At 39.4% G+C, this 144,179-nt stretch overlaps 1 long non-coding RNA gene across 1 annotated transcript; it reads right to left on the bottom strand.

Moving 5' to 3' along the window:
- Nucleotides 1-29,021: 29,021 nt before the first annotated feature.
- LOC127580451 (uncharacterized) lies at nucleotides 29,022-126,666 on the bottom strand. The gene is made up of 3 exons (XR_007957824.1): nucleotides 126,623-126,666; nucleotides 60,386-60,494; nucleotides 29,022-29,146 (listed from the first exon to the last, which is right to left on the bottom strand). It is a non-coding gene; the product is annotated as an uncharacterized LOC127580451 (long non-coding RNA).
- Nucleotides 126,667-144,179: the final 17,513 nt, after the last annotated feature.

Genomic DNA, 144,179 nt, shown 5'->3' with positions numbered 1-144,179 from the left:
GCTAATGCATTCAGGATGTGTTGAAAGAGAGTGCAAAGGAGAAAAACAAACACATCAGTGAAGGAGAAGTTTTTGAAATAAGCAGGTCTTGATTAAGATTAGGAATTGACATTCCCATGGGGGAGAAAAATAAAGCTGTCAAATACATATCTTATCCATATCTTTAATAATAAGTCCCACGGCTTAATTTTTACATTAAAATCGATGCTTGTTTTTCAACTTTGTTTTTTTCCTTCTCCTCTACTTAATTCATTATTTTTCATCACTTTGGACTCCATGATCTTTGGCTGACTGGGTCCATATCCTACGGTGAAAGGAAGGAAGCTGTTCCATTGATGAACAGTCACTTTTGATTCAACCACCTGAAGCAATAAAATAAAGCTGTTTTAAGTTGTTCTTTAAGTTTACTAGTACAAAATAAGCCATTAAGTAACAATAACAGTTTTGGTTTGTCCTGTCCACCTATATTTGTATTAGTTATGTTATCCAATAAGCTGACAATAGGCAAATAAGGTTTACAAGTATTAAGATTTTTTTTAAAAAAGTTACATTTACTGATGCAGTCATGCTTGAGATACTGTTAATGCTACCATTTCTGGTACTTGGATTCAAATACAGCCAAGAAAATACAAAAATGTCTACTCTGAAAGCCATACAATTTCATTGTTAAGCAAGTCTGGCAGTCTCAATTTATTTCCAAATGAACATACGTCGACTCTATGAAACTGTTGCGAATTCCCTGCTCATTGCCAATGTCAGTCAGATTAGGTCTGACTGGTGAAAGTACAATTGTGATGGGATAAAGGCTAAAGTTGATGCTGGGGTTCACTGGTGGCCGGAGAAAGGTGGTTTTACACTGCATCCAATTTCACATCGCATCTCCTTTAATGCTTCAAGCTGACACTTTGAGCTTCATGCTAATGTTCTAAAACTCAGCAGTGATGCACTTTGGCCACAATCTCATCTACATATGGGATGAGACAGATATGCCACAGGACCTCTGAGATGCCATAATCTTGAACATCTTCAAGGAAGGACATCAGTCTATGGCAACTATAGAGGAGTCTTTGACCTTGAAATATTAACTGTTTCTTTTTCCACAGATGCTGTCTGTCCTGCCAAGTTTTACGTATTTTAGGTTTTTACTTCAGATTTCAGCATGTGAAGTTGTTTTTTTTTGGATTTTCAGTAACTCTAGAGGGGTCCTGCTACAGTCTGTCATGGGAAGTTCATGGTTAGCATCCTCCTCAGTCGCCGCCTCCCAGCTGCTGAAGAGCTACTCCCTGAATCCCCATGCAGCATTCATCTAGAGGTACAAAGGATGTAAAGCACAGGGCATGGAAACCCCAAGAACAATGCAAGAAGCAGCACCAGCACTTTTTTTTCTTTGCAAGCAGCTTTTTGGAATTGAGGATGACTTAATTCCACTCTGGTTTCATATGTTACACAATAGTTAATGACACTACTGTGGGAACTGCAGACTCATCCACAGATGTAGCTAACAACTTGTCAGGTGGGTAGTCTGTGAGACTATATAGTTTGCATGCTCAACATCAGACTCCTTGTACAAATGCTTTACTCCAAGCTTTGTCAGGAGAAGAGACTACCAGGTGGTCAGAGGAAAAGATTCAAGGATGTACTCAAAACCTCCTTGAAATTCAACATACCCATTGACTTCTGGGAATCTCTGTACTATGACCACTTGAAGCTTTTGAGGTAGTGTTGAAAACCTTGTATCTTGCACCGGGACCACACAGACGTCTTGCATAACGTTCAGCAGAAAGTGATCACCACCACACAAACTACCCACCCACCTGCCTGCACTGTCAGTCACCATTTGCCCTGTCTGTAGTAGAGTCTACATTTCCCAACTTGGCCTTATTAGTTACCTCAGAACCAGAGTGCTCAGTCTTGAGGGACTGCCCAAGAAGAAGATGACAACTAAGGACCAGAATAAAGTAAGCAGGATTTTAAAACACAGGTGTACACTACAAAGAAATGGCCCTGGGAACTTCAGAGGTGGGGAGATTGTGGTAGCTTTGAGCAGGGGAAGGTGTATCTATCCTTGTGGATCTGGAGGTGTGCCTGGTCCTCCTAACCACAGAAGGAAAGGTACAAAAAAAAACATTTTGAAACACTTTGAACCTTATTTCCTCTAGGTTAACCTGATGGGGAAAGTGACAGTCTTCCCCAGTCACTCCATGGTTAAGATGGAAGTTGGGTCCTACAATGTCACTTGAGCTTGGTGTACTTTTTTAAAAAAAAGAGATAGGACTCCTGCAATTGTTCGAGTGCTATTCACTGATATTTCACATTCTTATCAATGGTCCCAGGCTATTAAAGGACTTTGTTATGAAGATGGCTGCTTCCCCTCCATTCTCTGGATTGGGGCAATTCTAAGATTGAAGATGATTAAATTCTATTTTGTAGGCACAATGCTTTTTCTCTCCTGACTCTTGGGTGACTGTTTCTATGTGTAGTGGCAGGCTTGTTCAGACTAACTGGCTCCCTTTATATCTCAGATAATAATCTCATAAATGTTAGTGGCACACTAAATGTTTGGCTGGCATAGCCCCTTAATCTTATTACTTCTATAATTTTTCTTTCTATTCTTTCCTTTTGTATGCTATAACTTTGGTGTGGGAGTGCCTATACAGATCAGATGGAGAGCATGTCTTGAAATACTGAACTAGTTCTATCTTCTCATCAAATAAAAATAAGTATTTCTTGACCTAAATAATAAAATTCCATTCATTAACCATGAGTCAGAAAGAATTGCTTCCCATATTACCAAGAATTTATTTTGCTAATTATCAGTGTAATATTGTATCATTATACCTCCACATATAATGCACAAATGACCTTTTTAAAAAAAAAAGCCATGCTTCACTGCCACATGGGGTATTTCTTCCTGACTAATTAAAATAGCTTCATTGGAGACATTTTTCCATCTGTTCTCAAGAACCCAATTGCTCGTATTGAGTGACTATGAGAAGTCTACACTATGAACAGTTAGATGTGTTGATTAAAATTTATGACATTTGTTCACCACACTTTGTAGGTAACATTAATGTAAAATGCCTAAAGAAATCAAAGGTAAACATAATTTTAAAACAAGCTATACAATAAAATAAAACTAATCTGGCTTTTTCCGTTTAGATTGGGTTAATTGCATAACTCTTGGGATCTAGCCTGGAGCTGTTGCTTCCAATGCAGACAGTACTGCAGCTTCCTGTGACATATACATTTACCTGGTTGCTTAGTGCACTCTAGCAATCAACAACTGCTCATTGGGTGTCTGGACATGGGATCAAATATTGTGAATGACAAGCCCAGTTTAAAACTACCATGGACTTTTTTGAAGCCATTCTGCCTTAAGAAGGTGCTGGAAAGCATTGTGGAACAAGTTCTGGCCTGAGAAAGCATGTAAAAAGACTCTACATGGGCAACAGTGGGTTCCTTTTTTTTAGATGTTGATTTGATGAGCTTGTAGGAGCAGGAAAGAGATCCTGTATTCTGAAGGGAATCAAAGAGCAGTGAAAGTAGTGGAAGAGAAAGCTGTGACAGTCCACACTAGGGCTTAAGCCCTGATCAGACACACTGTTGCTACAGGAAAATGCCCCTAGAGCCAGGCCAGTGAATGCACCTTCAAATGTCAAATCCCACCAACTGGTAATTGGTATTCGTTTATTATTGTCAATTGTACTGAGGTACAGTGAAAAACTTGTCTTGCATACAGTTTGTACGGATCAATTCATTACACAGTGCATTGTGGTAGTACAGGGTAAAAACAATAACAGAATTCAGAGTAAAGTGTCACAGCTACAGGAAAGTGCATTGCAGTGAGACAATAAGGTGCAAGGTTCATAGAAAAGGTAGATTGTGAGATTGAGTCCATCTCATCGTATAAGGAAACCATTCAATAGTCTTATTGCAGTGGGAAAAAGCTGTCCTTGAGTCTGGTGATATGTGCCCTCAGGCTCCTGTATCTTCTGCTTGATGAGAGAGGAGAGAAGAGAGAATGACCTGGGTGGGTGGGGTCTTTTGATTATGCTGACTGCTTCACCAAGACGGTGAGAGGTAAAGACCGTCCATAGTTTCTGGGATGTGCTGGTCTGTCCACAACTCTCTGCAGTTTCTTGCGGTCCTGGGCAGAGCAGTTGCCATACCAAGCTGTGATGTATCCAAATAAGATGCTTTCTGTGGTGCATTGATTAAAACTTGGTGAGTGTCAAAGGGGACATGCCAAATTTCTTTAGCCTCCTGAGGAAGTAGAGGTGCTGGTGAGCTTTCTTGGCTGTGGCATCTATGTGGTTGGACCAGGACCTGCTATTGGTGATGTTCACTCCCAGGAACTTGAAGCTCTCAACACTCCCAACCTCAGCACTGTTGATGTAGACAGGTGCATGTACACCGCCCCCTTTCCTGAAATCAATGACCAGCTCTTTTGTTTTGCTGACATTGGGGGAAAGATTGTTGTCATGATACCATGTCACTAAGCTCTCTATCTCCTTCCTGTATACTGACTCATCATTATTTGAGATATGATAGTATCATCTGCAAACTTGTAGGTGGAGTTAGAGCAGAATCTGGCCACGCAGTCATGAATGTATAGGGAGTAGAACTGAACCCAGATCTTTAGAAACTGTTGTGTCCATCGCACTCTACCAAAAAGCTCCATCAGTCAGGACATTCAAACATTTGGATGCCCCACCATGCCCTTGGTCTGCAGCAGTTAACCAGTGGGGCGCATTGCATCACCTTGCCCCTGTGAAGGGGGCAGTGGTTACCACACCTGGTGTGGCTGTTGCTGACTCTGTGACTAGTTGTAGGACTAAAACTAGAGAAAACATTCCATGGTATCATTACATCCTCTATACAAATCCCTTCTGGTTGACAACTTGCAGATGGTTCAATCATTCACTTCCTATTTTCCAATCTCCTTATAACAGTCCTACTCAGATGGCCTTCTGCCTTCAGGGAATTAACTGGCCAGTCAGTAATTGAAAAACAAGAGGGTGTGTATGAAGAAGCTCCAAAATATCGGCCCAGATTCCAATACTGCAGGCAATTTAGTGATTGGCTTGGAGGCAGAATCTGTACACAGTGAGACACCAGGCATGAATGCCCTGGATGAGGTGTCCTATTCCCCCATATCTGATGAAGGCAGGGTGGATCATGTGAGTGCTAAAGACAAGGCTGAGGTATTTATCATTTTCAGCCAGATGTGCTGACTGGATGATCCAACTTGGCGCTTTCCCAATATCCCCACCATCACTGAGGCCAACCTTCCCTCTATATAAGAGTACTGGATACAGCAAAAGCAATGGGACCAGAAAACCTCCTGACTGTGGCACTGAAGACCTGTGCTCCAGGACTATCTGTGCCTCTAGCTAAACTGTTCCAGTATAATTGTAACTCTGGCATCAGCCTCACAATGTGCAACATTGCCCACATACATTCTATTCACAAAAATCCAATCCCATAGGTTACCACACAGTCAACATATTTTCAATCATTAGCAAAATGATGGAAGGTGTCATCTACAGAGTTATCAAATGGCATTTATTTACCAATAATGTGGTCACCAGTGGCCATTTTGGGTTTCCCCAAGACCCTGACTCATCACAACCATGGAACAAAGAGCTTAGAGGCGAGGTCAGAGTGGTTGTCCTTGACATTAAGGCAGCATATGACCAAACATAGCATCAAGTGGCTCTGGTAAAACTGACGTCAATAGGCTCATTTGGGTGGGGAGGGAATGGGACACCAATGGTTATAGTCCATATTTCATGAAAAGGAAGACTGTTGTTGGAATTCAACCATCCCAGAACAAAGAGATTACAGCAGGTGTACTCAGGGCAGGATCCTAAACTCAACCATTTTCAGTTGTTTCATCAATGACCTTCCTTCCATTATAAGTGGGGATATTCATTAGTGGTTGTACAATGTTCTATGTGTTTATCCATACCAAAGAATACTGCTTTATGCAAAGTTCAAGCAATAAAACAAACTTTCAATACAGTCATTCAGATATTTTCTTTCAATAATGTGTATTAATTACACGTTATTGAAAGAAAATAATAGTCATTGATAGAGGTTAATTAAATCATTACTCACTTGAAAAATGATGAAGTATCATTACTGCAGTGTAGGTCTGATTGGTTGATTTTTTGCTGCCATTGTTGATAAGCTGGATTTTGGCAGAACTTCACATTTCAATACCACTCATCATACAATTCTCCATGAATAGGACATTAACGTAAGATAACAAGACAATTCCCACTTCTTCCAAAGTGAAAAATGCAGCAAATCACAACAAAGGAAATGGAAACATCAGAGCACAAAGAGAATGCAAAGCTCCTAATTATACAATTCAGTAAATAATTATGTTACCCTTCATAACTGATATGATTAATAAATGTCAATTAAAGAGCAAACACACCAATATTTAAAATGCTATTGACAGATACAACTCTGAATTGCATCTTAAAACAAAGGTAAAACCAAATATAGATCTGTTCAACTACTTGGACATATAAAGTCTTTTAAAAGTATGTTCTTGTAAAATGTCAATATAAAAATACACCAGTAACTCGCACACGAAATCTTCAGGATCAACTATGTGTGCTATGATGGAAATAACAATGCAGATCTCGAATGATATAAACAAACTCGTGGCAGAAATATAAATCTCTGATTTTTTTTCTCTTTTATTACGTTATTTTCACCAAAGAAGAAGAAAAGTACTAATTAATTAGCATGAGAATACAGCTTCCTTTTAAACGTGTGTTATCTTTAACAAGAAAACATCAGCATGTACTGTGGTGACAAGAGATGGCACGCTTGTAAGATAAATTCAGGACATTCTTTTTTCAACAGAAAAGATGTGCTGCGAAAACACAAATCAGTAAAGAACATGTACTTAGAAAAAATTATTTTGCTAAGTAGATGTCTAATTTACAGGATTACCTGCAACTAAAAGGCAGCTTTAATGAATAACATTAAATTGGCAGCAAGTAGCACAAATCTTTCCAAACAAGGTCATTGGTTAAATACAGAATTTCAAGTTTGCAGACTTTCTTTTATCTTTTAGTTTGCCTTGGAAAATTAGATGGCATTTTAAATAATTAGCAACATTTCCTTAAGTCCAAAATGCGCTTGATTTACTGATAATTCCTCTGTGTGAATTCACTCTGGGTATATTAATATTCTTTATATAGGGGAAAAAAATCTGAGTTTATCCACAATTATTTTGTGATGGTGCCCTTTCTGTATAGGTTAGTCTAAAAAAATCTTGGTCACAAGATTAAGAAAAAGTAACTGCCTATTTACATTGCTTCCTGAATAATACAAATAGCTACAGATGATAGGCTATCAAGCAATGTACACATGTGAAGGGTGATTAAAATGGAAAAAATGCATTATTTAAAAAATAGAAGTATAAGAAACTACACAAGCAAGAAAGCTTGTGCAGTTTGATTGGATCATATTGTCCAAATTCTGCCATATATTAACCAAGAGGGATGGTAATGGTAGTGGTGGTTGGAGACTTGATCGAGAGTGTGGGCTGGGATCCTGATCTGAAAGGGTTGCATGGGACATGCACAGCATGAGAGTGCCAGCAACCAGAATGTTATATTTCACACAATATTTAAAGCTCTAATTAGATGATAGGCTAATTATTGGATGCTTTGTTTTGAAGAAGGTGATGTTTTTGGGTTGGGCGAGAATGAAAGCATGGATGACGAAAATCCAGCTGAGTTTAAAAAGAGTGATTTTAAGAAGGCTTCTGCCTCCTGTTATTTCAGTTAAACTAATATATTTGGAGGTGATTTGTGAACTAAGAATGTGGCAATGATAAATTCTAACTATAAAAATCTCCAGAAGACACTAGGAACCTCGCAACGTATTGCAGACCAAACAGTAGTTATACGTTCTGTTAGTTAACTGGCTTTCTCCAACAAATAGGCCTAGTTAATTGTGCTTGTATCTTTGATGTTATAGTTACAGCTCAATCTGAAAAATGGGAAACATCTTATTCAAGTCACTGCTCACTTGTGTCTCCTTTTCAGTAGCTGGATATTTCTTCTGTGTGTTCAGATATGTCTCTCTCTACAATTATCTGGTCAACGTGGAAGTCGTTGACCTTTCCTCCAATTCATACCATGTTTATTTTTGCAGACTGCAGACCTTAACTATCTCACCTGTGTTCCATTTCTGTTGATGCTTGTTCAACTGTCTTATTATCTTCACTTTTTTTCATTTTGTCCAAATTGCTTCTTGTGACCTCTTCCCAATAAGCTATTAGGATGTTTCTGTTTCAATCATTGCCTTTTTCCTCCAAGTGAGATGACATCAAAGTCAGACACATTCAAAGTCTGTGATGCATCAACAGTTCTGTGGGTATGAACCCTGTGGTGGAAAGTAGTATTTAAAAACTTTCAGAAGAAAATTAGCTTAGTGATATGTTGTTAAACTCAAACAGCCTTCTAAAGCTCATCTTTTCAGAACATTCTTCAGAATATTTATGGAGTTTTTGGGTGCACTATTAGAAGTCAGACGATATTGGGGATGGGTTCTTAATACCACATCATCATATGAAACATATAAACAAATATGAAGTCCACTGCAAGGTGCTTAATCCTTGGATAAATATCGTGTTACAAAGATTCATCATGGCTCTTCAATTGTACATTCAGTTACTGTGCAGCTCCTACATATCACACTTCATTCCATTTCCAGTGTCATCAATAAAAACTAGAAAGTAGTTGTTGCCTTTCTGACAAAAACAATGTGGACTTTCTGAAATGGTCTTGTCAGTCACCTCCATGTCTGTAGTGGTGTCTTTGGTGGATTTATTCTGCATTCCTGACAGACTGTACATGTGGACTCTACACGTACTAAATGTTTAATAATACCTGTCCAATGTACAAAACTGGTATTACCTTCATATCTGCCATGCCAGTATGTTCTAGATGCAACTCTTCCAAAAAATGTCTTCAGCAAGGATAACTATTATATGTCCCTACTTCAGATCTCCTTGATAATTAGTAATTCAAATCTGCTGTTGTGAAATAGTTGCAGGTATGTATTTGGATACTTATTCCAAAAATTTAAATCTCTGAGAGTACCTTCACAGAATCATTACAGAAATGTATCTTGCTGGGTTCATACACAATCTCTATAACTGTGACAGGAAACTCATTGTTGATGATAGCAGAATTTTCATGTTATAATTCATGACATTCATTCTTCATGTGATGGTCTGGATACAGCATCAATTATAATATTTTGCCCAGACGACTAATACTAATGCTGGGACAGTAAAACTGCCCATCTCCACAAGCTGGAGGTTGCTATGCTTGGAAGTGCCAATTCTGGCTGCAAAATAGTTAATGGAGGGCTTGTGATCTGTGACTAAGATGAAAGGATTTTCTAACTGTTTAAAAACTTGAAAATAATTCACTCTGTAAATGAAAATTAGTCCTTCCATTCCATCTACATTGCTTTGTGTGGAGGACTGTGTACCAAAGAAGACAATACGGTGTTCCCAAACAGGAAACTATGGATGAACCGGGAGATCCACTCCCTACTGAAGGCGAGGACTGCTGCACACAAATCTGGTGATCCTGATCTGTACAGGAAATCGAGGTATGACCTTCAGAAAGCTATCGGGGATGCCAAGAGGCAATACTGACTCAAAATAGAGTCCCAGACCAGCCGTCAGTTATGGCAGGGCTTATATGCCATGGCAGGCTACAAGACGAAGTCGAGCTGAATAGTTAACAACAGCGCATCCCTTCCTGATGAACTGAATGCATTCTATGCTTGTTTTGAACAGAAGGGAAGTGGATTGTCACCATCCACCCTGACAGCCTCCAATGCAGCTGAACCTGTGATCACAGTGGAGGATGTAAGATCAGTCTTCTGGAGAGAGAACACGAGGAAAGCATCTGGTCCAGATGGTGTCCCTGGTCATGTGCTCAGATCTTGTGCTGATCAGCTGGCGGAAATATTTCTGGACATATTTAACCTCTCCCTGCTTCAATCTCAGGTTCCCACCTGTTTTCAGAAGACCACTATTATCCCAGTACCAAAGAAAAGCAAAGTAACGTGCCTCAATGACTACCGACCATTGGCTCTGACATCCACCATCATGAAGTGCTTTGAGAGGCTGGTCATGGCACGCATCAACTCCAGCCTACCAGACAACCTGGACCCACTACAATTCACCTATCACCGAAACAGGTCTACATTGGATGCCATCTCCCTAGCCTACACTCAGCTCTGCAGCATCTGGACAGTAAAGACACCCACGTTAGACTATTGTTTATTGACTACAGCTCTGCCTTCAATACAATAATCCCAAGCAAGCTTGTCACCAAACTCCAAGACCTAGGACTCAACACCTCCCTCTGTAACTGGATCCTGGACTTCCTAACAAACAGACCGCAATCAGTGAGGATAGGCACAGCACAATTATTCTCAACACTGGTGCCCCATAAGGCTGCGTCGTCAGCCCTCTACTTGACTCCCTATATGCTCATGACTATGTGGCCAAATTCTGCTCTAACTCTATCTACAAGTTTGCAGATGATACCACTGTTGTAGGCCGTATCTCAAACAGCGATGAGTCGGAGTACAGGAAGGAGATAAAGAGTTTAGTGGAATGGTGTCATGACAACAACCTTTTCCTCAATGTCAACAAAACAAAAGAGCTGTTCATTGACTTCAGGAAAGGGGGCAGTGTACATGCACCTCTCTACATCAATGGTGTTGAGGTTGAGAGTGTTGAGAGCTTCAATTTCCTGGGAGTGAACATCACCAACAATCTGTCTTGGTCAAATCACATAGATGTCACGGCCAAGAAAGCTCACCAGCGCCTCTACTTCCTCAGGAGGCTAAAGAAATTTGGATTGTCCCCTTTGACTCTCACCAACTTTTACCAATGCACCATAGAAAGCATCCTATCTGGATGTATAACGGCTTGGTACGGCAACTGCTCTGCCCAGGACCACGAGAAACTGCAGAGAGTTCTGGACACAGCACAGTGCATCACAGACACCAGCCTCCCCTCCTTGGACTCTGTCTTTATCTCTCGTTGTCTTGGCAAAGCAGTCAGCATAATCAAAGACCCCACCCATCCAGGTCATTCTCTCTTCTCTCCTCTTCCATCGGGTAGCAGATACAAGAGCCTGAGGGCACGAACCACCAGACTTAAAGACAGCTTCTACCCCACTGTGATAAGACTATTGAACGGTTCCCTTATACAATGATATGGACCATGACGTCACAATCTATCTTGTTGTGACCTTGCACCTTATTGCACTGCACTTTCTCTGTAGCTGTGACACTTTACTCTGTACTGTTATTGTTTTTACCTATATTACATCGATGCACTCTGTACTAACTCAATGCAGCTGCACTGTAATGAATTGACCTGTACGATCAGTATGCAAGACGAGTTTTTCACTGTACCTTGGTACAAGTGACAATAATATACTAATACCAAAATGAAAACTGGTTTCCTTTCCTGGCCATCACCCATGACGTGATTGATGAGAGTGGCAACTCGTTAGACTGAAGCATTACAAGTAAACTTCCCTGCCGTTGTTCTACTGAGTAAGCTTTGCATATATTTGTGATATGCTTTCTGTTTGGCTTCGATCTACCTCCAGTTTTCTTTATATCCTGTTGTAGAGTTGGATGAATACCATTGCTAGATCTGGTAGGAACCTTGAATAACTTTGAATCTTTCCCTAAGATATTTGAGCTCTGCCACATTCTCTGATCTATTAGCTTCATAATGGCTTCAGCTTTTTCTTTGACCAACTGAAACACTTTAGTCTCATGTAAACCATCTCTGACTCTAAAAATGACCATTTACATCAATTAAGCTTCATATTGCATTAGTGCACTCATTTATGAATTTTCTCCAAAATATATGTGTTGTCTTTTATATTAGCTGTTGCAATGGGAAGTTGCATAGGTAATGATCTCTGCCTAGTAGGATCTTGTGCATTGTGGACTGGAAGGCATTAAGTGTGGTATTAACTCTTTATGGCAATTTGGTAAAAGAGTCCAGATTCTCATGCACATTTATGATGAGGTAGTGTTGACCCTTTCCATCTACATTTAACTGACTATATATATGTACAACAAATTGAACTTCATGGGAGGAAAAAACTACAGATCTTGAGATGGTATTTTCAATGACTGCCTGATTAAGTCACTTTATGGTCATCACGTAATCTAACTGTCATGGGTACCACTGATGGGGGTTGTCCATTCACTAGATCATATTTTCATTAACACTCTTTGTTCTTCACTATGTTATTTTTGTTTGGTATCAGGTTTAATCCATACACATGTTTTAAACCTATATAAACATCCTTAAAACTCCTGTTGTACTGTAAAATTGTTTCCAAATATGATTTCAGAATTTCCATATTGGAACTAAACACATCCATCCCAGTGAGCTTTAGTCATCTGCTATGACTATCGGTAACTCTAATTGTTGACAATTGTATTGGTTTATTATTGTCGCTTGTACCAAGGTACAGTGAAAAGTTTGTCTTGCGTACCAATCGTACAGGTCAATTCATTACACAGTGCAGTTACATTGAGTCAGTACAGAGTGCATTGATGTAGTACAGGTAAAAACAACAACAGTACAGAGTAAAGTGTCACAGCTACAGAGAGAGTGCAGTGCAATAAGGTGCAAGGTCACAACAAGGTAGATTGTGAAGTCATAGTCCATGTCATTGTATAAGGGAATTGTTCAATAGTCTTATCATAGTGGGGTAGAAGCTGTCCTTAAGTCTGGTGGTATGTGCCCTCAGACTCCTATATCTTCTACCTGATGGAAGAGGAGAGAAGAGAGAATGTCCTGGGTGGGTGGGGTCTTTGATTATGCTGGCTGTTTCACCAAGGCAGTGAGAGGTAAAGACAGAGTCCGAGGAGGGGAGGCTGGTGTCCGTGATGTGCTGGGCTGTGTCCACAACTCTCTGCAGTTTCTTGTGGTCCTGGGCAGAGCAGTTGCTGTACCAAGCCGTTATACATCCAGATAGGATGCTTTCTATGGTGCATCTGTAAAAGTTGGTGAGAGTCAAAGGGGACAAACCAAATTTCTTTAGCCTCCTGAGGAAGTAGAGGCGCTGGTGAGCTTTCTTGGCCATGGCTTCTATGTGATTTGACCAGGACAGATTATTGGTGATGTTCACTCCCAGGAACTTGAAGCTCTCAACCCTCTTGACCTCAGCATCATTGACGTAGACATTGATGTAAACATATCATACATTGCATTTACCCCAGTGCTTTCAGTACTTCACCTGGGTATCTCTTGAGACTTCCTGTGATTTCTGTTAAGAGTAGGCTACTGAATTTCTTTGCATCATTTAATTCTAAGCACGCTGGAACAATCTGATTCTGTGTCATCCTGCATTTCTATTGATTGACTGTTGATCAGTTCTATGGTTTAAAAAGTTGTTGCTTCTGATACTTGTCATTGATGTTGCTTTGATTCTGCGAATCTAATTCTACATTATCTGCATTAGTTTTAATGTTAAACAGGTTTTGTTCATATTTTTATTGTTTAAAAAGTAAATCGCTCTGTGTATGTGTTGTTCTGTTGCTTAGTGTTTACACACTGCTGCTAAGTACCCTTTTGGCATATACAGCATTCTATCTCCTTTAAAGGATCAAATATGTGTGATAAATGTTGTAGCCATTCTTCTATCACATGGATTCATGACACTTTCAGTCATGTATTGCTAACCCTGTTTCTGGAATGGAGCTTTCTCTGCTGCCTTTTGTTCTTGGTAATGGTTGAAATTCCTTGGCAACTTTTTAGCTGCCACTTCCATCGAGGTTGTGATCTTGTAAACTAGCTCAAGTACACAGCTTGTTGTCTGTAATGATGTAAACAGGATTGATTTATCATTAGGGCCTCTTGCAAATAAGCCCTGCAGTGCATGATTTAAAAATTCACCAAGGTCACAGTGTCTCATGAGCTCTTTCAATCCTACAATATAATTGCTGGTTGTTTGTGCCATTCTCTGATTCCTCATGCCAAATCTATAGCCCTCTATGACCTCAAATGGATGTGTCTGAAATGATTCTCTAGTTTCTGTTCCATCTTTGTGAAGGGAACATCTTTGGCTTTGAAAAACACAATGACACTGGAGGAACTCAGCAGGCCAGGCGGCATCTGTGGAGAAAAACAGGCGGTCAAAGTTTCGGGTCAGGACCCTTCTTCAGGACTGAAGATAGGAAAATGGGAAGCCCAATATATAGGAGGGAAAAGCAGAGCAGTGATAGGTGGATAAAAGAGGGGAGGCTGGGTGGGCACAAGGCGGTGATAGGTAGATGCAGGTAAGAGATGGTGATAGGCAGGTGCGGGGGAGGAGAGAGCAGATCCATTGGGGGATGGATCAAAGGTAAGGTAAGAGAAAAAAGGGGGGTAAAAAAAGAGAGAGAAGCTCGGAAAGGGAAGAAAAGAAGAGGCATGGTTGTGGGGGTGGAAGGGGTGTGGGGAGTACTTCAAGTGGGAGAATTCAATGTTCGTGCCATTAGGCTGCGAAGTTCCAAGACAGGAAATGAGGTGCTGTTCCTCCAGTCTGCGCTTGGAATTCTCCCGGCAGTGGAGGAGGTCGAGGACTGACATTATCAGTGATGGAGGGGGAGCTGAAGTGACTGGCAACAGAGAGATGCAGATAGTGATTACGGACAGAGTGCAGGTGTTCTGCAAAACGGTCACCTAGTCTGCGTTTGGTCTCACCAATGTGGCCTGCTGATTTCTTCCAGAATCAGTGTTTTTCATCTAGATTCCAGCATCTGCAGTCCTTTGTTTCTCTATCCTTGGCTTTCTGAATGGCTCCCAGATTCTTAAGCATGTGTGAGGTTTCCTTCAATAAAATAGTCTTTTCACACACTTTTATGTCAATATTCTGTGTGTGTGTTTTCTCAACATGAATCTTGAGAATATTGTTGGCCATAAAAAAAATGCAAACCCAAGAGACTGCAGATGCTGGAATCTGGAGCAAAAATCAAATGGTTAGAGGAACTATATGACCAAGCAGCATCTGTGGAGTTAAAGGGATGGTGCACAGATGCTACCTGGCCTGTTGAGTTCTTCTAGGCATTTGTTCTTTGCTCAAAAAAAAAATTCATCCTTTCTAGGAATGCAGTGAATGACATGTTCTTGACTGTACACCTCTCAGGTGCCTATTGGCCTATTTCCCGCCAAAGCAATAGCATCACTCACTAAATTTCCTTTGATCGGTGTTTCACTCCATGCTACAAATTACCACTGTCTTTTCTTTTGTTTAATTGCTCCAGCTCTGATCTGGATGATGGAGTTGATGGCTTTGTGGCCAAGTTTGCGGATGATACAAAGATAGGTGGAGGGGCAGGTAGTGTTGAGGAAGCAGGGAGTCTGCAGAAGGACTTGGACAGGTTGGGAGAATGGGCAAAGAAGTGGCACATGGATTACAGCGTAGGGAAGTGTACGGTCATGCACTCTGGTAGAAGGAAAAAAGGCATAGACTGTTTTCTAAACAGGGAGTGAATTAGAAATTGGAAGTGCAAAGGGACTTGGGAGTCCTAGTGCAGGATTCCCTGAAGGTTAACTTGCAGGTTGAGTCGGTAGTAAGGAAGGCTAATGCAATATTTACATTTATTTCGAGAGGACTAGAATATAAAAGCAAGGATGTAATACTGATGCTTTATAAGGCGTTGAACAGACCACATCTGGAGTATTGTGAGCAGTTTTGGGCCCCATATCTAAGAAAGGATGTGCTGGCATTGGAGAGGGTCCAGAAGAGGTTTACAAGAATGATCCTGGGAATGAAAGGATTAACTTATGAGGAGTCTTTGATGGTCTGGGCCTGTACTTGCTGGAGTTTAGAAGGATGAGGGGGGATCTCCTTGAAAACTACTGAATATTGGAAGGCCTGAATAGAGTGGACGTGGAGAGGATGTTTCCAGTAGTGGGAGGGTCTAGGACCTGAGGACAGCCTCAGAATAGAAGGACCTCCCTTTAAAACAGAGATGAGGAGGAATTTCTTTAGCTGGAGAGTGGTGAATCTGTGGAATTCATTTCCACAGATGGCTGTGGAGGCCATGTCATTGGGTATATTTAAAAAGAAGGTTGATAGTAAGGGCGTCAAAGGTTACTGGGAGAAGGCAGAAGAATGGGGTTGAGAGGGAGTAATAAATCAGACCTGATCAAATGGCAGAGCAGTCTTGAGGGGCTGAATGGCTTAATTCTGCTCCTAATGACTCATGGTCTTATACCTCGCAGAAATTTGTCCACTCACTGCATACCAAAGTTGCCCATAGCACCTTCCTTCCTTGGCATCAGAATCCTGAGGTTTTGTGATGAGAGCCATTGATCAGCAATACCACATCAAGGAAAACACGTAGGTTGTTGCTATTGTCCTTGAGTTGTGGTGTATCTGGGGGTGGTCTGTAAGCCAGTTATGCTGCACAGTTAAGTTCTAAGGAAAATGACTTGTAGGGGACATCGGGAGATGCAAAACATAGGTCTGTACTTCATTGCATGTGTGAAGATATCATTACACACATGCATGGCTTATTTATATATTCGCATACAAATATCCCATTAATGGAGGAGAAAGCATTGAAGTCCCTGAACAACGAATGGTCTTCCAAATTTTCCTAAGCTCTTCTGCCCAAAGTATGGCAAGAATTAGAGAAAACCACTGCCTGCTTTGAATGCAATGGTCCAAACTGTGCCTGAATTATTTGCATCCTAATAGTCTATTTTCTGTTGTGTTGATTTATGGCTCCACTAGAGAGGAGCTACACTCAACCTCATTTAGGAAATGAAGCTGGGCAAGTGACTGAAGTGTCAGTGAGGGAGCAATTTGGGACCAGTGACCATAATTCTGTTAGTTTTAAAATGGTTGTGAAAAAAGACAGCAGACACTGAAATGTGAACCAAAAAATAATGAGGTGCTGGAGGAACTCAGGAGGTCAGGCAGAATCTGTGGAGGGAACTGGACAGTTAGTGTTTCAGGTTGAGACCCTTCATCCGGACTGGTCCACAAGTTAGTCCTAAATTGGACAAGGCTAATACTGATGGTATGAGACAGGAATTTGCAAAGGTTGTTTAGGAGAGAGCATTTGCAGGTAAAAAGACATCGGGCAAGTGGGAGGCTTTTAAAAGTGAGATAAGGAGATTTCAAGGCCAGCATATTCCTGGTAGAGTGAAGGGCAAGGCTGGCAGGATTAGGGGACCCTGGTTGATGTGGAACAGGGAGGCACTGGCCAGGAAAAAAATGAGGTATATGCCAGGAATAAGCAGCTGGAATCAAGTGAATTCCTTGAGAGATGTAGGAGTGCACTTAAGAGGGGAAATTAGGATGGCAAAAAGAGGACATGAGATAGCTTTGGCAGGTAAGTAAAGGAAAATCTCAAGAAATTCTATAAATATATTAAGAGTGAAAGGGTAAGTTGGGAGTGTTTTGGACCTCAAAGACCAATGTGATTGTCTATGTGTGGAGCCACAGCAGATGGACGTAGTCTTAAATGAATATTTCTCATCTATATTTACCATGGAGAAAGTCATGAAAGCTAGGGAATTTGGGGAAGAGAATAGTGGTGTCTTGATACACGTCCATATTACAAAAGAGGAGATGCTGGCGGTCTTAATGTATATAAAAGTGAATAAATCCCAGGGGCCCGACCAAGTGTATCCTAGGACATTGAGGGAAGGTAGGGAAGAAATTGTTGGGGTCCTGGCAGAGATACTTGCATTATCGTTAGCTGCTGGTGAGGTACCGGAAGACTGGAGTGTGGCTAACGTTGCTCCTTTATTTAAGGATGGCTGCAAGGACAAGCCAGGGAAATGTAGGCTAGTGAGCCGAACATCAGTGGTGGGAAATTTACTGGAGGGAATTCTGAGAGACAGGATCTACCTGCATTTAGAAAGGACTGATTACGGATAATCAGCTTGACTTTGTGTGTGGCAAATTGTATCTCACAAATTTGATTGAGGTATCTGAAGAGGTGACCAAGAGGATTGATGAGAGGAAGGCAGTGGGCATTTAGCAAGGCTTTTGACAAGGTTCTACATGGTAGGCTGGTCCAGAAGTTTAGATCACATCATACCAGGGTGAGCTAGCCAACTGGATATAAAATTAGCTTTGTGGTAGTGGAGGGTTTTTTTTCCTCCCTTTTGGAGGCCTATGACCAGTAGTGTGCCACAGGGTTCAACACTGGGACAACTATTGTTCGTCATCTATATTAACAATTTGGATGAGAATGTAGTTGGCATGGTTAGTAAGTTTGCAGATGGTACCAAAATTGGTGGTACAATGGACAGTGAAGGTTATCTAAGATTGCAACAGGGAAAGTGGGTTAAGGAATGGCAAATAGAATTTGACATGGACAAGTGCAAGGTGTTGCATTTTGGTAAGGTAATCAGGGTAGGACTTGCACAGTAAATGGAAGGGCCCTGGGGATAGTAGAACAGGGAGACCTAGGGGTACAACTACTTAGTCACCTGAGAGTGGTGACACAGCATGGTAAAGAAGGTCAGGGCATTGAGTACAAGAGTTGGGACATGTTACAACTATACAGGACATTGGTGAGACCATACTTTTAGTATTGCCTAATCTTAAGCAATCTACCATCAAGGAACTTTGTGTAACCATTGGAAGGATGCCATTAAGCTGGAAATTGTACAGAGGAAAAAAATCACAAGAATGTTATCGGGACTGGAGGGCTTGAGTTACAAGGAGAGACTGAATAGGTTGGGGCCCTTTTCCCTGAAGCATATGTGGCTGAAGGGTGACTGTTTAGAGGTATATAACATCATGATGGGCATAGGTAAGGTGAACGGTCAGTCTTTTTCCCAGGGTAAGGAGTCTAAAACTAGAGGGCATAGAATTAAAATGAGAGGGGACAGATTTAAAGGACAACTCACACAGGGTGGTGCGTGGACATGGTTACATTTAAAAGACACTTGGACAGGTACATAGATAGGAAAAGTTTAAAGGGACATGGACCAAATGCAGGCAAGTGGGACTAGCTCAGGCAGGCAACTTGGTTGAATGGATGAGTTGGGCGGAAGGGCCTCTTTCTGTGCTGTATGAATCTATATTAAACCAAACCTTTTTGGTGAGTATGTTTCTCCTTAAGCTCCTGAGAAAACTGATATATTAGCTTAATATATAGAATGATTTAACATATCACTTCCATTCCACTAGTTCAGTTGCATCCCTTGATTCTGTTCAGAGAAAACCTTGAAGCTCTTTTTACACCTTGGGTGATATTTATCCATCAAATTACACCACCAAATGCAAGTCATTTGGTCATTACCTAGTACTGTTTCTGAAACCTTGCTGTGAACATACTGGCTGCCCTGGCTGGCTAACTCATTAAAGAGATTATACTTCAAAAGAACATGACTGCTTGTGCAGCATTTTGGGATGTCCTGAGGTCACTGAAATGCTTTATGTAAATATAACCTTTCGCTGTACAATATTAGTTTAACCTAACCCTGCCGTGTAAAGAAGCTGAGAACTTTGCTTTTGATGTCAAGAGATCTGATATACAGAGCAAGCAGGGAAAATAAACTGGGGTGGGTCTCTGTGCTTGTCTGTAGTTTTATGATGATATCTCCATGTGCATGTTTAATGCATGATTGAGCTTGACCCTGAGGGACATTGAGGGAGGAAGAATGGTGCTTCCTTATTTTAGGTTATGTTATAACACAGAGACTTGAAAATGAAACCAAATTTAGTAAAGAACCCACATGAAATACAATGTAATACCTTCCAAATTAAAAAAAAATTATGCACACACACAAATAATCTGCACTCAGTACTCTGGAGTGGTGGGAATGTAAATATGTAATATTCAACGTTTGAGAACCTTGGATCTTGAATACCATATCTAAAAAGCTAATGAACAATTGTACAGAGTTTACTTTATTCATAGAAATGTGTTGGTGCAAAGAGAGCACTTTGGAAGAAATTGGAATTGCTGAACAGAGCTGTTCATTGCCATTTTATGCACTTATCTACAGACATACTGTAAGAAATCAGCCTTCTAGAAGTCCTCAGTTTATTAATAAATAGCTGAAACTCATACTTTGAACAAATCTCTGAAAAAGTATTGTTGTGGCAATAGACTTTTATGTGTAAGTAGCAAAAATCCAAATCCAAGTTATAAGCAACCAGAATGGGGAAAACTCCGTTTATTCACTGATGATATTTTCAGGCTTTTGAGGCATCAAACACTTGGCAAACATAAACCTGATAAAAATTATCATTCTCACCAAGCTACACAGGGTAGTCATGAAAGTAACTTGATGGGCAGTGCAAAGCCAACTTCATCAGTAGGCGTTCATAAATGATGGTGACTGATGTTATGGAGAGATTGGGACAACTGTATTAGGGAAGACAACTAGCATGAAAAAAGAGCACAAATTTGTGTTGCCAGCCTAGGCCCAGTGGTGGTACTCTTCCTTCTGAAAATTAGGGAATGCAGCACTGTCACAAGTGTTACCTTTCAGCTGAGACATAAAAGAGAAACCTTGCCTACCCTCTCAGTTCTTGGCCACCAATTATTTACTATGAAGATTAATGACTTGGAAGAGGGGGCAGAGTGTAAGGTATCCAAGTTTACAGATGGCACAAGAATAGGTGGGGAAAGTATGCTGTGATAAGAATATTTGGACTTAAGAAGATGTAGACAGGTTGAGTGAGTGGGCAAAAAATGGATAAAGGAATATAATAAAGGAGAATGTGAGCTCATGCAGTTGGCAAAAGGAATCAAAAGGCCGACTATTGTATTAGTGGAGAGAGACGACAAGTGACTGGAGTACAGAGGTATCTAGGTTTTCTTGTGTATGTTAGCAGGTGCAGTATGTAGTTAGGAAGGCAAACAGCATTTTGGCTTTCACTGTAAGAGAGTTGGAGTTTAGAAAAAGGGAACAATTGTTACAACTTCACAAGTACTGGTGAGACCACACCTAGAGCACAGTGTACAGTTTTGGACCCTTTTATTAAGAAGTAATATACGAGCATTGGAGTGCTTATGCTCTCTCTCGGGTGGATATTAAAAATCATTTGACACTATTTCAAAGAACTGGAGAGTTTTGCCCAGTGTCCTTTATTAATAGTTATCCCTCAACACCATTAAAAGACTGACATTACTGCCCTTGGAGCTTACTGTGCCATATTAACTTCCATGTTTCTTGCAATAACTATAGTTATCATACTTCATTGATTATAAAGTACTTTGAGACATCCTGGAGTCAAGGAAATTGTTTTGCCAAATCAAGCCTTCCTTTCATTGGGTCAGTACTGGTCTTCTCTACCTGGATAATGTTATAAGAGTTCAAGAAAAACTCTTGTTTGATTTAAACTGAATTACAAGGGCATGGCAGTGATGTATAGGGTGCATTCATGTTCCCAGAGCAGCAGATATAAATAAAACCATATTGATGAAGCATAATGAAAGTAGGGCAGTCTATTGCCTGATGCTAGCACAATGTGTATTTCTATACAAATTGTGGTTTCCATTGCTGACACTTGTCTTTGCCAGATTTTCTCCCTACCCCCTGTGCCCCCTACAATGCCCACCCCACCAAACACCACCATCACCTGTACTGCTCTGACAAACTGCTCGTGCAGTCAGGCTGGATTAAACTTGGTGCAAGCATAGTGGTGCCCATCCACCCAAAGTTGCTTTACAGTAAGCAATGGATGTTCAATGTGTTGTCAGTGCTGTTATTTTGGAAATGCAGAAGGCACGGGAGACATTGATTTCTGAAAGTGAGGCAAGTAATTATGTTTTTATTAGTAAGTTAGTTTCCACAGAACCATAGAATAATATGGCACACTACAGGCCCTTCGGCCCACCATGTTGTGCTGTCCTTCAAACCACACCTAAGACTATCTAACCCCTTCCTCCCACATATCCTCCTAACTTAAATTCCTCCATATGCTTATCTAACAATCTCTTGAACTTGTCCAATGTATCAGCCTCCACCACCACCACCCCAGGCAGCGAGTGGTGCCTGTGGGGGGGGACAACTCAATTATATTAATTGAGTTTTAGTTTGTGAGTGTACTTTTCGGTTTCATAAATGTAGAGGAAAGAATATTATTTAAATTATTATTTTATGTGTCCCAGAATTTCTGTTTGTGAATGTCAGACATTTAGTAGCTCTGATCATAATGATTGCTTTGAAAATTTTGAGTCTGGGGTTGCTGGCTGGTAAAGCCATTCTGTGAGTGCAGCACCCTGGCTGTACTGAGACAGCCTCTGTACTGTGATGGGCCAGGCTTAAGTCTGAGCTGAAGACACTGTTCTTGAATAAGAACCCAAAAATGGGGAAAAGGTTTTTATAACAACACTAAAGGAGCAAACTTGGGTAACTCCAGTTAATGGTGGCCAGTGCTCAATGTTTATAGAAATCTTTAAGATGTTGGGCTGGCTGTGTTAGTTACAGGGGATGAGATATCACTAAGGAAAAGCTTGTCCATGAAATTAATAACTACATTCTCCCAGCCTGAATTTTCTTGGTTTCGCAATCTCCACTGTGTTTCTTTCCACTGATCAATAAAGTTTTCAACCAGTCGGCTTCATGGCCTACACTATTCTCCATATAACACTGCCATCTTTAGTCCTGTTAGTCTGGGGTCGGGCTCTCTGCAATCAGATTGATTTATTTTAGACAGTGATCAAGATTTGCCCCAGAATTCATCCCTAAATGCCACAGAAATGTCAGGTGGCCATTAAAGGTTGCACAAATTACACATTAACATGATTACCTGAATTCTGTGCCAAAAATATATTGAAAAGAGCTCAGCATTATGGTTAAATTTCCTATTTTGGGTCAATCTTCCAAACATTGCATAAGAAAATGGGACCTTTCTTAAAAAGCATTGCCGTAACTGTGCAATAGTGTGAGAGTGACTATAGCAAGTTGGCAGCCCTCCTTTAAATCTCCTTTAAGTTCAACCCAATCTGCCAGACTGGTTGAAATGTCCAGCCCTGTTCACTGGATGCCACTGGCCCCATCCACTTCCCGCCATAAGTGCCTGTCTTTCTTCATTTCCATAATCTGAGAAAAGAAAGAACTTTCATTCATGCATCTTTCATAACTTCATCTTATAAAGTGCTTCTGAAACAACTACTTGAATTGTAGTCGGAACGCTTTTTGTATACAGAGTCATTTTTGTATACAAAGGCCCCACAGATGGCAAGGCAATCTGCATTTCATTTCATTGCTGTTGGTTGAAGGATAAATGTTAGCAAAGAGACTTTTAACGTTATTTTACTCTAAATCCTACTTGGGCTTGACTTGGGATACGTTGGTAGCTGAACTGATTTCAGCTGATGTGGAAAGCAGCAATTGGCTCCTGCATCATGGATTAGGGAGAGAAATTTCACTCGTCATGTGCACTCCCATCCAGTAATTTCTGGGGATGGTTGTGTATGGTTGGGAGCCAGATCAGGTTTCATTATGACAGCTTCCAAAAACAGTAATTGGTGACATATTTCCCTATGTTACAGGCAAACCAAGCATTTAGCTATTTCCCTTACTCATTCCTCCTTGGGATACAGAGTAAAACAATATAGTTTCAAGAAATGGAAACAGCACAGTAAACAAGAACACGGTATCTATTTGGAATGCTTGTTAACAAGAGCTATAAAAGATGGAAATTAATATTTAACATTGTCAATAACAATTGTTTATTAGCATGGTGTGATTTAAGATTCCTTTTGTATAGGAAAAAGACTAAAGTTTTGTACCTTTGTAAAGAAGGTTTCCAAGCTGAAGAGCTTTGATGTGCTCTGCAATTACTTCACTTCCTTTTTACATATAATTTTCAGGAAGGAATGCAGAATTCCTCAGCAAAGCTGCAGACCTGCTGTTGACACGATATTGTGTAAATCTATTTTATTTTCACTTTTAGTTTACTACTTTGAACTGTGAGCAACAATAATGGAGTTAAATCACTGTTTGGTGATTCCCAATTAAGACACATTTTTATAAGGCCAACACCCAAGAGACATATTGTTCCAAAAACTGATTATTTGTTTTTTAGAGGTGACTGTAAGTTCATTTTGACATTTTATTATCTGCCTTTTGAAGTGGTCTTTTACTTTTTCAGTGAGCTGTAACTATATACTTCAGTTTTGCTTTTTAAAATACTGTGAACTGAACACTGATGGACCAATACAGTCTGTGCTTTTAATGAGACAATCTTTAAATCCTAAAGCCACTTCAACTTATGAATATAATAGCATCACTAAAGATTTTAGCTGTCAAGTGCACTTAAGCTTCTTATGCTGGATATTTGGGAGAATAGTAAGTACATAAAAGCCAGGCAAAGTTAAGGTTAAAATAATAACTAAAACAAGTTTCACTTAATTTTGCTTTGCATCAGCAACAGTGGTACACAAAGGAAAGAGCCTGCTTTTCAATCTATCTGATGTGCTTTGTTTAATTAATCTTAAAAGTCAGTTCCTAATAATTGAAAAATGTTGACTATTTGAGTAGTTCTTATTGGATCAATAGAAATTGGTAGAGGTCAAAGGGTCATAGATCAGTGATCTATGCTCCATTTGTAGTCTGAAAGGATACCTCCCCCCCCCCCACCTTATTCTTTTCCACTAGAACCACACAGTCTAACTGATTCTTCATATAATTTCTTTACACCTTTAATAATAAGTCTCAGGCTATCAGTTGATTTCACAATGCTTCAACTGTAAAATGACCTAGTGCTTGCACAAAGCTACAACTCCTGGAAATAAGTCTTAAAACAAGTAGTTATCATTCAGTCCTTGAAATTATCAGATGCTGGAAAATGTTCAGATATTGGGAATAGCTCTTCCACAAAATATTGATAACCAAAGAATGTAATAATGTGATAACATCAGTGATAAAGATGTTTAAAAAAAAATAAAGGTCTTTGCCTTTTTTCTAGGTTTTTTGCTAATGTTACAAATGGTAGCTAGAAATCACAACAATACATTCCTCTATCATTACATGATCTCTGGGGTTAATGCAATAATTCATTTAGCACATGGTTTACATTGTGTGTATTCCTAATGGTTTGCTGATGATATCACAAATTCAGAGAATGATCTACTTTTGTCAATAAATCACAAAACTTTGTGATCTAGCATTAATTCAGGTTAGCCGATGATTATTCATCCCCTGCCAGTTTCACATAGCTAGCTACATCTTTTTATTCTTGCTGTGATCTGAATGGTGTTGACTGGTAACAATAAAAAGTAATTCCTGAAATATTGTTGTCACGTGTAAAAAAAAACAAAATAAGACATTTTAGTACATTTGTGGATATATTTTTCAAAAATATGATGCAAGTTAAAATTGAGCCTTCATTTCCATTAAACTTTCTAGCTGAGATTACACAAGTGAACTAGACAATTCCTTTTAAAAAGTAATACATGCCCTTAAACTGTCAAATTAAAAACTATGATCTAGACTAGATCATCTGGATGACTGGTTTGTTAAGTGGTCTAGCAGGAATCTCTACCCCATAACTGTTTAAAGTGGAGAAGAAACATTCAGGAGGGCAGTGAGAGCCTCCATTTCCTTGGGGAGCAGGCTAAAGCCCAAAAAAGGTGCAAAAACTGCACCACCTCCCACACTCCTCCCTCCCTTCTCCATCATGTATCTTCAGTCTCACTTGTGGCAGAGAATGCATGTCCCACATTGGCCTCATCAGTCACCTCAGAACCCACAGAAATGGAGTGAAATCAAAGCAGCGTCATCCTCAGGGACTGTCCAAAAAGAAGATAACAAGAGGGAAAGTGGGTTTAACAATCCAGTAGATGTGTAGGTATCTTTAAATGTCATAATGTAGAAATTAAGAAATGCTACAACTTCACAGTAGATAAAGGCTGTCCTTTCATGCAATAGATATGCCTATTAAAGTACATTCTAAGTCTATTTTTAACTCAATTGTACAAATTCCTGTTGTGATTTCACTCGCACAAATCACATTAATCCTCCTACCACAGTCTCCTCAAGGAAAGTGGAAAAATATAAAAAATTTTATTTTTGTTGAGCCTCTCCCCTCACTTTGATTTTTTTTTTCTTCTTCCTGATAATAACATTCATTTCCACCTCCCCATTTAAGTCCACGGTTAAAAATACAGCTGGATCCTAATTACATAATTGGGGTTCAATCTGTTTAATTAAAGAAGGATCCTGGCAGTTTCTGCAAATTTCGCTCAGAACAGCAGCTTCAAAATTTAGACTGCAGGATCACAATCATAAATCCAAGACTTAATTTTATATCTCTCTTTGGGATATCTTGATGTTACGAAAGGTATTAAATTATTCTTTTTCCCTCCCTTCTTTCCACTACATGGGCAGAGTTAGCCTTCAAAGTAAACCATTTTGTTACTAACCTGTCCAAAAAAATACAGTATGACCTAGAAATTCACTCCTGCACTGGTGTTTTTGGTTGTACTTTTCTATTTGAAAATGCACCCTAGTCAGAAAAAAATGCACTAATAACTAATTCCAGTCATTCAATTGGGAACTTCATGGTGTGAGTTTTGCATGCACGTCTGTGATTTTTTTTAAATGCCAGATTTGCACCAATTGTCATTAGTTCCTTGTAGTGCTGGAGAAATTAGTTCAAGGTGTTCTCAGGAACAACCAATATTGATCACTCCTGAGGTAACCCATGATTTTACTGCAGAGGGCCAAACCCCCAGTCCACATGTCACTTTCATAGTACTGACAACCCTCACAGGCACTGATTAAACTCCCTGACCTTTGACCCTCCAACACAACAATGAGCTGAACCTCCCATCGCCCTGGAGTCCTAATGGCATTAGGGTTTGGGTTTGAGTTAGGATTAGATGTCATGACCTTCCAATCGTCAGATATTCCCAGACCCAGATCACCTGACCACCTGGTGCCCTGATGGCACCAAATATCACTCCTCCCAACCCCCTACCCCACTGTCCCCGAGGATGCCGTCCAATTCCCGTTCAACCCTGCCCTCTCTGATTATCCACAACATGCCCTGATGCTCTGATTACCACCCACTTCAGGCCCACATAAGGGCTCTCATTACCTTCTAACCACCAGACCTAGCCTTTGACCCAGACAGTGCATTTTTCTTCATTTCCATAGACTTGTCCTGCAGTTTCTAGACGTACCCATTGTATGTATCATTCATCAATTAGCATAAGAGTTTAATGTAACCTTACGATAGCCAAGCATCCAACATGCTGTTAAGGCTGAAACTGAATATGAAGAAGGGGCAACCAAGGCTTTATTATTGGTCATTGTATGTAAGAACAAAGGAAGATCCAAAACAGATGCAAAAGGCTCTTTTGATGGTAACTCCCAAATCAATCTTTGAGTTATGCCTAGACCAGAAAGCTGCATTCCCAATGTGGAAAGCTACACCAGATTTCAAGATTGGGCTGCGAAAAATAGTAATGTTTCGATTAAATATATGCCAAAGGAGCACAGTTTTTGTCTCTATGCTGAAAATTATTAAGGCTATGAATTATCTGTGGCCAGTTATCACAGATAAAATGATAGGGTAACGTCTAGAAGATAATGGGTGATATATGTAAAATGTATGTCATCCAATTGGTCAATAAAGAGGAAGCTCTCTGTGTTTAGAATGGTAAAGAATTATCAGGGACACATGGACAGTCTGTGAGCTGAATCTGATCCAATTATTCCACATCTATGAACAAGGATGTATTATTGCTGTTTATTTTCTTGATTTTGATTTAATTATGATACTATAGGACAGTTGTATAAAAACAGAAAAAGATACTGTCAGTTGTTCTTGTCCTCAATGAATGTGTAGGATGAACTCACCTGTGATTTAATTTAATTCTGTTCTGTAAAGGCATATTCTTTACAACATTTAAATTTGGAAAAAAAGACCGAGAGCAACAAGATTACATACGTCTTTCCCGAAAGAAGTTTCAATACACTTATTTGAGATTTTAAGGATGATTCAGTGCACTAGTTCTTTATACTGACAACAGACAGCTAAAGTAAAAATAATCATATCATTAGCCAAAATTAATTAAAACTTGAGATTGTAATGATTTGATTCATTTGATATTGCTTGTTTTAAGGACGGTACAGAGGTGCAGTTAGTGGAGCTGCTTCCTCACAGTTCAATTCTAACCTCTGGTGCTGTGCGTGTGGAGTTCGCACATTCCCCCTGCGACTGTGAGCGCTTCCTCTGGTGCTCTGGTTTCCTCCCACATCCCAACGATATGGGGGTTGGTAGGTTAATTAGTCACTGCAAATTGCCCCAATATATAGGTGGTAGAATTATAAGGAAGGCAGGGAGAATCGGTTATGATGAAAATGTAAAGGGGAATGGGATTGTTCTGTAAACCAGCACAAAATTGATAGACTGAGTGGCCTCCTATGTGCTAAGGAAATGTGGAAGTGATTTGGAAATTAGCATGGAACAGATGGGTTAATCAAGGAGCCATTGCTAAGGCTCAAAATTAGCTTTGCATTTTTGTTAAACATTTTTCCAACTGAAAAATTATTTTTGCATGTGTTTTTCAAAATGATTTATTTTTTCATAAGGTAATGTAATAATTTGTAAAACTGTTTTAATGCATATCTTTTAAGCTGGATTTCCTGTACATCCTTGCCACTATATTTCTACATATAATCTGAGTGTTTAGCCTTTGCATTACATGTTTTGATGTTGTATGGAGTGATGCTGTTGGATCTATGTCTGCCTTGCTGACTTCTGTGCTGCCTAACTAAAGGATGATACAGCTAGCAAGACCACTCAGTGCTCCCAGCTTCACATCAGGGTAAAGCAAATACTCACAGCATCAGCTTAGTTTCATAATTCACTTTGCTGTCTGTTATTTTCAATCACATATGATATTGTAACATAACTAATCTAAAACAGATCACTTTATTTTACTGTATGTGTCCAGGATGTAAGTATTTATACAAATTTTTATTGTGATGTACAGTTAGTTTTCTGCTTTGAGTTAGGTTGAGTTAGGTCCTACAATAGACAGGTCCAGTTCTTCCATTGCCAGATTTTGATTTGATGCCAGATTTTGACTGGAAACCAGATGAGAGATGCTTTAAACCGGCATAGATCTGCACAGTGGGAAATAGAAAATGAATGTTAAAATTATGAATATCATAGCACTAAATGATTGGCTAATTACAGATTATGTGTTATTGATGAAACTTTTAACTCTGTATTTAAGATATAAGCCATTTGGTTCCTCATCTGTAGAGTAATTACAAATCAAATTGATCAAAATTGTAAGTATGTCATGGCTGTTTAAGAAATGAACCATAACACAAGGAATGTAAGATTCTTCTTTAAAATGTCAGCTTGAATAGATGGCATTGAACCATTTGTTCTAGATTAGTCGTGTTGCTGTTTTGCAGGATAGTTACAACTCTGAAATAGTCGATAAATCTGTAAAGTTGGTTAAAGTGAAAAGTAAAGCTGACAGAAGCCTGATTCTAATCAAGCTACATCAATTGTGTTCACATTGCTAGTGTATAAAAGCTGACAATTCATTTCAGATTTGATGGTGCATACCCAGAATTGTCAATATTTGGCAAATTTTAGATGTGCAATTTTCATCAACTGGGCAGAAATTAAATCAATGTACAGCTTCTTGCCAAACATATGAAGCTCCTCCCTATTCCCTAGTGCAGTGTTATACTTGGCTTTGTGGTAGTACCCTCACCTTTGAAAATGAGAATTTGAAATTGCATGCACAAACAGATCTGTTCATCTGAGGACCTCTCAGATGAACTTTAAAATATCTCAGTTCCATTTCAAGAAGAACAAGAGAGATTTTTCAACTTCTCAGCCAATGTGAACCAAACTATCTAGACAAACCAAGTGAGTGAGCAAAACTATTGAAACCAAGTAAGAATAGGAAATGTTGGGGTGAAGCTTGGTTCCTGCACCAACTCGAGAGAGAGGTCTGAGATTTCAAAGGGTTGATGAGACATGGAAATTAGGAAGTTAAGGAGAAGGTAAGAATTTTCTGTAGATTATTTGACCTCTGTTTAATTTTTTTAAATTATTTCTGTGTTGTTTGCATTTTAATGAACTTTATTTCTAAGCATTTATTTCATGTTTAATGTTTTCCAGTGTTTCAACAGTTAACAACATATACAGCTTTGACAGGAGGCAAAGCTTCATCCCCAGCTTTGCAGACTGTTGATGGTTGTAGAGATGTTCTGGGGAAGGGTCCTTAGTACTACACCAACTAATGTCTACTTGCTATGAGCCTTTGATATAGGATGTGAAGTTGTGGAAAACCTGCAAAACTGGCCTTCCAACTCTGGATCTGAATGTGTATGTGCAGGGATCATGGGTGGTAACACAAGGAAGTGATCTGGATCCAGCATGATGCAGCCCTGTTAAGGAGTGATGAAAAGTTTGGTCAAAAGCTGGCTCTAAGGGTCCAAAATTATGAGAAAATTCAGGAGGCTGGGGAAAGGAGTTCTGGAACTTGGAGCTTTATTATCTGAAGGCACAGGCTGATTGGAATAAGTAGCCTGTTCCTTATAAAGAGCTACAGTTAATGTATGAGAGCTTTTGTTTAAAAGTGCTTCCATCTACTGTAAGCAGTGTTGCAGCAACCTCAAAGTAACATCTCATTTGCAGCTCAATTTAGACTGTTGATTGGTCACAGTCACTTCTTGGGTGATTTGCTGAAGGGTTCATTGCTGGTGATATGTTTGCTTCTGATTGTTTCCTGGAACTATGGTGTTGGTGCAACATTAAAGGGCAGCAACTGCTTGTTGGGGTCAGAGGCAGAAAGGCAACAATACAGGTCTCAATTTCCAGTAAGTAGAGCAGCATCAAAGGTGAACCTTTGGGATATTCCATATTTCCAAAAGTTTCCACAGAGGTTCTGTTCACAGAGTTAACAAAATGATTAATGCAACAGTATAAAATGATTATGACTTGACATGCTGTTTTATCTCACCATAAAATAATGTTTCTTCCCTGGGACATCCAGGACAGGAAGCCCAACGCAGTACATTGCAATGATATGGAGAGAGACGGTACAATCAATTGGCCCATATATAGTAAGCCTTGACCAGAGAGAGTTGAGTGATTCCATCTGAAAGGGAAGGCTTGATGTTAAGTATCCTTGAGTAGCTGGTGACCAAAAATAAGGCCTTGAGCCCATTTTGTTTATTGCAGATGCTTTCATGGTTTACTAATGATTAGCTGCCAGAAAATTAATTAAACTTACAAGGAAATATAAAGCAATGTGCCATTTGTAACTAATAGAGAATTTTTAAAAGACTTGCATGTACATAATACCTTTTCATGTTTCTTTCAGAGTATCCCAAAACACTTTATTGGTATTGGTTTATTATTGTCACTTGTACCAAGGTACAGTGGAAAAACTTGTCTTGCATACTGTTTTTACAGATCAATTCATTACACAGTGCAGTTACATTGAGTTAGTACAGAATGCACTGAGGTAGTACAGGTAAAAACAATAACAGTACAGAGTAAAGTGTCACAGTTACAGAGAAAGTGCAGTGCAATAAGGTGCAAGGTCACAACAAGGTAGATCGTGAAGTCAGGGTCCATCTCATTGTATAAGGGAACCGTTCAATAGCCTTATCAAAGTGGGATAGAAGCTGTCCTTAAGTCTGGTGGTACGTGCCTTCAGGCTCCTGTATCTTCTACCTGATGGAAGAGGAGAGAAGAGAGAATGACCTGAGTGGGTGGGGTCTTTGATTATGCTGGCTGCTTCACCAAGACAATGAGAGGTAAAGACAGAGTTCAAGGAGGGGAGGCTGGTGTCTGTGATGTGCTGGGCTGTGTCCACAACTCTCTGCAGTTTCTTGCGGTCCTGGGCAGAGCAGTTGTCATACCAAGCTGTGATGCATCCAGGTAGGATGCTTTCTGTGGTGCATTGATAAAAGTTGGTGAGTGTCAAAGGGGACAAACTGAATTTCTTTAGCCTCCTGAGGAAGTAGAGGCGCTGGTGAGTTTTCTTGGCCGTGGCATCTATGTGATTTGACCAGGACAGGCTATTGGTGATGTTCACTCCCAGGAACTTGAAGCTCTCAACCCTCTCGACCTCAGCACCGTTGATGTAGACAGGTGTATGTACACCGCCCCCTTTCCTGAAGTCAATGACCAGCTCTTTTGTTTTGTTGACATTGAGGGAAAGGTTGTTGTCATGACACCATTCCACTAAGTTCTCTATCTCCTTCCTGTACTCCAACTCATCACTGTTTGAGATTCGGCCTACAATGGTTGTATCATCTGCAAACTTGTGGATGGAGTTAGAGCAGAATCTGGCCATGCAGTCATGAGCATATAGGGAGTGGAGTAGAGGTCTGAGGACACAGCCTTGTGGGGCACCAGTGTTGAGAATAATCGTGTCGGAGGTATTGCTGCCTATCCTCATTGATTGCAGTCTGTTGGTTAGAAAGTCAAGGATCCAGTTACAGACGGAAGTGTTGAGTCCTAGGTCTCGGAGTTTGGTGACAAGTTTGCTTGGGATTATTGTATTGAAGGCAGAGCTGTAGTCAATAAACAATAGTCTAATGTAGGTCTAACGTTTACAGCACATGATTGACTATACTTGAATAGTGCATGTGTTAATCTAGGAGGAACAGTAGCTAATGTATACATTTATCCACAATTTAATGATAATTCGTTTCAGAAATGCTGATTGGGGTTTAAATATTGTTCTGGGATTTCTCACACATTACTCCTTAGTACAGCATCAGGGATTTTTTTATGACCAGCTGACTAAAGATGGGGCCTCACTCTGTCCCATCAGGGAGGTGGCACCTTCAATAACGTGATGATCCCTCAGCACACCACTGGAATCTCAGGCTAGATTTTACACTGAAGATTCTGGAGTCAACATTGAACCCATAGTCTTCTAATCCAAAATTGAGAATGCCAGGGATAGCACTAATTATTTTGTCTAAATATGAATTTAAAATTATGAATAATATGTTGCATATTTAATATTTTAAATATTGAAATTATTTGGAGTTTACTTTTTGTTGTTTTTGCCAAGTCTGCTTTCTAGATTTGTGCATTCTATACTTTAACTTTAGTAGTGTCTTCTGCAAATGGCTTTTGATATAATACCAAGTGTTGCTGCTGGCGCAAAAAGAACAATCTCACGGAATGTATTAGGATGTGACCAGGCACTCTCCAGTTTTGTATCATTCTTCCTTTTATTTTCCCTTTTTCACCTTCATCTGTAGGGGGAAAAAAAAATTGCAGAGAGTTACTCCATTAATGGGTTTTAATGACTCCCTTTGCGCAGGGGTCAGGCCCATTGATTTAAAGCATAGAAAGAGGTTGTGACATTGGGAATTACCTAGGGAACAACTGTGTGATAACTGGAAGATCTTGGCATTAGTGATCATTGAAGTGGATCTTCACTGTTAGCAAAACTAAATCCTCAGGATCAGCAGAAAATCCAAACCTATCAGCTTTTGGAGATTTATTTATAACAAGATCCGTGACAATCTTTAGAAAGTTTTGCTTCTCAATAACTAAGGAATTGGCATTCACTAATAAATTCCCTTCTTTATAAACAGTTTAATTCATTTACAAAATAGATATGAGTTAGTACTGCTCTGTTTTGATTTAACACATACTAGTACAGAACAACTTAGCTTTAACATTATATGGAGAAATCTGGCCAACAATACCACTAAAATATTATCTGAATTATGCATTATGGTGTGGTTATCAGTGTTCATTCCTATTACAAAATTAATTGGATAACATGGGTGGCACAGTGGAGAGTGCTGCTGGCTCAGCTCCAGTGACTCAAGTTCAATCCCAACCTCTGGAGCTGCCAATATGGAGTTTGCACATTCTCCCTATGACCATGTGGGTTTCCCCTGGGTGCTCTAGTTTCTTCCCACATCCCAAAGATATGTTGGTAGGTTAATTGTTTGCTGTACTTAGTGTGGGTGGGTGGCAAGAAAGTCATTGAGGAGCTGCTGGGCATGTGAGAGAGAATAATTTAAAGGGAAATAAGTGTATGGAAGGGATGAAATTGAAAGGATTGCTCTGTGAGCTTTCATAAGCTTCATGGGCTGTGTAGACTCCTTTGATGTCATAAGGAAATATGAAAATGTGAACAACAGGTGTATGGAGGAATCCAAAATGACATCAGTCCTTCACAGTCTGCTCTATAACAGGACCAGTTGATGGTTACAGCATTGAAATCCACGTGAAAATATGATATGTCAGTACTTTCTTAGGTCACTCACTAAATTAGAGCTTTCCGTGATATGATGTGGCAGGGTGGGTGAGCTAAAACAAGCTCCACCACAAAATAGTTGGAAAAAATTGAAATCCAACAAAGTCACACCCCCAGTCTTTCTAACACTCAAAGCTGTCAAGATTATTGAATGTTTCCATACCCCAGGATGTCAGACATGCAGGATCAACAGGAAGATTCCCAGATGTAAACAATGTGAATTGCCACCAGTCTGTATTCCATTGCTGGACTCTGAAGGGTATTGAGCAAGTTTATTATGAGGTTTGAGCATCTACAGAACTAAAGCATGCCAACACCCAGAATATGTTTTTGAAAGCAGCTGTTCTGAGTTGTTGATTAAATTATCTGACGGTTTACCCTGATTCAATTATCATGTTAGAAATTTGCAATTACCCACATAAAGAAGTTTAAATAGATCATAACTAGATCATATCTTCTATTTTTCAATAGAGATTCTGTTAAGAATAATTTATCTTTTAAACTTGGAGGCCATTCTAATGTCTGCTTTTTGATAAATAAAGTAAATTGTAATTCCACATTTTAAGGGAAATATTATTTTGTTGTCCATTTCTTAAATTGGAGCTTAATGCTTCGTTTACTTTGATTCTCAGACTTAATTTCATTGAAATAGCTAAGATGTAATGGCTGAAATCCATCACTGTTGCAGAGAGATCCTTCGGATACTAAGGAGAGATAAGATCCAGTTAACCACTGCACCTGGAGGAAAACGTGTCTGAGAATACTGTGATACAGTATTTTAAAAGAGGACTTCAAAGTTTCCTGAATGAAGCAATATCTGATTAATTATCCATGAATTAATTTGGAATTCGAAGTGGAAGACAGAGCAAAATCTAAATGAATCTGTATTCAATGGATGAATGATAGCTTTAGTAGGTGCAAATGTTGCTGATGTTCTTTGGACTAGAAAATTTCTTCAGCCCTATAAATTAGGTTACTAGTTGTTCTGATATGAAACAAATGCTGAAATTACTTTCCACTTTTTTTTCATCAAAGTATAATTTTCCTTACTTTGAGAGGCCTGTGGATGAGGACAAAAGAAGCAGCAAAAAGGCCAGCAAGAGTATTTTAGTAATATGCAAAGTGAGGATTATTTGTTAAAGAAAATGTAAAAGAGTGAGTTTACATTAATAAGGTGGATAGTGTTGGTTTTGTGTGCAAACTTATGCAGAGCACTCACAACAGATCAGATCATTCTGCCCATTAACACTCCAGTTCCACTATCAACACTGGTTAACATTTGTCTGAGCAGCTTTGAGTATTCCTTATACTTTTCTGTTCTTTGTGCATGAGTTCTTAAGTCAGGGATGTACTTCCAACTTTCTGCTGACTTTTGTTGTTTTGTATGAACTGCAATTGCATTAAGTTGTGGATGTCATTGGCATTTTCTGATGATGGCCAGAATACTTAGTGGTGCTTGGTATCTGATATTGACCAGCCTCAGGAGGCGGTGTCCCCTGTCATTAGGTCAGTGTGTTTATACAACAGGTATATGACAGAATCCTAAATAACATCAGTCCTTCACAGTCTGCTCTATAACATGACCAGCTGTTGGTCACAGCATTGAAATTCACATGAAAGTATGATATTACCCACTAAATTAGAGCTTTCTGTGATATGATATGGTGAGGTGGGTGGGCTCCTGTGTTGCCAAACACCTGATTATGACTGCATTGTGTACAAAAGGCTGCAGAATCAGAAGATAATGTGGTACAAGAACATTGAACTGTTGTCCAATTTCCACTTCCAGATTGGCAACGTGTCACTCATCTCCACACCTTTTGCCAGCCTCTATCCCCAGTATGGCTCTGTAGATTCAAGCTGCTATATTACATTTGATATCTGGTTTCTTGGTCCTCCTCCAACCTTGGTCTCTGATTTTAATGTCTCCATTTAGAAGAGATCCAAAGCCTTCTTCCTGTCCCATACGTCACCAGGAAAAATTCAGGATAGGAAAGAGGGAATGAAGAACAGTGCCAGTTTGAAAAGATGGAGAAGACGTAACAGGAAATTGATGAATATTGAGAGATCAGTGTAGGATTGGAGATCACAAGACTGTCAACATGATCTGAGAGAAAAGAAGCCAGACTGTTTTGTTAAAATAACACTATCAGTCTGCAGATAACACCAAAACCTTTCTTCCAGAATTGCGCAATGTTGAAGCTCCTTTTTAACGTTGTCCATGATGAAGCATCTGTGGATAATATTGTGTTGAATCAAGAGATGAATGGTGATCTTGAAGACTATATTATCCTGATCTGTTTAATGATTTGAACTTTCATTTTAAGATGTCAATAGTAGATTCTAATATCATCCTGTTGTATGCATGGGCCTTTCATCTATTGCTAAGTTACCTCCACCTTCAAATAACAGGAAAAATAAATGTCCATTTATTACCCTTTGTTTAATATTTGCATTCTAGAACATATGCTTGCTATAAAACTTGTACATAGTAATGCCTTGTATTGTTTAAAGTGATCTGGAGATACAAGAGAGTGCAGATGCTGGAACCTGGAGCAAGAAACAAAAAGCTGGAAGAATTCGTTGGGTCAGGCAGCATCTGTGGAAGGAAATGGACAGTTGACCTTTCGGGTCGAGACCCTTCGTCTAGACTGAAGGATAGAGGGGAATATAAAGAGATGAAGGAGAGAAGCAAGAACTGGCAAGTGACAGGTGGATCCAGATGAGGAGGACTGATAGGCTGATGGAGGAAGGAAGAATGGAAATAGTGACAGAAGCTGAGAGGTGGTAGGTGGAGACAACAAAGGGCTGCAGATGATAAAATCCGATAGGAAAGAAAGGTGGAGAATGGAACCAAATAAGGGAGGTGGAAGTGATCCATTGTTTTGCAATCTGTATCCTTCTATAACATATATGCAAGAAAAAAACATGATTCTATGATTTTTTTTTTTCTGTTTGTACTGTTGCACTTAAGCAGCTAAATACCAAGCACCAGATTCTGATTCAATTTACTGAGGTACTTTGTCAGAGACTTATCCCAAACATAATAACATATGAAATTAATGGAAACGTAACCATAAGGATAGAAATAGTTTGAAGCGTTTGTTTTTTTTTCTAGAACATCCACAAGACCATAAAAGAACAGAATTAAGCCATTCAGCCCATTGAATGGCGGAGCAGGCTCAATCATGACTGATCTTTTGTTTTCAACCTCATTCTCCTGCCTTCTCTATAACCCTTAACCCCCTTACCAATCAAGAACCTATCTTTCTTTTTTTTTCAATCTTTTTATTAATTTTGGAATTAGTACAAAATAATATATATAACATTAGTAATTATACATGTGGTGCAAAGAGATCAGGATAACAATCATAACAGTTAATATATATAATCACAAGGAGTAAAAAAAAGTAATTTAGACGTCCTGCTCTCTTATTAAGTGAACAAACACAAAAGGAAAGATTGAAAAGAAATGAAATTTAATTATATGAAAGAAGAACCCTCAAATCAAAAAACAATATAGATAATTAACCAAAAAAAAACAAAAACTTAAAAAAAAAAGCTGGACTGATATTTCTTCAATTAAAACGAAAAAAAGAACATTTATGTCGTCAACTCCGCTCCTCTGTATTCAAGGGTTATTGAAAGGGATCTGAAAAAGGTCAAGAACCTATCAATGTCTGCCTTACATACACCGAATGACTTGGACTCCACAGCCCTCTGTGGCAATGAATTCCACAGATTCACCATTCTTGGGAGGTAACCAAGAGGGTAGATGAGGGTAGGGCAGTGCATGTTTCCTCTGGACTTTAGCAAAGCCTTTGATAAGGTCCTTCATAGCAGGCTAGTCTGGAAGGTTAGATCGCATGGAATCCAGGGGGAGGTAGCAGATTGGATTCATAATTCGCTCAGTGGTAGGAAGCAGAGGGTGATGATTGAGGGTTGTTTCTCGGACTGGAGGCCTGTGTCCAGTGGTGTGTCACGGGTTGGTGCTGGGACCTTTGTTGTTTGTAATTTATATAAACTATTTATAAGGCATGGTTAGTAATGTTGTGAATGACACTAAAATAGGTGGTGGTGTAGATAGTGTAGAAGGTTATGAAAAATTACAGGGGGATCTTGATCAGTTAGGTATGTGGGCTAAGGATTGGCAAACTGCTTTCAATCCAGATAAATGTGAGGCAGTGCATTTAAGGAGGTCAATCCAAGGTAGGACTTGTATGGTAGGGCCCTGGGGAGTGTTATGGAACAGTGGGAACATGGAGTGCAAGTGCATAGTTTGCTAAAAGCAGTGTAACAGGCAGATAGGGTGGTGAAGAAGGCATTTGGCATGTTGGCCTTCATTGGCCAGGACATTGAGTGCAGGAGTTGGGGAGTTATTGTTGCAGTTATATTGGATGTTGGTGAGGCCTCACTTGGTGTATTTTATACAGTTTTGGTCACCCTGTTACAAGGAAAGATGTTATTAAACTAGAAAGAGTGCAGAAGAAATTTACCAGGATGTTGCCTGGACTTGAGGGCCTGAGTTACAAGGAGATTGAGGAGTGGCCCTTTAGAGGTATCGGAGATCATGAGGGGCATAGACAGGGTGAAAGCACATCATCTCTTTCCTAGGGAGGGAGGTGCTTAAAAAGAAAAGAGGGCATACGTTTAAGATCAGAGGCAAGAGATTTAAAAGGGATATCAGGGCAGCAGCTTAATGCAAAGGGTGGTGTGTATTTGGAATGAGCTGCCAGAAATAGTGGTTGAGACAGGCACATTAGCCACATTTAAAAGCCATCTAGATAAGAACATGGATAGGAGAGTTTAGAGGGCTATGGGCCAAACACAGGCAGATGGAACAAGCTCGCTGGGCAACAGATTCGGCATGGTCCAGTTGGGCCAAAGGGCCTGTTTCCCAAGCTGTATGACTCTATGATTATGACTCTGGCTGAAAGAATTCCTCCTCATCTCAGTTTTAAAGTCATCCCTTTTATTCTGAGGCTGTACCCTCGGATCATAGACTCTCCTGCTAATGGAAACATCCTCTCCACATCCACTCTATCCAGGCCTTTCCGTATTCAATAGGATTCAATGAGATTCCCCCTCATCCTTCTGAACTCCATGAAGTACAGGCCCAGAGCCATCAAACTCTCCCCAGAAAGACGTTATGCTCAGTGTCCCACAGGGATTTGTGTTGGAGCCACGCTTGCTACGAGACAAACACCTCTTCAAACTGTTCCCTACTTAACTGCATTTGTCACCTATATTCTCAACCTGCTAGGTTATTTATGTCCTTTTTCAATCCAATTGTGTTGTAATTTAGAACATCCTTCAATTTTGTACCAACAATTTTGGTAGCTCAGGGCAGAGTGAAAACAGGTGGTTCCAAGGTAGAATCCTGCAGAACACCACTTGTAGTTCCAGTCCAATCAACATGCTTCTATTCTCATCTTTGCTTTTGCTAAATTTCATGCGCAGGTTAATTACTTGGTCAAGTTAAATTAGGCTTATAATTGATGTCTAAATTTGTAGCTACCTGTTAAAAGGTTCACAAAACATTGAAATTTAAAAAGAAGTTAATAAAGCTGCACACAAAATCACAAAGTATTGTTGTTGTTTGTTCCCTCAAAAGGAGGGACCACAAATTTCAGCATCATAGTACATATTGTTCTGCTGCCACTGGGATGATATTGAGTGTACCTGTTCTAAAGTCCTAAACTTAAGCCATTATCAGTATCCTCACTGTAGGGAGATTACACTATATCAACCTATAATGCAAAGACTAATTTACTTAACTACTTTAGTCTCTTTTCTGAAGGGGTTTAGCTGTCGATAATCACTATCTCGAGCAATGGGTCCCCCCTCCCAACCAAGGAGATACTTGCAGCTAACAAAACAGATTAAACACATTTATTTTATTTAAGTAGGGCTCATTTATTTGAGGAGTAAATGATAACAGGGATTATAATTCTACAAAGGATTTTCAAACACAAGTACAATTCTTGCAAACCAGAAAAACGTACCAACGAGTTGCAGACAAACATGTTGGGAAGAGATCCATCTCTGGTTGAGGCTGAAGAGCAGACTATGTCCTCATCTCTATATCTCCTCCCCACCCTTACTGCCTTCTAATACTTGCACCTTTTTTTGCCAGTCATCTAGTGATGAGCTCATATGCATGTGATGTTTTCACAACTGCATTGATCAGGTCAGATGGCTGGAGCTTCAGGTTAATGTAGACAATGTTGTTTCTTCTGCTTGGGTTACAGTATCAGTTAAGTCAACAATAGGCTTCCTGAGGCTTCTTAACAGTACTGTTTCTCAAGAGGATGCTTGTTAAAGATTAACAATAAACATCTTGAACTTAGACAATTTCTTCTGCTGTGCTAAAAAGCTGAGTTTAGCAAAAACCCTCCTGACCCTGGATAGTGAATACCACATGTTGGTTTTAATATTGTGACAAACACCTGAATGCACATTCATGGTAAAGATGTGAGTGATGTTAATACTTGCCAAATGTTTTAGAATAGGCACACCTTGGTGGCAAGAAGCTTACTGTGTTGAATTGATGCCAGCTTTTAAAAAAAAACATTAGAGCTCAAAACTCCAGTAGACTTCATCCCTTAAACTCACATTGGTGAATGCATGTTCAGTATCATAAAAATAAAATCACACCAAAGAGATCCCAGGGCTAATTGTCCATAGATTTCTGCCAAATGTTGGTTCAATTCACCAAAGGTTTGATGCTTTCTAAAGCAACAAATAATTTGCTGGAGGAACTCAGCAGTTCGAGCAGCGTCTGTGGGAGCAAAGGAATTGTCGATGTTTTGGATTGAAACCCTGCATCAAGATAGATCCAGTCCTGATGCAGGGTTTCGACTCAAAACATTGACAATTCCTTTCCCCCACAGATGCTGCTCGACCTGCCGAGTTCCTCCAGCAGATTGTTTCTCCAGATTCAATATCTGCAGTCTCTTGTCTTCTCTTGATGTTTTCTAAGTTGCCAACTTAGTGAATGGCATGCCTGTGGCTGAAGGACTTTCTTGATTTCAAAGCTTCTGTTATTACACCCCAGACATGAAGGCATTAGCTGTTGGTGCCACATGAACAAACAATATGCAAAACCTCATGGAAGGAGGCGGAAGAGACCAGTCTCAGCAGGGCACCATATCCACTCAAAGGTGTTCAGAAAGCAATTCTACCATCCAAAACTCAGCAAGGAATGACAAGATTGAGACATATTCACTGAAAACTACAACATCCTCCCATCTTAAAACTAACCCCAGGGGAGGATGAGAACCACTTGCAAGTGACTGTCCAAGTGAACTTTTATATGGACACCTTCCTGGCTGGAGTTGGAGATAGCGGCAACACCCTGCAGTTCAGCAGCAACTGCTGCATTAGTGAGGTCACCAATTCTCTCTGTTCCAATAGAACTGAATGCATTTCATTCTCTGTTGCCCATGAGCAGCAAGTGTCGTGAACACAACACTTGTTAGGATTATTGATTTCCTTTTGTTGTTTTGCCGAGTTAGAACCTCAACCTGGAATGTGGTGCAATGGAAGGGATTCCACTCTCTCAGCTGTGCATCTGTATACAGCACAGCACGTAGGTCAGTGCCTGATGTCTCAGCAGCAATGACATTGACTACTGCTTGAGCTTTAATGGTACCTCAGGCATTACCACCGGACACTGCTTGGTGGTTAGGCCTTCAAATTTCATAACACTGATCGACAGACGATATTGGCAGGGAAGCGATTGTTTAGAGACCATGAAGCTGATGGTGATTATATAATTTGAAGATGCATTCACTCACCATGGCCATATTAGTGAGTTCATTGAACTTCCTGCGGCATTGTATACAGGACCTCGGGGCATGAATCCATGCATTGACCTTCAGTGCCATCACCTTCCATTGCCTTTTGCTGTGTGTGTGTGTGTGTGTGTGTGTGTGTGTGTGTGTGTATCTGGAGTTCCTCCTGGCTCTGGCAGATATGTTCCCTCCACCTCCATATCCTCCATCAGCATCTCTGGTATCATGCTGTAAAATAATGGAGCAAGTCATCTTTCAGGTTGAGCCATTAGTGATTCAGCAGGTCACTGTCACCTCCACAGTGACTTGCACTGCTTGCTACAGCCACAATGTGCCTTTCCTATGAAAGATTCAGGTTGGTTTTAATCAGAGCTACACATTCACAAAATTGAGCACCATGCTGAGGCGATAAGGTAATCAACAGCATGGTTAGAGCTAACTGGCACTGAAATCATTATAATAATCAGGCAACATCAATTTGATGTGCTTCCCGTATCATGTTAAACAGGCACGTGTTAATTATCCATCTCAATTCCAAAATCTATTTCTGGGTCTATCCAACTTATCCTGACAAGTCCATACTAACAAACTTGTGAAGCTGCACAGAAAACCAAAAATATAATGCACCTCTGGCTTTTCTGATGTTTAGAATTCTTGCCATTTAGTGCATCCACAAATGGATTACAAATCAATGATATAAATATTGGGAAAATCAGTTTTCCTCATAAAATCCTCTTTCTGTATTGTACATCTTCTAGGATTTTCAACCTAGTGTGTTCCTGCTAGTTTTAAAAAGAGCTACTCAATCTAATCCTAGTTTCCAGCACTTGGTGGTTAGTCCTGCAATCATGGTTCTTCAGCGACACATCTGAGTACTTTGTAACATCTTGTAAGGGGTTTTGCCTCTACCACCCTTTCAGGCAGTGAGTTCCAGCCCCCTACGCCCCTCTGGCTGGAAACGATTTTCTTCATCTCAGTCTTAATCCTTTTACTTTACATCTTGCTCCTTGGATTTTGCCACTATGGTAATGAGAAATGATATAGAAATGAATGTGTAACTCTTTGGAATTCTCTGCCCCAGACAGTTGTGGAGGTGAAATCATTCAATATATTCAAGGCAGAGACTGATAAACATTTGAACTACAAGGGAGTCAATATGTATGGGGAGCGAGCAGAAGTGTGGTGTTGAGGCCAAGGCTGGGTAAGCCATTATCTTACTGAACGGCAGAGCAGGCTTGAAGGGTCTATTGGCCAACTCCCTTATGATTTTTTTAAATTATGTAAACTCATTGTATTTCAATTACTTTGCAGACACAATATGTGTGTATGGATTTCTCGCCTTAGAATAGCTATTAGATTGTAGAATGACAGAGTTGATAAAAAGGGAACATGGAACACAGTGTAGCCAACTACCCCAGGGTGTGTTCATTCTCATCTGCACATGGAAATTGGGTTGTGAATGAGTTGTGCCTCAGTAATTAAACATGAGTTGTCCTGTTGTTGGAGACAAAGGGGAGAATCATGCTTAAGCTATATCCCACTGATAACTTAGAACATAGAGCAGTACAGTGCAAGAATAGGCCCTTTGGCCCATAATGTCTGTGCTGACCACAATGCCAAATTAAACTAATCCCTTCTGCCTGCACATAATCCATATCTCTCCATTTCCTGCATTTTTATGTGGCCATCTAAAAAGCCTCTTGACTGTCACTATATCTGCTTCTACCAAGAGCCCTGGTAGTGCATTCCAGGCACCCATCATTTCCATGTAAAGAAAAAAAACTTGAGCTGCACATCCCCTTTAAACTTTCCCTCTCTCACCTTAAAGCTATGTCCTCTCATATTCGACATTTCAACCTTGGGATAAAGTTCCATGTATCCTTAGGAATAATCCACAATGCCATTTAAAACTGTGATAAGAATTTGACTAATTCGAATCCTACCATTAAGTCATGGCCACCACCATCACCTGTATAGACTGGCTGTTTTCTTCTTCCTGTATCTTTCCAATTTTACAGAGCTTTATTGATTGCACAGCCTTTCTCAATCATATTCCAAAGGTTCCAGACCCTTACTATTCATGGTATTGACCTGTGTGCTCTCTTAGCTGAGGGAACAGAAGGTTTTGGTTACCAAAATTGTTTGACAAGGCAAGCGCCTTGCTCTGGCATAGACCCAGCAATGTTGTGTTGCTATGTGAGCTGCTCTTATGTTGCTGGATGCATTGGCATTGAGGCAGCTCAATAATATAAAGAATACCAAACTGACAAAAGACCATTGGGATCTCTTTTTCTAGTCATATGATATTGTTATGAATTGGGTGAGATTTCCATCAAATACTTTAATCACTAAAAGGTCAAATAGTGGCTTAGGTGTGGGAAGAGGCAGAAAAACCAGTTTGTCTCCCTTTTTATTCAAGGCATCCTCAGTAGACAAACTGAAATAACAGCCACTCAGAGACTTGTCACTACTATTTTAAATCCCTGCTAGCCCTTTGACATCTTGATGGCTAATGATTCATTCAACAGTTTCTCTCAATCTTGATAAATAGTTTGGAATAAAGACATACTCATCGTGGAGTCGTAGAGTCATACAGTATGGAAACAACTCCTTTGGCCCAGCTGGTCCCTGCCGACCAAAACCCCATCCAAGCCAGTCCAATTTGGCCTATATGCTTCTAAACTGTCCTATCCATGTACCTGTCCAACTGCCTTTCAAAAGTTGTTATTGTACCCGTCTCAGCCAGTTCCTCTGGCAGCTCATTCCATATATATACCACCCTCTGTTTGTATATAAAAAAGGAGTTGCCCCTCAAGTTCCTATTAAATCTTTCCCCTCTCACCTTAAACCTATGCTTTCTAGTTCTTGATTGCCCAACCCTGGGAAGAAGACTGAGTGCATTCATCCTATCTATGCCCCTTGTGATTTTATACACCTCTATAGGATCACCTCTGTCTCTTATGCTCCAAGGAAAAAAGTCCCAGCCTATCCAACCTCTCCCTATAACTCAGTCCCTTGATTACTGGCAATTTCCTTGTAAATCATTTCTGCACTCTTTGCAGTTCTGTTCTTGCTGCTGTAACAATGAAGGCGACCTTTGAGATACAAAAAGAGACTTTAAAATCCCTTGCCCAGACTTGACCAACATACAAGCAATATTGTTCCAAGAATTATCTGAGGAATTCACTTTTTAAAAAAAAGTGGTTGCTGTTCCAATTCCACATTCAAGTATACAGGAATCATCAGGAGAAAGGGAGTCAATACCTTGCTTTCAGAAATTTCATGGCAATGCATTTAGATTACCCTATCTCTGGCTGTACAGTGGTCTGAATGAGGAAATGGAAGAGGACTTGAGGGCAGACAAAACATCCACAGTTGGTACAGGAGAGAAGAAAGAAAAATGGAGGTTGGTCTTGTCTTCAATGCAGTTGACGACATCTTCCCACCTTTGGATTTCCTCCACCAAGACCTCCAGTGTCACATCATTACCACTTTAGGAGTTTGAGGAGATTTAGTATGTCATCAGACTCTTGCAAATTCTACAGATGTACGGTAGAGAGCATTCTGACTGGTTGCATCACTGCCTGGTATGGAGACTCCAATGCACAGGATCAAAAAAGGCTGCAGAGGGTTGTAGACTCAGCCATTTCCATCATGGGCACAACACTCCCCACCATCGAGGACATCTTCAAGAGGTGGTGCCTCAAGAAGGCGGCATCCATCATTAAGGACCCTCACCACCCAGGACATGACCCCTTCACATTACCACCATCAGGGAGGAGGTACAGGAGCCTGAAGACTCACACTCAATGTTTCAGGAACAGCTTCTTCCCCTCCACCATCAGGTATCTGAATGGTCCATGAACACTACCTCATTATTCCTCTTTTGCACTATTTATTTATTTTTATAACTTACAGTAATCTTTATGTCTTGCACTGCAGTGCTGCCACAAAGCAACAAATTTCATGACATATGTCGGTGATAAATAAATCTGATTCGTGTTGGAAATGCATCCTTGATCAATATTGAGCCTACAATATAGTTGTGGTGGTATACATTACAGTCCTTCTGAAATTCAGATCCATAGAAATCAGTGGAACTGATATTCAGAAGTGGAGTGCAGTACATAGCAGCTACCACATTGCCTACATAGAACTCCTGACTGAGGATGGATTTTTCATACATGGTCAAGCCTTTTTTTCAAATATGTTTCTCAACTACACTTGACTTTGCTGACACTGCCAACTTTCACTGACTTGATATATTTTCCTGTCCTTTATATGAAGCACTTAAATTTGAAAGAACTTAATGGAGGAAATTGTCACAGGCCAGAAAACATCTGTGAGGAGAGAAATGGAATTAATGTTTCAAGTTGATGATATTTTGTCAGAGCTTGGATATTCTGATCGCTTTCCTTTTAATAAATATCATTAACCAAAAATTTATTTTAAATTGGTTAAAGTTTGTAAAAAAAATAAGAATGAAAAATCTATCCTGAGTAATCTGTTCACATTCCCTCTTGTGAACTTCAACATATGTCCTGGTTACAGAATCTGTAAGTATGTCAAATTATGATGACTCCTTGTATCTATTTTCTTTTAAGATCTTGAGTGTTTCACTATAACTTCTTTCAGCATAAACTTCCTTTACATCCTCATTTTCACTTTACTCAACTGCCAAAGTCACTGGTTTATTTTAATTACCCTCCTCCCTGCTCTCTCAACACTAGGATATTGCCACTATAGATATTTGATTTGATGGGACTAGAACAATGTACAGCCATTACATTTTTGACATTTGCCTTCAACCAGTCCATTAGACTCCATACCAAGTTAATGCAGTGATTTCAGTACCATTACTGCTAGTCCATCATTTAATAGATTACTATATTGAAAATAGCTTTGCAACCATCCTTTCAGGTATAACAGGAATAGAGTTGCATGGTATACGAGCTGATAAGCTGCAGCTGGTAAATAAAAAAAAATTGAATATTTCACTTATTGGACTGAAAGCAAGAGAAGGCAAGGCACTAGCCTACACTCGACATTAACCTTCACCTCTTAATTGTTTATTCCTACTTTGCAGTGAAGAAACAGTAAGTTTATTTTATAAATGTCCTTACTTTCTTAAATTTACAAAGTACTCGCGTCAGGATTATGTGGAATGGTGACACATTATAAGTGAAGCAAGCTAAGGTATGCTTACAGGCACGTAAACAAACCCGCGCCATTTACAGTACTGTAATAACACTCTTACTCAGCATGAGAGCACAAGGAAATTAATGTTACCCATCCTGAAAATCTGAAGATGACAGCATGAATTTTGTACCAGCCAGCTGGTCTGTACCACCTTTTCTAATTGTTCAAAGTCATCCATGTATGTTTGTCAAGGCTTGTCTTTTAGGGTCTTGTGCAGACACCAAACCATTCCAAAGGCAATTTCTGAAAATAGAAGAAATGCAAATGTTGGCAATCTGAAATAAAAACGGAAAATGCTGGAAACACGCAGCAGGTTAGGCAGCATCTGTGGAAAGAAAAACAATGTTTCAGATCAAGGATCATTCATCAGAACTAGGAAAGAAGGATTAAAAATAAGTTTAAAGTTGCAGAAAAGGTAACGGGAGGGATGGATAAGAAAAGGCAATAACTGTGACAGAGTGAGGCCAGGTCAAATGGGTTAATAAGTCAGTTAGAGGGTGATTATGCTTCTTTGTCTGTGTTATGTACAGCTAATAGCTTTGGGGAGTGCCAGCAGGTCAGGCGATACTGATGTTCAGACTCTCGTTTTCTTCTCCATTTCAGCAATATATGAGTAGTGACTTCATTAACTTTTCTGCTCTGACGTGGCATGACAATACAAACATTATGAGACATCTTTCTTAAAACTTCAATACATGGTCTTTGCTCAATTACATTTTTCTGAGTATATCACTTTAAGGTTTTGAAAATCAGTAAATTAAAGTATCATATTCAAATATATTCCTGTAGTAGTAAAGCAGACATTTATTTTCAATGGTAGAACTTTTCTGGCATTGTTTAAAAAGGGGTGAGGGATATACATTTACCTTTTGGTCATTTGCCCTGAACAAATACTGCAGTATCATCAGCTGCTGTTCTCCCCTCCCAATACAGCTTCTCCCCAGGTTACAACAGGGATCCGTTCCGAACAGTTCGCAAGTCAGAAATGCAGCTGCCCAGCAACATATTTAAATAAAAACATAGGCCAACCAAGGGCAAGGTGTTGTTGAACTGGGGTGTTTAACTCAACCATTTAGATTTATTTACAAGATATTTATTTATTAGTTAAAAGTACATCAAAACACAGTGAAATGCATCTTTTTGCATTACTGAGAAAGTGCTGGGGACAGCCCACAAGTGTCGCCACTCTTCCAGCACCAACGTAGCATGCCCACAGCTCCTGACCCGTATGCCTTTGGAATGTGGGAGGAAACCGGAGCATCCAGAGGAAACGCACGCAGACACGGGGACAACGTACAAACTCCTTGCAGACAGTGGCGGAATTGAACCTGGGTCACTGGTGCTGTAATAGCATTATGCTAACCACTACACTACTGTGTTGCCATGAACTGAGTTCCCACATGCAGAAGGTGCCTGCAGCCCTACAGTAGCCTGCAACTTCATCCCATCAGTCTCCCAAATGCTGTACATGAGTCAGGTGTTGGTAACCTGAGGAGGACCTGTATTCTGTTGCATTGGAACTGTATGCCATGAAGGGAAGAAGACTGGGTGCCGAATACCATAACAGTTAGTGCTATTGACCGACAACAACTTTCTGGTCATTACTGTTTCTCAGCCCACACTGACCATTACAGAATGCATTTTTATAATTATACTTCACAACAAGTCATCACTGAGAACACGCACACTATAGTTTTAACCACAGAATGTGTGATCAGTCTACGTAGGTATTACTGGAACCTTCAGATTTCTTCCTGTCAAGATTAGAGAATGTGGGAAAGTAGTTGCTGATAGGTTTCCTCCAAGAACTCCAATAATATTTTCTCCCTTTGGAGACAAAATTATGAACCAGTACCCCAGAACGCCTAAAATAACACAGAAAAAGGGCTTAAATTTTTGCTTTGAAGTCAATTGCCTTAAGTTAGCATACCCTATTTAATTATACTGATGCACATCCACTTAAAACAATGAAAGGCAAAGAGCCATCACCTGTCATGTTGGACAAGTAATGGCCCTTTGTTTTTCATTGATTTTGATTACACTCTAATAAAGCCATGAATACTTTTGCTTTGAGACATATCTGCTTTAACAGGCTTTCTTGCTTGGATTCAGAAGTAAAGAGGAAGTAACTTACATTTGTATTTGGTGTTTCACACTCTTTGAACAAACCAGAGTCCACAGTTATTCATGGAACCTGCCATATTCATGCAAGTCTTAACATTCCCTCCATAATATTCTTTCCATCTCCATCTGTCTCTTTGCTTATAAAATCTCTTTAAAACCTTAGAGAAAGGCTGTGACCTTCCACCGTACATTGGTTCCTGTCAACTTTTCCTTACGCTTCTGTTGACCACTTTGGAATGTTCTTCCATATAATGGCTATGATAATAGCATTATAGCCATTCATTACTTTAGAGGTAAATGGTGCAAACTGTACGCAAAACCCCATAAACAGTAATGGGATGACCAAATAATCATATATGGTGGAGAAAGGAATGATGGAAAGCTTAATGGGAAAAAACATTTAAAGTGCTTTAAAAAATCTAATTTAAGTTTTCACTTGAAGGACAGCAACTACAGGAATAGACTTGCACAAACTCGAGACGTCTCCAGCTGCTTTACAGACAATTGAATATTTCTTCAATATTGTTATGGAAGACTACATTACACAATCATCAGCTTCTAAGATATCTAGATATCTATTAGAAGAGCCACATGGCGCTTCTTTGGGCAATAGAGCTAATTGGCAATACAGCCATAATTAAAATTTGTTCTGGAGCTATATTGGGAACCTGTCTAATGTAGCAAATAAACTGCAGAGAAAAATATTAATAAAATTCCAATCAACTTGTCTGTAAACAAGCTGAACCCATTGACCTTAATGGTCTAGAGTAGATGAGTTATGATGTGATTCCTTTTCAATTAGCAAAGTAGCAAGTCTATTCATTAAAATATATATATACAATTTAGAATTAGATAGGGCAATTCTTGTAAGAGATGATTGTTATAAAACAAATTGCTTTGAATTGGTGCAAGAATAAATTGTATCATATAAACAGTATCTCTGGGCTACAATAATTATTTGGAGCAAATGTGGGAGAAACACGAATTAATAATTGTTTCAGCAAGTTTCCATTTTAAGTAAGTAACTATTAGTTTTCATACATTGCAGTATCATATATTACTGATTTAACATGTGCAAAGGACTGATGTCTCAGAAATGTTTCATCACCAATTGCTTCTCATTTACAGCTGTGCTTTTATGTTTATATCATGAAGTCAATGTGAAAGTTAAGTTGTGTGACCTTTTAAATATTTTAGGCTCCAGGGCAGCAGAGATTTTTAGCACATTTATTGGCGAGTGCTTATGTTTTTTCTTTTGCATTTTCTAAACTGGCCTTTGGAAAAGAACAAGGGTTGTGTGAGAGTGCCACCTAGAGAGTTACAGGAGAACATTTCTGAGTGCCTGGTTTGAGAAATTTCAGAAAGAACCATCAAAATCAACAGGCTTGATGGTTTTTTGAATACTTTAATAGCGCACTTGTGTCAAAGCTGTTTACTTGTTTAGTTTCTATATTGAGCTCAGTAAGTTTGTTGATGGCAAATATAACCAAATATGAGAAGAATTTATAAAAATAGATCATGTTAACTTTTGCCATTGTATTTAAGGTTAGTTTAATTGATATTACAGCTTGGTCATGTGTTTTGGGAAGAGGGAAGTACATACTGTTTCATATTTCCTTACAACTTAGAAGAAAGGCCTATGAAGTATATACCAGTTCTCAGATGCTAATACCACCCAGGCTAGGGGTAATTTACAACAGTCAATTAAGCTACCAACTAGCATTTTCTTGGAATGTTGAAGGAAACCATAATGCCAAGAGGAAAGCCACGTGGTCACAGGGAGAACACGTAACTCCACACAGACAGCATCGGAGGTCAGGATTGAATTGGGTTGGAGATGTGAGACAGTGGCTCTATCTGTAGTACTGACAGTGCTGCACTCATTTGTTATAGTCTGTGCTTAATAAAGATCAAGCTGGATCCTGTGGGATGTGAGGTTTTAAAAATGATAAGAAATTTTGATAAAAAATTAAGAATCTGGGTCATTATCCTTCTGTAATTTGTGGGAAATACCTTTTTTCTTTACAATAATGACTACATTTTAAAATTACTTCACTGGCTGTAAAACAATTTGGTTGTTCTGTGGTTGTAAGATATGTTGTATTAATCCAAGTGTCCTTATTTACAACCAAGGCAGAGGTTGTGTATTGCAGTCATTGAAAGCTGAATAATTTAGGGATTACTGCGAGTCAGAAGTTGTGTACTGTTGCTGGAGTGGCAATGTCAGTCTTAGGAAAAATCTACAATGCAAACATCAGTAAAGTTTCTCATAATGAAAGGAGTAAGAGAAAGGGTGGTATCTGTTCAAGTTTATTGTCATGGGCATACATACTCAAGATATAAATGCCATGAAGATTAGCTTTTTGCAGTGCAGCGCAGTACATTACAAACTTGACAACATAAATTAGGTAAACTTAAATTAACATAAGTAGTACATAACTTACATGACAGAATGAACAAATATAAACATGACAATGTTAGTGCAATTTGAAGGAAATATAGTCCAAGGTAGAATTTGGGTTTTTCAGGTCAGTTTAAGAATCTCATGACAGTGGGGAAGAAGCTGTTGTTGAACCTTGAGGTTCTGTTCCAATAAACTATGAAACTGAGGACCTTTGAATGATATACTTAAGTCAATATAACATTATTACGCATTATAAAGATACCATTTGTGGTAGAGAGAAGTTCCCTTAAATAAAAAAGATGGAAGAATTGAAAGTAAGTTGTGATATAAATTGTTATATTACTTGTTTATGTACATGATCTTCCTTCATAATCACCTTCCAGTGTATCACATTTATGAAGGTGTGTTTGGAAAATCTTTTACTTTGTAAAGATTTCATTAATACTTTCCTATAAAAATATAATGTTTATTAAACACCTTTTGTAATGATATCAGACCAAAACCTCGGGGCATCTGCTAGGAAGTTGCAACATAACTTAGAGATGATGAAAACAAGATTTAAAAAAAACATTTATATATAGTGATAAGATGAAAATAGCCTTATCTCATCACTTCACAATATTATATAGTTGGTAGAGCCTGTGATCATATCATTAACAAATAGAGTATTAGGAGAAGCAGTAGCAGTTGATTGTTTTGTCCAATCTATCTATTCTTATATTCTTAAACATCTGTTTTATTTGAAGTTCCTCTTAAACTGTTAATGTGAATATTAATTTGGGAACTTCACAGGCCAAGCTGTGCGTAAAAGTTGGAGTAATTGACTGCCACTTCCTTAACGTGCAAGTTAGATACAGAAAGCGGTAGGATCTGTGTGTTCTTATGTCACTCTCTTAAACTTCCTAATAAGGAGGTTGGAGTGGGTAATTTATTCTGGGGAAGAGGGGGAAGGGGGAGAGGAAAGACTAATAACAATGCAAGTCAAAGGGACTTGTCTTTGCAATTAAGCTCACTGAGCAGACTTTTGGCATACTTGTTAACCCCTGGTTGCAATTATCCATGCAGGTCAATGATTTACCATGCAGGTAGCTGTACAATGTAAAGTGAAAGGCTGCTTCAGACAACATTGTGAATAGTGCTACTTAATTTAGATAATAAATCTGTACAGATTACCAGTACTGATCTTTAGCATAGGCAGACCAGGCAGTAATCCATTATTTCCAAACTAAGGAATTGAGTAGAAATATAAATTTTGGGCTTTGTATTTTAATTACAGTCATTTCAAAACCTCAAGGCTTTAGGTATTCTTGCTTATTGGTAAAATTGTCTTTGTTGAAATGTCAGTTTTAATTTGCATTTATTTGTGCATTTTACAAAGACTTTGATGCGAAAGATATTAGTTACTTGTTGCAGTGTATATATTCTGCATTTGAGAACCATTTACAAGTTATCTTTTAGCAATTGCTAAAACAAAGGGATTTTTTCATTTCATTCTGGTGTAAAGGTGTTCTTCCTATGCATTTAAATATGGGGCAAATTACATTTTCAGTCTCTTATGTCAACCCTGTCTCTGTCCTAGCACTGTTGTCACTGCATCTGAAGGTCATTGTGTGTTTAAGCCCTTCTCAAGAGATTTGAACACATAATCTAGCCTAGAATTTCAATAGAGTATTGAGAGAGAAATGTACTGTTGGAGATGATGTCTAGTACAAAATGTCACAACAATTTTTGTTATAAAAATATTTAATTTACAATTCATCATTTTAAACAATTATTTAGAGTAATTGTGTTCTCCTTGTTTCAGGAATCCATCAAATCTAACCGTAAACTTGACCAGCGTTTCCTTTGTTCGTGTACACAGGTAAAATATTCAGTCAATTTACATCTACCTATTATGATTTCCATAAAAGCAGTTTATTAAAGACATGTTTAAAATATAACCACACAGAAAATGGAGCTAAAGTCCATGAAATGTTTGTTTTGTGAGGACCTGCTCCCATTACTATAAGAAAATATAACCTGCATGTGTTGCATTGTGAATGCAGATTTGATGTGTGGATTTATTTTCTGCTACTAAATTCTCTTTTGAAAAGGCTGGTTGATGTCTTTTTGATTGAATTTATCATTTAGTGTTATATTTATGGTCCCTATGTTTATTTTTGTGAATAAAACTGTGGGATAAAATAATACCAAGCAAACACTAACTCAAACATACACTTAACAGAACTCTCAATCTTATTTTAAAAATTCTTTAAAAAAAATACCCCAGGCCAAATTAACAATGCTGTAGGGTTGGAACTACATTTATGGTTCTTTCAAACCTTCAACGACCTTTTAATGCCTTGGGGAATTTATTTCACCTCTATCTGCATCTCCACAGATGGCTATCGCTGAGACTGGTGACTCACCATCTGGGAAATCACAAGCACAAATCTCAGTCTACTACAGACTTGTTCATGGGCCTGGATTTTAACCCAAATGCAAGTTTAGTACAGGGGGACTGCTTCAAGGTGCATAAACCTGGAAGAGTGAGTTTCGTGAAAGTCCTGCAGAATTTAATTACAGGGGCCTTTTAAGTGCAGGTTGGTGGTCTTTCAGTTGGGAATAAAACCAGAAAATGCTGGAAATGCTCAGCAGGTCAGGCTGCATTCTGAGGAAAGAGTTAACATTTCAGGAAGATGACCTTTTGGTTGGGAAGCTTGCTTCACCAGACTGTAGTCTACAAAAGCTAGTTGCTGTATTGCAGAAGTGGAAGAGGATCTGGTTGATGGAGAGAAATAGGCTGAGTGGTCTGCAAGGGAAAATGGGAGACCCAATGTCAATTTCCAGTTCCCAATTGCAACTAGGGCAACAGATATTGGTTGGGAGATCTGATGTTTGTGGACTGGGATCTAATGGTAGTCTAGGAGAGCAAATGATGTTTGTAGATGTCTGATGGTGGCTATAGGAATCTTACAGTGTTTGTGAGGGGGGGTGGTCAAAAACAAAAAACACTCAGCAGGTTAGGTAGCATCAGTAGAGAGAGAAACAGAGATAACATTTTGGGTTGAAGATCTTTTGACAGAATTGGGAAAGAGGAAAAAAAGTGGCAGAGAACATGGGGGAGGGATAGACAGGTCAAAGGGAATATCTGTGATAGATTAAACCCACAGTTGCTGTGGCGATGAGTTGCTAATGGGGGCAGTTAGAGGGTGACATAGTAGTAGGAGGTGGTCATTGCAAATAACTGGTGGGAGTGCACTAATACAGGGGAACAAAAAATTCAAATCTTCTTTCTATCTAATAACTCGCATGGAGCTGGATGAGGTTATGTAGGACAGAAAATATTTTTCTCTCTCATTAGAGATGGAGGATGGGAGCTAACCTGTTCATGGAAAATTGGTTGACCATTTGTTAAAAATAGAAATGGATGCATCTAAGATAGATTCCTAAACAAAATCTAAACCTACCCATTTTTGAACATTAAGATTCACACTACTGTTTAAGAGGAATAGAGAGATTCATTAGTGCAAGTGTGGAGAAAGTGTGCCACACAGTGGTAAAAATATGCATGTACACTAATGTGCCTCCAGTTACTCATTAAGATTTTAAAGCTTTTGAAAGCCTTCCTTAATGTGGTCCAGTAAATTCCATTAAAAATTAGATGTGTTTACAGTTATTATTCATTCAAAAACTAATTTCAAGCATCTCCTCACTTTCTGATTAGTAATGATACAATTTTCCAACAAGAGCAGATTATCTGCTGTTAGCAAAACCAATACCTGTTCATGTAAAGGTTGCAAATGACAGCACAGCTGGTGAGGAGTGAATAATATCTCAAGTCATTTTCATTAATCAGCTTCAATTATATCTTGTTGCAAAAAGATTAAAAGTGAGCATATTCCTTAACATGTACTAATATCCCACAATTGGTTTAGGCTACTTATTTGTTTGATGTTATTTATTGAGCCCTGGAGGACTCCTGAAACTAACTGAATGCTGCAATGGGGGAAAGTATTAAATTAATATAAATGATGCAATTCTAATCCCAAGACTTTAAACTTGCCTCTAAACATACAATTCACTCAGTCTATCGGTGTCAATCATTAGATAAAAACCTGACTGGAGCTTCAAATGGTAAAATATGCAATTATTTTCTGCACTATTTGCTTTGGGTTAAATGTGTTGACTGATAGCTGGTTGCTCTGAAGGACACAGCTGGCCATCAGGCATTTGTGCTGCAGCACATTTCAGACTTTCACACATATCCAGTCAAATGTAAAAGTCCAAATCACGCTGGAGGTCAAGGGGCCTGCACCTCTGTCTGCTCCATCACTGGAGCCATGTTGCGCCCAGCAGAGTTGGGGGCGAGCTGAAGAGGAGGTCAAGATCCACCACATATATTCCTCAGCTTCATCTGAGGGAGGTCTGACCTTGCAAAAGCCTTGCAGAAAAGTTAAGTGCAGGTGCCCACTTTACTTATTTTACTGTTGTTAATTTGTATTAATGTATTTGATTATTTGTGATTTAATCTGTCTTAGTTAAGAGGAGAAAGAATTACTACAAGATTTAATTATTTGAATATCTGCATGGTTTTGGTATGTCTTTTGACTATAAAAATTGTTCAAACTCCAATGACAGTTGTCAAAGGCTGTCAGGGTGAGGCTTCTGAATACAATGGCTTTGAGGTACCTACTACTCCCAGCCTGATCTGCCTCGTTGGGTTGGCTATTTGTTGTGGAGATCCAAATCATCTGCCCTTCTGCTTCAGGAGCAATATAAGTGCAGGTGGGTAGGGACCAGGTCCAGGTTGATGGTGAGATTACGGAGGGGTGTGTTGATATTCTAGGGCACATTGATATTAAAGAGGAGCAAGTACGTGTATTGAAAAACATTAAGGTGGATACGTCCAGAGGGCCTAATGGAATCCCTCCCAAGATACTGAGAGAGGCAAGGGAGAAGATTACTGGGGCCTCGACACAGATCTTCGTATCCTCTTTAGCCACAGGCGAGGTCCACAAAGGCTGAGAACAGCCAAATATTTTTTCATTGTTTAAGAAGGGCAATGGGGACAAACCAGGAAAGTGTAGCCCAGTGAGCCTTGTATCAGTGGTACGGTAATTAATGGTGATTTTTCAGCACAGGTTTTATTCACATTTGGAAAAGCATAGACTTATCAGGAAAAGTCAGCATGGCATTTTTGTATGGGAGGTCCTGCCTCACAAATTTAATTCAGTTTTTTGAGGAAGTGATGAAGATAATTGATGAGGGTAGGGCAGTGGATATTGTTTACATGGACTTTAGTAATGCATTTGACAAGGTCCCTCATCATAGGTTGATTCAAAAGGCTTAAGTCACAGCGGATGCACGTTGAGTTGGTAAGTTGAATATAACATTAGCTTCATCATAGAGGACAGAGGGTAGTGGTGGGGGAGTGCTTTTCTCCCTGGAAGAATGTGACCAGTGGTGTTCTGTAAGGATCATTGCCTAGATGTCTGTTGTTGGTGATAACTTGATAAAAATTTAGGTGGTCTTATTACAGATGACAGAAAAATTAGTGGAGTTATGGACAGAAAGAAAGATTGTCAAGAGATGCAATGGGATATAGATTAGTTGGAAATAGGGGCAGAGAAATAGCAGATGGAGTTTAATCCAGACAAGTGTGAGGTGAGGTATTTTGGGAAGTCAAATGCAAGATAAAAGCATGCAGTAAATGGAGGTCCCTTGGTGGCATTGATGTGCAAAGGGATCTTGGGGTGCAAGTCCACAGCTCACTGAAAGTGGCAACACAAGTGGATAGGGTGGTAAAGTACGGGTATACTTGTCTTCATCAGTCGGGACAATGAGTATAAAAGTCGGGAAGTCAATTTGTAGCTGTATAAATTTTTAGTTAGGCTATATTTGGAGTACTGTGTACAGTTCTAGTTGCCACACCATAGGAAGGATGTGGAGGCTTTGGAGAAGAGGTTCACCAGGATGATACGTGCATTGGAATGTATTAGCTAAGAGGAAAAGATTCCTCTGGAGCACCAGAGGCTGAGGGGTGACCTGCTAGAAGTATATAAAATTATGAGAGGCACAGATAGGGTAGATAGAGACTTTTTTGGAGGGTGGAAAGGATCAAATACTAGAGGGCATAGTTTTAATGTGAGAGGGGCAAAGTTTAAAGGAGATGTGCGAGATGTTTTTATTTTACACAGTGGTAGGCAGAGAGTTTTGCCTAGAACACACTGCCAAGGGAGCGGTGGAAAGAAACATGATAGCAACATTTAAGAGGTATTTAGAAGACAGGTGAATAGGCAGGGAATAGAGGGATATGGATTATGTGCAGGCAGATCTGATTAGTTCATATTGGCATCAGTCAGCACAGGTGTGAGCCGAAGGGCCTGTTCCTGCACTGTACTATCCTGTGTTCTGTGTATTATTTGATGTACATTTGAAACGTTTGAGTTCTTCATTGAACTTCTTTCAGTAGATAAGAATGTGATGACCTGGATATTGTGGTCAGTGGTAAAAGACAGTGCTCCCTTCATTGCACTTGCTCTTGTCTGCAGACGATTTCTAGACCTTTATTCAGTGATATGCAACAATTAAACTGTCTGAAGAAAGTGTCGCCTTCTACAAGGGATTTAGTTTTTGCCTGAAAAGGTATCAGCTCAGCTAATCAGATTGAAGAAAGTTTAATGAGTAAAGCGGGCAACTGGGGTTGATAGTCCTTGAAAATGGACACCAAGATAACAATGCATGATTAAGCTGCTTCAGTCAGTGCAGTCCCAGCAGGGAATCAACTTTGTACTGCGGGCTCATCATAATGATTTCAGCAACCAGCCAGCACTAACTATACTGTTCATTAGCTGTTCAGTTCAGCTGGGTGCCAATATCGTGAGTGGCTATCGCTGTTTAAAGCTATGAAAAAGCAAGGAAGTGCAAATGCTTGTGAACTAAAATAAACAAACAAAATACTCAGAAAATACTCTGCAGGTCATTTTCCTCTGACCTCAAAGGCCCATTGCAGGCTAACTATAACCTCTAATACATACAGAAACTGTGGGAAATGCTCAACAGGTTAGGCAGCATCTATTGGAGAGAGAAACAAAGTTAACTTTTCACATTAATAAGATTTCTGATGAAACTTGAAATTGTAACTTGGTTTCTCCCCCCTCAGATGCTGAGGAGACCTGCTAAGTTTTTCCAGCATTTCCCATTTTTTTATTGCAGGTTAAAGTTCATCCCTGGTGAGCTGTTTGGTGATTTGCTGAAAAAACCTGCTGAGCATTTTGAATATTGTTGAGTTTTATTTCAGATTTCCAGCATCTGCAGGGTTTTACTTTTGTTAGGTTAAAGCTAGTCTGTCCTTAAAGGCCGAGGACTTTGCAGCTGTAGCAGTTGGAAGCAAAAGTGTGCCACATTGTACTTTTATCCGAGGCCAGGTTTCAGAGGACTGGGCCAGAAGCCACACAGTTTGCATGTTGTGAGGGTGGGCAGGATTAGGGTCCAGCTGGTCAAAAGGTTGGGGTGGGGTGGGAAATGATGTGTGGACAGTAAGCTTCAGGAATGGGGTTGGGAACTGGCATTTGCAGTGCAGGGGATGGCAAGGTCCTGGGATGCAGATCAGGGCAGCTAAGCAGAAGATTGATGGTGGGGAAGGTGATAATCCTCAGTGGAAGGCAGGAGAAGAGCACAAATGATAAAATGTAAGTAATTAACCTACCTGACGGGTATCACAGTCCTGCACATTGCAAAAAAAAGACCTTGTTCTCTGGAATTGCCCATCAGTGGTATCTCCCGGAACAATGATCCATGTTCCTTGCAATGTATCAACAGGGAATCACATCAGCAGCACAAGGGTAACTGATGCCAGGAGAAACCAGTCACAGCTCTGACAGGATGTAAAAATCCAAAGTTGATCGTTATCGAGCTTTAGTAGTATGACACTGGAACAAAAAAAGTGTTAGGCCATTGAATTTCCGGGCAATAGGGTTCTTGGGGTTGTAATTTTGTTTAATTTGTATGCACACTATCACCCATGGTACTTATGCAGCCTTTTCACAAGGTCTCATAACAGTTGACTTATCTCTACACGGAGGCATTGGAATCAGGCATAAATTCCAAATGGTAAGAGGACAAAATTCCTTACATTCTAACTGGTTACTCCTCAATACACAATAGTTGAAGAGTTCTAAAAGATCTAGGGTATACACTGCTTAACAGTACTTCAGACATAGATAATCTTTTCCTCAATTGTTTTAAACACTTTAATTAGATCACCTAAACCTAAATTTGTGAGAATATGAAATAAACAGGAAATACTCAGCAGGTCAGGCTGTATCTATGGAAATAGAAACGGCCTGTGTTTCAATTCAAAGACTCCTTGTCAGAACTGGGAAGGAGGCACAGAGTGAATGGGAGCAGTTACAGAGTGAGAACACAAACGGAAGGACATAGACAAAAGAATGTAGGAGTGATGAAATGCAGAGTAGGAAGACATACCCAGCAGGTCAGGCTGGGTACATCTCCACACCCAGAGGGGAAAAAAAAATAAACTGAACCAACATTACAGTTGGACAATTGATGCACACATAACTCAAGTTACCTGAAGTTGTATTATTCAATAGTAAGTCCAGAAGGCTCCAGACGGGAGGTGGGGCACTGTTCTTTAAGCTTGCGGGGGTCCTCATTGTTATGATGAAGGAGGTCGCAGACTGATGGGTCAAAGGGGGAGTAGAATGGAGAATTAGGGTAGTAGGCAAGGGAAACTCTTCCTGCTTTGCATTTCATCACTCTTTTGTCAATGTTCTTTTGTCTATGTTCTTATTCTCCAGCCTCTCCCATTCATTCATCGACCAGATAACCTTGTTTACAGTTTATCCCCATGGTCACCCTGGATTTACCCCATCAGAGACATTCCCACTCCCCCACCTTCCCTGCAACTTCTTTTGTCACTTTCTTTGACCTGAAACATTGACTGTTTCTTTCCACAATACAACCTATTGAGTACTTCTAGCACTTGGCTTTTATTTCAGATTTCCAGCATCTGCAGTTTTTTATTTGATTTTCATGGAAGTATGAAGCAAGTTTATTCAATAGTCTTTACAATTTATTTCTTGAAAACCTTGAACTATTTTGACGAAACTGCATACAAACCTTCCAAGATCATTATATCTTTCCTGAAGTTTATTATCCAACTTTGAACACTTACACCAGATGGGGTCTGATCAAGGTCAGTAACTAATACAGTATCACTTCCACATGTTTGAACTCCAACCAACATGATAAAAAGGCCAACATTTCCATTTACCTTTTCCTTCTTTTTGTATTCATATATTAACTTTTCCTGATTTGTGTGCACTTGGGTTTCTAAAAGTCAGGTGATCAACTCCAGCAAATTAATGCCCAAGAAATAAAGCCATAAATCAGGTGCAATAAATCTGTAAAATTATTACCAGTTTTGATCATTTATATTTGGTATGGAAAGAGAGCAAGAATAATGGAATTATAAGGCAACATACCTGGTAGAGTGTAATGTGACAAATTCAACATTAGGCTTTTAGCTACATCTTTAACAGGTTTTCTAAGCACTTATTAAATTGTTATATGCATGTCCTTTCTCACCATCCTCCTAAAATGAAATACTAGACAAGTTTGCAGTACACTATGTGTGTTGTGTACGTGTAGAACATAACAATTTTGGTATGATTTAATGTTGGAACTACTGGAGAAGAAGTTGTCATGCACTGAGCAATGAGTAAAGAACATGGTAATTTCCAGCCAATGAAACTTCTCAGTTAGAAGAAAAAAATGTTAAACACCTTGCTAACAGAATTTCATTCTTAGAAAAAACAAATTTTACTTCTATAGATCCAAATTTCAGACCATCAGTTACAGGGAAAATTGGACTGTTTTTTATTAACATAGGAATCTCATCCTCTTACTGACATTAGCTGTTATTAAGGGTCATTGAAAATTTGAGCTGTTCAAGAAAATGTCCAGGGGATTTGCAAATGATTCTAACAAATAAACTTTAAAGGTATCTGTAAGGCATAGAGATATTTTAATTTGGTTCAGCAGCATCTGTGGAAAGAGAAACTCAATTTTTCAGGTCTGTGACCCTTCATCAGAACTGGGAAAGGGAAAGATATACGTTAGTTTTCAGTGGGAGAGAGAGTAACTAACTTATTTCTCTCTTGATCATGTCTGATGATGGGTCCCTTATCTGAACCATAAGCTATTTCTCTTTCCACTGTCACGAACCAGCAACAAAAGAAACACACTGAGCATGATTCAGTGTTAAAAACTATTTTATTAATCACTACTTATGATAATACGTAAAATAAAAGTAAAAATGTTAGTATGTTAGAATTCAAAAATGTTAAACTTCGAACGTTAACCCAAAAACTAAACTCTTTGTGTGTGTGTGTGTGACAAAGTCCAAAACTCCCAGTTCCAGAATGGTTCTTAAAGTTCAGTTCCGCAAGCCATAAGGTGAAACATGAGCAAGGGCTTCTTCAACAACCACCGTTGTCTGAAGATAAGACGTAGACGTAGAGAAACATAGAGAGAGTACATACGAAATCCAAATGTTCCACGATGGAACCCAAACGACACTTCAGTGTTTACTCGGTAGTGACTTCCTCACCCCGAAAAGCATCCGAACCGTGGTCGTCCACACACAAATACCTGTTTCCTTCTACAGGTCAGCAACAAAGTGAACTCCACCGGATTACTTCCAACTTCCATACATGGATTTCAGTGGCAAACACAGTTATTGTTTCTCATCCATCGATAGAGAAAACAAGCAGGCTGGTGTCTCTCTCCCTTCTCTCTCTCTCTTCTTCTTCTTCTAACTTCTTCAACAACGTCATTACGTCCTTTATCTTCTATTGACATAAGTACGCCCCACACACACATACACACACACTCTCTATCTTAAAGGGACTTTCACTGAGTCCATAACACCACAGATGTGGCCTGACCGAGTGAATTTTTCTAGCATTTTCTGTTTTTGTTTCAGATTTCAGCATCCGCAGGTTTTTTTTATTTTCATTTGTTTCTGATTTGTTTGTCTGCAGACGTTTTCATCTCCCAAAACATTGTCATTTGGTGATATACAATTTTAAAAAAACTTACGCTATGCTATTTCCTTCATTTTGAGTTTTATTTTTTTTACTGTTTAAAACAAAACTAAATCATTCAGGTCAGTACGTGTGATTTTGATTTGTTACATTTCAGTATTAACTTCCATTTAATCTTCAAGAAAAGATGAATAGACATATCTATACATTTCATAAATATACTAGACAGTATAGCAAAAACACCTTGGCCTAGAAATTCAACCGTGCAGTGAAAGGTTTTTAAACACTATGCTATTGAATTGTACCATAAAATCAATTGCAGTTTGGGACCTTACAGTCTGCACAGTCCATTACGTGACTTTTGATTGCACTGTTTAATTCGGCTAAGCTGCACATGCATGAAGAAATCAGTGTGGTCAGAAACAGTTCAATGCCAATTGATACCTCCCCTCTGAAATTAATTCACATTAAAGCAATTAACACCTGGAAAGCAAATCTGAACAGCAGGGATGAGACTTGCAGCTGCACCATTTAAAGGAATCATCAATTACAGGAAGTCCCCGGGTTACGAACGAGTTCTGTTTTCGAGACTGTTCGTAACCCGATTTTGTATGTAACTCAGAACAGTGTCCGCATCTGCGCACTTGGGCCAGGGATTGTGGCTGCGCATGCACACTTGGGCCGGGGATCGCGGCCGCACATGGCCCCAGCTGCACATACGCACTTGGTCCGGGGTTCGCCGGGCCGTAAATGCACACTTGGCCCTGGGTTGGGCCAAAGAAGGTTTACTGCCGCCATGGTAGGATCGGGGGCTGGGCCTGCTTACGAACCAACCACGAAGGTTGGTTCGTAAGTATGGGCGTTCATAAGTCGGGGACGTCCTGTACTTGCAGGTCATTTGAAGCAAAGCGTGTTGGAGTCAATTGGACAAATGGGCCAAAGGCAAGGCTTTCCTTGTTGAGGAGAATTCTAGGAAGGACCAGGAAGCCCTGTCCCCCAAGAGTCTGACACTGCTATTTCCACTTCTCCAAGGTGCATTGTATCCAGAGGGTAAGGGTAAAGGCAATGGTTGTAGTGATCTGTCTCCTTCTGCAAGCAATATCCATTGCTGGACCACTTTACTGTATAGGTAAAAGTAACCATTGTCATGGATTTCTTAGCTTCAGGATCATGCCAGATAGCAATAGCCTAAGTACGCAACGCTTGCAGTTGACTGTTGCGTGTGCTTGTTAGGGATTATTCTGGAGTCATGAAATTATGGATAGCAGATATTAATTAAAATGAGAACCAGTCTTCAGGAAATAAAACCTGTTCACAATTTAACTTCAACTGATACTTTAAGGCTATTGAAACCAATCATTGGGAATTCTGACCCTGTTCCATTGAAACTACACAGGGGAAGACAATAGATGAATGTTCATGTTAATTGGTGGTCATTGAAAACTTCACGATGTGATCAGGGAAGGCATTAAGTGGCCATCTCCTCTAATAGTGTATTGTTAAAGGCATATCCGTGCCACTTAATACACAGGTGAGGACAGGTCTGTTTTGTCACTTAATATTCTGGCTAGTTGTATATTCAGGGAGCCATTCCTCAACACTGTAACAAGAGAGGTGTATTTTGGGTGTCTGGAGTTTATGCTCAGAAGCTTTTGGAACAGAATATTCGAAGAGGTTCTACTAGTTGGGATGTGCTACTATTGTAAATATGTTACCTGACTGTATTCAAACTGTTAAAGTTAAGGTGGTTATAGCCATTGAAACTGTAGTTAATCGTTTATCTTTGTGTTTAAACTGTATGAAACATTGTGTCAGGAGAATGAGATTCTCTTAGCAGATCTTCTGGAGAGAGAGAGTCTATGTAAATAAAGACCTATATCTCCCATTTACAGCTTCCATGTGGCTCAGTTTAGTCAAGGAGAGGGGAATTCATTCTCTTCTTCTGGAGTGGAGAGCATCAAGTGCCAGCATGATAGACAATTGGTTTACCCAGACTATACAATTCCCAAACTGATAGACTAATACTACATGCGAGATCCTTTCTTTTACTTTAATACATTGTTCCTCTTGTACATTCAGGATTCCCCTGCAATACACTGAGACAGTTGGTTCCATAAACAACTTTCATCTGTGATGGCAACATGGAGAAGCTCTTATCATTCCATCATGTCCCATGGGGTGATCCATTGCTGTTAGTTTTCATAGTAAGATAACTCTGACAGACACTTACCCAAACAGACTAATATTGACACTGCAAATGCAAAGGGACTGAACAACACTGAAGTCTATTCATACAGAGGTAAATTTTCACTTTTATCACCAAGTGGGAAAAGTCAAAGCAAATTTCAGAATCAGGTTTATTATCACCAACTTATATGACGTGAAATGTTTTTTAAAATTTGTATCTGCAACCTGTTCCACACCTTGTCCTGCATTTGGTTCCATTGATTTCATAAACAGTCAAAGAGATATTTTAAATTTTGCCAGTGGTGTAAAATAGATATTAAGTCTCAGTGTATCGAGCTGAGAGTGGGTTGCTGTCAGTGCCAGGAGCTCAGCGTAGATTGTGTTTACAGGCCTCAACCACAGTGATCTCACTGAAATCAAGAAATCGATGAGCATTGGCCATGAGTGCCTTAGTACCACACCATGCAAAGCATGTGCACTGAGCTATTTTAGGAAGCCTGAAGGAGATTTTAATGTTTTAAAAAAAGAGGCCAAATACAAAAATAAATAAAATTTAGTTGAGCAAAAATGCAATAAAAGATAAGCAAACCCAAGGAATGCCACAGAGAAAATTGCAATTTATGCAAGGACTGACAGAAGATGGAAACCACATTCAGCACATCAACTATCTGACAAAATACATTTACAGTGACCTTTACAAGATAATGTCTCTAATCAACAACACATTAAGTGTCATTCTTAACACTCTAACCTCTGTATAAATATGGCAATGATGTTGGCATCATATAATGAAATCTGTTTGTCATTATGTATCCATTTTAACTTAATTGTCTTGCAAAAACACTGGTTTCAAGCAAACTAACATCACCTAACGCAAAGGTTAACACTGCCCACTTAATAATAGGTGCAAATTAGCTTCAACAAGAAAATGCTCACAGAGTTCATCAACAACTGTAATGTCTAAAATAAGATTAATGTTTCTGTGATAGACACTTTCTCGAAACTGGAAACTTAAAGGAAAACAATTTTTTTTGGTTGGGTAGAATAAAATGCTTGGGAGGGAGGCCAGGAAGAGGTGCAGGAACAGCAAGTGCAGAAGATGAATCAAGAATAGTGACCTCTGCCACAGAGAAGCGAGAATGGAAAGAATCGAATGGAAAGTGAAAAAGAAAAGAATGAGACAATGATATGGGATTAAACAATGACTGGATGGTCTATAGTGCCATTGAGAAATCTAGTCTGACTGGTAAACAAGCGTAGGAAATGTAGATAGGCAGTCTTTACCTCACAATCTACCTCATTATGGCCATGCATCTTATTGTCTGCCTGCACTGTACTTTCTCTGTAACTAACACTTTATTCTGCATTCTGTTATTGTTTTCCTAAGTACTACATTCCATGTTGTAATAAAATGATCTGTATGGATGTCATTGCAAACCAAAGTTTTTGACTGTACCTCTGTGCATGTGACAATAATAAACCAATTTACCAATTTAGATTACCCTTGGAATGGACAGAATCATTAGAGTAACAGATACACTTTGATGATAAGTTAGCATTCCAGGCAACTCACAGGGTACTAAATGAAGAACAGATATTGATCATAAATTATGGAATAGTTTACTAAGTGCCAATTAAATTCTTTTTTAAATTAAATTTTATTTACAACGTGGTAACAGGCCCTTCCGGCCCAACGAGTCCGTGCCGCCCATTTTAAACCCAAATTAACCTACCCGTACGTCTTTGCAATGTGGGAGGAAACCAGAGCACCCGGAGGAAACCCATGCAGACACAGGAGAATGTACAAACTCCTTACAGACAGTGACAGGAATCGAACCCCGATCGCTGGCGCTGTAATAGCATAGCGTCATGCTAACTGCTACGCTACCGTGCCATCCATTGTGCAGAGCTTTCTGTCATCTAGAAATCCTGCCCCAGCCCCTTTTGCCTTGCTCTCACCCTCCATGCTCTATGTTAACAGCTTTTATAATTACATTCTTCTTGGTGGATAATCAGAGGCTTCAAGATTTTCACAGCTTCTCAGCAAGGGTCAACTTTCTCATATGTATTCTTCAACCTTGTACAGGTCAACTAGTTTGGTGATGATTGATAGTTCTGTCCTATTTATTATATAAAATATTCAAACATATTAATTATGCAAAACAAGTAGGCTTTCTTTCAAAAATGGAACACATTATATGCAATTTTATTTTTTTTATATATTTGAAATACCAAGCCTTAGATTTTTGCAGCAAAGGACTTTCATACATGGTGGCTGATGATATGTAAACATAAGGGAAACCATCCCACTGCTGGACTTGCTGACATATCAGTGTAGTTCCATTGACTCTCCATGTTCCAGCAAAGTGAGGTTGGAACCACCATTCTTGTTTCAGTAGCCTTGACTATCAATACCTGCAATCTTCACCACTTCGCCATTCCAGTCTTAGCTCTACATTCCTCTAACTCTGAAATGTACCACCAAGTGTTCCATCCATTGTGCAGAGCTTTCTGTCATCTAGAAATCCTGCCCCAGCCCCTTTTGCCTTGCTCTCGCCCTCCATGCTCTATGTTAACAGCTTTTATAATTACATTCTTCTTGGTGGATAATCAGAGGCTTCAAGGTTTTCACAGCTTCTCAGCAAGGGTCAACTTTCTCATATGTATTCTTCAACCTTGTACAGGTTGCAGTAAGTGACCTTGTGCATTTAAATATGGTTGGAATTTTCAAAGTCCTTCCCTAAGATTACTTCAGTGTATTTTATCTTGTGGCATGTAATTTTGAACAAGAAGTCAGAAATTGTAAGAATTCCCTAGCTGGTAGACTTCTTCCCCGGAACCATTATCTGAGAGCCAGAGACATTTTTAGCCATCCCCAGATAGTGCAGCTATAACACACACTCCATCTGAAACCAGAGGTTGTGTCCTCCAGCAAGCTCTTTGAAGTTATCTGAATATGTTTTGGATATTTCAGGCAGTGCAGCTAATCCACCGAGGAACAATAAGATCCTCTCTACTGGCAGTACCAGACCTCATCAATTGTTCACTTTGTTTTCATCATGATCCCAAAGGATTTTTTTAATGGGATTGAGCATTCATGAAATGCACAGAAGAGGATTACAAACAATGTATGCAAATCTTTAAAAGTGCTTAATTTTTGTACATTTATCTCTTAGCACTGCAAGTGCTAAATACCAATATGTCTTTTCAGTTTTAAATTGACATCCTCATGTAAGATGCTTAGAAGTTTTAACAATGCCTAGTACATAGTAGGATTAGGAGAAAATAATGCATAAAGGACTTTTTTGACATGCAATTTGTTGAATAAACCTAAAAATGGCATTTCCCTTTGTCTTTCTTTCCAAGGAGGATTGATTTTTCTCCCCCCATGAAAGCAAACATTTCAAACTATTGTCTAAAGTCAAATGTGGTCTGTTGGTTGTAATTATCATCCAGCCTAGCCAATCAAACTGTTGACTGCTTCATGGAGCTGCCTCATTCTTGCTATTGTTTTCACTGGCTCTTCTGTGAAAACAAGTCTTCCCTTCCTTACCAGTTTACTACAAAAGTAGGAGAAAAGTTAAAATTAAGTTTTTTTTAGTTGTTTTTAGCCTCTACTGGAAAAGAAAAGCTATTGGTTTTCAAGAGTCAGTCGACCATTTTGCAGCAGCTGAGCTTCTCCTGTCTGAATCTGCCTTGAAATCTGAAGAACAATAAAGTACTCACTGATCTAGGTGGTAGAATTTATATTAAGGTTTTAGGTTGTTTATAAAAAGAACAGACAAGGAAAGTTTAAGATACCTGGATTGTTGTCAAGCTCTTGCTTCTATAGATAGAAGTGGAATTAACTATGAAAATATTAGACCCAGCTCTCCATTTGTTTGCTTTCTCTACTCCTTTTAAGCACTAATATGTGAGTAGGAAGTAACGCGTGCTCTTAGGGATAAATCACAGAATGATGAAAAGAAGCGCAACCTATTAATCAATAGTGATATGCTCATTAACGTAGGCAGAGTCGACAGATAGATTAACACCTAATTTTAATAAATTTGAGTAACTAAAATGGCAAAATGTACACCTTAATGTCTGCACAGCAGGCCATCCAAAGGGGAGGTATAGTAATTATTGCAGAATATTTCCAGTTAAGTGCACTAAGCATCCATTTAAAGTCAAAAAATAGTGCAGAGGAGATACATGCAGCTGTTAAATTAGGGATTTTATTGCATCATTTTCTACCTCCACCAACTGTGGACCATCTCTTGGGGGAGAAAAAACATGCCTGCATAGGAAAGACGTTGCTGATTGTTATGTGATGTTAGCTTGGTTGAAGAACTATCATAGACTATCTTAATATGATCATTTAAGTGAAACAAAGTACCATTTATTTTTGTGAGTTTGTTTGTTGCCCGTAGTTAACTTCTGAACTGCTGCCAATGCTGTGGACATTCCTTTAGATCTTCAGCCACAAAGTAAGCTGATGGTTCCATTAATGGGTTCTCTGTTTCTATGTGATGAAGAGGAGGAAAAGAAGAGTGCTGAAAAACGGTCACTCACACAAGTAGCCAAAACTCTGCTCTGAGAAGCTGCTGCCAACCAGCCAACCAGCCAACCAGCCAAAGATACAGTGAGCAAGAGACAGCATGACAGATAAAATTCATAGCAACTACAAATGATTTTTCCCCCTTTGACACCTACAGTAAATAGTTCTTCAATCTGATGAAATGACATATAGTTATTTCCCCCAAGGGCATACTTTCACCATGCCCTTCACTATTCTGAATACTTGGTATTGAGGTGTTCCCCGAAGGGCTTTGATCCTCACCATCCTTTCATTTCACCCCTCCACCCCCATGCTCAATGAAAATGACCCCTGCACCAGCATCCTCAGCATGACAAGCGAACCTGGGCACCGTACTTTGTCCTCTTCCAGACATTTATCTTGGGATCTGCTGCACACTGCTTTAAGAAGAGTTGGCTGTTATGAGTGAATATGGTCAAGCTTGATACCATCCCGCCTCCAACCACCCAGCACAAACAGGCAAGTGGGCAATGGGTAACCCTGGCTGCATGCCTGCCACATGAGGTTCAGGAAACAGTTTCCTGTGCTGACAAGTATCTGGAAAAAAGGGGAAGAAAGTTCCAAATTCTATACTTGCAGGCACAACTGAATTTCTAGACTATATGCTCCTGGGAAGCATTGATAGCAGGGAGCATAGATCTTAGAATCAGATGCTGTTGCCCAGTCAGCAATCTGCTCTCTCTCTAAGCCTGGCTTCCCTACAGTGGCGCAAATTAGTCCTATCCAGACATACAAGTAGTGAAAGCTTTGTTCATCATGTGGACAAACGTGAAAAAAAACATTAAGATACTGAAAAATATAAATAAAAATAATGGAGAGGCATGAAAATCTGCAACGGTGAAGCAAGCAAAACAAAAGCTGAAAGCTCAAGATCATTATCTTTCTATTCGATATCTGGGACAGGTTCCTAACACTTGCTTCAAGCCTAATGGTGAATGGTTGACTTAAACTATGCTTTAGGTCACTGAAGGTTAGCCTTCAAAGTTTCAAGTGATCACATTCAGAAGAAAGTGACACTGATAGAATTTTCCTAGGGGGGTCCAGATTATTGCCTGCTTCACTGGTTTGATTCTTTCAAGTGTTACTTTCTTGCTTAAAAATAGATATCCCAATGGTGATGGAGAGAAATATCATTTTCTTACAATAGGCAACTGTTTTCCAGCTGCAGTCAATCTCTAGTTCAACGTAGTTAATGGTAAAAATGTTCCATTTTTCATCTTATGGGTTTGTGCTGACATTTAAAGGTAATTTTGTACTTCTATAAGTAAAACTCCAAAAAAAAGGAGACATTCAGCTCACTAAATATCATAATTATATGTGGAATTTGTGAAGCTGTTTTACCCTGTGCCCTATCATATATAGACACTTTCTATTGTGGTAGTCAAATCCGAAATGCCCTCTTCTCATTGCTGCCATCAGGCAGGAGGTACAGGAGCCTGAAGACCCACACCTCAAGGTTCAACAACAGTTTCCTCCCCACTGCCATCAGGTTCTTGAATTGACCTGAAAAGCCCTAATTCTACCTCAGACTATATTTCCCTCAACTTGCATTAATGTCATTATGTTATTTTTATTTTATTGTGCATAATTTTGTTATTTTATATTTATGTAATTTATATTTGTAATGTACTGTGCTGCTGCTGCAATAAGCTAACTTTCATGGCATTTATACCTTGGGTATTTATGCCCATGACGATAAACTTGGATAATTATAATGTGGCAGTGCAAATTGGCATAGATTTTAAGTAAGAGAATATTAATCTGATGGTGTGCACTGTCAGTCACTTTCCATAAATGAAGGGATAAACTGTATGGAAACTTAAATGCAATCAAGTCACTTCCCCTAAACACACTGAAGGAAATAGAGTGAATGTATGAACAATGAAAGTAATCAATATTTTTCACTGCTGCTTGAGAAAATAAAAGTTACACAAATGTTCAGGCTGTGAAGTTATGTAGCAGAATTTCATTGCAACTTTAATGCCAGAATAGCTTCTACCTCCATCAGTGTTTTCACTTCTCTACAAAGTTTCAAAAGATAATTGGTCAGTATTGGGACTAAAGCCTCAGTTGAGCACGAGTATTAGGTTAGTACAGCTACCTTTGGTCTCACCAAAGTATATCACACCAATGGGCAGATGTTGGAATTGCAAGCAAACTGAGATTTGGATGTGGATCTCCAAAAATATTGTAAACTGATTCCTGGCACGGAGGACAAGCAAGCTTCAATCTCATGAAAAGGGAAGCAGCCCCTAAACATCAAAGGTCATCCATCCTGAGCTTACAATGGGATGTGTTCCCTTACAGCTGTTTAACCCACAATTAATCCTTTAATGATTCACCTTTTAATACTTAAGTTCCATCACTGTGAAAAAGAAATCCATTCTTTCATATTGTTATCTAGATAAACATTATTACAAAATCCGTCTGTCAAAGAGATGAAAGGATATATCCTATGAATATTCTGTTCTGCTCCTCCAGGGTTAGTATGAAGATGTGATACTGTATTCATGCCATTCCTGTAAGCAAGATTCTTAAATTAGCTGGAAAAGAACTGTGATTCATTCTCTGATACAAGATTTTCTGACAACCATTGGGTCGCAAAGATCGACTGCAAGTTGTCAATGGCCCTTTTAGTTGTGGCACAAGATTGCATAGGTTGCTGGCTGCTAATCCAAGGACATTGTTTGACCCTATTTGTCAAGAATCAGTATGATCCCTCTGGAATGGGTTTGCAGGTTACTTCCATGTCTGAATTGGTATTTTTTGAGGTTGGGCTCTTACAATTTTGGCATATTGAACAAATGATAATCATGTTTTCCATACCTTTTTCTAATTCAGACCAATAAAAAACACATGCACTACTGCCTTCATATGCATTATACCATGATGCTGGCATAGACCACACTCGAGATTCATCCTTGACATAATTAAGAATAACCACACACTGACCCCTTCTTTCACACCTTTTGTCTTAAGGTAACTCATGCCTTCCATGGTAGAAAAGTTGATATCCTTGGTAACACTAATATCAAGTTCTTCTTCTACTTGGGTCCTAAGAAAACAGAACCCTCATCTAATTCAGCAAAAGATTGGGTTTGCATTTTGTTAGATGCAAATGTGGGCTTTGTTCCTCCACCATTGCTACTGTGGGAATCCTTGAATCGATCCTCATATTGCACAGAATCTTATCCAAGCCAAAATGTGCTACACCAAGATTACACATCTGTGTCAAGATGAGGTTGAATGTCTTCAGCTAATCTCTATCCAGCAACGGATGTAGTCTGTCATAAGCATTGTCCATTTGATTTCCTGTCTCTTATGAAAAATGATGGACATTATCTGCTGCAGTGGCTTCAGCACATCATCTGAGTACATGTGAAGTATCATGTTGTTGATGAAAATATAAACATTCACTCCAAACATGTATGAAATGTTTCCCAAATCTTATCATAGCCACCTAATTTTCCAAATATCCAGCACAAGTTTAGCCTTGCATTTTTCCCAAGCTCCATTTGCATTCACTTCCCTATTGGGTTAATTTGAGATGCAACATCCCACTTGCAATAGTCTGAGCCTTATAACCTTTAGTTATCTATTTGACTATAACCAATATTATGTAAACTACACATTATCCAGTCACAACTGTTCAATGCAAGCCACGTCTTCACCATGTACTGAACTTATGACAACAATTCTAGCTCTTCTTTTTAACCTGAAAATACTGGTCCTTCCATCTAGGCTGCTGTCTCATCAGTTCAGTCTCTAATATATTAACTAAGATTAACAAACAAGCCCACTTTTCTCTTAGATTAACAATCACTGTTTAACTTTTACAAAGTCATTATAGCAGAAAGTATTTCATAAAGTGTGCATGATGAGAATTTGCTTTTGTGCCATAATGAAGTCACTTTGAATCATTGTTGTGCTCTAATGACATTATAAGTCATGATTGCAACATCTTATATCAACTAAAATTAACAAAGATGCAATTATTATCTGTACTTCAATAGCTAAATAATTTAATTTACATACGTCATCTGGCTCACACAGTTGAACTCCATAATTCATTCAAACCAGCAGCATGATGATGTTGTTAGCAGTTAACGTAAAAGAATATCTATCAAATGAACAAGCAAATGATAATAGGGAAGCATGACGTTGAGTTCTAAGAGAGAAGATGAACATAAAACTTATATATTTTCTGCTTTTAAAGATGGAACATTAACCATGGATTCCAAATAGATTAGAACAAATCAGTGAATGATTAGCTTCAGCGCTCACTCTGGGAAATTAGGAAAATACTAACATTTATTGAGTGATTCCATATCTTCTGCACATCCCAGGTTATTTAATTGCATATGCAAAATAATAATGAGTACGAGGTCACCTGAATGTAAAAGATATTTTTTAAACCTCGGTGAACAGATGGTACTTATGGTGGTGACAATAACAGATAAAGGCTGTGAGTTTGTAGGCCAGGTCCTTAACTGCAATTAAGAAAAAAGTTGTGGATACAAATGCATTACAATTCTGCAAGAGTAGTTGAAAGAAGATTGCCATGAAAACCCCCTTAAGAATTTGGCCATTATGATTGTAGCTGTTGATACAATTTGTTAAATTTAACCTGGTTATTTTGCCAGAAATAATGGGATAGACCAATGGAAGTGGCAGGATACTGCTGCCATACACAATGCCAATGGGAAGGCATGGAAAGGAATTCCACGTTACATCACTGGCAGATGTTGAGTACAAGATAAAAGTCAGAAAGCAATGGGTGCAGTCTAATGCAGCTTTCTAATAACTTAGCATGAGCCACTTAACCCCAAAATTAAAGGTCATGGGCTATTAACTATTCACAGTGAGCTCATGCTCCAATTGGGAAGTCACAACATTCAAAGGAAGATAAACTTTCAATAAAGTGCAACAATTTGAAATGCTCCAGTACATAGTTAGATAAGTTCTTTACTGCATACTTAAATTGGATGTTAGTTTTGAAGTGATGGGATGATCAAACATCAAGGAGAAACTACAGTTTCAGATTTAAAAACGATGTTAATATTGCAAGTAGAATCAAAAACCAGTTGCACTGTATACCAGTCATGGTCACTTTTCTCAGAGGAGAAGACTCCAGTTGCCCTGGACAAAGATGAGAATCAGATGAAAGGCAAAAAGCACCACATAGTTCACACATAAATGTAAGCACAAGAGGTTTTCAGACTGTAATAGTGCAGTTCTGTGGCTGGAGAAACAGATGACTGCTCTGATCATTTGAATTTGGCAGCCATGATGCACCTGCATACAATTGAAAGTATCACAGCTGAAATGTCTTGCTTGAAAGTAATCTAGCCAAGTAATGGTGGGACTCGGTGTTCTTAATTTGTTAAATGTAAATAAAAAATAAGTTTTATTTTGAGGCCGATGAAGGAAAGTGGAACCTGGGACTTGATTAGGTAGAGAGTCCAATAAATAGTGATAATGTGACTGGACTGCCATTCCAAGATGGCTGTAAAAATAAGATAATTGGGAGACTACAGCCATGACTGAGAAATTTGATGCACGCGTGAAGTAATTGGAGGGGTTTGTCACTGCAAACAATACCATAGAAGTTCCTGATAATTTAAACCAAAACTAGTTTATGAAACACTTAGAATTTTGCACATCTAAGAATTAATGGTGGTCTGGGCTAGATAAGGACATAGAGGAAGAAGTGAGAAGGGTGGCATGGGCGTGTTGGTAAGCAAAATACTGACGTCAGTTCCCTTCCACCATGGAAATGACCATCTAGAACATCGCAAGGGCTACACACTAATTTCACAGAGTTGGAAGACACCAATTGTGCATCATGATAAATAACCTGAGTCAAAGTGCTTCCAATGAATTGAACAATTAGAAGAAAAAACAGTGGATATTTTTCAGAGTTTGTATGCCTCTTATGGATTTCCAGACAAAACTCTATCAGATAACTGATAATTTTGTTCAGAGGAATTTGGTCAATTCATAATTCATGAATAGAAATAGCATAAAACATGCCAGGGTTCCACTGAACAGAGCACCCAAATGCACAGTACAATTTATTGAACACATCCTCACGAGGTAAATGTTAGACCCAAATTCAAAGAAACATTGGTTATCACTGGATCACAAACCTGAAATTTTTCTGATACCAAATTGCCTGACAAATCTCTTGGAGTTCTTCGAGGAGGCAACCAAGAGGGTAGATGAGGGTAGGCAGTGGATATTGTCTACATACACTTTAGCAATGCTTTTGACAAGGTCCCTCATGGCATGCTAATCTGGAAGGGTAGATCACATGGGATCCAGGAGGAGATAGCTGATTGGATTCATAATTGGCTCAGTGGTAGGAAGCAAAGGGTGAGGGTTGGAGGTTGTTTCTCAAACCGGAAGTCTGTGTCTAGTGGTGTGTCACATGGGTTGGTGCTGGGACCTTGGTTGTTTGTAATTTATATAAATGATTTTGATATAAATGTACAAGGCATTTTTTGTAAATTTGTGGATGAATACTAAAATAAGTGGTGTTGTAGACAGTGTTGAAGGTTATGAAAAATTACAGGGGGATCTTAATCAGCTGGATATGTGGGCCAAGGATTGGCAAATGGCTTTCAACCCAGATAAATGTGAGGTATTACATTTTGGGAGATCAAACCAGGGTAGGACATATACTGAATGGTAGGGCCCTGGGGACTTTTATGGAACAGAGGGACCAGGGAGTGCAAGTGCACATTAGGTAGGGTGATGAAGAAGGTGTTTGGCATGCTGGCTTTCATCAGCCAGGGCACTCAGTGTAGGAGCTGGGAAGTTAGATTGCAGTTATACAAGATGTTGGTGAGGCCTCAGGGTGACCAAAACTCTACACAATACTCCAACTGTTATAGAAAAAATGTTATTAAACTAGAAAGAGTGCAGAAGAAATTTATCGGGATGTTGCCTGGACTTGGGGGCCTGAGTTACGAGGAGAGGTTGCGTAGACCAGGACTTTATTCCTTGGAACATAGGAGATTGAGGAGTGGCCTGATAGAGGTATATAACATCATGAGGGACATAGACAGGGTGAAAGCACAGGAGCTAATAACAAGAGGGTATTGGTTTAAGATCATAGGGACATCAGGGGCAGCTTCTTCACACAAAGGGTGGTGCAAATTTGAAATGAGCTGCCAGAAATAGCAGCTGAGGTGGGTGCATTAGAACGTTTGAAAGACATCCAGATAAGTACATGGATAGGAGAAGTTTAGAAGACTATAGGCCAAATGCAGGCAGATGGGACTTACTCACTGGGCAACACAGTCGGCATGGATGAGTTGGGCTGAAGGGCCAGTTTCCATGCTGTAAGAGTCTATGACCACATCAAAACACTTTTCATACCTCTACTAGTAGAACACAGGTTTTTTTTCTCAAAAGACAGCCACAAAGTCATAAGAGTCCAAGAGACATACAGTATGGAAACAGGTCCTTCAGCCTACCGAGTCCATGCCAGTCATCAACCTCCCATTTACACTAATCCTATATTAATCCCATTTTTTTGTTCTCCCTACTTTCTCATCAACACCTCCCAGTTCTACCACTCACTATCACACAGGAACCATGAAAAAGGTTCTCTTTGTTGAAGCTATATCTAGCATATTCAGTAAAGAGAAACAGAGGGAGAATCATAATAACAGCAGAGTTGGAGAAAAATCTCTGAAGTTGAACCAAAGGATTAGAGTGAAGAACACCATCCAACAAGTTGCTGAAGCAGTTACCTGGAAGAGTTGTGACGCTTGTATATATTTGATAGTGGTAAGATTAAGTTTCTGCAAATTGATCATATTTCACATATTGCGAGCAAAAGATCCGGATGTTGGGATGAATCAATCTATTCTGATGGGTCAGATAGCCTGAGTACAACCAGTAGATGCACCAAAACACAACTAAGGGAAGGTCAACCTACAGATCTGAGTTAAAGTCAGGTAAACATGTCTGAAGTGAAGTTTCCTAATGAGGCCAACCCTTGCTGGAAAAGACTCATTCTGGGTTGAGTCTGAGGAAAAGTCCCAATATAAAGGTATAAAATTTCACTCAAGAGAGGAAGTATACTCTTAGAAATGAGAAACCAGTGGTGAAGTTTAATTTTAAAGAGAAAGATTATTTTTTCATACCATCGAAATACAAAATTATCATTCAAGTGCAATAATATACTAATTATATTTATAAATATTTATAACTTTTGATGGAGAAGAGAGAAATGTAATTGCACCCTCTTATGGCTGGAGAATAAACAGCTGTTCTGAGTAGGGTGAACTTGGCAGCCATTGTGTACAGGTGACATGTAACCACTAGAATGCATCACATCAGCACGTTAGACACAACAATTTGTGCTGCTGCCTCTCAGATGTTTTCTATGAGGAATTTGAATGTTCTTTCCATGATGGCATGGACTTCATCCAAGTGCTCTAGTATTCTCTCACATCCCTAAGAATTTTGCTGGGTTAATTGGTTACTGCAAATTGCCCCCTTAGTTTACGTCAATGGAAAAAAAAGAGTCAAGTTCAAGTTCATTATTGCCAAAGGCATACATACACAGGGTATAAGTGCCAAGAAAATTAGCTTTTTGCAGCAACAGCACAGTAGAAAAGGAGGACAAACATAAATTCACATAAACAAAGAAACATAAATTATACATAACTTGCATGCGTGCAAAAGGGGAGTTGATGGGGATGTGCGCTAGAATAAATTGCAGAGGGTCTGGGAAATAAGATGGGGAATGACACTAATGGGATTGTTTTCCAAGGAGCTGGCAAGCACCAGCTGAGCCAAATAGCCTCTTTCCGTGCTGTTATAAGATTGTAATGTACCAAGTTAACAACTTCAAACGATCTCCCCATCTGAAGCAAGTAAGGAAGCATGTATGTTACAAAGACTTTCCTCACAATTTCTTGTGCATTGAGAGTGGCTGCTTGTAAATTGCTCATAACAGCAAGAAAATCTTGTCATATTTACAGAATTTTGCATTGCCACCAAACTGTGTGCTGTATGTTCATTTATTCGCACACACACACACACACACACACACACACACACACTCTGAGATGCAGGACTGGGTCTTGGGGATTCACCATTAGTGCTTTTGAAATTGTTGACATCTCAACAGAGCAATTCTGCTTGCGGAACCAGTCAGCACATACAGGGCAGAGCAGAAGTGCACGGGTGGTGTCCTTTAACACCCTTGAAGAGAAAATTGTTGATGTGTGAAACCAGATTGTTCTTCAAATTGAGGGCGGGTATTTTTTCCAGTTAGTTTCTCTCTCTACAATCACTAACCTATTTAATCTCATTTAAACCAAAGAATGCCATGGATTTGACAAGATATCTTGCAGCTAGTATTCCAACACATTCTCCTCCTCTGTTTCTCAGGCAAGCTCCCAGTGATGTAGAGTTGTCTGGCATCTTGTATCAACAATCAGAGAAAAAGAAATAAGTCACTGAACAGATCTTCATCCTGACCAAGGCAGGAATAATTTTTTTCTCACCTAAGTGGAATCTTTTCAATTACTAATACAAACTCATTTCACAGGGATGTATCTTATAATTTTCTCCCCTCCTTTCTTCAGTTCTTGCTGTGCTGAGTGATACATGTGTCCACTACTTCATCCAAATGAGCTTTGAAAGTGAAGGCAGTGTTTGACCTTGGAGAGACTTCACAGCCAAGCCTCAACTGATGTCAAGTGCAATCCTCTGGACTGTTACCCAGAACACAGATATAAAAGTTAAATGAAAATGCCAGTGTATCTTACCATGACATTGCTGAACTGTTGTTGGCAGGAGAATACAACGCTTCCACACAATTGCCAGATTTCCCTTGAGGCCAAAGGTTAGCTGTAGAGGACTTACTCTAATGTGCCAACAAAAACATGATAATTTTGTGATTTTACCCAAAGGAACATCAGCATAAATGAAATGTAAGTGATACAATCAGCCACAAAAGCAGCAGCTATTAGCTACTTTAGTAACAGATCAATAAGGAGCTCTTAAGTAAGTTACATGGCCTGCTGACTTGGAGAAACAACAAGTTATATCTTTTTACATTCCCTAGTACATTGGATAGAAAAAAAACTGATAAAAAGGAACAATAGGAAAATAAATAGGTTTAAAATAGTTAAGGAGCAATTTTATAGTCAACTATACATCTCCTTGACATGAGAACAAGACCTCACTCTGAAAAGTCCATGCATGTTAATAACAGCCACCCCACATTGAAAGAATTTACACAAGGCATCTTTCACTCCTAAGAAATGGAGTGGAAGCAAGCCATCCACGACATCCTCAACTTCCAGGGATTGCCTGAGGAGGAGGAGGAGATTATCTGCCTATAATAATTTATTAGATGTAATCATGTAGTTGATGGCATCATAGTCACATGAGCTGTACCAACCATAGCAGATAGGTGGAACAAGACTTTGAATAAACTGCCCACTTTTTTAAGCTCTTGAGCCCTCAACTATTTTCTAGAACATACTTTACTGTGACTCCATCAAGAAACAAGGCTCAAGAGAAAATACTTTAAAAGGAAATATCCTGAAGAAGTAATGATTTTAATGCTTCATTTATTGACCAAATTTTCCAAAAGGCAGAAAGTAATTAATCCTGTGGGAAATGCAAATCATTCCATCCATTTTCATTTTTTTTATAATTTGATTTCTTACAAGAAAAGAAAGATTAAATTTAAATTAGTCGTGCTAACTCAAATCAATAAAAGTCTATGGGATCAAATGGACAGTGGCAAATGAATCCAAAATTGGCTCAGTGGCAAGAAGCAAAGGATAATGTTTGATGCATGGCTTTATGACTAGAAGGCTGTGATTAGTGGTTTCCACAGAGCTCAGGAAACCATCTCTTCTGTTTGTCTGTTTATAATGTGAATGGATTAAACCAAATTGCAGTGGACAAGATAAAACAGTTTGCAGAAGAAGTAAACAATCCATATGGTTAACAGTGAGTGGAGGAAATCTTTAGACTTCAGAAAGAAATGGATAGTCTGGTCAGATGGACAGAAAAATGGCAAAAGAAATTTAATTCAGGCAAGTATGAAGTAATACATTAGGGGAGGTGCAACAAGGCAATGAAAAATACAATAAGATATTGAGTATTGTGGAGGAACAGAGGGATATATACATCTAGGGGTTCTTAAAGGCAGCAAAATAGGTCACGAAGCCATTTGAGAAAAGCATACAGGATGCTGTCCTTTATTAGTCAAGGTATAGAAAGTAAGAGCATGGTGCTTACACTGGAAGTATATAGGACATGATTTAGGCCACAGCTTGAGTGCTGTGCAGAGTTCTGGTCATCATATTTGAACAAATATGTGATTGTGCTGGAAAGGGTGCAGAGGAGATTTACGAACATGTTGTCAGTACCAGTAAATTATTGTTATGAGTAAAGATGGGATAATCTGGGGGTGGATTTGGGATGTAAGAACTGGGACAGAAGAAGAGATGAGGCTTGGGGCAGATCAGCCATTATCATATTAAATGGTGGGGCACGTTTATGGGGCTGAGCAGCTTACTCCTGCTCTCCTTTTATGTCTTTACATTGTTGTTTCCTCTGGGAGAGAAGAGGCGGAGGACAGAATTAATTGAGGTGTATGAAATTGAAGCATCTGGAAGGAGTAAATAGGGAGGACCCATTTCCTTTTGCAAATGGGTCAAAAACCAAAGGGAATGGATTTAAAGTAATCAGTAGACAGGGTAAGGAAGAGATGAGAAACACAATGGTAAAGGTCTTTAACCTCACTGCCTGAAAGAGTAGTTGAAGCAAAAATCGAGCAGATACACTGGGATATCTGCAATATAGGCAGAACACATAGAAAGACTAACCAGGTCAGGCAGCATCTGTGGAAAAAGAAGTAAAGTTAACATTTCAGGTGAATGATTCTTTGTCAGAGTTGGCAAAGAACAAGATATTTCAGATTTCTAGCATCTCTTTTTTTTTATTTTTATTTGTCGAGAAAACAAGCCAGGTTCAGTTGCAGAGAAAGTGAGGAAGGAATAGATAGAAGAAAGAGAATGTCTCTGATAGGGTAAAGAGAGGATTGCTGTGGGGATAAGTTATAGATAGAGTCACACATTTGAAAGGTAAGTGAGGGAAGTGAGAGAGAGAGAGAGAGAGAGAGAGAAAGAACATGAACAAAGAAATATAAAAACTGCAAAATGTGGAGCTGTAGGAAGTATCCAGCTAGTTATAAATTCCAGATAGTTGACTGGATTTAAGTTCCACAGCTGCCATGATGGATTTGAGTTCAGGTCTTTGGATTGTTTGCTCAAATGCCTGGATTACTAGTCAGGGCAATTTAATCACAATATCACCACTGTACCCATAATTGGTTGCAAAGTCTAGAGTCATGCAGCACAGAAACAGGCCCTTTGGCCCAACTGATCCATGCCCACCAAGATTCCCACCTTAGCCAGTCCCATTTGTCTGCATTTGGCCCATATTCCTTTAAACCTTTCCTATCCACATACCTGTCCAAGTGACTTTTAAATGTTGTTGATATATCTGCCTCAACCACTTCCTCTGGCAGTTCATTCCACATATACAGACCACTCTCTGGGTGAAACAATTGCCCTGCAGGTTCCTATTAAATCTCTCCCTTTTCACCCTAAACCTATGTCCTCGAGTTCTTGATTCTCCAACCCCGGGAAAAAAGACTGTGTGCATTTACCCTATCTATGCCCTACAATTTTAAACATCTCTATAATATCACCTTTCTTTCTTCTACACTCCACTGAATAAAGTCATAACTTACTCACCCTCTCTCCATGACTCAGTCCCTCAGGTACTGGCAACATCTCAAGTTGACTCTAAAGCATTTTACTGTTGTGGGAGTGCAACATATAATCAGCCTTCGAGGTATCTAATCCAAGCAGATTCACAACACTCTGGGGAAAACAAAGCCTGGCCTGGCCTAGCCTAGCCTGCTGAGTTCCTCCAGCATCATAGTGTTTTTCATCACAACACTCTGGGCTTGAGTCCTGACCTTCCTTTTCTATATATTTAGCTCAATAGGTAATCAATTAATTGATTTATTTTTATTCACTTACACCATTGAACATTTTAAAGTAATGTATAATGAAAGTCTCTTTCTGCCCTATCATTGAACTTTACACTAAAAAATATAAATTAATGCTCAGATGAATAACTTCTTCCATGACTTTAGACTGGGCACACAATTGTGACCTCATTCAATTAAGGTAAAGTAATTGACTTTTTCCTGATAGAAACAGCCTTGGGTTCCAGCTTCAGTGCCAAACTCTCCCTGCCCCAGGTTTGACTGTAATAAAATGAATGTAATACTACTAATTAATATTCATTGGTTTGACTTGAGAGTTTTATTACATACAATATGCACAGTATAGGGTATCTTACTAGGGTATGGCACACGGCTTCTCAGGATTAAAAGCATTTTTTATTATAACTATTAAATGTAGACAGCATTGGGAACGGATATTTAAAAATGCTAAAGGAGCTCTCACCTCATAGGTCTCTGCTGGTACAGAGAAAATGTGCAATCTGGGTTTAAAAACATATTTTTGTCTTTCCTCTTGGTCTCTGCCTCTGTGCTTGGAGAATATTCTTCTCTGTAACTCCCTTTTGATGCTCAGCTATGATGTTATTCAAAAGGGAATCATGAACTCTGCCCCACATCTCCACAAAGTGTTAGTGTCAAAGGATGGCATTGCTGAATATAAATGTTTTATTTACACTAATTTTAAGATTTATTGTGATAACATTGGGATGGCATAAATCAAGCATAATTTGTGTTAATTATGTTTTGATACACTGGTCCAATTTTGAAGAGACTGAAAGAGTGAATGAGACCAGAATACAGCTGACAACTTATGTTTACGGTTACAAGCTTTATTATTCTGATACATCTCATCTCACATAAACTTCATAAATTCATCCATTAAGGTAGTCTAGTACAAAGATGCAAATGTTGATGATGAATTGAAATGCTCTACACACTTCTTAGTATTTTTTTCTCTTAATTCATATAGATTTTTGCAATCTTGCCGTACAGACTGTATAGGCCTATCCACAATCCCCATTCCCTGTTTTTCCCCTTCCCAGCCAAACTTGAGCTTTGAAATGCCAATTTTCTGGAAAGACAAAAATGCAGAAAAAAGGATGTTACCCCTCCTTCCTGATGGAAACTAGGTAGAGGTAATAAAAGTGGAGCCAGAGATTTCTCCATCCTTTCTCAGTCAAATATGACAAGCGAACTGAAAGGTGCCAGAGGCTTCTTTAAATTTGCATGTTGTACTCCCATGATGTAATTTAGCCTCATTTTAACCTGAAACCTTCAGCTGTAACATTAAAAGTTGAATATGTCAGCAAGAGCAAGCAGGCTTACAAGAGAATCAGTGAAGTTTGTTTTTTGTTTGTTTCCTTGCTTGCCAGGAAGAACAAGGGGACTTCACCCTTGCCCCTTTCCAGCCCAGTACAACTATTTCCTGGAATTGGAGTACTACCACTTCCTCAAACCCCGGGACTGAACTGGGAATAATTCCTGCAGATCCCTGACAATATCCTCAAGCTGTCTAAATGTTTTGCTGCAAGAAAGACTGCCATTGTTGGAAACCTGGAGCAACACACAAAGCGTCAGAGGAGCTCAGCAGGTTAGGCAGCATCTATGGAGGGAAATGGACGGTCAACGTTTCAGGTCGCGATCCAAAACATCGATTGTCCATTTCCCTCCATAGATGCTGCCTGACCCACTGAGTTCTCCTAAATGTTTTGCTATTTCACTGCTGGGCACACAGTAATTCTCTGTTCAGTCTGGGTACAGCCAGGAATCTGGTCCTGCATGTGTGCAGGAGATCTAGGAGTTAAAATTCCCCTTGACTTCTGTGTATAAATTGGCTGGTCACATCTTTCCCAGCGCTTCTCCACTAATCCCTTACCATCCTCAGACCCCACCACAACCACTCCAATATCCACTAACTGTTCCCCAGGTTAAAGTCAAGGTCAGAGGAAATAAAAATGTCACCATTGTCAGTCAATCTGTAACCATCCCGCAAAACAAACAAAAATATTGTTTCATTTTATCACAATGAATTAATTAAAAGCTCCAAGATTTTTCTTATTTGCATTTTTGGTTATTATTATGCATATAATTCAAGATCATGTAGGGAAAATATAAATTACATTTATGCCTTCACAGGTTTATCTTCTAATTCATATCACTTGATTAAAAAAAAATAGCTGTTCCTTGAAATGCAGGAGAAAGATATTCAAGCTTAGTGTATCAGCTATCATCTGGGGTCAGTGAACCCAAGCACTTAATTTACCAGATGCTTGAACCAAAACGCCTCTAAGAGTTTCAGAAGACGTCATTCATTTGATTATTAACAGTCCCTTAGGTTTACATCATCTAGAGCAGCCAGCTTTTGTTGATTTTATCAAATACAAATCAGTGACAATCTTTTGCAGGTCCTTTCACAAGCAAACTCACCTGTGAAAATCTGTTAGTTAGTAAATCAATAAAGTTCATTAATCATAATTATTCAGTTATTTTGTCTGGTTTTGTGTCTGCCATGAGTCTGAAAGAGTATCCATTTTCCTTTTGTAATACTTTTATCACAAAATCAATTTAACCCAATCATAATGCTGAGTGCACATAAGCAAACAGTATGTCTGCATTCTGTACAACAGGACTCTGACTCAATTATGGTATAACTATTCATACAAGTGTATTGAGAAAGGTTGGCTTTGCTTTCAGATGAAATATGGATAGCATCTGCTATTGCAGATATTAAAGCAACAAATTTGGCATCAGGTAACAATAAGAGGAACAAACATTACAACAGGTAGGAATTTTGTGATGCTGGTTTGCATCATTTTGATAGGATTAAGTTGACTTGTTAGTCATCTTAACAAGTCCTGAAGTATGAAATGGATAATATCCTGGTCAGAAGTATTTCTTGTTTGCAGAACTTGATGATTGCAGTGGAAGGTAGATATGACTTGAATTTACAAGAAGTTTTTGCTGAAGTATTCTAAAATGTGATATTACAATCTATTCATTATTGATTCTGACTGAAGTTTTCAAAAAATTCGTAATGCTAATAATACACATTTTCGACTCTTCAAACCATCCTTTAGGTACAATCTCTGTATAGGTCCAAAAACATTAATACAAATAATTAAGGCTGGTATATATTGGGAAGAGGAGAGCTGTCATCAAATGTCCATTTATCAGAACTTACAGTACCAGAGTAAACTGTTGAGAGTTTATCTGGTAGGCTACTGTGATTAAGAAATAGCCTAACCCATTATAACTTCATGTCATTCTATAAAGTTTCTCTGTACGAGCTGCACGAGAATTGAAAGCTGGAGTTTGTGTCCTTTATATTAAATCTATGTAGATTCTGCCCGTGTGGTTTCTGCACTTCACTATGCGAAACTTACTTTTGTTTAACGCAATTACATCACACAGTCCTTTGCACATAGATTGTCTCTGCTATCTTGGTAGAAAACCACTGGTAACAATTGGTCCTAAAATTACACAAGAGCTGGTATTTCAGTGAAGAATGAAGGAGTGATAGTCATGCCATGGGTGCTTAAACCCCATTATTAATTGGAAGGGTGGGATTATTTGCATAGTTAGCGTGGGTCTTTTGTTTGTACAAGGTGTTTCAAAGGCACAAATGATGACCTCGCCTTTTAAAACAGATCAGTCTGTGCCTGATACTGGAATTATCCAGGTAAAGTAAATGTGTTAGGTTCAGAAGTCTTCACTTCAGAAAATAGCCATTTTACTTTGTGATAGATGGATATCAATCCACACTCATTAATTAACTTGGTCTAGATGATATTTTCCAAAATCAGTCAAAGCATCTCCCAGAGTTATAAAGCATCCTTATTTGCACACATTTCCTGTTCCATTTTCAATAAGTCAGGAAGTTCTTTCCCAAAACTATTAGCACAAGAATTACAGTGGTGCAAAGACAAAAAGTGTATTGATAATGTTCCGTATAGCCTTCAGTCTGCACAGCAAGTGCACTTGCATCCATATCAAGTTTCTAAAATGAAATGTCACCCATGTTTTATGATGCTGCACTGCAATGTTTTCAGTGTTGGTCAGAGGTGGTCCCAAGAATTTCTTTCCCTGCCACGTTGAAAAATATGGATGAGCTGTGGGAGTAGATTTCTATAGGCCCCAAGTGTGGAAATAGTACTGATCCGGATATCATCTCCTGTACAATGGAAGATTGCATCTTACACATGGCCTCCTTTCAACATTTTTTTGTATTTGTTTGTACGTTGATATGAAAAATACACCATGGAAGTAAGAAAAGGGAGAAGGTTGTCCATCAATGGTCAATTAAACTCCCCTGGCAGTTACTTTACAACTTGCTTTCAGAAAGTTTTGTTGTGTTGGTAAGCTTTCATACTATGACATCAATTTGTGTGTGGACAGACAATACACAAGCTTTAAAACAGTACCACACTACTAGTTGAACTTCGTCTATGGTGTTGGCAACAATACACGCAAGTGGACAATCTTTTTATTCTCTCCTTTGCTGTTAAAACTAATGCTTCCTCACAGCATCAACTGAGATCTTCCTATTGGGTCCCACAGCAACATTTCCTATTACTGGTTGTTGGCAGTTTTAGGATTTGTGATACTACAATGTGAAGGGTAGATTCATGTGCATATGGGAAATGGACAGGATCTTCTTGTTGCCCAGAGTAACTACCCATTGTCCTTGCCCACTTATGCTCAGTTGGTCCACCCAACCCCTTACCCCACCCCCCCACCCCACATGCTGAAGTTGGATGGTAAGGTCTCAGCATTGACAAGGCCTTAGCTGCTGTTGGTCCTGACAGGAGTTGACGATCCTTGTTGAAATGACTGAGATCTCTGATCTTTCGTTAGTCACAGATGAGAAGATTCATCCAAATGTACTCAAAGGTCTCCTGCCACGTTTGGATTTGTTAAAGAGTCATTGAGTTATACAGCACACAGAAACAGGCCCTTTGGCCAAACTCATCTATGCCCATCAAGGTGTCTTCCTGAGCTAGTCCCATTTGCTTGCATTTGACCTATATCCCTATAAAACTTTCCTATCCATGGACCTGTCAATATGTCTTTTGGACATTGTAGTTGTACCTGCCTCTACCACTTCCTCTGGCAGTTCATTCCATATGCCCACCACTCTCTGTATGAAAAAGATAGCTCTCAGGTTCCCTTTAAATCTTACCCCACTCACCTTAAACCTATGCCTTCTGGTTTTAGACACCCCTACCCTGGGAAAAAGACCATGACTATCCATCTTATCTATGCCCCTTATGATTTTATAAATTTCTGTAAGATCACCCCTCAGCCTCCTTCGCTCCAGGGAAAACAGTCCCAGCCTATCCAGTCTCTCCTTATCACTCTCTCCCTCCAGTCCCAGCAACATCCTTATGAATCTTTTCTGCACCCTCTCCAGCTTAATCACATCTTTCCTATAGTGAGGCAACCAGAACTGCACGGAATACTCCAGATGCAACCTCACCAATGTCTTGTACACCTGTAACGTGAAGACCCAACTCATATACTTAATGCCCATCTGTTGAAGGCAAGCTTGCAATATGATTTTATCACCAACTTATCTACCTGTGTCGCAGTGTTCAGGAAACTATGTACGTGCCCTGAGCTCTCTCTGTTCTCCAACCCTCTCCAGTGCCCTATGCAAGTACATTTTGTTTCTTATATTAATACTCTTTTGATATGCTTCCACTATATACCATCGAAATATAGTTTATTGAATTAAACTTACAAATATTTAAGTAGTGGACCTGTCCATCTGCTTTATTTTGTTGTGTTTAAATAAGAGAACTTTGCTGATTCTGAGAATTATAATATTTATCATAAGTAAAATTCAGCTGTGTAAGAAATGGATAGATCAGTCTACCTTAGCATTACATTACTGGTTAGTTGGTCATCAGGGTCCTCTTCAGGCCCTGTGTATATATTAATCTTAATAGGCAAGTTTTGGGAACATGAGACTTGGCAACGTTATTTTGCCTTTCTTATTACAACTGAAAATACATTTTGTATGTTTTTGTTACATATTTGATGATATGGTTCATCTGTGCTGTGTTGGGTTCAAATAAATAAATTAGCCTTTGATGCAAAAGGAGCCACAAGCTGCACCCTTTTTACTTACAAGAATAAAGTCTTTAATTGTAGCATTGAAAATTGAGATGAGAGTCTCCTGCAAAATCTTCTATGAAATCAGGTGGCATCACTGCAGAGAATGAATACAAGTTCTGGTAGTGTGGCCAATCCCTTTACCAGCTTGCCCTCTGAAGTCCTGGATTTCAAGTCCCTGAAAACACTACTAACTGCTTTCATCCTGCAAGCTGCATATAAGCACTGGAAGTAGACATACACTGAAGCTGCCAAGAAGATATAGAAAGCAGCATTAATGATGCTCAATTGCCCAACATAGAATAAAGGCAACATCTCACTCTTCTCTGCCTCTAGGCTAGCTCCTTCATTATCACCTTATTAAGGCCCTGGACATAGTGCTGAAATGCTGTTCCCTTGGACTGCAAATCATTTTCTTTTATTGTTGAATTGTGCCTAAAATATACAGGCTCTCCATTTGCCCTGAGAATCCCGAAGAGGTTTTCCCCTCTCCTCTGCCCCATCCCAACGGCGAAAGGGGATGAACCCTTGATTCCAGTCTGTGGTTGAATAATGGCATAAAATCTGTTGAAATCCTACCCCATCAGAGAATTCCTCTTGGAAGAGGATTCCCAGAAACAAGTATCCTAGATTGTTTTTTGTACATTTTATAGAGGACAGATAGTCTAAGAGTTAATCGAATTCTAAAACTGCATATTGAACTATTTCATTATGGTGCAACTGAGCATTCAATTCAGAGGTCCTAGTCACTGGCATTATTTGCTGAAATATAAAGCTGAATTTAAGGTGCTTTGTTGCCAAGGCAGAGCTCCAGAATTTCTGGGCTATTTAATTCAAACTGACTTCCCAATTCACATATTTATCATCAACCTCAAGCATACACTTTGTCTCTGGTATGATGCTTTTGGGACGAGTCCTTTGATAAAATTGCTTTGATATTGATTACAAACCCAGCAGTCACATCATGTTTTTTGAAAAGGCACTACCTCCAGTATTTTATGAAATTGTGTTTCTTTTTTAATAAACTCTGAAGCAAAAAAATGAACTGGTGCCATAAACAAAATGCTGTTGCAAACCTTTTCTTCAGCATGATGTTTGATATATTTTTCATAAGCTTTTATGACCACATGCGTCCTTTCATTTTTATGTGAGAATTACTTGAGGAGATGTGAAGGTAAGAAATGTGTTTTTGTGAAACCTAGACCGGGAGCAATTGCAACAAAAATAATGTGTCTCAGGGTTTCACAAATTCTGAAGGGAAAGGTCAAGTCATTCAACATCTATGGTCTGGAAATTCTATCATCGCGCAAAGTAAATTTGTGTTATGCGGCAGAGTTCGAATCAGAAAGCCAAACATGTAGCTCTTACTGCATGGATTCTGAAATCCGCAATTTGCTTTTTGAGTTTTCCATGTACCGTACATGACATATGGAAAGAGCTGGATGTGCATAGTCCAGTCGTGTGTGGTGCATAAATGATCATCACTGTGGCATTAATAATTTACATGCCCACTTGTGTCAAAGCAACCTTTCACAAGGTCCATTTGTGTCAAAGCAGCCCTTCACAATGAAGTGAGGCCTGCTTCAACAAGACAAAGGGGATTTGCCTGAGTGAGACCTATTTGCAGAGTCCAGTATGGGGAACTGGCTTCAGATTACCCCTGCTCCAGCTCTCCTTCAGAGCACTCAACAGCACCGCCACTGCCCCTCCTACCACCACCATTCTTTGTGATCCCAACCAACTCCCACCAAATCCCAAAGCTCCACCCCCAATTTGAACACAAGCATTACCACATTCCCCAACACCGAGATACCCACATTACCATATAGCTGACATCCTGGGCCCCTCTCCTTCACTGCCAACACTAAAGACCCTGATCTATGCCCTGGACATTCTCTTCCCCTTGCTCCACCATATTGGAGCAACTGGAGGGAAGGCCGTTGAGTACATTAATTGGGCAAGTGTATACAACCTATTGGAAAGTGACCATTCTTTCATATGCACAAGAATGTCTTGGATGACTGAGACAAAAGGTGAATATGGCATCCTGCCCAGCTTGGCCAGTTTGATCACCAAGCTCAAAGCTCTGCACAAGTTACACTGGATTTGTACCAGAAATAATGCCTGCTGGTGGTCTGATGAGCTAAATCTATTAAAGTCAATTAAATAAGTTTTAGAAACAAAGTACTGTGTGTTGACATTGTTACAGATAGAGCTTAACTAGGATTAAGTTCTAGGCAACAGGATCAGCCCATTAAAATAGCTGTTGGAGATGAGAATTGAATTTTATGGAGCTTTTCCTCTTTATTTGCTATACATTCGATGGAAAACTCTGGTGTGAATGCGATATGCACCACTGAAATTCCATACATTATCATATACTGCATTTGAAAGTCCTGACAGTCTTCTATATGTGTATCAATATTCAGATCATCATGAATCACCACACAAGAGTGTCTCGCCTCAAGCCATTTCATACAATGAAGCATACAAGATCTATATTTATGTAAGACACACAGAGCAGGAGGTCAGACACGTACTCTCCAACCACCCCCCCCCCCCCCCAACCAACATTCAACCTTCCTCTCATCTCTGACTCATGCACAGAAATCCATGGATGTGGAAGCCAGAAACAAGGTGATCAGCACGGAGGACATCATCAACAGCTCTCTTTGGGATCATCAACTAGAGACGAGCACCAAAGATGAGCACAATTCGGCCCTTTACAAATTGTGGACGTATCCTGGATAGGAGCCATTTTCACACAAGTTGTTCCATGAAGGAATGGAACCCTTTCTTATTCCTGAAAATCTTCATTTAAATGAATTCCTCGCATAGTAGGTGTGCATAGGTCGTGGCTTCTTGGACCTAAGGAATCATGTAATCCTGCCTCTTCTCTTCTCTGGGATTGATACATTGTCATTCTTAAAAGAGCATGGAATCAAAGCAGAAGTGCCCAGCCAATTCTCCCACCTCAACAATGCACCCTTTACATAATAAGAAGCTAGCAAAACCACGCAGCTCCTGGTTCTACTGAGACTATTCCATGACAGTCTTTTGGGTTTTCAGCTCCAGTGTATACTGATAAAGCAGAAATGGGCATTCAACAAATAATGACGCAATTTGTTGCGCACCTTATTAGAGAAAAACAGCTATGATCAAAAGTTATAGGGTAGTAATCATTAGTACAAAAAGGAACAAGTCTTTGAAATGGTTTCAAGTGTAACTTATAAGTAAACAAATAGCAGTCTCTGTGAAGGGAGCTGGCTACCAGCTCAGAGCTGGAGGCCACTTAAGAGACACGTTTTGGAAACTGACATGACCATGAGACATTCTCGTTTGCATTGGCCAGATGTATAGACAATAGAGTTATGTTAATTGGCCTGCATCAAACCAGACATCTGATATCTTGTGCTAAGATCTTTTGCACCATTGTGACAGGGATCAAGGCTCTAGTCTATTTTGCCACTTAGCATATCAAACATGGTCATATGCATATTTGTTTTGTCAATCAATACTTGGGATGTTTGGGTATCCAGAAAGCCACCCCTCACAATATTGTGGTAAAAGGATGCTTGAATGTCTGAAGTATTAGTCCTCAAAAGCTTTTAGCCCAATCATGTGGACGGGAGACCAAGAGCAGCACAGACCACCAGCGCACCCCAGCACCGGGAGACCAGGAGTCGTACAGAGGCCGCTGGCCCACAGCTCAGGGAGTCTGGGAGCAACACAGAAACAGTCAGCCCCCCGCTCCGGGAGACCAGGAGCAGCACAAAGTCCAGCACATCCCAGCTCCCAGAGATTTGGAGGGTACAGAACAAACAGAGCCAGAGGGCAGAACAGGAACAGAGGCTAATCTCCCCCTAGTGACACCACCAGCATCGCCACACCCTGGGGAAGACTATTCCCGGTACCTGAACCCAAAAAGAGTGTTACAGTTCACCAAGGCTGTCGGCATGAGGGCCCAGGCTGATTGACAATAGACAGTATTTGTGATCCCTGAACTCAAATAAATATGGAGATAAATTTGGCATCTCTAGATGTGCGCAGTGTGAAGAGCACTGTGCGATGTGTTAACACCTTGCAATACCTTGCCAAGGTCAAGGCAGATGTAATCTTTTTACAGGAGTGTGGGCTGCCACACCTCCGCAACTGTCGGTGGTGGTTGTGATGGTGGTCCCAGGGATTGTCCAGATGGTCGGGGGGGTGGGGGGGGATGCGGGGGGGGGGGGGAGAGAATGATAGTCACGCATCCAGCCTGGGGATTCTGCTGCAGGGAGGTAACTTCTCCATCATTGAAGTCAAAGAGGTGATGGGGGTGGGGGGGGGGGGGGGGGTGGGGCGGCTCCTTGTGGCTGACGTAAGGTAACAATCCGCTCCGACTAATTAATGTGTACACCTCGCCCATGCTGGGCGAGCAGCTAGCTGTCCTCAAGCAGCTTCCAGCACTGTTGGCAACATCCCTACCAGTCGTTCTGGCTGGTGACTTCAACTGCATCATTGTTGCAGCTGGACAATCCAGCAGTGCTGACAAGAGACTGGACAGCAGCTCCAGACTCCTGACAGGAATGGTTAAAAATGCAAAATTGTGCGATGCCTTCAGCACCCCTGCAGGTGGAGCACAGCCACAATACACTTGGACCGGAATGGACAGCTCAGTACAGTCCTGGATAGACTTCCTCTTCACATCGAAGAGGGTCACAGTCAGATCCACGGACGTCACGCCAGTGTTCTTCTCTGACACTGCCTGCTTTGAACCCCCTGTCACCTACAGGAGGACCTGAAGGCAGTCGGGGGACATGGAAGTTAAATGTCAAGCTGCTGACCCCAGAAAACATCAAACACGTACTCCCATCTTGTTTGTGTGCTGCATAGAACCCTTTTCCAAATCCATCAGGAAGGACGAGAGCATAAGAGGGGTGTCATTGCCAGACGGTGGAGGCACCCAAGTCAAAACCTCCCTGTACATGGACGATGTCACCGGCTTCTGCTTGGATTCACGGTCAGTTCACAGATTGATCAGCACCTGCAACCAGTTCGTGTTGGCATCTGGGGCCAGAGTCAACCACAGGAAAAGCGAGGCCATGCTCTTCAGTAACTGGCCTGACCAATCCAATGTCTCCTTCACCGTCAGGTCCGACTACCTGAAGGTGCTGGGGATCTGGTTCAGAGGGGGTGAGGCATGTAACAAGAAATGGCTGGGGCGGATTGGGAAGGTAAAACAAAAATTGGGTCTGTGGAAACAGCATTCTCTGTCAATAACTGGGAAGAACTTGGTCATCAGGTGCAATGTGCTCTCAGGGCTGCTCTACTCTCGCTCCTCTGCCTCTGCAATCACCCGGGATGTCTTCCAGTTTATCTGGGGGTCCAAGATGGAGCAAGTCCAATGGGTCACGATGCATAAGTCCCCTGAGAATGGGGGCAAAAGTGTACCCAATGTTGCCCTCATCTTGATGACCACCTTCACATGTAGCTTTATCAGTCGGTGTGTGGACCCAATTACGTGAGCACCAAGTGTCACTACGTGCTGAGGCACTACCTGTCCCTGGTGTTGCGGAGGATAGGCCTGGCCCCTCTACCGCACAACACCCCAATCAGCTGGACATTGCCGCACAACCTGTCCTTTGTGGAAGAGTTCTTCCAAGTAGACACCTTTGACCACAAGTCCATCAGACAGTGGTCAGCGTAGAATGTTCTCCAGACACTGTGGGACAGGGGCACTGCGGAATCTGTGGGTTTGTTCCCTGAGCAGATTGTCCAAACCATCTGGCAGAAAGCCTCATCGCCAGACCTGACTAACAAGCACCAAGGCGTAGCTTGGCTGACAGTGAGAGTGGTCCTTCCAGTCAGAGCTTTCCTCTACAGTTGACATATCACCCCCAATATACGCTGCCCTCGGGACAGCTGTGGTGGAGAAGAAATGGTCACCCACCTCTTTGCAGACTGTGGATTTGCTAAGATGGTGTCCCGGTTCATCCCCAGCAGCTGTGTGACAGAGGACTCTCTGATCCACAGGCTGTTCCTGGAGACACACACCGAGACAGACATCAAATGCTGCTGGAAAACCATCAACTCTGTGAAGGACACTCTTTGATCTGCCCAAAACTTGGTCTTCCAGCACAGGGAGATGTCTGTAAGGGAATGCTGCAGACTGGCACAGTCCAGCTGCAGGACTACATGCTGAGGGATGCACTTGGTGCAGCCAATGCTAAGTCTCTGTGGGGAAGGACCAGAGTCTGGGCTCCTTCTGCTACTGCACACGGAGGGGGAGAGTTGGGTGGGGAAGCCCCTTGAACAATGAAAGGGATATCACCTCAGGGAGCCACATAAGTGGCAATGGTGCTGCTTGTGTGTTTTTGTCTTTAAAGTTTACACTGCTGAATGTAACAACCATGAATGTTAAGGTTGTTTTTGCACGGTTTCTTCCTTTGTATATATATTTTTATTACGAATGAAGTTTATTTTTGAAATAAAAAGTCCCTGAATACTAAGAGTTTGTCTTGTCAATTAAGATGTGCTACACTGTAAATATGTAAATCTATGGAACTATTTGTCCACACAAGGTGTTGAAGTAAACTTTGCACTTTAGCCATTTGGTTCTTGAACCAACTGGCAAACCACTACTCACCACTGAAGTTTAGCAACACTATGACCACTCTGATCACTTTGCACTGAAATGGACTCTTTTTTTATGTTCTAATTGTGTTTGTTTTTGTAAAAATTGTGTATAATTTATTCTTAATTTATTTTTTTCTTGTGAATGCTGCTTATACGATGCTATGTGCCTGTGATGCTCCTGCAAGTAAGTTTTTCATTGTACCTGTGCATACATGTTCTTGTGCATAGGACAATAACTCACCTTTGACACTTGTAATGACTGAAGTTGTATTCAATCACCCGCTGTTCTTTGCACTTAAAGAGTATAAAAACTCGATGTATTTTGAGTTTAGTGGGATTCTACAAAATTACAAATTCTTCCACCAGGTCTTCCCTTGCATGTTTGCTTGTGCTGAATAAAAACCTAGAACATCTATAGCTCCAGTCTTTGTGTGTCTCATTCAAAGTCAGAACATGCCTCACACTGTGAAAACATCAGGTATGGTAATGTGAATAGGGCATGGGAGATCCCGGCCCAATTTCACATCTGATGCAAATTCACTCAGAAGTGACCTCTAACAATCTCAGCTGTGCAGCAGTCCAAATAATAGGCTTTAATCTCTCCAGTTTCTACATTAGAGCTTTTAGGTAAAGTTTCCCCACAACATCTCACTTATTTTACTTCAGAACAACTACCAGGGTTATTTTCTATGATATCAGCTTACCAAGTTGTTTATTTGATATCTTCTGAACTTATTTATAATTTTCTACTCTATTTCAGCAAGCGTAACATTTAAATAAAATGAAATCTGTTATTTAAACTAGTAATATTGTTATCTGTTTTGCTATTTTACCCTGATCACTAACTGGTACCCAGCTTCGTGCCACCCCTTGGAGTGCCAATTTGTTATAGAGCCATTGGTCCTGAGTCCGAACACTCACACAAGCATACATGCTGCATGCTACTGTTCCAGGAACCAGGCATTAATCCCTGCCCTCTACTGGCCTCTAGTTACAAGTGCTTCAAGTTACCAGGGTAGGGAAAACTTAACAGCCATACAAGGAGAAGGGGGACAGTGAGACTGTAGGATCCAGGTAATCTGTGAACATGTGGAGCAGTTGCTGCCAATCCCCAATAGAGACACATACTCACTAGGTTGGCGAAGGTTCAACACTGACCAGCTGCACTGCTTGCCCCTGTCTGCCCATCATCATCCTCACAGGTGGTTACCCCACACTGACTGTGGGTTGGTCATTGCTGGGGGAGCAAAAGCAGTGGGCAGCAGTTCACGCCAGACTCCTGGTACAGCAGCACATCTCTCTATTTGTAATGCTGCCATGGCCTCTTTTAGCACTGATTCCATTTCTGGGAACATGTGCTGAGTTCTAAGTTAGGTTCCAGTGTATTTCAGTTGAATTAAAAAATATTCAGGGGTGCTAGTTAAATGCAACATGGCAATATTCATAGCTATGGATGTAAAATGCAACTCCTGCCTCATTATTACTCCTCTTTTGGGAGAAAACAAAACAATTATTTCTTATTTCTTTTAGTCAAAAGATTACAAAAAGGTATTTTATAATTATTAAGTCCCTGTTCAGCCAATGAAGTATGGATGATTTCATATGCAAAGGAGATGCATATGTGACAATGCTTGCTTTAGTACTTAGATGATTGGGCAATGATACTGAATTTTATACACTGCATTTGCCACAACTCCTGTTATGAAAACTAATAAGATCCTTAATGGAATGATAGCATACTAGTTTGAGTATTATAATTGCAGTAGGTTTACTTATCAGAGTATATGTAAGAGGGCATGTTGGCAGTATGGTTATTCAGAGTCCCCTCTCCAAACATTAGAACATATTCCACGTCAGAGTCTGTGAGCTCTGTTTGTGTTGTTATTAGCGCATTAAGTGTGAATGGGGAAAGTTAATTTACTTCCTGGCTGCAAGCCATAGCTTAATGCTTAACTCATGGAGTCACATCAATCTTGGATCCAGAGGTAGCACTCCTGCCTCTGAATCGAAAGTTGTTAGTTCACATGATAGATCCTGCTGCTTCTGTATTGAGAGGGAGCTTCACGGTTACAGATGTACTCTTTCAGAGAAAATTTTGTATTAAAGTTCTTCTGCCCCTCAGCAAATTGTAAAAATTCCCTTGCTATGTGGGGTTTAGAGAATGTCTGAAACCATATTTATTTCTTCAACAAAAACAGATTGCCTGGTTATTGTCTCATTGTAGTTGTGGAGAGATTGATTGCTATATTTCCTTCCATTACTTGCTATATAAATGCAAATTGTATTGTTTAAACATGCCATTTGTATAATCTCATGCAACATCTAGTGGATTATTGTGTTGGACAGAAATTAAGATTTAAATATTTGAATTATTATTACAGTGATTCCATCATATCTGATTGCTTTCTTTTCCGTGTGTTAATTTCCTATCCCAGACTGGGGATTTGTGTTTGGTTTACCTTTATTTTATGGCATACTAAAGGGCCTTCAGCTCTAACTAGCTCACTTTTTCCTCATGTTCAGGACATGATTAGAGACATTCTTTCATCTGCACAAAATTAGCTTTTTCATTTAGATAGTTAATACAGTTCCTTGGATATCTTTCTATGAAAAGGACTTTGTATATAAAGAAATCTAAACTCAGGAATTATTAGATACTTTATGGATCAAAATTTATTATGTTGTTGCTAATTCAGCGAGAGCATTGAAATAAGACCCAATCACAAACAAAGCTTCCTACATTAAAAAAAGATATTAATTTGACCAGAAGCCTACAATGAATTAAAATGGTCCAAGTTAAAGTACAATTTTGCAGCATAGCACTTTTTTAATATTCAAAGTGAAAAACTATGTGGGTATTATCTAATGTACTCCTGTTGTTAAAACACAATAGTTAATTTTGTAGCTGACAAGTGATTAATTTTCATTGAAATCAGTGCACCTATTGTATTATTTTTCCTATTGTTTTTAGATTTATAAAGAGACAATGCAACCTATTAGTTTTTAACACTTCAACAATAGCTGAGAAGTATACATTTACTTCAGGTTTAATTAGACCTTTCTTGCAAGGGAGCACCACTCAATGAAATTTAACAGAATAGGGAGTGTGTTCATGCACTCTAAACATTTAATTATTCTATTAATTATTTTGGTAATGGAACTGAGTAAGATTATTCTCTATTGAAAGTAAAAGACAAAGCCTCAGCTGGCTGTTGTGATTGTTTACCAGGCATTTGACTTATTAACCGATCTCCCATGAGGAGCAGAAAATGTTCATCAATGAGTAGCTTTCCCTCCGTCCTCTCCCCCAAGACTCTATGATTGTCACAGAAGAAAAGGTAATTATTGGCAGAGATCATTTACCTTTCACAATTGTTGATCTTTCTGTTGCTTGCTTGAGAGAATATTTCTAATTGTCAATTCATCAGAGTGTGGCAGTATTTTTTCCAAGAGCTGTTTATCTACTCACTGGAGTGTTACACAAAATATCAAGGTTTCTTTGCCGCATTTAGTTTATTTTACAATTTGGATTTCATTATTTTCTCAATTATTGAAAAGTGACAATTGGTCAGATTCAGACTGGGTGCATGTGGTTGGTAAATTATCCTGGCAGGAAGCATCATTCCAAGCTAATTTTTTTAAGCCATTCAGGGTCACATGAAAGTAGAAAACTAGGATTCAGCTCAACTGCTCCATTTACACACACAGTAAAAGAAATTATTGCCAGGTGTTCAGCCCAGACTAAGCTGAAAAATCAGCCCCAAGATATCCAAGCAATAGCACATATTTTAATTACAAACAATGGAAATGCTGCTAAGATGAAGACCCATGTAACCTGTCCCATTTGAGCATCATCACTCATCATCTATGCTCAAAGATATTCTGAAAAAAAAGGTACATTAGACTGTCATGTCCCCTATCCTTATCTATCGTAAATAGTTTATTGTGATGTAAATACAAGAGGGCATGGCTTTAAGGTAATGGGTGGGAAGTTCAAGGGAGATATTAGAGGGAGGTTGGTGCATGGAATGCGCTGCCTGGGGTGGTGGTGGAGGCTGATACATTGGTCAAATTCAAGAGATTGTTAGATAAGCATATGGAGGAATTTAAAACAGGAGGATATGTGGAAGGAAGGGGTTAGTTAGTCTTAGGCATGGTGTAAAGGTCGGCACAACATGGTGGGCCGAAGGGCCTGTATTGTGTTGTATTGTTCTATGGTAAATAAGGTATCCATTTTGTTGTCAGAAAGAGAGAGGGAGAGAGGGGGGAGAGAGGGGGACAGAGAAACAGAGACAGAGAGAGAGACAGAGACACACACACAGAGAGGGGGGCACAGGGAGAGACCATAATATCACAGTTACATCCCTCCCCACCACTGGTAGTATCTACAGGAGGTACTGCCTCAAGAAGGCGACATCCATCATCAAAGATCTCCACCATCCAGGCCATGCCATCTTCTCTTCCTACCATCGGGCAGGAGGTAAAGAAGTTGAAAGCCCCACACCACCAGGTTCAGGAGCAGCTACTTCCCTTCAACCATTCATTTCTTGAACCAATTGGAAGAACCCTAATCACTACAGTTTAACAAAACTATGACCACTTTGACACTTTGCACTCCAATGGACTTTTTTTTTGTTCTAATTGTGTTCTTTCTTGTAAAAATTGTGTATAATTTATGTTTTCCTTGTGAAAGCTGCTTATGTAATGCTATGTGCTTGTGTTGCTGCTGCAAGTAAGTTTTTCATTGCACCTGTGCATACATGTACTTGTGCATATGACAATAAATTTGACTTAGAGAGAGGGAGTTGGAGACGAGAGAGAGTCAGAGACAAGGGAGAGAGAGAGAGAGAGAGACAGAGACAGAGAGAGACAGAGATGAGAGAGACAGAGACGAGAGAGAGAGAGAGAGAGAGTTGGAGATGAGAGAGAGAGAGACAGAGAGAGTTGGAGATGAGAGAGAGACAGACAGACAGACAGACAGACAAACAGACTGGAACAGGCCATTCAGTCCACACCAACCATCAAGCTCCTATTTTTACTCTGATCCTAGCTTAACCCATTTTATTATCATCAAATCATTCCCCAGATTCTATCACTGATCTACATACTACAGGTAGTCCCTAGGTTATGATAAGGTTCCATTTCTGAGAACAGTTCATAACCCGTATTTTTCATAAATCAGAAATTAACAAAAATAATGTGTGGGAAAGGATCACAGAAACAGATGTGATGTGAGAGTGAGCTGGCGCAGGAGGAGTGCCCACCAGCTGGCATCAGTGAGTGAGCGAGCGAGTAAGTACGTCTGCTCAGTGCTCCCAGCTCTGCTCGGCTCGACCCCCTTCCTGATCGTTGCAGCTCAGTGGGGAGTGGGTCAGGAGAGAAGGCAGGTAGAAACACCCTGTTCCCACCCAGCAGAAAATGCCTGTAGCCAAGCAGCAGCCGGCAAGTCCATCCCACCTGTCTCACAAACACTCATTCACATGTATGGGGTGTCCATAAATTGGGTGTTCATAATCCAGGAAGGGCCTTTATGGGTGATTTTCAGTGGCCAGTCCACCTACCAACCCACACATTTCTGAGGAGAACCTGGAGGAAACCCGTGCAGTTTCAGGGACAGCTCACAAACTCAATCTAGACAGTGCCAGAGGACAGGATTGAATCCAGGATGCTGGAGCTGTGAGGCAGCAGCTCTCCCAGCTAAACCACTGTGCTGCCCTTAAATCTCAAATAAATCTCGTAAATATTGTATTACTTGAGCAAAAGCAGCCCAAAACCTTAAACCTACTGTAGTAGCTATTAAGCTAGGTATTAATCTAGCGGATCTCTGTGGAACACTTTCCAGAGTCTTTATGTCACATAGCATGCTTGGGAACAAATAGGGGTTGCAATCATCTAGGCGAGGTCAAATTAATGTCAAACACATTGCTTATTATTGTGTATTGGATTGTCCAAAAATACATCCTAAAAATCTTGTTGGTTTGGAAAGTTTACTTCAGAGATTTGTTACATTTTAAAACAAAGTAGATTTTAAACACTCACAAAAGTACCATTCCCTACTCTGGGGGGGAAAATAATCTGGAATTATCCACACATTATTATCGGAATTAGTTGTCTCCAAAGTATTTTCCTATTTCTATATTGAATGCCTTCCTTAATCATATATCCTCACTTTGTTATATTCTTGTGCACATTTTTTCTTTATTTAAAAAGACTTTGTATTTCTTAAGACCATTGGGAAGTTAATGTTGGGTGGGTGAAAATCTCTTTGTTTCTTTTTATTGTGCTGTATATTTGAGTAGAGAGGAATAATTTGTGCATCGACAAATCTCTTTAAGATCCTAAGAAATCCCAGGGGACATGATTGGATACAAAATATTCTCCATGGTTATTTGCTCATCTCTAATCATTGACAGTTTAGTGGTGGAAAGTGTGAGTAGCTTCAAGTTCTTGGGCGTCAACATCTTAGAGGATCTATCTTGGGCCCAAGACATTGATGCGATCATGAAGAAGGCACGTCAGTGGCTCTACTTCATCAAGAGTTTGAGGAGATTTGGTATGTCACAAAAGACTCTTGCAAATTTCTACAGATGTACAGTGGAGAGCATTCTGACTGGTTGCATCACCACCTGGTATAGAGGCTCCAATTCACTGGATCAAAAGAGGCTGCAGAGGGTTGTAGACTCAGCCAACTTCATCACAGGCACAACCCTCCCTGCCATCGAGGACATCTTCAAGAGGCAGTGCCTCAAGAAGGCGGCATCTATCATTAAGGACCATCACCACCTGGGACATGCCCTCTTCACATTGCTACCATCGGGGAGGAGGTACAGGAGCTTAAAGATCCACACTCAACACTTCAGGAACAGCTTCTTCCCCTCCGCCATCAGATTTCTGAACAATCCATGAACTTATGAACACTACCTCTTTATTCCTCTTTTGCACTATTTACTTATTTTTGTAACTTATAATAATTTTCTGTCTTGCACTGTACTGCTGATGCAAAACAACAAATTTCACGACATATGTCGGTGATAATAAACCTGCTTCCAATTCTGAGAAAGAAGACCTATTTTCTTAGCTTCTGTCTGTTGTGGAGGCAGGGATAAGGCTATGCAAATTGGCTCACAGTCAATTTGGAATGCCCCCTTATGTGCCAAGAATGATCACAATTGGATCATTACTCAGGGACAGCTCACAAACTCAATCTAGACAGTGCCAGAGGACAGGAATGAATCCAGGATGCTGGAGCTGCGAGGCAGCAGCTCTCCCAGCTGTTTATGAATGCCATCTAATGCATGTTGTACATCTGTTTTCACACAATCGTCGATTCTAAGACATTACCCTAAATGTTAATCTAGAAAATATTCCAGTTAATAATTGGCTCCCCTTCCTGACTTCATGAGGAAACATTCTTTTAAAGATATTTCCTAGTTGCCTTCAATTAAATTTGGATTTGCAGTTGTATTCTAAAAATGCTTAAATTAACTTAAATAGATTTAATTGTGTTACTCTGCATTTTATATTTTTAATTTTGTTTGCTAATGTGACTGACTTAATACTTCCTGGATATTTCTGAATGTGGTCATTCAAATGTTTCTGTTATTTGATAGTTGTTTAAACCCAAGGATTTAACCAGCTGACACATTATTTGTGTGGACAGGATTTGTTCAGGGATGGCATGTGATACCATTTATAGTCAGAAGGCTCTGCTCTATGCAGGGATCCCCTGAGCAGGTTGGAGCTGGTTCAGTTCAGGAAGTTAACACAAGATCATACCACTATACATGTGGACCCAAATGGTAGAGAAGAGGGAAGTGCAGGTGACTTAGTACTTTCAGGAAACTTCAGACCATTATGCTTTGATAGTAGTGGGATTACCATAAATAACAGAAGACATGTTCCTAGGCCTGCTCGTGATTAATTCTTCCCGAGACTTATAAATAACTTGGTCACAAATTATAGAATAATTGTTGTTCGGTGTGATAAGCTGTTTATGTATGCCATCTAATGCATGTTGTACATTTGGTTTCACACAATCGTCGATTCTAAAACATTACCCTAAATGTTAATCTAGAAAATATTCCAGTTAATAATTGGCTCCCCTTCCTGACTTCATGGGGAAACATTCTTTTAAAGATATTTCCTAATTTTCTTCAATTAAATTTGGATTATATTTTCACGTTATAATTGCAATTAAAGTAAGCAATTTATACTTTCCAGCTATATTGTATGTCAAGTGTGCCAATTTCCTATCATCAGAGATCTCTCTGAATCCAGGAAACTTTTGACAATATCGTTTAAACCTTCTTTTCTTTCTGCATTTGCTTTGGACTTCACTGGTTTGTTCAGGCATTTCAACTACAAAAGTTGTAAATTAGATGCAAAACAGTACCAAATAAATCATATGTTGGATAATTTTGTAACTGGGTTCTTGCTTTCTCCAGCAAACTGTTCCTAATTAATCTTAATGTTTTTTTTTCCGCATCAGCAATAGACCATGAAATTTTCTAACAGTGCAATTAAAAGGAATAATAACATTGCAGCTACTTAAGTAGTTCATTTAATGTAACAGCAGAAAGTAAAAATGAGCAGTTCATAAAAAGCTGAGCTTGAACAGAATATAATTTATGTATGATGGCTCTTAAATGAGTAAAAATTGTGACTGAACTGGTAAATATGAAAACTGCTTGCTTGGTATGTGACTTGGCAGAAGCCAATGATCCTTAGCTTCAAGTTTAACAGCAACACATTGTGTTGGCAGTTAGTTTAACAAAAAGGACAAAAGTATTTTTCTTCAGATTGATCCATAGCATATCTATGGAACACATACAGAGGATCATTAGAACAATGAAATTACAGAAGCAGCTCATTGTTTTAAAACTAGGTTGAACTGAACAGCCTGTTAATAAAATAGTGGTCCAAAACTCCAATATACAAAGCGCTTTAGCAATTATAAAACATCTATTGCATTAACCCTCAAAATAAAGGAAATAGATCGTGACATTAATTGTTATTCGAGAAATCAAATGGAATAAATATCAGGGTCTGTAAAACCTTTTCAATTGCTCTGATTCTTTGGACATAATTACCCCAAAGTCATGGAATCTTAAGCACAACTTCTTTTACACTCATTTTAAAACTATTGCACAAGGAGATGGTCCCACCCACAAAACTGACCTTGCAGAATTCATCACTATTGAAAATTTCCAGTAATTGCAGTTTTTTTCACTATGGTAACAGATCAAATTTGTGAAATAACAGTTAGGAAGCTGAGGATTTTCTTCAGATTAAAATTCATTTGAAGTTTTTCTTTTATTTTATCAGTTCACAGTTCCAAGTTAGATGCCATAATTTCTAACACCTCAGCAAGACTAATTTGATGCAGTAATCTGGGTTGCTATGTTGAAGGTTTATTCTTTCAAAAGAGACATTAAACCACTATTTTGGTAGTTTGTGTGGTGGTAAATGATACCATTCAAATATCGAGAGAGAGAGAGAGAGAGAGAGAGAGAGAGAGAGAGAGAGAGAGAGAGAGAGAGAGAGAGAGAGAGAGAGAGAGAGAGAGAGAGAGAGAGATAGATAGATAGATAGATAGATAGATAGATAGATAGATAGATAGATAGATAGATAGATAGATAGATAGATAGATCATCCTGTGCCCTTCCCAACTCTATTTTTAAGGACAGTTCCTTGGAGTTGAACTTCACCTCCTCAATGAGCAGCACAAGAAACCTAGTTGTTTATCACATTATTGATTGTGAGGCACCACTCAGCACCGAATCACAGCCATGTTTTCCTCTCTAACACTACTGATTGCACGAAAGTAATTCAATAGCGTAGCGGTTAGCGCGACGCTATTACAGCACCAGCAATCGGTGTTCAATTCCCGTCACGGTCTGTAAGGAGTTTGTACGTTCTCCAGTGTCTGCGTGGGTTTCCTCCGGCTGCTCCGGTTTCCTCCCACATTGCAAAGACGTACGGGTAGGTTAATTTGGGTTTAAAATGGGTGGCGCGGACTCGTTGGGCCAGAACGGCCTGTTACCATGCTGTAAATAAAATTTAAAAAAAATCTTTATTAGTCACATGTACATCGAGACACACAGTGAAGTGCGGCTTTTTTTGCGTAGAGTGTTCCGGGGGCAGCCCGCAAGTGTCGCCACGCTTCCGGCGCCAACATAGCACGCCCACAACTTCCTAACCCATACGTCTTTGGAATGTGGGAGGAAACCGGAGCACCGGGAGGAAACCCACGCAGTCACAGGGAGAACGCACAAACTCCTTACAGACAGCGGTGGGAATTGAACCTGGGTTGCTGGCGCTGTAATAGCGTTACGCTAACCGAAGCACTTACAAGTGTTTCTGGGAGGTGAAAGAATTCCCTAGTTTTATCTAAATATTTTATAGATAAATAAATATAAAAAGAAATATCCTTTAAATGGAATAATTCTTTTTCGTATTTTTAATTGTTGTAATTTTAAATTATTCTGTGATTCCATATAAGATTGACTGGACTGGTCAACATAGAGACATCAAAGAGTTGATGAGGTGAATAGCATACTTTTGCAGCACATCCATTTTATGATTCCAATTTCATGTCATTGTTCACTATGTTCCTCTTTTTTTTCTTAGGATGCCCTATAGGATCAAGGATGACTTACTTCCAATTCAATGGTTTTTGAGGTAGCTTCTGAGGACCAATGTGCAACCTGCAGAGTTTGCCACAGGTGGTTCAGGGGTGGGCAGGTGAGTAGTGTGGGGGTTGGTGTGTTCCTTCCACCATTTTTGCTGGCTTCCACATGCTTCTAATATTCCAAGATCCTACTTAGATGCTCCTCCGTTTTGATCGGTTATCAGTCAGGGATTTATACGACATGATGAGGATGTTTCCATTTTATAAAGGAGACATTTAGGACATCTTGAAACAATTTCTCTCTGCTCCTGGTAATATCTTGGCATGATGGAGTTCAGAGCAGAGATTCTATTTTGGGAGCCTAGCATCAGGCATGTTAATGGTGTGGCCATCCTTTGGAGCTGGCAGAGTGTAAGTAAAGCCCTGATTTTCCCCAGAATTGGATGCTAGCACTTGCTTGCTTTCCTAAGCAGTGGATTGGGAGGACCTTGTGGAGATAACATTGGTGGTAAGTAATCCATATCCCTGAAGCATACAAGAGGGCAGGGATTACTGCTGCCTGATGGACCTTGGGATTAGTACTGGACTTTTCCTCAGATGGCCAAAATCTATGCTTGCCCACCGGAGACAGTGGTGAATTTTGTCATCAATGCCACCTTCACTGAGAGGTGGCTCCCAAGATGTAGAAAGTGATCCACATTTTCTGTGGTCTTGCAGTGAACTTTATTGTTAAGGGGCAGTAGCATGCAGAGGGGATTTCTTTTATGGATACTTAATACAATTCCACTCCAGAGGATGAGTCTTGATGACATGGAGCTTGGCCTCTGAGTCTGCAAATATGCACCTTCTGTGTGCTTCTGCTTAATGACTGAAGCTGGATTGTCCTTGGTTCTGGGGTGGAAGGGCTGGAAGCGTTCTACTCATTTTGTAAGTTAGTTCCACTCCAGCAGGGGCTAGTTGGAGGTGACAGGCTATATTGCAATGGGGAAGATGAAAAAGAGGCTTGGAATGATGACCCAGTCCTGCTTGAGCCCCATGTGCACTAGGATTGGGTCTGTGGTGAATCTGTTGGGTAGATTCAGGGCTTTAAGGCCATCATATAGCAGCAGTAGATTGGAGGTAATTTCTGAAGGCAGCCAAATTTGAGGAGGTTTGTCCTCGATTCCTCTCATTTGTTGTGAATTGACTAGAAATGTGTAACCCACCTGGATGGGAGGTAATGGATTAACTGGAATTTTACCTTTGTTTCCAGAGAAGGTGGCTGGATCAGGGAGTGGCTTGCTCATCAGTGGGGACACAATTGGACCACTGAATGGGAGAGGCCTCTGGTTGAGTGAGTGATGGACTTTTCCAAGAGTCTCTGGCTCAGCCTGTGATTCTTGGGCTGTTGGGAGGGTGGGGGGGTGGGGGAGAACTGGGAGAGAATTTGGTGAACATTGCCGATAAAATTTTTTGGCTGGTCTAATGGTCAACAAGCCAGGGGTATTTTGGGCAACTATTAAATGAACACAGAAGTTAGTGTAATTCTTTTGGTAAAGATGTAATCTGAACATTTTTCTAACTCGTCTTCCCAAATAATTGACATGGAAACCCCAGTGATTGTTTTCAGTAATGTTATCTTTGGCGTGGGGGCAGCCACAAGGTCATTCACCATTTCAAATAGGACATGACTGAAAGACATCAAGGGTTTCCAATTCATCGGTGGAAATGAAGGAAGACGAGTCACATCACCTGAACTTTGAATTGATGATCAACAGGTGACATGGAATTCGCTGTGGGGTTGCCTTGGTACACTTGTTCAGAAGCCCAGGAGCTCACCACTGTTTCCTGATTGGTGAATATTGTGGTCGCAACTGCAAGGTGAGTGGTGAGCTGATGGCAGATCTGATGACAGAGCCTATTATTTTACCAGTTAAAGTTCAACATTAACTTAATTGCCATGGTTAATTAATACCAGCATAGTAGGTGGTGAACTAGATACGGTTCAGTCTTTTATCTTCTAGTATATCCATTGCTCTTAAATATTTTAGTCTAATGAAGTGGTGAAAACTACCCATTACTGTAGACAGAGAGTGTAGTGGCCAATTTTCAGATTACAGAGACCATCAACAAAAAGTTACTAACCCCAGGTACAAGACCATAGACATGGCAGGCATAAGCTTTCAGCGGCAAGCATTCTATTCTGCTAACAGATGTAATTGTTTTGTTACAAACACAAAGCAAGTGTTGTAAGAAAGATTGGAATGTATCCTTTATGATTCTTTACATCAAAACTACTAGAGTTTAAGACAGCCATATAGTCATTTCCACATTCCACACCGAGTTATGGAGAGTCGATTAAATATAAATAGATCCAAAACTTATGCCATGAATCCATGATTCGACTCGTGTTAGTCTTATATTGTAGCTTTCTTATAATCAAAGCAGATGTGACATTTATTCTCAAGAGTACTTTTAAGAGGATGTTCACATGTAATTATACAAACTGTACTGTCAGATCCCAAGTAGTCTATAGGAAAACCTACTGGGGCTCAGATTTAGAGTTGTAGATATTTGTAAACCTGAGTGAACTCCTTGTGCTATCTTCAATATTTGCCCTTAATTACTTTATCATCATGAACATGCTTACCAGTAAATGTTTAGACTGTCAGGTACAAAAGAAATTCCAGAGGTCCTTATTTCGGACTGTGCCAGATTGACTTTATAAAGAATCATCTAAAGCAAGATCTAAAACTAGACATGGGCTTATATTCTTGTTTTTATTGATTATAGTCAAGAATCACAGAATACTGTTGCACTGAGCTAATGAGCTCATGACAACGTGAACACTTCCTAAAATATATTCAAGTATACAGTACGTTCGGCTATCCAGCATCCACAGGAAGTGGATGTGAAGGCTTAGGAGGTTCAGCTTGTCACCGAATACTCTAACAAACTTCTACAGATGTACTGTTGAAAGTATCCTGACTGGTTGCATCATGGTCTGGTACGGCAATTTGAATGTGCAGGAACGTAAAAAGCTGCAGAGGGCAGTGGACTCTGCCCAATACATCATGGGCACCTCCCTCCCTACCATTAGAAGTATCTAAAAGGAGGCGCTGCCTCATGAAGACAACATCTATCATCAAAGTTCCCCACCATCCGGACCATGCCATCTTCTTGCAGCTACCATCGGGCAGGAGGAACAGAAGCCCAAAGTCCCACACCACCAGGTTCAAGAACAGCTACTCCTCTTCGACCATTCAGTTCTTGAACCAACCGGCAAAACCCTAATCACCACAACAGTCTAGCAACACTATGACCATTCTGATCACTTCACACTAAAATGGACTTAATTTTTTTTGTTCTAATTGTGTTTTTTTTTCTTGTAAAAATTGCATATAATTTATGTTTAATTTGTGTTTTTCTTGTGAATGCTGCTTGTATGATGCTATGTGCCTATGACACTGCCGCAAGTAAGTTTTTCATTGCACCTGTGCATATGATAATAAACTCGACTTTGATGGTGCCATGAGAATTGGTCAAAAAACATTACTGAACATCACATACTAGTATTCAATGCATATAACTTTAAATAAGTTGCTAAACTGTATCTATATCCTTTTAAATAACAATCATTTACACTGAAATTCTACATTTTGGGGCTAAACAGTATTAACGTAAAATACAGAAAAATTAAATCAAATGAATGACTGTCCTCACAATTACATGAAATGCCCACTTTTCAAACATGTTGTTGCTAATCACCTACAACTGCATTGTCCTTATGTACAAATGCAAATAAACTACAAATGTTTTTGCTCACTTACTTTGCATAACACTTAAAAATAAAATTCACCATTTGAGTTTAGCAGTTAACCTGAGAAATTTTTGCCGATTACATGAAAATTCAGGATGCATAAATACTGGATAAACGAGAGATTTACTGTACTGAAGATTAGCAGGGTGTGGGGATAATTGATGTTTGCGTGTCAGTGATTACTGAGGAAAATGTGCAGTATGTTTTGATCATAATTAAATAAAAACAATTTTTGTTTGTTGGATCTGCCAACAGCAAGATAAATACGTCGAAAAATCTCCCAACTATCACCACAGCAAAGGTACCAAACATAAAATGTAGTGATAGCCCACATTGCAGCTGAGCAGGAGACAGTTGGGGAGCAGTCAGCAGCAACAGCCTGCAGATATACTAGAGAGGAATAATGCATTAGCAATGAGCAGGTGCACCAAATGATCTGTGAAAGCTTCCAGGTTGTCAAAGAATGCCAGCTTTTGCTGTGTCTTCAAACTTAATGTCATAAATTCTTTCCAACCAAATGCAGGTGATATCTGGGAAGTCATCCCCTTGATGTTCTTTGGACTTTTCTTTCAAGACAGTCAGCAAAAGATATTAGCAATGAATAAGCTTTAAGACTTTTGGTGATGACCTTAGACTAATGACCATCTTTGTGCTGATGGTGTTGTCTAGTTGCCTTTCTACTACAGGTTTTCCATGCACCAGATATGAGTGGTAGATGCTCCCTGTGCTGAGCTGAATGCAAGTCTTGTGAACCATAGAACAATATGGCACAATACAAGCCCTTCGGCCCGCCACGTTGTGCCGCTCTTCAGACCACACCTAAGACTGTCTAACCCCTTCCTCCCACATATCCCCCTAACTTAAATTCCTCCATATGCTTATCTAACAATCTCTTGAACTTGACCAACGTATCAGCCTCCACCACCACCCCAGGCAGCACATTCCATGCACCAACCACTCTCTGGGTGAAAAACCTCCCTCTGACATCTCCCTTGAACTTCCCACCCATTACCTTAAAGCCATGTCCCCTTGTTTTGAGCATTGGGACCCTGGGAAAGAGGCGCTGGCTGTCCACTCTATCTATTCCTCTCAATATCTTGTACACCTCTATCATGTCTCCCCTCATCCTCCTTCTCTCCAATGAGAACAGCCCTAGCTCCTTTAGTCTCTCCTCATAACCTATACTCTCTAATCCAGGCAGCATCCTGGTAAATCTCCTCTGCACCCTCTCCAACACCTCCACATCCTTCCTCTAACGAGGTGACCAGAACTGGACACAGTACTCTAAGTGTGGCCGAACCAGGGTTTTGTAAAGCTGCATCATCACGTTGCGGCTCTTAAACTCAACCCCCCAACTTATGAAAGCTAACATCCCATAAGCTTTCTTAACTACCCTATCTACCTGTGAGGCGACTTTCAGTGATCTGTGGATATGAACCCCCAGATCCCTCTGCTCCTCTACACTGCCCAGAATCCTGCCATTGACCTTGTACTCCACCTTGGAGTTTGTCTTTCCAAAGTGTACCACCTCACACTTCTCTGGATTGAACTCCATCTGCCACTTGTCAGCCCAGCTCTGCAATCCTATCAATGTCCCTCTGCAAGCTTCGACAGCCCTCCACACTATCCACAACACCACCAATCTTTGTGTCATCTGCAAACTTGCTAACCCAGCCATCCACCCCCTCATCTAAGTCGTTAATAAATATCACAAAAAGTAGAGGTCCCAGAACTGATCCCTGTGGGACACCACTAGTCACAGCCCTCCAATCCAAATGCACTCCCTCCACCACAACCCTCTGCTTTCTACAGGCAAGCCAATTTTGAATCCACACAGCCAAGCTTCCCTGGATCCCTTGGCCTCTGACCTTCTGAAGAAGCCTACCATGTAGAACCTTGTCAAACGCCTTACTGAAATCCATTTCGACCACATCCACTGCACTGCCCTCCTCAATATTCTTGGTCACCTCCTCAAAGAACCCTATCAGGCTTGTGAGACAAGATCTTCCCTTCACAAAGCCATGCTGGCTGTCCCTAATCAGTCCATGTTTCTCCAAATGCTCATAGATCTTATCTCTTAGAATCCTTTCAAACAGCTTACCCACCACAGACGTAAGGCTCACCAGTCTGTAATTCCCTGGACTATCCCTACTACCTTTTTTGAATAAAGGGACAATACTTGCCACCCTCCAATCTTCTGGTACCATCCCCGTTGACAACGAGGACTCAAAGATCCTAACCAATGGATCAGCAATCTCCTCCCTCGCCTCACAAAGCAGCCTGGGGAATATTCCGTCAGGCCCCGGGGACTTATCTGTCCTAATATTTTCTAACAACTCCAACACATCCTCTCTCTTAATATCTACATACTCTTGAACATTACCCTCACCTACAATGTTCTCAGCATCATCAAGACCCCTGTCCTTGGTGAATACTGAAGAGAAGTATTCATTGAGAACCTTACCCACTTCCACAGCTTCCAGGCACATCCTCCCACCTCTGTCTCTAATCGGACCTACCTTTACTCTAGCCATCCTTCTGCTCTTCACGTACGTGAAAAAAGCCTTGGGATTCTCCCTAACCCTACTCGCCAAAGCCTTTTCATGTCCCCTTCTCGCTCTCCTCAGCCCTTCCTTGCTACTCCATATTCCTCACGAGCCCTGTATGATCCTTGCTGCTTACACCTTATCTATGCTGCCCTCTTCTTCCTAACTAGTCGTTCCACCTCTCTCGTCACCCACTTACCACTTACAACTAATTTACCACTTGCACTTGCAACTAACTGCAATGGCCTCATTGTTGTATGAGCTTACCACTTCTAAAGTGGCTTATTTTAAGTTGTGCAAAGCCACTTTATGGTTAGCACTGCTACTATTTTGACCGTTAACTGGACACTCCACATTTTATCGCACTGTTAAAGGTTACCTACCTCATTATGCCCATTGATCTTTTTGGGCACGAGAAAAAGCATCCATTAGATTCTTATTCATAATTGTCAGTAATTTACAACTCTAAAGCAAACTGCAAGTAGCCAGGACCACGGCCTTTTAAGGTTTGCTGCAAAAAATTTGAAGCTAAGTCAATATTCATGAGTTCTTTTATTGTGGTGAAGCCTCACATGGCTGAGGTTTGCATTGTTGTTATCATGTGCTTAATGGATGACCACACTGAAACAATTGTTCTCATGTAGAGGCAGGAGTTTGCATAGAACTTAAAATTAGCTGACTTTGTAGCAGTTAGCGTAATGCTATTACAGTGCCAGCGACCCAGGTTCAGTTCTGGCTGCTGTCTGTAAGGAGCTTGCACGTTCTCCCTGTGACTGCCTGGGTCTCCTCTGGGTGTTCCGGTTTCCTCCCACATTCCAAACGCGTACGGGTTAGGAAGTTGTGGGCATGCTATGTTGGCGCTGGAAGCATGGCAACACTTGCGGGCTGGCCCCAGAACACTCTACGCAAAAGATGCATTTTACTGTGTGTTTTGATGTACATGTGACTAATAAAGATCTTATCTTATCGTTATGGGACTAACAAGTGCACGTGTCATTAAATAACTAATAATATGCATGTTTCTAGGATGATTATTGTGGGTTCCGGTATCCCCATGTACAGTCCATTCCATCTTTCCTATGCTGCTATGTGGAGGTGTTATTGTAGATCTGGATGTAACACATCTTAAAAATACCAAGGTCATTTTCCCCTGCTGAAAACAAGCAACCCAACAAGATGGTCCTACTGCAACAGCTTTCAGGAGGGACACAATAAGATCTGTAACGCATACTGCTCAGTGAGGGCATCAGCTAGATTCATCACTAGAAATTTTCCTTCTCCAGTTTCTTGTGCTTTACCATCATCATCATCACTGTTACTTTCTCCAGCAGTATCACATACACTATTACCATTGAACTATGGATGGTGCTGTGGTGAGTACTGGTCTTTCATTCCAGGTGTAAGCCAGTTAGGTTCTTGATCCATGAAGATATATGAACACACTATTTTCCATGAGAATTGCCATTTTAATGAACATGATATGCACTTGACCAAAAGCAAAGCATGTTCAAAAGTTCACAGCAAGACCTGTTTGGAAGATGGAAAGTGTCTAAAATCTGGAGAGTCTCAACATCTCAGTAGGGCTGAAGAGGGAGGGAGTGAAAGTTGCCAGGAATGGCCTCTACTTCCCAAAAACATGTAAAAGAGACAGAGACTGAAACTGTGATACAATGCTTACAAAGTGCTTCCTTCAATAAATTTACTATCACACCACTTATCATGCAAGTTGCATTATACTGTTTTCTCACTTCTAAAACCTAGAGTCATAGAATTGTATAGCATAGAAAAAAGCCTTTGACCCACTGTGACTATGCCAACCATCATGCCTATGTACACTAATCCCACTTGCCTGCATTAGTTCCATATCCCTCTATGTCTTGCTCAATCAAGTACCTGTACAGATGCCTCTTAAATCCCATTACCGTTCCTCCCTCCACCACCTCCTCTAGCAACTCATTCCAGATACCAACTACTCTTTTGTTTAAGAAAAATGTACCCCTCTGATCCCCCTTAAATCTCCTCCCTTTCACCTTAATCCTATGCCCCCTCATTTTAGACACCCCTACCACGGGAAACAGGCTGTAGCAACCTACCCAATCTATGCCCCTCATCATTTTTACTTATTAGCATGTCTGTGTGTAAGTGCATTTATTTGGATACATCTTTCAAAATGATTACTGTTCTCCTTCCTAATCAGAGACTGATTAATAAGATGAGAGGTCATGGAATTACAGGTAGGATAACAGAATGGGTGGAGCATTGGCTGGTTGGCAGGAAGCAAAGGGTGGGAATAAAAGGATCTTGTTCTGGTTGGCTACCAGTTACTAGTGGTGTTCTGCAGGGGTCGATGTTGGGGCTGCTTCTTTTTACCTTGTACATTAACGATTTGGATGATGGAGTAAGTGGTTTTGTGGCCAAGTTTGCAGGCGACACCAAGATAGGTGGAGGAGTAGAGAGCATTGACGAGACAGGAAGGTTGCAGAGAGACCTAGATAGTTTAGGAGAATGGGCAAAGAAATGGCAGATGAGATTCAATGTTGAGAAATGTGCGGTTGTACACTTTGGAAAAAGAAATAAACGGGCAGATTATTACCTAGAAGGAGAGAAAATTCCAAGTACAGAAGTACAAAGGGACTTGGAGGTACTCGTGCAGGATACCTTAAAGGTTAACCACCAGGTCGGATCGGTGGTAAAGAAAGAGAATGCTATGTTGGCATTCATTTCGAGGGGTATAGTGTATAAAAGTAAGGAAGTGTTGATGAGGGTCTACGGGGCACTAGTGAGGCCTCATTTGGAATACTGTGTACAGTTTTGGGCCCCATATCTTAGGAAGGATGTGCTGATGTTGGAGAGGGTTCAGAGGGGATTTACGAGGATGATTCCTGGAATGAAAGGGCTTACATATGATGAACATTTGTCAGCTCTTGGACTGTACTCACTGGAGTACAGAAGAATGAGAGGGGACCTCATAGAAACATTTAAAATGTTGAAAGGACTGGACAGAGTAGATGTGGCCAAGCTGTTTCCCTTGGTGGGTGAGTCCAGGACCAGAGGGCACAATCTTAGAATTAGAGGGTACAGGTTTAAAACAGAGATGAGGAGAAATTTCTTTAGCCAGAGGGTGGTTGATTTGTGGAATTCCTTGCCACGTACAGCAGTGGAGGCCAGATCATTGGAGGTGTTTAAGGAGAAGATAGATAGATATCTAATTAGTTGGGGTATCAAGGGATATGGGGATAAGGCCAGAAATTGGGGTTAGGATAGTCTTTTTTGCCACCCCCACCCCCAATTTCTCATTTCTTTTTCTTTTTTCCTTTTCTTTGGAGCAGACTTGATGGGCTGAATGGCCTACTTCTACTCCCTTGTCTTGTGATCTTGTGTGTGATCTTTTGGTTCATTACGCTGGTAACGCGCTCTCCAAGCTTTCCTTAACTGGAGAATTAGATCCACCGCTTCACACCAAAATTATTAGTGCCATTGAACCATGATTGGCTGCTTATTGTTCATTATCATTTTGTCTGCAGGAATCCCATACTCGTCACATATTACTAGTTAAGTACCATGTAGCTCAGTGCTGGTGCTCTTGTTTCTGAGCGCAAAGGACGTGGATTGAAACCTCTGTACAAAGACCCGAAGTTACAATCTGAACTAACACTCAAGTACAATGATAAGTGTATGTAATTGGTATCATTTTTTGGATCAGAGTTTAAGCTACAGCAGATACCACGTCAGCATGCACACTTTTCAACCCTGATTGATAAAATTGATTTGACTGATGCTGATTCTGGGACCTTGCTCCATACAAAATGGCTGTTCCATTTGCTTACATTTGAACAGTGATTACATTTTAAAGTACTTACTTGGTTCTAAGTTTCTGATTGATTCCATATAAATGTGAACTCTTTCTTTATGTTTTTATACTGATATCAAGGTTAACCCATTCACATAGAAGGAAGCTGGCAGACCATATCAATCTCTACTTCTACTAACTCTACCTGACCTCTGTTTTCGTCAAGTTCAATGGTTCTACTGTAGGGGACAATTTCTTGTTGTTCCCCAACCTCTCAGAGAACACTTTGCACCAGTTCATTGAAATTCTTGGGTACCAATACATCATTTGGGAATTGCATTTGTGGTTACAGAAATGGCGTAGCTATGAATCCCATAAGGTTATGCACTTCCACATTACCTTTTACCCCCACAAGCAATCAAAGTTCCTGTCTTGTCAGGGCTTTGATTCACAAGAGAGACTGCAGATGCTGGAAATCTGGAACAACACACAAAATGCTGGAGGAACGCAGTGGGTCAGGCAGCATCTATGGAAGGAAATACACAGCTGCCGTTTCGGGCCAGGACCCTTCATCAGGGCTTTGATTCTAACTGCATTCATCCAAGAATTTTTCAATCACTCCAATTTTCCAAACTGATGAGCAAACATCACTGGATTGAAGGAGTTATGATACGACTGGTGACTTCCTCCTAACATGTCTGGTGGTTGTTGATTCCATCCCCTCTTACTTTCTATACCTGTGACATGACCACCTCTTGCAATCCAAGTTCAAGGGAACCATCAGACTCCCAGAGGCACTACAATGACACCAGTAGTTCCTTCAACTTTGAAAGTGAGCTTCAGCTTGAGTGAACAGCAGTACTTTTTACACAGATGATATGCCTGACCAGGATACTGAGGAGTCCTGGAACTCCCACATACAAAAAGCTGTGCATCCATTGGTCCTACCTGCATTTCTATGGCCCTCAGACTTCTAAATTACTGACCACTGCAAAACCCACAAATGAACCCTGAATATTTAAGACGATGACCAATCAAATTACTTCTGAAAGGCTGAGAAAGTGGAATAAGAATAAAAGAAGGCTGAAGAGTCTGGGAATGACGTCTATAAATTCAAAACTCCAAAGAAATTACCACCATGTGAATTTTGACAACGAAAAGATAAATGCAAGCAGAAAATTGGTGGGTAAGTTAATTGGCTGCTGTAAATTGCCCCTAGTGTATAGGTGAGCATCTCTGGCAGGTATATGACCTTTCGCTGGAATTGTCTCCAGGTCAGAGAAATAAAGCCATTAACAATTGTCTGTTTTTGTTAATGAACATGTTGAGTTTTCTTTTTAAAAACACAGTTCAATTTACCAGGAAATTAATACCTAATAAATGTGACTAATTATAACAGTCTTTTTATAGTTACTGAATCCATGGGATCAACACAAATGTCCTTTGGGTATTTGGTTGAAAACAAATGCTAAAATGAGGCTATATTGTGGACCATCTGCAAGAACAATGCAGTGTAAATTGCTTCAGCTAAATACAATGAGATATCAATTGGGATATATGGTGAATCACTGGAGACGTTCACAATTTTTGGAATGTAAAGGAAATGATAATCTAGTTACAATTATTTTTGTCTAGATGTTGAAATATTCCTTTAGTACTCAAAGAATTAACATGCATTGAGAAGCTTTGTTCTAAAAATAGGCACAAATGATGCAAGACAATGAGTCACAACTAACTCATGGGAGGAGGGGCACTTTGAAGCAACCCCCAAGTGATTTGCAGCACTCAATTACAATCTCCAAAACTTTTCAATGGCAGATTATATTCCTTGTGGAAGTAGGTTTATATAGGAACAGAGATCACAGAAACAGGAATAGTTTATTTAATTACTGCACAATTCAACTAAATCATAACCAGCACCTCAACTCTACCCACATCCATTTTGCTCTTTTATCCAACAAATTTCTGTTGATCTCAGTACAAGGAATAGCGTTGTGATCCCAGCTGCTTACAAACTATATCCAAAAACTGTTGCTTTTTTCAACTGATAGGCCACTTGCCTTGAACATTATCTGGCATTATTAGCAATTGCTACCATTAAAAAAGTCAAATGTTCATCCCCAATTCTCCAATCCCTGCTTCATAAGTCAGTTACCTTTAAACTTAAACAAAGAACAAAGGATTACTTTTTGATGAATTAGCAATTTGAATAAGGAGACATGCCAGTGGCATGGTGAACTGATATTTTTTTTTAAAATGCCAGACTTGTTAAAAATGAATGGTGTAAGAATACATTAGAAACAAGCTATGTTGTGTATAGTGTGTCCCCATTATGTTAAAATGTAACATATTGTACAGTTGATTGTAATTTCTTGCCAGAAGTAATCTTGACCTCTGTAGCAGATTCTTACAGCGCTGGCATGTAAAGTCTAGTAATTAGAACTTGAAACCACAAATATCATTCCACACAATTGAATAAAAATTGAATTTGCTGCTCTGAAGCATCATTACATGCTTGTTGAGATAAATCCAGAACTTTGAATACATTAACCTTTCAATGTGTGGCACTATCTCCAACTGCTGAAGATTAGCTGGTGACACATTTATCAAAGGATGATAAATGAGCTGTCTTTCCAGATGTCTGATTGTTTGATCTTTATTCATTTAATGGCACCTGGGGTTGACAGTGTTAAGTGGTGCCAGTCTGGAATAAAACTAAGCCCAGGAAAAGGGTATTTGAAAATATCTGTAATAACACACTACCATTCAAGTTGACCTGACTATAAATTACAAAGTTGTTATGATTGCTTTGGAAGTACTCAACTAATCGAATATATTGCCTTTCTGAGAAATGGAGAAAGATCACAATTATTTTTCATTTCTATTTGAAAAGTAATGAAACTGAATATAATTAAATTGAATAGTTTGAAATTCCAATACAAGAGGTACTGAAGCTTTAAAGTGAAATTTCAATCCATTTGCTGATATGTTTAGCAGTATGATTAATCTCAGAAAGTCATGTTAAAAACTATTCTGAGCATCTTATGATAGTCAATTCAGAATACACTGTGAAATTGAAATCACTCAGTTTGAAAGTCCACATTATTTGAAATTACTTTAAAATCAAGCACTTTTTTCATTGAAAATATTACACGTTGTACAGAAGTAACTTTTCAAAATATTAAACAAAGCCAATATATTGTGATATTTGCATAATCATTTTGATTTTTGTTGCTCATGTCATATTCAATTTGTATTTATTAAATCATTCCGCATGGTAGATATTAGTTTTGAAAGCTATTAAGTAGACAAAGAAATCCAGATGGTCTTAACTCAAAGATTACATCTTTTGAACAAAGAAAGAATTTTTTTCACCAATATGATCTCATCATTCTAGGCCATTGTCTACTGTTTACAGTGTCTCACTATTTCCACCATGAGTTTAGTGTCCTGGTATCAACCACCTTCTCAGGAAGGCTAATCAAGTTGTCGTTCATCTTTTGCTTGAAGAGATACTTCCTAATAGAACATAGAACAATACAGCTCAGGAATAGGCTCTTCAGCCCATGATGTCTGTGCCAACCACGATATCAATCCAAACTAATCCCATCTCCCTAACATGGTTTATATCCTTTCATTCCCTGCCTCTTCATGTGCCTGCCTAAATGACTCTTAAATGCTGCTGTTGTAATTGCGTCCACCACTTTCCCTGCCAGCATGTTAGGCACTCTTTGTGAAAAAACTTTCCCCCTCTCACCTTAAACCCATGCCTTCTGGTATTTGAGATTTCCACGGTGCAAAATCACCTAACACATATGATGATCTGTAACTGCTCAAATGCTTCTATTGTTTTAGTTGCACTGCAACAGTGCAGCGAAGAAATTTCTTGTGCATTTCCTCTGAAATACCCAGCTGGAAATAATGTTAATTCTAAATTTGTCCATTGGTCCTGAAAATACACCTTCTGCTCTACCACCTGGACTCATCTAGTGCCAACATCCCACTGGCAATAAATACCCTTTCTTTTCCAAGGATAATGTTAACAGTAATTTAAATCATATTTAAACAATAATTTTATTCTGATTGATACATTAGAAATATAAACTATAATTTTATGACTTATTTAACTTTCATTAATGCTATTTTAATGATTCCTGACAGCCTCCAACTCAAGCCCCCCACCATGCTAGCAAACCTGCCTCTCCATTCTAACTGTTCAACCCTTTAGATTCAATGACAGGAAGTCTGGATGCTGCTTCTTTCAATTTAATTCATATAGATCATTTGGTTCTAACTTTTTGTTTTTGATGGGTTGAGATCAGTAACGTTGTTCAAATCAGGTCTTCAGTCAGCACCACAGTACAAATATATCCATACAAAAATATCCTATATCACTGTGGCAATTTCTGGGCAGCAGCAGCTGCAGCCATCTTGGATATCTTAGGACTCTCTAATGCACAACACAGTTGTTAAAATAGTGGAGGTTACATTTATCATTCTCATTGCCAAGTCTATTCATTCCATGCTATCCTCACTCTGTAGTCTTCTTTAGTTCTACCTTTGACCAATTGCATAACCTTGCTTTCTCTAATCCAGTCTGAGTTTCAAAGATTTCATCTATTACATCCATCCATTCTGGAAGCCTTTTCTCCCCACATTTCTTGATCATACTACCTTTCTCAAGAATGACAATGAAAGATAATAACCATTGTCATAGTGGATAAAAGTGCTGTGTATACGATAAAACTTTGTTAATCTGGAACACTGGTCTGGATGAGCAGATTTTGTGGACTATTGGATGCTATTCTATTAATGCTCCAAAACAATTATAATTCACTTAAATTTTAGACGTTGTAGAGTAGAGCAATACATTTTCTAGTGAACCCAGTAAATTTAAAGAGACTGAGTGAAATAGCACTTCAGTAAGTTTCAAGAGAGTGAGGCAAACAGAATCAGATGAGTTTAAATTGAGTGTGGGTTTCAGGGCCTCACTGAGTTTAAATGAGTGCAAGGAGCTGAGGCCCTGGTTAGTGATAGGGACTGTGGAAACTGGGGCTCTGATAAGTGAAGGCAGAGCAGGGACCAGGCTTCCCAAGTGAATGAAAAGGAGTGTGGAAACCAGAGCCCCGGTAATTGGAAGGGGAATGAGAACTAGGGACCCAGTGTGTGGAAGGGAGCATGGGAATGCGTCCCTCAGTGATCCAGACACCTAATCACTGGGATTTCCAATTGGTCAGATAGCAGATTATTCGAGTTTATGATGCAAGTAAATATGCACAAAGCACGATTATTCCTGCCAGTGACAGCTTTAGAGCCAGCAGTATAAATTTTGGTCTCCGAACTCCACTTACTCTAAACTGGTATCAGGCAATCGAAGCATAATAAATGCTTTTAACAGTGAAAATCAAATACCTAATCTGTTAATGAAAAGTATTATTAGTGATGAGAAGCCATCTTTTACTTTCCTTGATTTTTTTTTCTTTTTTTCTCTCACAAGGTCTGGGTGTCTTTTTCAGCTTTTATTATGCATCCGAAATTGTTCTCAAATTGTGCCATTTGTTCATCCCTTTCAGGGACCAGTAATGAGTCAACTACATTGTTGTGAACCTGGAATCAGATAGGGAGGCCAGACTGGGTATTATTGGCAGACTTCCTTTCTTAAAAGACAATCCAGTAGTCCTACGGTCACCATGACTGATAGTATCTTTATATTCTGAGTTTATAATTCACTGAATATAAATTCCCCAGATAGAATTTGAACCCATGATCCTGGATCATTAGTTCAGCTCTCTGGATTACTGCTCCAGTACCATAACCATGATGTAACTATAGCCCAAACATTGTTGGTGGTACTACTCAAATCCTCTCTCAATGAGGAAAGTAAATTGATTTGAATAAATTCTCCATAGCAAAGGGGATTTTGAATGTCCTGAGCAACATTTATGCCTCCATCCACAAAAGAACTCATTGAAATCTTCAATGCCAATCAAGAAAATCAATGCAGCACTTCACTATATATTGCTGATAAGGTTTTCTATGACCAGCAAGTACTCAGAAACATTCTTCCATTATCCAGTGCAAACATCTACCCAGCATCTCAAATTATTAAAAATATAGTTCAAAGGACTTAAATACATTAGCTTAGAAGTCCTTCCACATTTCCACTCCTCAAAATATGAATTAAAGCAGCATTGAATGGGGACCCTTGCCAGTTTTGAGCAATGTCCCAGGGAGTGCATTTTCTAAGGCTCACGGCACACAATGTTAGAACGGCAAATCTTAGAGGTAAAGTCGGGTGAGAAACACAGACCTTGGGGTTCCATCTCCCACCATGGACAAAGCTTGTAATGAGAACTACTTCAACTATCTCGGCCAAATTATGGCAGACTTGGTCAATGAGAACAGGCACCACACAACTTTGAAGGCTAAAAATGACACCATGCCATCAGAGGGAATAGACTCTGGGTAGGGATTGTGGTGGTCATATCCCTCAGAAAGAGGAAAGATTTGCCTTTCAAATAGATTCCTTGAAATGGCTCAGGCAGGGACAAGCCCAGCACTGCAGGAGACCTTCACTTGCCTGTCCAACCCTGAGCTTATGGCTGAGAGTCACATTCTTTCTTCAGAGTACTTTTGCACTAGAATGTTACAGCAGTAATATCAATCATGCATTGCACACTGATTGATGTCACTGCTGTGCAGTCAATGGCCTCCATGTGTAAGCTAGTCACATATACAGAGGACCATGACACAATGTACAAAACATGCTATGTATGCAAGGAGTTGCCAATCACTTATAATGATTGATTTTTCAGTTGCGCATATAAATTTTCATCTGTGATGGAATTTCCAGCTAACACTGTCCTATTTCAGATCCAATATGCAATAATCCTGCATATAGTTACCTCTCATTTTCCAATCAATTTTGTTTTTAACCTTGCTGGTTAATACATAGTTGATAACATTATTGCATAACCTTCCTTTATAAATTAAAGTAAAGGAAGCCACAGCAAAACAGTTTATGACCTGCCTTTTATTTTTTGGCATGTGCTGTGATTTCGTGAGGGATTTATTTCTAAAAGCACTGATTTATAGTTTCACAGAAAAATAGATGGAGTTGTACTATTTGATCTCCAACCACTGGTACAATTCCTGGAGAACCACACAATAAAAACACAACTGTAGTAATTTAAACATGATAAACCAAAAGCTCTAATATTAGTTGAGCAGAATCACAGAGTGGAACTTCAGACACTCAGTGAAATTGTAGGATCACAAATAATATAACAGAGTTTGACCAATTCAATTACTAAATCAGTATCTCTGCTGTTTTTCTGTCACCCGAGGTTAATGCTGCATTTTGTCAGTATTATGCTGCAAAATATTCCTGAAACAGAGGCAATCAAGTGGCAACAATCGATTAATGTATGAAGACTTTTAAATCACTGTTCACTAGAGCCTTAATTCTAATCAGCGTACTGTGTTAAATTGATGTAGTTCATTCAAATTTAATAGGGTTTAAAGCAGTTTGGTCTCGATTAGTATCATTCCCATCTCTTGAACATTTCCAATCATTTAAAGATTAAAAAACCGATTGCTTTGCAACTGACAGGTGACTGAAGGTAGTGATAGTCTAGTATGAAGTATTGCCCAGCTTCAACATTCACATTTCAACAGTGCCACAAACAGCAGCCCAAGTCTAGGTAAGTGAGGTAACGCTGCTGCCTCTGGAAGCAAAGACACCTCCTGCAGCAAAGCAAACATCAGTTCTTGAGGTTCAGACTGCCAATTCCCCATGCCTCTCCCTGCATAACTTCTGCTTGAGTTGGTTTCAGATGAGATAGCCTGTGCTGATGTGCCATGGCCAAGCACGAGAGAGAAGGAAATGGAAAGTCCAGGGTTTGGAGGGAATGGTGGTAGGGGAGGGACAAGGCTTCAGGACACCAAAGGGTAGAGGATGATGGTATTGGTGATGGCAGTGGGGAGAATGTTGATATAAAGTTGAGGGAGAGGTTGGAGTGCTTGTGGAAAATTAGATCACCATGGGAGAGCAGCAGTTTTGTTTATAGGTGTGTGAATATGGCTGGGAGAAGCAAATCGCTCTATTCCTACCTTATTTACATTCTATATCTTACTTTTCCTGCCTCCCTTAATTGCTTGGTTTCCCAAGCACTGGAAAACCCATTAAAGAGACAATACATTTTATGATAAATAAAATATTACAAAAAAAAATGAATACCTACAGTATAAAGATACCAACTGCACCAAATGTTTACATTGATTAATATTCTGAAATGCACTTCTGATGTGTTGGTTTGGGGTTGCGGTCACAGTCTAAAAGAAAAATACTGTAGCTGCTGGAAATCTGAAATTTAAAAAAAACGGAAAGTGCTGTAAATATTCAACAGATCAGGTAGCATCTGTGATGAGAGAAACGGAGTTAATGTTTCAGGTCAATGGTCTTTTATCCAAATCTTTCATTGACCTAAAATATTTACTTTTTCTCCCTCTACCATGCCTGTTTAACAGCTGAATATTTCCAGCAATGTAAAACTATCTATTTATCCATAATCACTTTAGTTGTCTAGGCCACTCTCAGCCTGACCTCTCCGACTTCCACTGTTCCAACAAAGCGCAAAGCAAGCTTGAGGAACAACTCCTCATCTTCCAACCTGTCACATTATAGCCTCACTTTACAGATGCTAGCTGCTTTCTAAGTATTTCCAGCATTTTTCATTTTTACTGCAGAATCTGGAAATCTGAAATATTTTGATTTTGAATTACCATTGATCTACCCAAAGGAACACAAAACCATTCTTGAGGGTTAAAAATCCTTTCTATATTATGGTGATTTTCTGCTGAAGCAATCTAATCCCCTGCACCACTCTCTTCCCACCCCATATATCATTCTTTGAATCAAGTGCACCAGATATGTGTGTTTCTGGCTAGTATTTCATCCTCTAACATCTATCTGCATAATGATATGATTCCTACACTTACTCATTATTTTAATAAATTTTCAGTTGACCATCTAGAGCAATTGCAATATCCCTGTTCATCCTTTTTGAAAACCAAAAGAACTTGACAATCCTCAGGACATTTCAAAGTACTTTATTACCAGTTAAATTACTATTGATGTATTGTCACTGGGGTTTTGTAGGGCAAACACAACAGTAAATTTGTACACTATTAGGTTCTATAAACAGAGAGAAACAAATCTCTCTTTGGTAATGTTAGCTAAACGATAAATGTCATTTGGGATAGGAGGGGAGGATACTCCAGATCTGGTATTTTTTGCAAGCACCTGAACAGTTTACCAACACTTCCAATAATAAAGTTTGACATCAGTAATGCACTGAAGTACCAGCTAAGTTACGTGCTCAGGTTCTGGAGAGCAGCTGTAACTTCTGACTTGGAGACAAGGCTGGTACTACAGTCAAGACATACTTTATTAAATCTTCTCTTAGTCTCTTCTACTTCAGTGGGAATAGTTCCATGTCCTTGAATTTCTCATCATAATTATAGATTGTCATTGCAGTGAATCTACGCTGCATGGTCCATATGGCTTAATGTCCTTTCTATAAAAATTGCACTCAGTATTGTAACAACGAGTTAAGAATTGCCCTGTACAAATGTATCATTTTCTCTTTATTTTATGCTGCTATTCATTAAATTCAGAATGCTATTTTCATAGATATGGCTTTGTCTACATACAATTACACTTTCACAGAACTAGGTATTTTATCTTCTTAGTTTCCCTATTCATAAAGGGCCAGCCATGATCCTTGTCAATGACAGAGCAGACTTAAGAGCCATATGGCCTACTGCTTCTTTTTCTTATGTCCTTTTGTATCTCCATACTTCTTTACAACCACTGAAGGAGATTATTTGGCCCATCAAATCTATGTTGGCTCACGATGCAATCCCATTGCCTCACTTATTTTCCTTGTAATCTATACTCCCATTATTCCCATCAACTCCCCCGGGATTCTACCAGACTCCTGCACACTAAGGGCAATTTCGAGCAGCTGATTAACCCACCGACTCGCACATTTTTGTGATGTAGGAGGAAGCCAAAGCACATGGACGCAATCACAGGAACAATGTGCAAACACAACAAAGAGGTCAGGATTGAACACAGGTCACTGGAACTATGATGCAGCAGCACTGTTGGCTGTATCACTGCGTCCTTCTGTTAAGGGAACATGCTCATCACTTGTTTTTGTGCCAGTAACTATTCTTTTTTATTTGTCCACACCACATCTTCCACATGTGTGGCCATTTCATTGACACTTTAACATACACATATTACAATGCTTCTTGGAGCTTCCTAACCTCATTATTTTGCCACTTTCTTTCTGAATCCTTCTGGGTTCATTGGTTAATTCAGAACACAGGTATTAGAGTGATTTACCTTCTCCTTCCCCTTCTCCTGTTCGTGTTCCTGTTCCTTACAACACAGACAGACCTCCTGTTCTGTATTGCTTCCCCATTGGTTTGATTGCAGCCTGCAACCAATTCTAACTGCTCTGCTCATTGGCTGCATGCCTCAGCTGAAAGCCCAATACTGAAACTAGCTAACCATTTCAGGGTATCTCGCACTGGTTAAAGGCATCTTGCATCTCTTAAAGGGAAGTTTATTGTTGTTACAACTGGTGGTTGTTTGCAATATAGATCTTAGTCTGACATGGAAAATGATAGAAAATTAGTTGGGAGAGAAAGGTTTCTTGGTTTTTTGAATGCCAAGGCAGAAGCTGCAGTGGTGGATGTGCAAAATAGGATCTATCTACAGTCCCATGACACTCTCCAGGCAAGCATTCCACAAACCATGTGGGGTGGGGGGGGGAGGTATCTGTTTATACCAGAAGGCAGAGCAACAGTGCTGCAAACTGTTTACTGAACTTAAGTCAAGTTCGGTCAACACATCCTCTAATCCCATATTTCCCTCTTCAATGAATTCATACACCTATTGTTCACCTGCCAATAGCTGGAAATATTGAGTTGCCAAATGTTGACACTGGAGTTAAATCAGTGTTGCACACAGATGGGCCTCATAATCTTCAGTGGGCATTACCAATGTACGGTCTAACATTCTCACCAGTATTGGATCCAGCAAAACTCACACCACAAATCGTGCCAGTGTGTTGGGTGTCACTTAGAACTGATTTGTCACCCATATACCCAGAAACATGCACCATGGAGCCAAATGTTGTGGTCTTCCTTTTCATTTGTTCTGGTTGAATTAGCTTCATAATTGCTCTTACCGAAACATTCTATATTCTTCATATTTTTTGCTTGAAGGTACTTGTTTCTTCCCTGATGCTTCCAACACTGATTCTAAGCTTATCTTTTGTTTTTGTGAGGCCTGTTCACTAATGAAGTATGTTTTTTTAAATTTGCCTCCTCAAACCTTTCTTGTGTTTCGGTAGAGGTGACACTTAAGCTTCTTTGCCCTAATAATTTTAACTGTAGATTATTAATGTATCATTTGTTTTGTGATCTTCCCAGTAAATCTAGTCCAAATATTTTCCTTGGATTCAATACTCTTTTATCATAAATATGAAAAAAGCAGACAAATATCCCATGTAAACCTAACCAACATACAATCTTCTAACTTTAACATTATCATATATGTGATACATGGACCTTTTATAAAAAATATGCAGAATGTTAACATTAAAGTATATTTTTTGTAATTGATTGCAAGTTTTAAACCGTTTTTAAAAAATAAATCAATTTAATAACTAAAAAAGAAATGGATAAATAAAAAAAACATTTTGTATTTGAATTGTGGGAATGAATTAAGAGTGATACCTGAAATATTGTCCTCCTTTTCTCTTTCTGACCTGCTTTGTATTCCCAGCCTGTTGTGAAATATTTTAGACACCTAACCTTCAGTCCATCTCGTTTCATCTAAAAAAACTAATTTTACTGTTTGTTTTGAGGTATGTGTCTGCAGCACCTTCCTTCAGTTTAGTGCAGGCACTGTCTGCAGATGCAGTCATATTCATGCTCACATGACAATCACCAAACTAAATAGATGTGTCTGCAATTCCCGTTCAACAGCTGAGCCCCACATGTCCAATTTAGTAGCAGCAAGAATTTATCAAATTTTTAACTGTCAGTTAAGTTCAATTGTGGCAATCTTCCTTTTGAGTCAGAATGTTGTGGTTTCAAACCCAAGCCTGGAGGATTGCCAGCCAAGGTCATCTGAAGGGCTCTTTCCAGGAGCTCAGCGTTGTTCTACCTTACCAGTTAAAACACCATAATAGAATAATCAAATACAGGTAGATGATTATTAGGTGCTTGCACAAGACCCATTTCTGGATGGCAATCTCTTATGTAAATATTTGGTAGTCAAGAAACTTGGGTCTCTATAATTTCAATATCTTTGCTGTTTGCTCTAGCTGGTAATGCAGAAATATCACACGAGGGCCTCCACAAACCAGGAACCTACCCTTACGTTGATGAAAGAGTTACACAGATGCTAATTAAAGCCACAAAGCTTTATTTATCTCCTGGAGTAGTATAAATCTTGCATTTATAAAGCACATTTTATGTGCCAAGAATGTACCACAATGCCTTCAATGAACTATTTTCAAAATACCATTGTGATAGAGGGACATGTGACATCCAATCTTCATCAGTTAGTTTCCACAAGTAGCACTGAAATGAATAATCAATTGCCCCATTTCTCACAACGTTGACTGAGTAATAAATACTAGCAGGTCCTTTGGAGAACTGCTGTTCTTCAGAGAGTGATATAGAATCTTTCATGTCTATCTAGAGCAGATAACCAAGGTTTAATATCTTATCTAAATGACAGCACCTTGAGAAAGGAAAAGGATAAACTCCACCTTATTTCTGTTAAAACGTGAAGAAAAATATTGGAATGGTTAAACAGCTTTACTGAGAGATAAACAGTGTCTACATTTAAGTTGTAGCCACTCATTAGTGATTCAGGCCTTCACATGTTTTTTGGATGCTTTTTCCATTCCTACAGAAGGTTGTTTCAGTTCTACTTTAAGCCTACTAGCCGCTACCAAGCTAAAATCTACACAGAATTATTTTATTCTGTTACATCTTTGTTGTCTAGTCATTATAAAACAAATGGTCCAAGCAAATAAAATAATTCAGTCTTATCCCGATCTCCTTCAACAATCACATGGAAGGCATGAGAGCTCCTTTACTTTCTTAGAAGGTTAAGGTGGTTTGGCATGTCATCGAACACTCGGACAAACTTCTACAGATGTACTGTTGAAGGTGTCTTGACTGGTTGCATCATGGCCTGGTACATCAATTTGAATGCACAGGAATGTAAGAAGCTGCAGAGAGTAGCGGACTCAGCCCAATACGTCATGGGTGCATTCCTCCCGACTATCGGTAGCATCTACATGAAGCGCTGCCTCAAGGAGGAAACATCTATCATCAAAGATCCCCACCATCTGGGCCATGCCATCGCCTCACAGCCACCATTGGACAGGAGGTACACAACCCTGAAGTCCCATTCCACCAGGTTCAAGAACAGTTAATTCCCCTTAACCATTTGGATTTTGAACCAACCTGCACAATACTAATCACTAGTTCAGCATAGCAACACTATAACCATTTTGTACTAGAACGGATTCCATTTTTTTGTTCTAATTGTGTTATTTCTTGTAAAAAAAAAAGTGTATAGTTTATGTTTTCTCTTGGTGAATGCTGCCTAGATGATGCTGTGTGCCTATGATGCTGCAGCAAGCAAGCTTTTCATTGCACTTGTGCATACATGTACTTGTGCATATGGCAATAAACTCAACTTCGACATTGCATACCTTTAGAAAAAATTAAATTGTACTTTGTTCATCAAGATGTGTGCATAATATCAATTGATTTACATATTTACAAAAAGAAATGTCTATATTTGATAACCAAGAATCATACTGTAAAGAAAATTTGCTCCCAGATGCTCCTTGCATGTTCACCATTAACATTTAAACTGCTTATCCACAATATCTTCATACTCTCAATATGCATATTGTCACGAACCAGCAACAAAAGAAACACACTGAGCATGATTTAGTGTTAAAAACTATTTTATTAATTTCTACTTATGATAATACGTAAAATAAAAGTAAAAATGTTAGTATGTTAGAATTCAAAAATGTTAAACCTTGAACGTTAACCCCAAAACTAAACTCTTCGTGTGTGTGTGTGACAAAGTCCAAAACTCCCAGTTCCGGAATGGTTCTTAAAGTTCAGTTCCGCAAGCCATAAGGTGAAACATGAGCAAGGGCTTCTTCAACAACCACCGTTGTCTGAAGATAAGACGTAGACGTAGAGAAACATAGAGAGAGTAAATACGAAATCCAAATGTTCCACGATGGAACCCAAACGACACTTCAGTGTTTACTCGGTAGTGACTTCCTCACCCCGAAAAGCATCCGAACCGTGGTCGTCCACACATAAATACCTGTTTCCTTCTACAGGTCAGCAACAAAGTGAACTCCACCGGATTACTTCCAACTTCCATACGTGGGTTTCAGTGGCAAACACAGTTATTGTTTCTCATCCATCGATAGAGAAAACAAGCAGGCTGGTGTCTCTCTCCCTTCTCTCTCCTTCTTCTTCTGACTCCTTCAACAACGTCATTACGTCCTTTATCTTCTATTGACGTAAGCACGCCCCACACACACATACACACACACTCTCTATCTTAAAGGGACTTTCACTGAGTCCGTAACAATATACTATAATTTATTTCTGGTTGCGTTTTAGTTCTGAAACATAAACATAAATAGGTTTACAAAGTGATGAGGGGCATGGACAGAGTTAATGCAAGTAGGCTCTTTCCACCTAGATTAGGAGAGATAAGTACGAGAGGACATGGCTTTAGGGTGAAAGGGGAAAGGTTTAGGGGGAACATTAGAGGGAACTTCTTCATTCAAAGAGTGATGGGAGTGTAGAACGGGCTGCCATCTGATGTGGTAAATGCGGGCTCGTTCTTAAATTTTAAGAGTAAATTGGATAGATACATGGACGAGAGAGGTCTCTGGAGGGGTATGGGCTGGGGGCAGGTAAATGGGACTAGCAGAATAATGTTTTGGTATGGACTGGAAGAGCCGAATGGCCTGGTTTCTGTGCTGTAGTTTTCTATGGTTTCTAACATGAATATAAATTAGTTAAGCTTTTCCTCCTGCTCTGTTAAGATTGACCATTGTTACTTAGTCCTTTCAAAGAAATTACTTTCATTGCCCTGAATTTTAATGAAATACTATATTCTTAACTTGGCATGAGTCCACTGAGGTTGTTCAAAGTAACTGTAACTCCAAGATCTCTCATCAAACAGAATGAAGATTTGTGCCAACAGACTTTGTGATTGAAAGCCAAGGAAATTAAATCTCAAAATGCAGAAGAGAAAGCTGCCCAGGGATTATGATTTGTTTTGACGTTGTTGAAAACATTATGGAGGTAATTATGAGTTGGCCACTCATGTTAAACAAGCAATAATGATTCAGCTGCAAGCTATGCTTCTTTCTCAATTTTCATTTCCATTTTAGTCAGTAAATCTTCATAGGTTAACAAATCATATGACAAAGACAATAGCTTTTTAGAAATAAATCCAAAATTTTTAATGAATAAACATCATAGAAAAAAAAGTACAACTCTTGAGTCTAACTCTCAAGAAGGCCAAGAAGCTCTCAGTTTGATATTTACACTTGAGTTAAAGAATGAGCTTCATAATCATTACAATGTAATTTTTATCTAAGTATTTTATGGAACATAAAGCCACCCCTAGCAAAACTTTTATATATAGATTTACAAATTGTTGAACATTTGTAATATGCAGATGTTGATCTGGAATTAGCTAAATGTTGGGCCTTAAATATTTGCTGATGAAACTGATTCAAATTTTCACAATCATTTTGCAATAAATAGCTGGTTGCTGTATGCTGCTCTCGCACCTATTTTCATAGGACTTTGAATAATGTGCAACTCATTAAAATTTTCATAATTATTGAAGGGAATGGTTTGCTAATAGTAATTGATGACAAATTAATTAATTAATATACAGTTAAAGTCTTACAGATCATAATTTTCTTTCCATTGAAAAGTACAAACCAACCCTGTCCACAAGAGAATCAACACAGTAGTGGTCTGGTGCAAAATGGTAATAATCTAACAGTATATGGAAAGGACTGCAAAATTATCCTTGTTTCTTAAAGCTATTAAATGTGTTATTTATCTTTTAATTGATATTCTATTACTCCATTTTGTTTCACCATCATGTTTTCACAAGTATAATCTTTACAAATAGTCATGATTCTCCCAGATTCAAAGATATATCAACTAAGTTGATGGAATTAATTAACTAATATTTATTCTAGTTTGTTCAATCTCAATAATATTCATAGAATGTGATAAAAGCTGAAAATACTGCAACTAATCATCAAGTCAGGCAATATGAAAAACAGATAACATTTCAAAACTGAACTATTAACCCAGTCTTTGTATTCATAATGGCAAAGCCATCAATGTACAGAACACTGTGTATCTGACAATAGCAATGGGATCTTTGTAAATGATCGTGAAAGTCTTTCCATTAGTTAAAAGAGGTCTGTGAGTGTTAAAGGGCAGACCAGACCATAACTACTGCTTAACAAACTGCTTGAACTTAAAACGTATGTAATTTCCTTACACAAAAGTTGCAAAACACAAGGGAATTTATTTTTTTTTTAAACAAGTTTATTTATGGTACTCCACCTTCTACTTTAATGATCTGTGCATGTTCCAATCCTTATTCAGCTCTCATTTAGCTTATAGCTTCCTGGTTTCCTAACTATGAGAATTCTTTAACATGTCATCACAGCTTCCGGGTCCCTGCACGCTGACCCTGACAGCAGCAGTTGTCAGAAAAGACATTAAACTCAAGCATGGACAGAAACTCTGACACATTGCTTTTAAATGCAAATTGTGTGCTCTTATAAACTCTTTCTCTCCATTGATACCGACTGACCTATTGCATATATTTCCCGTAGTCTCTGTTGTTATTTCAAATTTATAACAGTTGCATCAGATGTAAAATTTAAAGACCAAGTTGCCTTGACCCTTATTGATAATTATACTTTTTACCAGTTCATTTGTCAAAGACAACACAACTCCCAGTAAGCATTGTTTATATTAACTGAACAATTCTTTCACAGCTGGTAGATTTCATTAGTTCATTTTAGCAAGCGACTCACTAAGCTTATTGACCCTGAAACTCCATGGGGTTCTGTCAGTCTCCTATTGTAATTTCATAGCAGAAGTCCCAGGAAAATGAGATCATCAGCTTAATAAGACCATTTGTCATTATTGCTGTTCTCATGCAACTCCACCAGTTTCCATGAAAGTTAGGATCTTTAATATATACACTTAATATATATTCCATGTAGTTTCCCTTCTCACAGCCTCTTTCAGATTTTTTGTCATTTATCTTTGTCAGTTTAAAACATGTCACAATTGTTATATTTAAGATGGATTTCTACAGTTCAACCTGATGTTCCACATGGTGTGAAATGCTAGATTTGTGACAATTGAACTGAAATTGCATATGCCTAGCTGAATTAGCCAAAATTACATGGATTGGTTAATTTACATATCCATATAACACTTTCAGGCAAAAAGCCCATGTGAAATGAGAATAATGTGTTTAGAATTAGAATGGAGGCTTTCAAGTGCTATTTCTGTTAGAATATTATGGCCACAGACTTAGGGAGCAACAGGTCATGAGGAGAGTGTTTGACGCACTCTCACTGTCATAAAGTTAAAGGAAAGGAACACTCAGGCCAAAGCCAGCTGATTTTTTTTGCCATTGATTTTCCTTTGTATTGCAGTAATAGTAACCTTCAGCTCTGCCTTAGTAATGAGGAAGTATACTTCAGTTTGGATGCAGTTGACACTGAGCAGTTGAAGTAAGACTAGCCTTTAAACAGTAGCCAGTAGTTAAAAAAAAGCTTATAACTACTACTATATAGAGAAAACATCAGCTGGGGATGATGTCAGTTCTCACTCAATTGCGGTATGTAGTAGTGACTGTGTTTTGTGCTTCTGAAATTTGGCTTCCATGACATCAGTGGATCTAAATTTCAGAAGCAGATTACCATGTATTGGCATTACTGAAAATACACATTTAGTGGAATCTACTGAAGATGAATATGCTCTTTAACTAAAGTTTTGTGAAATGGTGCAGATTCACAACTGGAAGTTTCACTTAGTAGAATTGTAACCAAAGAAAATAAATAACTGAATTAATAACAAATAGCAGGGTTGTGCCTGTCCATAGGGAATGCAGAGGGACCTAGACAGTTTAGGAGAATGGGCAAGGAAATGGCAGATGAGATTCAATGTTGAGAAATGTGCAGTTGTACACTTTGGAAGTAGAAATAAGCGGGTAGATTATTATCTAGAAGGAGAGAAGATTGATAGTGCGGTAGTACAAAGGGACTTGGGGGTACTCGTACAAGATACCTTAAAAGTTAACCACCAGGTTGGATCGGTGGTTAAGAAAGCGAATGCTATGTTGGCATTCATCTCGAGAGGTATAGTGTATAAAAGTAAGGACGTGTTGATGAGGCTCTACGCGGCGCTAGTGAGGCCTCATTTGGAATACTGTGCGCAGTTTTGGGCCCCGCATCTTAGGAAGGATGTGCTGACGTTGGAGAGGGTTCAGAGGAGATTTACGAGAATGATTCCAGGAATGAAAGGGCTTAAGTATGATGAGCGTTTGTCGGCTCTTGGACTGTACTCGCTGGAGTACAGAAGGATGAGAGGGGACCTCGTAGCGACATTTAAAATGTTGACAGGTAAGGATAGAGTAGATGTGGCTAGGCTGTTTCCCTTGGTGGGCGTGTCCAGGACCAGAGGGCACAATCTTAGAATTAGAGGGTACAGTTTCAAGACAGAGATGAGGAGAAGTTTCTTTACCCAGAGGGTGGTGAAATTGTGGAACTCCTTGCCACGCACAGCAGTGGAGGCCAGATCAGTGGGGGTATTCAAGGAGGAGATAGACAGATATCTAAATAGTCAGGGTATCAAGGGATATGGGGATAAGGCTGGCAAATGGGATTAGAATAGTTTTTTTTTTCTCTCTCTTTTTTCCCACCCCATTTCTTTTTCCCTTTTCCTTGGAGCAGACTCGATGGGCCGAATGGCCTGCTTCTGCTCCCTTATCTTGTGATCTTGTGAAATATATAATCAATGATAAGAATCAAGGGAAGGATCTCATTAGAAGTATAATAGGGACAATAGGGAGTAAAACTGAGTAATGGGAAAACATACGAATTGTAATATAAAAACCAAAACATCTACAAAGTGAACAGATACAAAACTCTTAAATACTGTTTTAACATGTTGGAGCATGTGGGTTCGGGAGCAGGTGGGACCTGCCATTCGGATGAGGCAGGTCAGCCATTAACATTTACCAGTTGGAGAAACATTGGGTCGGAGTGCGCTGATGGCTAGAAAACCATTGGCCAGCTTCAGTGTTCATGTTCACGTATTCGGATGTCCATGCCTGTGCACATCTGACCTCCCACTTCAAATCTGATCCCTCACTTGCTTAGGCACACTGACTTTCACCAAAATGTAATTGAAGGGAAGTGCTTCATTTTTCAAAAAAAAATTATTATTGATTTCCATTAATGGTCAGTAGAGACATATAGGGACAGTTGAGAAGACCTTTGAAAGCACAAGCTGTCTGAAGGCCATCAGTGCAGTCTGTGGACAGAACCTCAGTTTATGCTATCAGAAGCCTAGTCACTGAAGGCCTGGGTCCATGAGAACACAAGAAATAGAAGTAAGAGTAGCTCAGTTGACTCCTAGTGCTAGCACCACCATTCAAGTCAAATCAAGTCAAGTTTGTCTTGTGCACAAGGACGATGAGGTACAGGTACAAAACAAAACCTTGCTTGCAACAGCATCACAGGCACAGTAGGTAAAGACAGAATATAAATTATACACATATTATACATATAAAAAAATCACAATAATTTTCTACCTAAAATTTATTTTCCTGACCTATCTCCATATCCCTTGATTCCTCTAATATCCAGAAACCTATCAATCTTTTTTGTTGAATGTAATAACTGACCCTCCACTAGCTCATGGGGTAAAAATTTCCAAAGATTTACCACCCTCTGAGCAAAGAAATTTCTCCTCATTTTAGTCTTGAATTGCCTCCCTCGATGCTGTGCCCCCCAGGGCACAAATTTCTAGAAATTTCTAGGGCATGCATTTAAGGTGAGAAGGGGTAGCTTCAGAAGAGAAGTGAGAGGTAAGTTTTATATTCAGAGACTGGTGGATGCCTGGAATGAGTTGCCTGATAGGGTGGTGGAGGCAAATTCATTGGGGGCTTTTAAGAGGGGCTTGGACGGGCACATGAATGAGAGGAAAATGGAGGGATATGGGCATTCTGTAGGTAGGAAGGATTAGCTATGTCGGCACAACATTGTGGGCTGAAGAGCCTGTTCTGTGCTGTACTGTTCTATGTATGTTCTTTGGTGACATACCAAATCACCTCAAACTCCTAATGAAGTAGAGCCACTTCTTTATGATTGCATAAATATATTGGGCCCAGGATAGATCCTTCAAGATGTTGATGCCCAGGAACTTGAAGCTGCTCACCCTTTCTACTGCTGCCCCTTCAATGAGGACTGGTGTGTGTTCTCCCAACTTCCCCTTCCTGGAATTCCACAATCAATTCCTTAGCCTTTATGCACATTTGGAAAAGCATGGCCTGCTTACAGACAGTCAGCATGGCTTTGTGCGGGCAGGTCATGCCTTACAAACTTGATTGAGCTTTTCGAGGAGGTGATAAAGGTGCAACACCATTAAACCGGCTGATCTATCTCACTCCTGTACACCTCCTCATCAACAACAACAGTGGTGTCATCAGCAAATTTATAGATGGCACTTGAGATGTGCTTAGCCACACAATAATGAGTGTAGAGAGAGTAGAGCAGTGAGCTAAGTATACATCTTTGAGGTGTGCTGTGTTGATTTTATTCTGTGTTGAGAATTCATTTAAGTTTATAACACACATATTCCCAAGCATGATGCACAAGCGTTTATTTAAAGGAAATTTTCATGATTGGCAACTTGAATTGCTACTTAGAAAAAAAAATAAACACTGATCTGAAACAGTATCCTTTAACTTCAGGACTTGAAACCAAGTGCAGATAAGGCAGATTGATTGAAAGCCTATTTCCTTTGATAGCAATTAGCTTCTTTAGTGAAATTAATTTGCTATCTCTACCTCAATCCTAATGGACTTTAGACTACAGAACAAAAATGCACAAAATTCACTACTAATTGACTCAAATTGACATTCTTACTCAGAGTGGTGATAGGGACCAATGGCATGGAAACTGGAAATGTCAGACTGGTGTTGCAAGACATACCATTCTGAGATTGAGTCATTGTTCACTCCTTTACAGTTGAGGTGGTGGGGGGTGGTGGCGGGCGGCAGCGGGCAGGTCTGCAAAACATTTTAGTCCCTACCACAGTGAACTCTCTAATATCATAGAATGAGAAGAACCAAATGAGTTCATTTCCAACCTTCTCCTTCATCAAATCCACATACACATTCCAAAAAATGAAAGTTACTCTCACGTACATTTTTAAGAATTCCATTATCAATAACTATAAAGTTAAATGAACCTGAAGGTACTTTTTGTCTATCAAATATTTTCTCAAAAATAAAGACCTGCTGCATTTGTCTGCTATTTCATGGTTTCTATTTCTCAGGTTCAATAATTTATAAAAGCCCGTTAACCCTTCAGAATTCTGGAATTGAGTCATGATGACACACTGAAGGGAGGAGTGGACAACTTTTGACCAAAAAAACACAAGTGAAAAAATAATGTTATTATCTAAGGGTATTTTCGAAACTTTAAGACTGGCCAGCTGACACACAAAAGAACTTTCCAGTGTTCTACTTTCATGTGCCCCAAGCTAATTATCAATGGCATTGAGTTCAGTATTATGTGGATAATAAATTATTAATGAAAAGCAGATAATGTTTACATAAGGAGTATCTTCAAACCAAGAGACATGAAGGTTAGACAGCATTTTTGATGCCATGGAGACTGATTTGTTTCCAATTTATATTTTAAGTTAGTAGACCTTATTTCAGCTTGACTTATTGTACTCAACAGAAGTTAAAATTTGTTTTTTTTAAATAATGTATATTATTGATGTTTCAGCTTCCCCCTTAATTCTACTTTAAGAGAATTTTTTTTTTATTTTGCACTCTGCAAAATTCATAAAATATGAATTAAATTTCAACTTGTACTTCTTTGAGAATTCTACATTGTGAAGCCTGCTCAGTCAGCCAAATGACATTATTGTTGCTGGGTACTTAGAATCTCTTTGGACTGATGCCCGACAAGAACCAGTGACAATAATGGGAAAGTCCACTCCACAGAGAAAACTGGACCTTCGTGCTGCACTCTCTTTGGAACCAGCGGTAAAAGTACACTTCAAAATTAACTACAATATCTATGCTGACTCATATTAAATTTATTCTTGTCAGAGTGTACATACCACAGTTTCTCATTCCTTGTATTTTCTTTGTGAGAATTTGTACCTAAATGCAACATCACTTTAATAGTTCACAGCATTTTTCCCATATATTTCATATTCAATTTACTTGCTTTGGCTTTAATTTTTCACTTTTAACTCGTAAAAGACAACAAAAATTCATCAAGTGCCTACTTGCAAAAGCTGTATTTTCTTCACTGATACAACTCTATGCAATAACTGTTAACCATACAGACTTTACATCATCAATCACTTTGCTGTAAGAATACTGCATGTGGATTTCAAATGGCTGTTATTATCATGACCAGTTTCAATGTAGCTGTTCTTTATAATGACCAAGAGTTGCTGCATCTCTTCATGCAAGTATTTTTAAAACCAAATATTCTAATTTTGCCACTTATAACAAATTAAATCACTGAACTAAACAAAAAATTAAAACTGAAAAATGCCTAACATGAAAAATTTGATCTGGAATACAACTTCCTTAATATTCACTGTCATAATACTGCTTACTATCCATTGAAAAATGCCAGAGATAGAGGTAAAATCAGGATCTGAAAATATAATCTGTTACAATTTATTCTCTCACTCTCTATACGTTATTCATTATTTATAAATGAAAGAATAGCCATGTAATAAAATGGTTTAAATTTACATATTAATTATGTACATAATATCAACATGCTTAATTACATGGTCAAATGTGTAAATTGAATTGCTAGAACATTTCAGGTTTTAGAAGAAGACAGTTTATCGTTTGGTTAACCTGTCAGATTATTACCTTCGTCCTGACTTATACAATACATTGGAAAGTAGAATCAACCAATGTTTTTGCTCATTCTCTGTTCATCTAAAGCTTTTGTTGAAATGTTCATTCATTGCCTGCCTGAACAGAACATGAGCAAGAGTAGGCTAATTGGCCCCTTAAGCCTGCTCCACCATTCAATAAAATCATAGCTGATCCATTCCTACACTACCTCCCCACTCTTTCCCTAAATCCCCTGCATTGTAAATTTCTCTTAATTTCTACTCTGAATATACGCAGTGACTCCATCTCCAGAATCAGAATCAGGTTTATTATCTTTGACATATGTCATGAAATGTTTTGCTTTTGCAGCAGCAATATAGTACAAGACAAAAATTACTATAAATTACAAAAATAAACGAGTTGTGCAAAAGAGGAATAACAAGGTATCTTCACAGCTCTTGGCAGAGGGGAAATTCCTTCTCTTCCCTGTCTGAAATGGATGGCTCCTTTTTCTGAAACTTACGCCCCCTAGTTTCAGATACCCTCAAAAGGGGATGCATCTCACAACATCCACCCTGTCAATCTCCCTCAGATTCTTATACATTTCAAGAAGCCACCCTCATTCCTTAATAGTTCAGGTTTTGTCTCACCAGCACACTGTAAAGTTGCATCAAAACGTCCATACTTTTAACTGCACACCCCTTGCTATAAGGCCAACATTCTGCACAGTACCTGCATGCTAACTTTTTGTGTTTCATTTATTTGAACTTTCAGCTCCCTTTGAACATTTTGTAGTTTGTTCTTTTAAATAATAGTTTTCATTTTCATTCATCCTTCATATGTGAATAATCTCAAATGTTCCCATACTCTGACAATTTTTACCAACTCAATGAATGTTATATCCCATTTACAAGCTATTTGATCCTCATTAAATTGTTGACATCCTATCTTTATTTCATTAGCAAATCTACCAACAGTACATTTAGTCCCATCATCCAAGTCATCAATACAGATTATAAACTGGCCAAGGCTGGACTGAACCCTGCACACCTAACTAGTTACTGATTATCAATACAAAGATGACCCATTTATCCCTACTCTGTTTTCTGTTAGTCAGCCAGTGCTCTATCCATGTTACCACATTCCCCATCTGCGTGCACTCTTATTTTGTAGAGTGATTTTCAATGAGTCACTGTTGGATAGTTCTAAAGACATTGCAAAGCAGGAGGGCTAACGAGACAAACCATGATGGCTAATCTGAAAGGGGCAAACACAGATCTAGTAATATGGGTGGCAATTTAGTGGATTATATTTGGCCTGTGATTATCATGGAAGTTCTAGAACCAAAGAGATCATACATTGAACAAGAACCCCAAGTGTAATAATGATTAAGAAAAAAACCTCACTTTTTCTCTGCTGTTTCTCATGATCTTCTTTCCAATATGGTCATTAAAATACTAACTAACCATAATTAAAGTTATTGTCAGTTCTTCCTCTAATATTAGCTAGGAAGAGGAGGTAATCTAGAAAAGCAGTGAACTGGAATGAAAGTGTGAAAGTGAGTGCATACACACAGATAACATTTGTTGTGTGCTGTGTTTAATATTATGGATCATTTCATCTGAATTGGTGGAATACTTTTCCTTAACATAATCCTTGGTTATGATTATTTTGGATGTAAAAGTGGCTCTTCTCATGAAGACATCTTTAAATTATGATTATAAAATGTAAAGAGTTTTGAATGTCTTCTTCATTGCAAAACAAGTACAATTTGTATTTTAACAGGTGGAACAGTCATGGTTAACATTCATTTCTAGATTAAGTGTGTAAAGTACTTAAACTTCTTTTCTAATCAATAAAAAGAAAAAAAATTGATTTTTTCTTGAAAGTGGGTTCATCACATATCAGAAAATTTATACCATCTGAAATATTAATGTTTTCTTCTTCCAAAGTTGGCATATCTGCTGAAGATGCTATGGATGTTATTCAAGCATGATGGATTTGTCTGTAATGCAGTTATGCTACCATTTAATGTTGTTCTCAGGATAGGGGTTAAGTTGCTAAAGGTACTTTCTTTTCCTATCACTCATTGTTCTAAATGGTGAAGAAAAACTTTCTCCTTCAATTGCTGCATTGTTGTTAGATGTAAAAAATATTCCAGGATACCGACTAGACAGCATGGAGAAGCTGTGATGGATGTCCAACTTCAGACTCTGATTTGAGAGTAAAGCAAAAGCAAAACATTGCAGATGCTGGAGGCCAGAAATAAAGACAGAAAAGCTGGAAAGAAACAAAAAGATCCACCATCTGTGGGAGAGACTGAGTTTAAAAAACTGAGATAAGTTAATCTGTATAGTGATGAACATTCGGAGCAACACACAAAATGCTGGAGGAACTCAACGGTTCAGGCAGCATCTATGGAAGGAAATAGAGAGTTCACGTTTCAGGTCAAGACCCTTCATCAGGACGATGAAGGATGAACAAATGAAGAAAATTCAAATGAGAAATTGGTCACTTCTAATAAAACATCTTTAGCTTTGTGATGGATGCTAAGTTGTAAAATTAGAGATTTGTCCTGTAAGTGGCACAATTGTCCATAATGAATTTTTTAAATGCAGAAAGTTATTCAGATATCAGCAACACCAAATCTGTTGTTGACAGTTACTTTGCGGTGGTAGTTACAATTTGCACAGGAATCTATAATTATGTAAATCATTGATTTAAAATGTACACATTTCTCCCACTTTACAGTCTTTTAAAACTAAGAAGGTCCATTCCATCCAATGATCAGCAACATCCCAAGCATATTTAAAATTTTGTCCAGGACCATTTCTTAGCCCAGGCTCAATTTGAGCCTCATCTACATATTTGGAACTGGCTACCAGCTCTTGTCACAGCTCCACTGGGAACCACTCAATTTCAGGCCCCCTGCATCGAAGCATTAGCATTAGATTAAAGCAGTGCAAGGAAGTTAAGTAACCTTTTAGAGTTACTGCTGACCTGAATTTTAGTAGAAATGATTTTAAATTACTTTCAGCTATAAGTTAAAAAATTGATTTGAGGTTAATTGAAGTTATTTGAATTTACTACCTTCACAGTCGGCTATGACTCACTTGACCTTCAAATACACTTACGAAGATGACACTTGCGAAATTACAATCATGGTAATGTCATAGAGGACCTGTTAACTGTTGATGACACAGCACAGGAAATAAAAGCAGGGATATTTTTGCAGCAAACAACTTACTGATGACTTGGAGAACCAATTGAAGTCTGTGCTACCTCTATGGACAAATACACTCAATATTCAAGAGGCACTGACTGTGAAGAAATAACACAAGATAATATATAATCTGAAAAGGGTTGCTGAAGTGAAAATAAAACACAATAGAGGGCAAGAATAATAATGCTCTGGAAAGTCAAAAGCCACTGAGCAAGTATCTTTCACAATCATTGATGATGATTGCAAAACTACTCAATCTAAGGCATCGGGACAGCTTGTCATCAGTCTGCTGATAAATCTCATTAGGTAATAAACAATATTTGCTCTTCCTTGTAAATAGGTCACCTAGTGCTTTTTTTTTGTTTTTCAGTCATCTATTGTACACACAACATTTCTTCTATGTTTTTTAAATTAACAAAAACAAAATCAAATAATAAACATTTTCACTCCCTCAGAGGATTTCTACTCACATCACTCTCCTGTGTTTCTATTGTCCTGCCTCACAGTTGCAATGTTCCAAGACTCCAAATGTTCATATATATTGTTTGAACAATAAAGTTGGTCTTGCATTATCAATTAATTGTTCTTGCTCCCTTAGTTTACAAGTAAAACAAAATCTTTAAGTAATCTTATCTTTGTCTTTCAAAAAATGCATCTAATTTTCTATATATATTCGTAACTTCAGCACACTTGAATTACAATGTAAGGTAATACATTCAATATGGGCAGAGATGAGAGAAAAGGCTCAAGAATGGTAATGCAAATTGTCTGACCAACAAGCCATTCAAGACTGGCCAGAGATCGGGGGGGGGGGGGGGGGGGGGGTGGCTAGGTTTACTCTGTAGTTAACATTTGTAGTATATTTGTATTAATATTTTCATGTCATACATCATTAATTGCTACTGTTGTTTCCTATATTACTATAATTAGTAAGTTATGGAGATGACAGGAATCAACACTGGAAGTAGCTACCAATGGTCAAGACCTCTGCAGGCTGACTGAACAAGAGGACACTGGAAGAGGTGAGGAGAAGATGGCTGAGAAAAAAATCCCGAAGGAAAAAAACACCAGCAATCTTGCACATTTGCAGCCCACTGCCTTCATTTGTAGCATGTGCGGCAGGGACTACCATACCAGAGTGGTCCTCTTGAGTCACAGCAGATAATACTCATAAACACTAAAGTGAAAATTGTGGTCCCATGTGATGAAAGGCTAACATTAAGTAATAATGTAATTATCAAACATTACCATTTCAAAACTCTCACAGGGGAAGCAAGGCTGTGCAAACTTGTTCAAGCTGTTAGAATAGACAATTGTTATATTTCTTATTTCATGACTCATGGGAGCAATACAAGAACCATTGGGAATTTCTATTTTGCAGGTTGGAGGCACAATTGCATAATTAAGAATTGTACTAAACAAAAGTTAATAAGATCCTAT

Source organism: Pristis pectinata, chromosome 19, assembly GCF_009764475.1.
Source record: "Pristis pectinata isolate sPriPec2 chromosome 19, sPriPec2.1.pri, whole genome shotgun sequence".
In the NCBI taxonomy this organism is placed as follows: domain Eukaryota; kingdom Metazoa; phylum Chordata; class Chondrichthyes; order Rhinopristiformes; family Pristidae; genus Pristis; species Pristis pectinata.
Note: the sequence above shows the minus strand (reverse complement) of the source record. Positions and strands in the feature narration are given on the sequence as shown.